The 144,179-nt window shown below is 32.9% G+C and overlaps 3 protein-coding genes across 6 annotated transcripts in view; 2 read left to right on the plus strand and 1 right to left on the minus strand.

The window, feature by feature from the left end:
* Nucleotides 1–38,273: 38,273 nt before the first annotated feature.
* LOC143225066 (dnaJ homolog subfamily C member 9) lies at nucleotides 38,274–70,598 on the minus strand. The gene is made up of 5 exons (XM_076453765.1): nucleotides 70,361–70,598; nucleotides 68,784–68,936; nucleotides 55,713–55,829; nucleotides 49,025–49,236; nucleotides 38,274–39,224 (listed from the first exon to the last, which is right to left on the minus strand). Exons 1-5 carry the CDS (start codon nucleotides 70,449–70,451, stop codon nucleotides 39,024–39,026), a joined length of 774 nt encoding a protein of 257 aa, XP_076309880.1. The 5' UTR covers nucleotides 70,452–70,598; the 3' UTR covers nucleotides 38,274–39,023.
* Nucleotides 70,599–77,895: 7,297 nt separating this feature from the next.
* On the plus strand, nucleotides 77,896–81,204 carry LOC143227057 (uncharacterized). Of its 2 annotated transcripts, none has more exons than XR_013014846.1 (2): nucleotides 77,896–78,065; nucleotides 78,740–79,016. XR_013014846.1 is itself a non-coding variant. In XM_076458600.1 (2 exons), exon 2 carries the CDS (start codon nucleotides 80,282–80,284, stop codon nucleotides 80,798–80,800), a length of 519 nt encoding a protein of 172 aa, XP_076314715.1. In that variant the 5' UTR covers nucleotides 77,896–78,065; nucleotides 80,209–80,281; the 3' UTR covers nucleotides 80,801–81,204. The 2 variants fall into 2 exon arrangements, 1 of the variants encoding a protein (XP_076314715.1); XM_076458600.1 differs by lacking the exon at nucleotides 78,740–79,016 and adding an exon at nucleotides 80,209–81,204.
* Nucleotides 81,205–93,351: 12,147 nt separating this feature from the next.
* Nucleotides 93,352–144,179, plus strand: part of LOC143225067 (uncharacterized) — an 80,105-nt gene continuing 29,277 nt past the window's right edge. The window contains exons 1-7 of one of the 3 annotated variants that reach the window (XM_076453768.1): nucleotides 93,352–93,667; nucleotides 99,263–99,502; nucleotides 103,276–103,410; nucleotides 104,271–104,342; nucleotides 116,185–116,375; nucleotides 129,423–129,651; nucleotides 140,981–141,175. In XM_076453768.1, coding sequence (XP_076309883.1) covers nucleotides 99,278–99,502; nucleotides 103,276–103,410; nucleotides 104,271–104,342; nucleotides 116,185–116,375; nucleotides 129,423–129,651; nucleotides 140,981–141,175 — 1,047 coding nt within the window. In that variant the 5' untranslated portion in view covers nucleotides 93,352–93,667; nucleotides 99,263–99,277. Of the gene's footprint in view, nucleotides 93,668–93,912; nucleotides 94,293–99,262; nucleotides 99,503–103,275; nucleotides 103,411–104,270; nucleotides 104,343–116,184; nucleotides 116,376–129,422; nucleotides 129,652–140,980; nucleotides 141,176–144,179 lie in introns of those variants that run through there. The other 2 variants (XM_076453766.1, XM_076453767.1) reach the window with 2 other exon arrangements.

A 144,179-nucleotide genomic window follows, 5' to 3' on the forward strand; every position in this document is an offset into this window, starting at 1 on the left:
GCAGAATTTAATTTTTTATCGATACTATATTAAAACAATTTATTACCTACATTATAAGACGAAGTACGTGGGTCAAGTGCTTGACTTTTTGAAATCACAGATTTAGAGGCAAAGTACTACAGGTGTAGTATACTTGTGTGACACCAAATAAGTTAGATAAAATAGTGGTGTTTTACAAACTATGTTTATTAGTGTTATATTTGTATTATATCAGTAGCAGTTTACAGCATTGATGGCTGCATAGAGTGTCTTACACACAGTTTTGATTTGTTTATGTTACACCAACGGAGTTTTACTGTATACATAGTTCGATAACCGTTGTTATACTGGATTGATTTGAGGCTTTGTTAATATTATATCAACAGTGGTTTACAGCATAGCTCCACAGTGTGTTAATGTTTATTTTGTTTATATTACACCAATAGCGTTTTACGATATAGTCACTTCACAGTTGGTGCGTTACAGACTGTTGTGATATGTTAAAGCTGGTCAGCGGTTACTGTAACGAACTTAAAAAGATCGAACCGTGGATTTCATTTCCCACGAAGAACAGAGGTGCAGATAGCTCCCCTTGAGTAACTTTACCCTAATAAAACAATAGTGGAGTTTAAGGACTCTGATTTACAGCTTCGTGGTAATAATTTTATTAAACTGTTTACTTTTGTTTAACTGGTTTTTAGTAGTGAAACTTTTATTATTGTAAGTCAAATAAAATGCTCTGGCTCTGACGTCATCATCATCTGTTATGATAACTAATTTGTTAACATTAAACGAGGAAGATATTGAATAACCTGCAAGTACGTATTTTAAACTGGTTAAAGATTTATCTAGTTGTTATGAAAGTTTAATAAACAATACCGACCTTGTGTGATTCAAAATCTGAACGTACTAATTTCAAGATAGACCTTCGAATACAAGGAAACAGAGGAATATTTGATCTCTATCAAAAAAAAAAAAAAAGAACTTATCAGCAATTGTAACTTTTTCTTTTGTGGGCCATGTGCATACAAATAAGATAATCATAAAACACCATTTCTGTGACCCATGGCCCTAGAGTGCAGTTTTGCGTTAACGGTTAGTAAATAAGGAATCTCGGATTCATAGCCCGGGCACACTAACGCTACACCACGCTCGGCTCATCGCACCTAAAAAAGACGTCTTTAATGATACGAGCCCGAAATTGCTTTGTAAGGTTAGTGAATTTAGCCTTACAACACAGAGGCTTACAGTGAAAACCATTTCCGCTTTCCAACTGGAAAAGTATATTTGTTTTACGAATATTAAGTTTGTTTGTTCTTGGTTTGGTTTGTTTTGAATTTCGCGCAAAGTTACACCACAGTTACCTGCGCTAGCCGTCCCTAATTGAGCAGTGTAAGACTAGAGGAAAGGCAGCTAGTCATTACCGCCCACCGCCAACTCTTAAGCTACTCTTTTACCAACGAATAGTGGGACTGACCGTCAAATTATAACGCTTCCACGGCTGAAAGGGCGAGCATGTTTGGTGTGACAGGGATTCAAATCCGCGACTCCCGGATTACGAGTCGAGTGCCTTAACCACCTGGCCATGCCCTTGTTTGTTCTTAAGCGCAAAGCTACACGATGTGTGCTCTCCTCACCATGGGTATCAAAAGCCGATTTTTAGCTTCATTAGTCCTCATACTTACTGCTGAGCCTACAGTCAGGATAATTATTAATAATAGGAAATTAAGTATTTTAAGAGCAAATAAAACACTCTTATTTTACACACAACATGTGCTGGCCTGATGGTCAATACTTTATAATATTTATTCAACAATTTTAATTTATTTAACTGATTGAAATTTAAACGTATCTAGGGCGTTGTTGTTGTTTTGAATTAAGCACAAAGCTCCATAATGGGCTATCTGTGCTCTGCCCACCACAGGTATCGAAACTCGGTTTTTAGCGTTGTAAGTCCGCAGACATACCGCTGAGCCGCTGGGGAACATGTAGGATGTTATTTAAAATGAATTTCAGAAAATAATTTCGAGTGTATAAGAACTGATAAGGTATTGACGTTTTGAAGTGGATAAAATAATCAGTTGAAGTTTGAAGAAAAATATCTTGATAAATGTTTACGTGGACTATGAAGTCAGTACCAAGTTAAAACTACAAATATATTCTTTAGTTTACCTATGAGTAACATTTTTTATACCAGTGGAGTGAGATATACAAACAACAAGCACATGTTTTTTATAACAGATTTTGTATGGGAAAATCATGTATATATATATATATTATCTTTCTCCAATAATTTTAATAGCAGGAATAGCATAGAGTTGAATTTAACGCTAGAACTGTAAAAGTAACGACACTTGCACATAGCATGACTCACACAGCTGGAGTGATTTATGTGAACCTTTCGGCCCAGCACGGACCCTGTTAAATTTAGTATCTTTACCTCCCAAACAGGTAAATAGAAAAACAAGTAATACATTCATTTGGATGAGTCTTTTCTCCTCAGTTTTTCAGTGCGTTTAGGAGATATTTAATTCTGTTACCTTTGAACTTTTTTCCTTTTATACCGTACGTCGCCGAGTAGTTGTCGTTGAGACGCGAAAATAAGAGACGTCTGCCCAACTATGGAACGAATTAAACTTTCAGTAATATTCCAGAGGTCGATATCACGTGGGAAGGTGACCTGAGTTATCTCTGCAAGCACTTGTTGTAAAAAAATACTTTCTGTTTCTATAAAGCGCCGTCTGTATGACCAGATCAAATGTCTGCTCTTTTCTTTTGCCTATCATCTTTACATGGTACGTATATATTATTATTAACGACAAGAATTAGGCTACAATTAAGTGAGATAAAGTATAACGACCTTGTGGTTCAAGTTCAAGATTTATATCTCATATACTGGCCTATTTTTATTTGTTTGTCTGTCTAGACGAAAGCAAAATGATATATATAAATATCTATGCAGATTGTTTCTAGCGATAGCACTTTACGACTAAAGAAAACTACGACAATGTTGGTCTCTATGAAGGACGTGTCTGTTATTGGTAAATTGACTATTATAATACAGCGCTAAGGTGGAACTAATATGCAAGTTTCGTGTGATTTTTACAAAGTAGGTACTCACACCAAAACAAAAGAACTGACGAGAAGACCTAACAACTAAACTAGACGGTGATATTTTTAGATAATTACTTCCTTACTTAGTATATCAACTTTTATACACAGGTTATCATATTTAGGGGGACGTTAAGGGCTATTTTATAAAAAGTGTTCTGTTTTTCGTTTCTTTTTCTTTATAATAATTTCATTTTAACATGCTCAGCTTTTCTTTGAGAAAAAGTTGTTTGTGTAGGTAAAAAATATTGAACTTTCTTTAAGAATTGAAGTTATGTAAGGACAACTTTTAACTTATTGTTCATAAGATATTTCTGGTTTGAGTTTGCTTTTAATCAGCTTTATTATTAATAATAAGATGATTCTGGTTCAAGGTTACCTTCAGTCAGTATAATCTAGTATAATGATCTGTGAACGTAAGTGTCCGTTAGTTGTGGTATTAATTCTTTATAGTCAATTAATGAACACTATTTTACTAAAATCTGAACAAGTGTTTCTTTCTGTATGCCACTACCTCATGTCAAAATGCGCTCATCGTTCAAAAAGAGTTCATTTCTAAGTTGCTTTGATCTCTGAGGTAGACACTAAAACTAGAGCAAAAATAATAAAGATAGAAGTTAAAACTATTTTTAAAGGTAACAAAATGAGGCCAAGGTTTACCTGAACAACAAGAACAAGTCGTTAGAGATTTCACTATGGCTAAAAGGAAGGAAAAAGAGAATTGCTCACGTCAGAAGATTTACTGTCCAACTGACAAGGCTCTCACTTTTACGATCTTATGGTCTTTTAGCTGAAAGCCTGTGATAAACCACTAGTACGTAAAGTGCTATATGAATGTTGTCTAAAAGCATGTATTCACTTTACACCATACAACCTTAGCTTGTGACGCATGATTTAAAGGATATTTACGCGGTAAATTAAACATTACATTGATCAAGCAATGTAAAGAATAAAACCATTCATCAGAACACGTAGGCGACTGAAAACAAATAGAAGATATTTATTTAACCAAGGAATTACATCAAATAACGTTAGTATTACTTTGTAACTCTTACGCATAAGATAATATTAAAATTATGTGTAACTATCATACACCAGATATGCGTTACAAAATAACGTGATACCCCTATCTTGCTCATGTTTCCACGTACAATAATAATTCGGTAATAATTCAAATAAAACTCTTAAAGAATATCTCTTTATAATATTTACATACAGGGTCTGTTTCCTTACCTTCATTATAAAGATATTAATTTGTCAAAGTTGATGTTGGTTTAACTTCGTTATCAACGATTCATTCTTTCAAACAACTTTCAAAGCGTCTTAATTACCTTATCTAGTCTTATCTGAAGACAGTAAATAGAATTTTTATGATTTGGAAAAAAGAAACGTTGCCAAATTCAAATTATATAGAAAGTTATTTTCGAATATTTTCACGTACATCAGAAGTATTTTAGCGTTTACAGTGAAGGGCACTGTGGCAAAAAATCGTATCTCTGGATGTAAGAGAAGAGGGCGTTAGCTTAGTTTCTAATGGACCGTCACATAATGTAAACGTTCTTTTTTTTATACATCACCTATTGCAAAACAAATATTTCATGTCAGTCTGAAATACAGAAAAATCTTCAAATGAACTTAATCTAAAACGCAGTAAAAAATCTTTAAATGAATGCAGTCTAAAACACAGTAAATTTTCTAAATAAACGCAGTCTAAAACACGGTAAAATATTTAGATAAACCTAGTTTAAAACACAGTAAAATATCCAAACAAACACAGTCTAAAACACGGTAAAATCTTTAGATAAACCTAGTTTAAAACACAGTAAAATTTATAATATTTAGATACTAAGTATAAATGACATCGTTTTATTGCAAACTTTGTGATAAATTTAAGCGTGTGTGTTATCGCTTCACAGGCCAAAATTTATTTTACTTTTTAAAAAATGACTTATGCAAAGATGATTTTACCTTTCTCTACACATTTGATTAATAAGAAGTGAACAAAAGCGATTTATAAGCATAATAAAGTGGTTTATTTTTCTAGGAACGTACTACATGTTTCAACAGAACATTGATCTGTCTTCTTCGGGTATAGATTAATTTCCTTTTTTTGTTTTACCTTTAGTCACTAAAGTTTTTTAAAACTATTTTAAATATTGGTGTTAAATAAACAAACAAACTTGTCCCAAGTGGCACAGCGGGTTTTGATACACCTGGTGGGCAGAGCACAGATAACTCTGTGTAACTTTGTACTTAATTATAAAAGAAATCAACAAACGTCTCAAGAAATGATACGCGTACTTGGTAAAAAGCTTTTTATATCTGTTTGTTTGTGTTTAAGCGCAAATATACACAAAGAATTACCTACGGTGTGCCTATTTAGTGTTATAAGCCCTAGAGTTTACCGCTAAGCCATCGGAAGCCTTTAGATCCAACAGGAATGCAATATTAAAATGCAACACCTCAAATAATTTGTGTGTTAACATAATGATTATAAATAGAAAACCATAACTAATTTTTCTATCCAGAAATGTGATTGTTTTCAGGGTAAACAAAACGTACAAGACTTCTGAGAATTAGATTCGTATATTTCACAATTTTCAATGTGTTGACTCTAAGACTTATCTGGAATCAAATTCCAAATCGAATCTAAAATGTTCCATCACCAGATCAGATTAAACATTTTCATAGGCCTTTTAAGCACGTGGGTCTACGAAACAATTCACGATAAACAAAATGAAGAAGGTGCTAAAACGGGTTTAATTTTCTTTACTTTTGAACTAAAATATAAGAAAAGATAAATGAGCTGGCAACACATAGAAGAGGGAATCTTTATCCAATGACTAGTCCGAAAAAGAAATAAAAATATTGCCCTTACGAAATAACAGCTGTTGCGCAATATAAGTTTTAGTATCAATAAGAGTTAATTAATAATTCATACAATTCTTAAGCCCTGTATATAAGCCAATCTTATAGTGTAATACGCAATAAGAAAGGTTTGAGTCTCTTAGGGCAAGAAGAGTTATATCATGATGTATTACAAGTTTGGCCCCATTAGGGTAATAAGTGTGATATTATTATACGTTTTAAGCTTGAAATCCATTTGGGACTGATTGAATGCGAAATATTATACATGTTATTGGCCATCCATTATCAAGAACTTTTTATCAAAACAAGCTAACTATGGAGGTGAGAAATGACAATTCACTTAATGAATAATATTACTAATTTAAGTCAACATTTTATTTGTTTCTTTACGTATGGCATTTTCTCTGACAACGTAATTTCTACGTGATAGGCAAACGTTAACTGTTTTTCAAGTGTTCATATAGAACTGAGTTAGTTCCATGGTTAAACCTAGAAAATATAGCTTATTAACTACCATTTGAGTTTCCGAAGCATCAGTATAGGATAAATCATTGTAAAACATTTGGACGGTGTTTGTTGAAAGTAATGTAACATCAACTAGAGGGGCACTCAGTAGAGCGCGTGGCTCCGCCACGCAGCGTTCATCGTGTTCAGCCCTCAAAGAAGACGAAAATGTGTCCTATGTCCTTCATTATCAACGTCGTTGGTCAAAAATAGCATAAAAACTGTTACCCATGTTAACATATACGGATTTTTTTTTACTTTTCATTACTTTGCCGTGACATTGACCTTTCATACACTAATCGCTTTCAAGTTGGTTCGTTGTCCCAATGATTACCAACTTTTTTTCTTAATCCATTCAGCACTTTTCGAGAAATCCTGCTGACAAAGACACACACACATCAAGGACTGAAAACATAACCTCCATCCACTTTGAGTGGCAGAGATAATAAAAATTCACTACTAAACGTATTGGTAATTTTTTGGATTTTCTGTTGTCACACTACTAAAGAAAAGTTGTAGACTGTTGAGTGAAAATCATATTAATAGTCTTATATTCTCCCACTTCTAAAAGAATGATGCAGTGAATTGAATAACCACAATAATAACAACATGATTTTATATTGTCAAAAAATGTAAGAGGTAAAGAGCTAAGTTAAGTAACAATAACACTATAATTTTATATTATTTCTCTTCTAAATGCAAAATGTAGAGAGTTGAAATACATAACACAAACAATACTTTTTTAATTAGTAATGTTTTTTGCTGGTTATGTTTAAGCATTGTAACAACAACAATACTTTCTGTTCTTTGTTGATTGCATTTAACATTACAACAACAACAATAATAATAATACATTCCTTAAGTACCAATGTTGTTTGTTGGTTGTGTTTAACATTGTAACAATGATACTACTTTCCGTAAGTTATAATGTTTTCTTTTTTAGATTTCCCATTTTGTTAAATAAGGTTGTATTAAAGTAGTTAACGAAATATGACATAGATATGTTTATTTAATTACATACACTTTTGGCAGGATACCAGATAACTACTTATTGTTCAACGTTTATCAGTATATATCTCTTACTTCGAGACTAAAACAGCCAAGGACTAATACAATGTACAATGAGATTGTTGAAATAGTCTTTATTACTAGCTGAACCTGAAAATAACATTTTGGTAAAAGTTTACATAATTATAGATCTTCCAAAACGAATAAGATCAGTAACACAAACGCAACATGTTAAGAACACAAGTTATGTCACTTATGTTCACACGCACACACACACAAAAAAAGTCGCTAGTCTTATTGTGTATTTAAATGTTGAATAGTTTATTTAAATGTTGAATAGTTTAACATTTTTAATTTTATAATACAAACTTTTATATTTTTTCGTATCGGCAACAGACGATAAAATTTTAAATGTTGGCTTCGATATTACAAATGTACACAAAAATGTTGCCAAATGTTTGATTATAAAGAATGTGAAACAAATATATATATATATATATGTCATTCGGTATTTGAGTGCAAAACCTTACAATTGAAACCATTAAAAACTCTACTGATTGGTATAATCAGTTTATACAGTGTTTCTATATGATGTGTTTTTTACTTAATAATACCAATACATTTTTATATGAATACAATAAAATACCTATTGTAATGTAAAGAAACATTTCAGTCAATGCTCTATGCTGTAAAAGTAGGATCACACTCTGTCCGCCATTTTGTATAAATGGAAAACTTAAAATAGTCAATACTTAACCTACAAATAGGTCGGAAGGTGCAGCATCATAAGGTCCCTAATAATTTGTAAACGACTTTATAAATTTTACTGATCCGAATTGTTGTTAAAGTGATAAAAATGCATTATTCCCGGATAATTAAATGTCTGTCCATACACACATGTGTTGGGAAACATGAACTAGGTGGAAGCTGAAATTAATCATTGACAGTCATACCACATGTCCTTCACTGTTTTAGTGTAGATGAACAGTAGAAAAACATGAGTTGAAAATGAAAACGACAAGTGACCCAACTGTCCATTATAATAACCTACAAGAGGCCTACGTCGTAAATATTTAAATTGTCTCAGCTGTTCTTTAAAGTAGCTCATACAAGTTAAATTTTATTAGTGAAAAATACTTGATGTAAAAAGTCTAACAGCTGCCTTCTCTACGAAGCTAAATCTCATTATTATGTAATCTCCGTAAATAAATAGTAATGACAGGAGATTTGCTCAGAACAGCGGTAAGTTATCGACACCGCCGAAACAGAGGACGCCATACGAGTTTCAAAGACCGGTAAAATCACTTCGTGCTGAGATAGTGAAGTATTATTTCATGAAGTCCAAAGGCCTTAGATAATCTTCTATAATATCTCATATATCGTAAATGTCAACTTCGTGAGAGTAACAGATGTTTGGTTTATATTCCTCACGGCTTTTCCAAACCCAGTATTTCTGTTCCTACACTAAATTAAACGAATTTGATTTTAAATGTTTTAACTCGCCTTAAAAGTTTGGCTTAAACAAATGAAAAGTTTCGTTGAAAAGAAAAATGAAACGTTACGTTTTTATTTATAGGAAATTTACTTCGGTAAGCAGCAAAGATGTTCCAACTTTTCTCAATTGAAAAAGTCTAATCCAAACATTTTTAGTAACACTATCGTTTTTAGAGAAAATTAAATCCAGGAGCATTTTACTTATATGGACAGTTTTAGTACTTTTTAACAAAGTATCATAAACCTAACCAAAAGTTAAATAACAGAGCTATTGTTTCAGAATTTATTTGAATAGTAATAATGAGATGTATTATCTTCCATTAGTGAAGGACTGAGTGTCCGGAATCTTTATGGTATCGTTAGAAGTTTCGAGTAACGGACATATTTAATTCAGAAATTATATACTGTTGGGAATCTTGTGTTAGAAACAACATAAATTTAGAGTTTCAATGGCTATAAAACAGGTTCAACATCATTACTATGGATCAAGAAAACACGAGACAAATGTGCTGGCCGATTTGTGTTGAATGTTTTACAACCAATATTTATATAATAATATAAGTGAATTTCGTAACATAAATAAACGTTACATTGAAACAACATTTTAAAAATTACCTCAGATGGAAAGCGATTTATTTCCTTTATGTCCTACTTCTGAACCTTGCATAAAAATATGACTTCACCATGCAACAATGTAACTAAATAAACATAAAAATATGACTTCACCATGCAACAATGTAACTAAATAAACACAATTTTAAACTAAAAACAACAACGTCGTTTTTATTGCTAGAAAACACTTTTTACCGTTTTTATTGTTACAGTACCAGCTGTATTACAATCCATGCAAATTTGTTTTGAAATAGCACAATATTTGTATTAATTTATAACACATATTTATTACAGTGTATATGTTTTTGAAGTTAATTATTTCCATTTATCACTTTACTTCTCTCGCTCCAAACGCATAAAAATAACAAATATTGAGTCAAGTGGCAAACACATTCTCATGTGCGTGTGTGTATGTGTTAATTGTACGTAAAAATGCGTTAATGTAAGTTAATTATTGAACGTTGGTTGATAGACATGTTAAATTACTATTGTCGTAAAGCAAAAAATATTTATTTAAATTTCTCTAAATCTGTTGACTAGTTAACTATATTATAAGACATGGTAAGAATTCATTTCCTATTCATTCAGGCATTACCACATGAAACCTATCTGACTAAAGCCTTCAACTATATCCAGGTTTTTAGTCACTTGTATAACATTTTTAAATGTATAAAGTTTACACTATCTTATATGACAGGTTGACTTCCCTGTTATCAAGTCTATTCAATATAGTTATTTTTTGTGAGTTGTTGTTTGTATATCCTTAACAGTTTACCATACATAAGATAAACAGCCTTATCCTTATGGATTACTTTCTCATAAGCAGATTCAGAAAGCATTAATCTCATATATCATATATCTGAAAAACGAATAATCCAATGCATGCCACTACGTCTACAGAGTATAGTAGTTTTCAAAACAAGTTTTCACACTCATACTAAACTAATGCTGTGATTTAGTAAGTTAACCAGTAACCTATTACAAAAAGAATTTATAACTGAAACAATATGATTAATCTATATTTAAGAGAAATAGGGCCACTTACGACAATAACTGTCCACGTTTGTCCTTTCTGCGATTCTTCGTTATATGAGAGAACACAAATTCGACTGTGTATAAAACGAGAAATTAGATGCCTTTAACTTTCAAAAGTTACTAATGAATTTTTTTTTTTTTCATTTCTAAAGACCTAAATAAATAATATTTTCAAAATTTAGACATGTATATTAATAATGAAAGCTCTGTTTCAGTAAGATTCTCACACGTAACTAACCTACAGCGTATTTGTCCCATCGGAAGCGGGTCGCTCTAATGGCGGAGAAACCAACTGTCTGTATCATGCATATGGAGGGCGGCGTTAATGTTTATCATAAAAAATTCTCATTGCTTTTTTCTGACAAATATACCGGGTTAACTGAGTTTTTATCAGAAAAGAAGCATTATTTGGATGGTCTTAAGCATATGTTATTGTATATATATATGAACCATAAACGCTCTAACGGACGTTTTTATGTGTTTTTTTAAATATTCTGAAGATTTTTTAAATTTACAGTTTTGATGTTCAAATCACTGGATGGCACACGATTACTAAAGTATAAAAATTATATTCGCCGATATTAACTTTGAGCAATTTGTAAAACTGTTATTTTATTTAGGTCTTAATTTTGGACACGCAGTTTGCACTATTTTCGTGCTTTTCGCTAAACCTGAACTCAACGAATATCGAGCTCTGAACCTACGTGTAAACTGATACGAGTATCTCTTAACATATGACAAGAAGTATTAGCTCCTTCATTAGGTTATGATAAACAATAAAGAAGAGGTTGTTTTTTTTTGCTCAAATCAAACTTACTGAGTTTGTAGTAATCTTGGTATAACGACAGTGCAGATGGTTCAAAATAATTAAAAATATTAAAGCTAACTAAACGTTTGCTTGTGTAAAACATGCTTTACTTAAGTCGTAAAGAGATCGAACATTTATATTAGGCTTATTATGCTTGTCTTGTTATTGTACAACGTGTATATGATCCTGAATATAAATAATTTCATAGTCACTAGATTATATAAAGACTTTTTGTTGCACGTGCACGAATGACTGATTTTATACACTTCATTTACGAATCAAAAAATTAAGACTACAGTTTTGCTCAGATGTTCTTAACTGGGAATGAAAAACAATATAGACAACCATAACCATTTTAGACATTGAATCAAAAACAGTAAACAAAGTTACACGATAACAAATTTTAAAAAACTGAGCTCACAATAAACGCAAAAGAACTAGCGAATTTCAAAAAGTCTGCCATTTCACATGCATTCAATGAAACACTGTAATCACAACAAAAACTCAACAACCAAGTATGTATATATATATATATATAGAGAGAGAGAGATGGTTAGTTTTTTATCACTCAAGGAAAAAGTTGAAACACTGTTACCAATACAAAATCTAGCTGAGTATAGAACAAGTACTGTTGACGCAATCAGGGAGAAACTTTAATTAGTCAATAATACGAGAACTAGTCTACTGTAAACCAAGTGTGTTATGTTGACACAATCAGAGAAACTTTAATGAGTCAACAGTGTTAGGACTAGTTGAATATAGAACAAGTGTGTTATGTTGAGACAGCTCAAGAACTACTTTAAGAAAAATATTTAGCTATTATTTTTAAAACATACTCTGAACATAACATTAGGGAGAGACATAATGAAACATCCTATTAGGCATTTTAAAAACGTGTAATTTATAAAACTCATGAAATCTGAAGTTCTATTCATCCTCTTACAAGACACAAGCCCTAATTGCGTAGAGTAAACTTAAAATAATCTAATATTCCTTTTGAATTTTAGCTTACTATTTACCTATACATATAACTTACATTGTATCATACCTTAAAATTACTCTTTTCTTTCTGTATTTAGCTATATAACGTACTTCTATAGCTTGACATTATAAGCACTGTGTGACATGAGAGACTTAGCGTACGCCTTGATTAACCAAACTTATGATAAACACACTGCAGTAAAAAGATGTTGTTTGTTGTTGTTTCTTCGCTAGTGCTTATAAAGTGTTTTAAACTATGATATTTAATAAAACGAGTTTGTAACTAAACGTTGCTCTTCGAACATGTTTTCATATACGTACAGTTTCACGATGTTTACATTATTCGTTGACGGGATCAACTCCGTCCATTACTGTCTTACTTTTATGCAAAACATTTTAAATGTCAGTTATCCGACGGACAAAATGTTATCTCTTCAAGACTGACACTATGAAAGAATGTAAACATTAAAACAAACGCGAAAATCAAAACGACGGTTACACGAACGTTCTAGAATTACAACATTCTCAAAAGATGGGAAGCGTTAGAAAAATACCATTTATACTATAAAACTGAGCACATGTTTTTAACCACAAATATATGTCAAATACAGATCATTAATTAAATAAACCTTCCTCGTAATTTCCTGGCGATGTTGGTTAGGTCCATCAGTGGATGCTGCGAGATGTTTGTAGTGACAAAATGAAACTCTGTTATATGCTTCTTATTTAGTATTCTTAATTGAACAGCTCTTATGTACCATATTAACTGAACGGTCAGCTCAGTGATCCCAAGTATCAGATATAGTAATCCATAATCTTAGATTTTCTAGTCAGAATGTGGACAGGAATCCAGCATCACTGGATGGTTACATAGATCAAATAGAAGGAAGGACTGACATGAGTGTCATAGCAAGACTCGAACTTTGTATTTTACGTTTCTCAACTCGGCACACTAATCTTTACGTTACGCTAACCTTGAGAAAAGATGTAATATTCAGAAGTAACCTCTAACAGAACTGACAACAGCTTGCGCAAAGTTCTAAGTTCCAATATTATAACGTGTATTTCTTTAGTAATAATGGTTATGTATATACATAACAAGCTCTCACTCGTAACGAAACAACCGAAAATGTTATGAATAATATATTCTATCTTACAGTAAAATAAACTATATTCTGATGAAAAAACTAGATACAAAAATGATACAATGGTTTAAAAAATTAACGATACTGACTTTTTCAGAGCATGTAATACATCATAAAACTTTGGGTCTAGGTGACGATTATGAAACATCTATAATAATCTGTTATATTTGTCTAAATATGCGGTTTTCGTGAGTATTTCTAGGTCAAATAACGTGAGGTTAGAGTTTACAAGATTGCTTGGAGTTAATCATTTATTTAAGTTTCAAATTATTGGGATGATTTATCTGAGATATATCATACTATTTACCTACAGGATATTACACTATTTACCTTCAAGATATCCCACTATTTACGTACACTATAACGTTAATACTTTTGGTATTTTATTACACTATTTACATAAATTATATTACACTCTGTACCAATACTGTGAATAACGTAGTTTTAGTATTCTATTACACTGTTTACCTATAATATGAATAGCACAGTTTTGAGATTGTAATACATTATTTGCTTGCACTTTGAATAACACACTTTGGGATTTGACTACTAACTAGGACGACAAGATGGGATTACTAGAAATAAAAAAATATCTGGCTATACTGCATTCCAGCACATAATAAATCCTTTTTTTTCCGGAATACTATATTAAACAAAAATGTCTGATCACAGAAGATTCTGGTTACATTTGTATTGATTTCACTATTAATAAACTAAAATAACTTTATTTATTTATCATTGTAATGAATATACGATTGTTTTAATTGTTTCACTTCAGTATTTTTACACAGTTTAGTACAAACAAGATTTATTTCAATAGGATATGACGTTGTATACCCGTTATTACTTAGCCAAATGCTTATACAGTTTACATAATATGCTTAGACACATACTTGCTTATACAGTTTACACAATATGCTTAGACACACACTTGCTTATACAGTTTACACAATATGCTTAGACACATACTTACTTATATAGTTTACATAATATGCTTAGACACATACTTGCTTATATAGTTTACACAATATGCTTAGACACATACTTGCTTATATAGTTTACATAATATGCTTAGACACATACTTGCTTATACAGTTTACACAATATGCTTAGACACATACTTACTTATACAATATGCTTAGACACATACTTACTTATATAGTTTACTTTAGACACATATGTTTATATAGACACATACACATACTTGCTTATATAGTTTACATAATATGCTTAGACACATACTTGCTTATATAGTTTACACAATATGCTTAGACACATACTTGCTTATATAGTTTACATAATATGCTTAGACACATACTTGCTTATATAGTTTACACAATATGCTTAGACACATACTTGCTTATATAGTTTACATAATATGCTTAGACACATACTTGCTTATATTGTTTACATAATATGCTTAGACACATACTTGCTTATATTGTTTACACAATATGCTTAGAGACATACTTGCTTATACAGTTTACATAATATGCTTAGACACATACTTGCTTATATTGTTTACACAATATGCTTAGACACATACTTGCTTATATAGTTTACACAATATGCTTAGACACATACTTGCTTATATAGTTTACATAATATGCTTAGACACATACTTGCTTATATTGTTTACTCTATATGCTTATATTGTTCATACAATTTGCTTGGGTACATTATTATTTATATGGTGTTCTTTCTCAGCGATATGTTTATCTGCTCACCTTTGTATGCTTTCAAATTCGAATGAACCTATTACTCAGGAACATTCTATTTTGAAATTTAAATAAAACAGATAAACCTTTTAATATACAGCGTATTTTTCCAGGTGAATTCAAATTATTGGAAAGCAGTCGTGTTGAACATAGGAAAACATTAAAGTTTACCGTCATGAATATTGTGTAATTAACTACCTTGTAACCTTCTATCTTTTTTAAATACGTAAATCCAGTTTTTATCACGTTAGGTCAAACACAATAATTATTCTCTTACTTTAAATTTATTCACAAAAATTACGAAGTCAGTATTATGGTTAAAATTTGAAAATTTTGAATTTCACGCAAAGCTGCACAAGGGTTATCTGCGCTAGTCGTCCCTAATTTAGTAGTGTAAGACTAGAGGAAAGGCAGCTAGTCCTCACCACCCACCGCTGACTCTGGGGCTAACTCTTTCACCAACGAATTGTGGGATTGTCATTCTGAACTCACAGCTGAAAGAGCGAGTTATGTTTGGTGTGAGGGGAATTCGAACCCGCGTCCCTCAGAGTATGATTTCACTGTCTTAACCATCTGCCCATGCCGGGGCGATTTGAAAATTAAAACCAAGACTCTGTTCCGTAATTCTTGATCTAAACGGTGTATTACTTTTTATCGTTTAAAATAGTTTTGACATTATAAAAACACGTTGGTTTAAAGCTTAAGTCAGATAGTCCAACAAGAAACCTACAAATTAAGATCAGCTTAATAAAATTCAAACAAATATAAAAGGTAATTTAAAAGACAAAATACTTTCAATATTAATTAATTAAATCAAATAAATAAAGAATTATAAATTATTTTAATAATTTATGCGATATGAATTGTAATGCGCATGACATATATCTCCATGTAAATATAAAGATAATAGCCTCTAACAAACTACGACACACTCTTTCATGCCTCTCTATCTTTTTTCTTTTTTTATAGTAGCAATGTTGTAAACTACAAGTTTGTTTACATTGTCATATAACACTTATGTGAGTGAAAAGGCCAATTCTTGATGTATAAGTTATGTAGCCGTGTACTACACTAAGCACTGATTTCTCATTCTGGAGTTGTAACGTAGGTGTGCGAGCGTGTGCGTTTTTTATAGCAAAGCCACATCGAACTATTTGCTGAGCCCACCAAGGGGAATCGAACCCCTGATTATAGGTTGTTGTATATCATCTGTCTTTAAGCGAATTTAATCCAGTAAATCCAAATTCGATTAAAAGTATTGGAAAAAATGAAATATGAAAAAGATTAGCGGATCTGTTATTTTCTTTGTAAACATATTACTGATTAGTATGTTTGATCTTGAGACCTACAGAATGTACACATCTTTTTTAGACAACATCTCAAGCTGTGTCTTGATCGTTTCTTTATCGATTTTTGTATTTGCTTTTGTTATTTTGTATTTTCGTTAAATATATCTTAATAAAATTATTTCTTCAATTTGTTTTACTAATTGCTACTTACTTGATTGTGCTTTATTTCTAACTGTAAGCTTCACGTGTTCTTTTGTGATGTGATATTACCTTTGAACTTTACTTTCAAAACAATCAAACTCAGGTCTTCATAAATTCTGATTTTTATGATCTCTTCAAACAGAAGCGTAAAGTTTGAAGACTTGCAAAGCCAAGAATAATTATTTTTTAATATAGAATAAAAAAAGTACGAAAAAGTATCAGATTTTATTGGTCTGAGTATTCTGGTTTAAATAATATTTTATTTAACTGTTAGTATGTTCAGTTCCTTTGTCAAAACTGTTTAAGCATTAACATTTGTTCATTGGCTGCAACTTATATTACGTAAACATTTCAGTGAACCAATAAGTAGTATATGATTATTATGCCGGTCTAATCATAATGCTACAAAAAAACGGTGTCTTTCTCTTTGGTATTTCTTTCGTTAGTTCAATGTACGTTATACACTTCAACCACTTTTCCTTTGGCTTAAGGGCTTGCGTAGTAACACTAAAAAAAATAAATTATGGTCATCATAAAGAAACTTCCTAATTTAAAAAAAAAGAAGAAAGAAGAGACGCTTAGAAGTATCTTCATGTTGTATATGTATTATGACAAAAGTTCATATTCCTACCAGAAGATGTCGCGTTGCGCTAACACATTCTCAACTGAAAATTTTGCCTGCATAATATATAATTTATACAATACAGAAAGTAAACTATTGGATACAATAATAAGTTATTCTATCCCTCAGATTTGTATAAACTAACCACATACTTACAGGAAGACTGAAAGATTTCACAAAACGGGTAGACGAACAACACAAACCATTTTGTTCGACTCGCCGAAACAATAGTGACAAACATGAATATTAAAGTTACACTCTAACTGGTACCGTTTATACTCAGAAAGTCTTTGATTCAGTCTGTCACGGGGAATCAGATATAAATCAGTTGATTCTGTAATTCCAAATTTTACTTAAAATATATTTTAGACTTCCGATCAACCACAATAGAAAGTAATCAAAATGATAACACTATGTTACACAAATTTTGTTCCTGGATAGTATGTGTTAGGTGTAAAAGTACAGAAAATGACCATTATTCCCTTCAAACTTTGTTTTAACCTATTTTCTATGTAAAAAGGGGCGAATCTGCACATTTTCATTTATATAAGGTCTGAATAAAACAACATATGAATCAAGATGCACATGTATTTATACTAAAGTTATACAAAAATGATTAGAAGTGAGTAGTTTTTCGAGAATTACGACTGTAATGTAAATCACTTTCACGTACCAGCTCCCAAATTTAGCCTCCCATCATGTTTTCGTTATACGCTCCCAGGTCACATAAGCAAAGTTTAAAGAAAAAAATAGGTCTTTTCTATTTACTTTAGGCATAAGCAATTGGGAAATAACACTTTCTGCCCAGGAACAAGAAAAAGTAAACATTTTGTTACATAGTGTCGTCTGGCATGGCCTAGCGCGTTAAGGCGTGCGACTCGTAATCCGAGGGTCGCGGGTTCGCGCCCGAGTCGCGCCAATCATGCTCACCCTCCCAGCTGTGGGGACGTTATAATGTTACGGTCAATCCCACTATTCGTTGGTAAAAGAGTAGCCCAAGAGTTGGCGGTGGGTGGTGATAACTAGCTGTCTTCCCTCTAGTCTTACACTGCTAAATTAGGGACGGCTAGCACAGATAGCCCTCTGTGCTACTATATTTCCAAAGCTACTATATTCATCAGAGGTTACTACAGCCCTATCTTGCTGTTAGACAGTGGTATGCCTAAATCAGGTATTCAATGTATTTGTTATCATCAGTACTACAAATACGCGGTCAACCGCTTACAGCCAAGATGTTTACACCCTGGAAAATGTAAGCAAATAATTTCAAAAATAAAGACATAGGAACTTCCGAGAGTGCTAAGCAAGGGACACCCTATATACATCAGTAAAAGATCTAATTTTGCTTGTTTGGTCTGTTCACCTACACAAAGACATTGGTGTGAAACAGCTGATATGTTTCCACTTTGTTAGACAATCAATACCTGATACTCATAATATAGATCATGTAAAACTAGTAGTGTTTTTTTTTATATTATTTTAGGACCCGCCTAACAGTGAAGAATAAAATTATTTATTGTTTGTTTGTTTTTTAATTTCGCACAAAGCTACTCGAGGGCTATCTGTGCTGGCCGACCCTAATTTAGCAATGTAAGACTAGAGGGAAGGCAGCTAGTCATCACCACCCACCGTCAGCTCTTTGGCTACTCTTTTACCAACGAATAGTGGGATTGACCGTCACATTATAACGCTCCCACGGCTAAAAGGGCGAGCATGTTTGGCGCGATGGCGATGCAAACCCCCGACCCTCAGATTACGAGTCGCACGCCTTAACACGCTTGGCCATGCCCGCTAGAATTGTATAGTAATCATACGAATACAGACATACAAGTTATGGTATTACTTTAATTTATCAAATGTCCTAATGTTGACTGGAATTCTGGACCTTGTTCTACAGACTCACACAAGAGCAAGCTAATTTTAGATTACTCTTCATCCAAAACATTTCTATCCGCGACTTTAACAACCCCGAAAGATCTACAACTCGAAGTATTACTCAGAAATGAAAACAAAACTTCCTGTTCTAATATATAAGTTTCTTTTGTATGTATAAAGAGGAGAGAAAAATACAACACACTAAATAACGTCGAGTAGTCTTGTTCGCAAGAGACCACAAATTTTACAATGGGCCGCGCTTATATATTTTTGATCGATTTCAACAACAGTTCTTCATTCATCGACGCATATCCTCGTTCCCGTATTCAACGATCCCAAGAAGTTACCAAGAGGAAGTTCGAAGCTTCCTTCCAGGTTTTATTCCAAGATCTCCACAAGCACATATTCTCCTGATGTCTTTAAAAACTCCACCATGTTAATCCAGCATCAAACATCTTTGTTTCCAATTAAAACCTTCTCTCGTCGTACTCCATATTCTTTCACCTTCCATACAATCGTAATTCATGAAATAGGATAAAGGAGAAAAAAATGTTTTTGACCGCCTCTAGTTATTTTTCAGGTCCTTAAATAACCAACCACGAATCGGAACAAAGTTTGGCATCTACCCTTAGGGTTCACTAAAGGAATGACATAAGAAGGTCAGTGTTTAGATCTCAGACCTCCTTATCACCCCTAGGCCTTTATATGTTCCCAGTGCTATTATATTAAGCTCTATCAAGCTTCGACCGCGCCCACTGGGCACCTCGAGGAATGACATAGGTGGTTGATATTCGGATCTAACTTCCCTCACCATATCACGTTCCCAGGAGCCCCCTCTGTCTGTGTGTCCACCTCTCATGCCTTCGTTGTTTGATTAATCTCTACTAAATTTGGTAAACAAGTTTAAAACTTCCCAGAGAAGTAACGTGGGAGGGTAGGCGTTCGGAACTGGCCCCGTACTGAGTTTCTGTCTTTCCCGTGTATTAAACAGGTATCTCAGTTAGTGTTATATAAAACAATTTTAAGAGTTTTTTTTTAAATAATAATAGTTAAAATATTTATAGCAACTGGTAACGTCATAACTATTAATTTATTATAATCACTATTCATTTTTGTCGTTTACGAATATTATTTTAGTGCATAGATTTAAATGTAACATGAAATCCTTAAGCACCTAGTCGAAGCCTCGTGAGGCGTTACTGGTTTTATGCTAAGAAATATAAACAATAGCAAGGGTGCCCAGCTGATGACCCAATGCATTATGTAATACTCGAAAGAGTGCATAACTTAACATTGTGTATCTCATAAAAAAATCTATTGTCTAGTTTTCAAGCATTATCGGGGAAGAACAACTGGTATCATATGCAGATGTAATTTTTTGAGGAATGTGTGGTATCTTTCTCAGCCGAGTACGACTTACAGTGTTGCATAACACTTTGATTAACAACTTTATAATAGTACGTAATGCGCGAATGAGTGCCTATTCCTTTTAGTACCCTCCATAAAAGTGAGAAAGGGGCCCCTATCTTTAATGCAGGGCGCCAAATACATTCCCCTTTTTAAGTCCAAATTAATGAATTACTACAAACAAATAAGGATTTTAAAATTAATTGATAGTCGTAATTTTGTTTTTCTCAAAACGTCATATGCACTCATACATAAGTGAATAAATTTTTTCTAACATGTAAGAAATTCTTACACTATAAGAAAAAATGAATATTATTTTCAAAATCTGCGGCACTGAATTATGGAAAATCCGTTATTAAAACTTAAACAACTTTTATGAAGTTTAACTTCATAGGCCTGTAAATTATCAAAAAATGTGGAAGACTACGCTGGAAATATGTGGGCATCTGGTATGTTTCTATAATCATATGAAAAGCAACCAAGTGAGTTTTGTTTGTTTGTTTGTTTGTTTGTTTTGGAATTTCGCACAAAGCTACTCGAGGGCTATCTGTGCTAGCCGTCCCTAATTTAGTAGTGTAAGACTAGAGGGAAGACTAGTAGTCATCACCACCCACCGCCAACTCTTGGGCTACTCTTTTACCAACGAATAGTGGGATTGACCGTCACATTATAACGTCCCCACAGCTGGGAGGGCGAGCATGATTGGCGCGACTCGGGCGCGAACCCGCGACCCTCGGATTACGAGTCGCACGCCTTACGCGCTTGGCCATGCTAGAACCAAGTGAGGCAAATTCTATTTAATTTTGAAAAAGTAAGAAAATTTCAAATAAAAGAGGTCGCTAACGTGGATCCGCTTTTTTTAAATTTCTCTCTTTCTATTGAAGACAAATTCAGGTGTTTATAGCGCTCGACTCGCAAATTGAGGGTCGCAGGTTCGAATCCCAGTCCCTTCAAACATGCACACTCTTTCAACCATATGAGCGTTATAATGTGATGGTTCATCCTACTATTCGTTGGTAAAAGATTAGACTAAAAGTTGGTGATGGAAGTAGTGACTAGCGAGCATGTTTTGGTGTAGCGACCCTCGAACTGAGAATCGAACGCCTTAATTCCCTGGCCATGTCAGGTAGATTTCTTGTCAAAGTAAATGTAAAACTGTTTCCAAACTGTACTCGCCCATATTCCAGGACTTGAATGGACTTTCCATATTGGTTGACAGATTATTTTTCCTATACTGAAAATCCTTTTGTGAAAGTCCCCCAGTGACATAGCAGTATGTCTTTTAACCTACACCGCTAGAAACCGGTATTTTAATATCCGTGGTGGACAGAGCAGAGACAGCCCATTTTGTACCTTTGTACTTAACTTCAAAAAACACCACGTTTTTAGAAAATATTAGTTGTCGTCATTTAAATATCGTACACATATTGAATTATTGTGCCAAATTTACTTCAGTAATTGGGCAGTAATGTTGAAAGCATTTATAAAATATTGTGTAACTGTTCAGATCGATGACCAACAAAACTGTTCTTTTAATAGAAAACTGATCAAGCGGTTTAGATGCTCAACTCTCAAATCTGCGGGTTCAAATCTCGTCACCGAACATACCTGCCCTTTGAGCTATGGAGACGTTATGAATGTGACAGTCAATCCTATTAATCGTTGGTAAATGGTTGTTTAAGAGTTGTTGCTGGTAATGTTGGCTGGTTGCCTTCCCTCTAGAGTAGAGTATCACTGATAAATTTGGGACGACGAGTGCAGATAGCCCTCAAGTAGCTTTGCGCGAAATTTCGACAAAAAAAAACACGAAAGAAACTTTTCTGTAGTGTGTTCATATTTACATCGTCCCAAGTTCGATAGTGGCTTAAAGAAAGAGAATAAAAACCATTTTAATACTGATCTAAAGTTGGTTTTAACTACTCAATTAACTTGCAGACACGTTGTTAGGCACACGTATTTCGTATTTTTCAACATATAATGGTACATTGGTTCTTTAAGGCTAGCAATCTGCGAGTCGCAGAATCGAAATCAGTCGCCAAACGTACTTGTCTTTTCAACTGTGGGGACATCACAATGTTACGATCAATCGCACTAATAGTTGGCGGTGAGTATTGACTAACTGCATTCTTCTAGTCTATCGCTTTAAAAGTAGGAACTACTAACGTGAACAGTCCATGAGTAGCTTTGCTCAAAACCTTCACTAACAAACAAATCGTTTTTTATTGTTAGTAATGGCAGATTTCATAACAAAATATAGCATGCTGTTGAAAACAATTAGAGTCTCTTAAAACAATCGTAAAACTACTGCATAATATTTCAAACGACTAATCAGAAGAGCTTAAGACTCTTGAAATAAAACTTTAAAAACGTACTACTTTTCAAACAACGATTCCACTGTCGGAAGTAGATTCAGAAATTTACATACTAATCATCGTTCAAAACAACAGTATAAAATGTTTCTAACGTAAATAAAATAACGGACTCTTTTATTGTTCAGCGCAAAGTTACACAGTGAACTATTCGTGTTACGGCCACCACGAGTGTCGAAACCTGGGTTTTAGCGATATGAGCCTTAGATTTACCACTGAAACATTAAGGAATGAAAAAGATTATTTAAAAATCAATGGAAAAATTGTAATTTCGACCACTAGATGACGACAGCTTCCACGCCCAGGAAGGAAATACATTAATCATAAAGCGATTTATCTTTTAAGAATTTTTTATCATATTTATTTCTGTTTAATCTACTAAAAGGATTATAAAACACAGAAGAAGAAAAACCACTGTAACGTATTACAGGATATCATTCATCATATTAAAAAATAAATGGGAAGGGAAGGCTCTCATCTATTAAATTGCTCAGAACTGTCTTAGTGAGTAAATCTCCTATTCTGACTTTCTTTCTTTTAAAAATAAATTTTGTAATATCTTCTAAGAATACTTCGGTAATTGTAACACTTCAATAATTTCTAAATTTGATGTTCTTAGCGTGATAAGTTAACTCGTATTATTAATAAATATTGAAGAGCAGTAATAATAGTTTATTTGTAGTTAAGCACAAATCCATGGGCTATCTGTGCTCCGTCCACCAGGAGTATCGAAATTCCTGTTATAGCGTTGCAAGTCAGCGAACATACCGCTTTTCCACTGGGTGGGCAGAAAGCAAGAAACCAGTACTCATAATGTGTTAAAGTTGCAACGGAACGACAACAAAGCATCAGTTTGTTTTGTTTTCAATTTCGCGCAAAGCTACACGAGGGCTATCTGCGCTAGCCGTCCCAAATTCAGCAGTGTAAGACTAGAGGGAAGGTAACTTAGTCATCACTACCCACCGACAACTCTTGGACTATTCTTTTACCAACGAATAGTGGGATTTACCGTAATATTAAAACGTCCCCACAGAAGAAAGGGTAAGCATGTTTGATGTGACAGGGATTTGAACCTCTGATTATGAATCGAGTGCCTTAACCACCTGGTCATGCTGGGCCTAAAGCATTAGTTGTATATAATTTTATATAAACGAAAATTTCAAAAATATCGTTGATAACAATGATTGGTTTCAGAACTTTTACAGTACTGATAAACTAAAGTGCTATAAATATATATTACCTTCATCCCATAAAGCAAGTTTTTCTATGGTCCAAAATGTTCTGAGTAATAGTTGTAGCTGTGTTTTTTACTCTTCCACCTAATATATGCATAATGAAAAGGAATATTTTACTTCAAGAATAATTGCTTTTGTTTGTTGATTTTTCTGATCTAAAATTGAGAGCAATCCAATGTTTAGCGAAATGTGGATCCAAGGTTTAGTGTTTTGTGCCCCGTTACTCCCAGACCTAATAAAACAGAACTAAACTTTTCGCACTAAAACAGAAATTCCACATTTGTGAAGGTATGAAGTCTAGTTTTCTTCAACAGTGTGTTGGTTTATGGACCTACGTTTGCATCAATTTACTGCAGAAATAGAAAAATGTGCTTTACACTGTACATCGCGAATGCGTTTAAAAGGTGTCAGCCAATTCTCACTACTTGATCAGACTATATTAGCCCAAGGTTTGCGGTAGGGATTGTTGACTAGCTACGTTCCCTTTAGTCTATTAACCTATAATTAAAAACTGACAAACCAAGAACAGCTATGCGCGAATATCTGGAAAACAAACAAACCATTTTTTTTACCAGCATTTGAAATTACAACTTATTTACTATTAATTTTAGTTAGGTATGTGCATATATTCTTATCGGAAATCCACATCGAGCTTTCTACTGTGTTCATTGAGGGGAATCGGACCCGTGATTTTAACATTGTAAATCCGTGAACATGCCGCTGTCATACTGGAGAACATGCTAGTTATTTTTTGTTTTTTTTAATTTCGCGCAAAGCTACTCGAGGGCTATCTGCGCTAGCCATCCCTAATTTTGCAGTGTAAGACTAAAGGAAAGGCAGCTAGTCATCAGCACCCACTGCCAACTCTTGGGCTACTCTTTTAGCAACGAATAGCGGAATTGATCGTCACATTATAACACCCCCGCGGCTGATAAGACGAACATGTTTGGTGCGACGGGGACGCGAATCCACGACCCTCAGATTACGAGTCGCACGCCTTAACCCACCTGTCCATGCCAGGCCAACATGTTAGTTAAGTAAGCAATAAAAGAACGAAAATAGGCAAAATGCTTAAAACAAGCAGTTTAAAGAAGGAATGATACAACTACAAAATATATTAGATGGGTTTTCACCGTTTCAGAAATATCTATAGAAAAAAGATCAAGTGCAACAATTAACAGTAACAATTATGAGCTCCATAAGATGTATTTTGTGATTTAAATACAAGGTGGGATATATACGTTTCAGATTAAAGAACAGACATTTTAATTACACTTTATTGACTGACGCTTGGAATATGTGGGCATCTGGTACGTTTCTTTAATAATGTAAGAAAAAACCAGGTGAGACAGACAAATTATGAATAGTTTTGAAACATTAGATGCAAAAGTAAGTTTCAAATAAAAGAGGTCGCTAAGGTAGTTCATCTGTTTTGAACTTCCCTCTTTTTCCTGAGGGAGTAACCAGATGGTTGGGGCGCTAGACTTGCAATCTGAGGGTTGCAGATTCGAATCCCCCTCATACCAAGGACTAGCTACCTTCACCTCTAGTCTTTCACTGCTAAATTAGGGACGGCTAGTGCAGATAGACCTCGTGTAGCTTTGCGCGAAATTTAAAAAAAGCCAAACCCTTTTTTCTCTCCCTCAACTTTTTATTTTACGTTTTCAACAAATTCAAACAACATTTTTTAAGACACTCTCCAAATTGAATTTATATTTAAGTAATAAGTAATGCGATATGCTTAACTTACTGCTTTCTGGTTTAAGTTCATTAATTTAAGAAAGAGTTACGTTCTCACAGGCGTTACATCCAAACTCTTTCAAGGTAAACAGAATCGAAATTGTAAGACAAAAAGTTGGCCAGTAGAGTATGGATACATTGGAGAGCTCTACCTTAACGCAATGAGTCTTTTCTATTAAAATTTATTCCTGAGTAATTTATCTTTAACTCTTAATTTGATATTGAATATGTGATTAAGAATTAGTGTCTTTGACTTCAAAATGAATTAAGCTTCACAGAAGTGGACATTCCAAGCGAAAAACTTGGACTCTCGATAATATTATAAATGATAATTAAATAAGAAAAAGTAAATATGAGTTCACGAACTAAAAATTGTTAAGTTTTTATTACACTTAACCATGTCCATCTGTGGACTTCATCTTGAAAACTTCAGTTTTCCAAGTGGACATTTAGTTCATTTAAACTATCACTTGTCTGATGGGAACCAATACGTTTTCTATTTGAGTTTAAATGCTGAAAGGAGACTGAGTGAGATGAAACTTGAATATTTTCATATCTAATCACATCTTGAAAAACACAGCTTCATAAATAAGGATTTTATTACGAAAAATAGGGATCTGAAATTTCCTTGTGAAAGAAATTAAAGATGTGTGTTGTTGTTTTTCTTATAGTAAAGCCACATAGGACTATCTGCTCAGCCCACCGAGGGGAATCGAACCCCTGATTTAAGCGTTGTAAATCCGGAGACATACCGTTGTACTAGTGGGGGCAGGAATTAAAATAATTTCATCAATCAAAAGATTAAATAGATTCCACGTTTTTGTTCTAGAAATTAAAATATATTCAAGAGATAACAAATATTAAGGGTAAGTGTGACGTCATAAAAGCGTATAATGTCAAAATAAAAAAAAAACGTGTTCAAAGTTTGCAGAAATTTAAATAATTTTCACACACACCAAAATTATCCAAGTAGTGTCATGTAATTAGAGGGCATAGGAAATTAACCGTTAATCAATCTAACACAATCCTAACGATTAGAAAAAATGTTTTAGTAATTATTATCTATTGAAAGCAGTGATTTTGCTTTAAGTAACGAGTAGTTGATTAAAAAATCGATGTCTGTCTGTAGTTCTCTGATGACTGTAAAATCAATAATTTGTAACCACCCATGATCTCCATCGATTTCTTGTTCTGAACTCGCTGTACTTGAAGACCACTTATTTTCTCTCACAAAGACTTTACATTATTTCATCACTCACGTCTGATATAAATTATCCTGTCGAAGTAATACTGTGTTTACGTTGGTACGAGTGAACCTTCATGTTGTTGCAAAGTATTTGTCTATGTTTTATTTTTTAAATAATCTAATTTGTGTTTGTTCACTAATTTACATACTCCCTCACTGCGAAATAGTAACTGAGAAAGTTTTATACCTAGAGCTAGAAAAAACTTACTTAGATGCTGTGTATTTTTAAAAATATATAATATCCCCATATTACATGCTAAAAGCCAAGCTACCGCCGCCTAGGCACTGTATTGTATGAACTCTCGTCTGCACGATTAGGTCAGTAGAAAGATCGGTCATTCAGTAATTAATTTATGTAACGTTGCAATTAGAAAAGTTATCTTGTATATATTATGTTTTGTGCTACTAGTAAAGGCTGTCTCATTCAGTAACTTGTGTAATGTTTAAGAAAATTTTCCTTGTATATTTTGTTTTTGTTGTAGTAGTAATGATTTATATTTATGATGTAAACCTCCCCTCGTATGAATTAACATCAAACAGCAAATAACTTCGATGTATTAGTAACTTTATATTCAGTAGTCAAATAACGTACATTTTGTCTTAGATGGGTATTTAAAGATGGTATAGCTTAAAGAATTTGCTTCACTGCTTCGATATTCACGTATATACAGAGAGTGAGGCTTAAAAAGATAAAAAATGAGCACTTTGTTAAATGATGACTAAAACTGATTACGTCAGCGAAAAGACGATAGTGACTTCGTAAAATCCAATGCAATGAACGATCGATTACGTGCATTTATCTCACAAAATTCAACTTTTGCTTGCGAGTTTCACGCGTACGAACGCAAGGTTTGACTTGTTCTAGCGATATGAATATCTCAAAAATGTTCTAAATAAAAAATAAAAAAAGTTACGTTGTTTAACCTAAAACATATCTGTTCAAAACCAGAAAGGGTGAAAGTGACCAAACTTGTATCTATATTTTTGGTTATCTTTCAAAATTAGTAGTGCAAACTGGAGGAATTTACACATTTTAATAAAAGTTAAGAAACTTGTATATTAGTTACGTTCATTTCATGCTTTTTTGTACAGACATATCTTGAAATAATTTAGTTATTAAACAATTTTTAGAAGTGTTTTTTATGTATAAACAGAGAAGAGTGTGTTTGATTTCTTATAGCAAAGCCACATCGGGCTAGCTGCTGAGTCCACCGAGGGGAATCGAACCCCCGATTTTAGCGTTGTAAATCCGTACACTTACCGCCATACCAGCGGAAGACATAAAAAGAGAAAGAAAGAGAAAGAATCAAGTGAACGTACAAGGTATAATTTTAGTAGGCAACACTTGTGGATATGTAAGTTTACGAATTCGCAACATTCGTTCTAATTTGCAATATAATGAAAATTTTGAATGGATATTTTACAAACTTCTTATAGTTTATTTCAATTATTGTAATAAAAACAAGCGAGCACAATTGGTTAAATATAAAACAATCACGGAGGGTAATTTAAATACAATGGAATCATCTTCTCTCTTTACCTACTGATGCTTGTTTTACATAACGTATATAACTTTTGTAAATTATGTTTTACTAATTTAATTTGAACGTTTGTTTGATAGAGGGAGCATATTATTACGTATAATAATATAAAATATAGAAATTTCATGTTCTGGTGAGAGGGCGAGTCGAGCTTTCTCATCATCTGGCCTTTCAACCTTGGGGGTGTTATAATGTGATAGTCAATCCCACTATTCTTTGGTAAACTAGTCCAATAGTTAGCGATAATGGTGTTTAGCCCGGCATGGCCAGGTGGGTTAAGGCGTTCGACTTGTAATCTGAGGGTCGCGGGTTCAAATCCTGGTCGCACCAAACATGCTCGCCCTTTCAGTCGTGGAAGCGTTATAATGTGTCGATCAATTCCACTATTCGTTGGTAAAAGAACACCCAATAGTTGGCGGTGGGTGGTGATGACTAGCTGCCTTCACTCTAGTCTTACACTGCTAAATTAGGGACGGCTAGCACAGATAGCCCTTGAGTAGCTTTGTGCGAAATTCAAAAACAAACAAAGGGTGTTTACTATTTTCCTTCCATCTAGTGTATCATTGTTAAATTAGAAATGGCTAATGTAGCTAGGTCTCGTCTAACTTTGTTCAAAATTCAAAACAACCAAACTAATAAACTGAGTTGTGAAAATCCCAGAAACCTGTTGTGTAATGTAACATAATAATTTTCTCTAAATCATATGGTTTGTCTTTAATAAGCAGTTGTTGAAATATCCTGTTCCTAAAGGAACATTTTCGTTTCTCCTGGAACATTCTCATGATTAAGAACTGTAGTTGAGATTTTACAATCATCTTAGCGTGAGTCAGATAGTGATTGAGATGTTAAAACGATTTTGAATATGTAAATTTGCAAATTGTATGGCAATCACAACTTACATAAAGTTTCAGCAGAATGGGATTATTAAAATTACATTTTGCATTTTACAAGTAATGTTATACCACAGAAAACTGATAGGTATCACGAAGGCCATTTCCGGCGTAAAGTATCCATGCATTCAGATCATAAAAGTGTGTTCATGTAGAAGACATAATTTTCAAGGTGAAGAAATCCTTTATAATTAACTGCACTGGAAAACAAAATAATGTGGATCAACTCAGGATTCAGGACCATCAACAAGTCGTACCCAACGTGTGTGTAGCGATATACATCTTGTAACAGTCGAGAATCCACAAAGATAAAAGTCAGCGGCAAAGAACGTTCACGTTGTCCAGTACGTGACATAGTCCAGAAGGTTTTCCATTTGGAAATGAAATCAACAGAGTATGGGTTCACTAAAATAAGACTTCATTTCTTACCTCTCATTCAAACTTTACATACCTCAAGCAGCTGAAGAATGAAATGAGTATTCATGCTATTCCACACGTGATCAATCTACGTCTGGGCATTTGTCGTCTTTGTACACATGATGTTCTATTAAAATCTTGCAGGGAGGAGAGGTGTGCATTGGGCATGACAACCTTATAATAAAATCTTTGCCAGTGGAAGTTACACAACTAGGCTGACATCGAAATGTTCGACTATTAGTACAAAGTATGATTGAACGTGGCGAGATGGACTGACAGTATGTTCAGGATTCAAGATTGGATTTCAAAGCATACCAGTAATGTGTATTAAATACATGAGAAAAAGTAAATATAGTATTGAAACTTCTCAAAAGACGCATAAGGTTATTGCTTAACTTAGGTTTCTTGTGGCTTAATGGAATGAAAATAGTGAAACGTTCATCCTGAATGAGATGCAAGCCCATCACTGTTAACGTCCAGATACGAACTGGTATCCCTAATAGAAGTGAGTAGACTGAAGCAATTCGGGTAAAGAAATTTGCTTAAGAACACAACATATAAAATAGAAATCCAAAATCACTAATCGGTAATTTGAGATGTCACTGTTAGTAATGAATGCTAAAGCTTTTATGACGTATTTAAATAATTATACACGATTATACTTTATTAAAAAACCTTATTCCATTTTTCTCTGCACGTTTTGCCAACATAGCTTCATCATGGAAGTAAGATTAATATATTTCAAGAACGTTGATCTTAAAACTAGTTTATTGTCTTCAAAAAGTACAAACCTTACTTGAAAATACGTAGACAGATTTACGTCAAACAATAAATTATATGTCCAGCAACACTGTTGAATATTAGCTTACTGTATTTGTTTGATACCACCTAAGCCTCTAAACTAACTGCTGAGTTACCGGGGTTCTTTGTTTTGTACATCTTTTCTCAATCGCGTTATACAGCCGTTTGTGTTTGTTTTTTTTCCCATTATATTTAACACATGGTTTTATTCTTTTGTTTGTTTCACTGAGAACCATTTGAGGCTCAAATACATTATATAAAAAATAATTATGTAAATTAAAATTATGTTTTAATAAAAACTATTAAGGGAGATCTTCTTGGTTATGGTTAAACACAAAGTTAGACAGTGGGTTATCGATGTTCTGTCCACCATAGTTATAACGAAAACTATGTATTTAAACTACTTGTTCAAAGGGAATTACATTTTACCACGGCCTCGGTGTTCTTTACCATCTTTTATCTATTCCAGTTTCGTTGCTGAATTTGCGCCATATTTATTAATGTAGCTAAGCATGCGACTAGGTTTGTCGTAAAAGTTGTATGTATTCTCGTTTCTGCATTCACTATCAATAACACAAATTCATGCAGTACAAAACTGTACGTAACATACATGTTAATACTAGATTATTTCAAATATAATTTTCTTTTATCGATTTTGTTACTATGAACTTAAAATTGTCTATCTTAGATCGGCACGTGACTATGTTAAAAAACACAATCAGTTGTTAAACACAAAGATGTACAATTGGTTGTGTTTTACCTTATCCGGGGATCAACTCCGATTAATAGCGTCATAAGCTCAGAGTTACCGCTGAGGCACCAAATATAAATTGCATTATTTGTTACAAATTTCTCATATCATTTACTCTTTTTTTTAAAGTTTACCGTTATGTGTTAAATAGTAAGTTAAACTGCCAACCTTCAAGGCTATATGTCTACAACACAGCAGGATAGTTATATTTACTTTTTGACACTTTTGGTTGGAAGTATTACTAAATAACCTCAAAGATTTGTAAATTTAAAGAAACTTATTGTCCAAAGTGTTAGAAAATTTTACTCGTCCTTCGTATAAATTTATTTGCCACAAACCAAACACACGATGGAATAGTTTTTAAGTTTTAGTTTTTATTTAATAGTGGACGCAACTCCACTGCCAGCTCACTTTCGTCGGAAATGGCGTATAGCATCTAGTTCTTCGTAATGTTTGTTCATCTATTTTATGGTTGTTAACCTTTAGATATTATGATTTCACAGTACAGAATACCCCACTCACGAACTAATAAATAAGATGAAATACATATGCAATAGTGTACATCTTCGTGATTTACATTAAATTAATGGTGCCAGAACCAAAATACTTGGCTGTGGTTTCGCTGGATAGTAGATAGGGACAGTGGGAATCTCGTTAATCCATTCACGCGCGTCACTAAGAAGACAAGACATTTGACTATCTTAAGAATTATATATATATATATATATATAAAAAACTGAAGTTTTTTGTAATTTTTAATATGCTGTATAACATTCTAAATCCGGCTGTCAAACTATACTTGGCTCCTACTATGGATAAAAGCAATGTAATAATAACGAGATGTTAATTTAAATACGTTTTTCTTGTTTTCTTTGGGTTTGTTTTTTTTGCTGTACATGTTACTGAGGGTTTGCGAATTAAAGCAAGGTATATACAGTTATGGTTTGGTTACTCATTTTTAAACGTTCTTGCGTATTTGCAGTTCCGAAGTTTCAACAACATGCGTGATTTTTTTTAGCAGCAGAACGAAAGATGATAAAAGAAATACCTTTGTTTGTTTGGGAATTTCGCACAAAGCTACTCGAGGGCTATCTGTGCTAGCCGTCCCTAATTTAGCAGTGTAAGACTAGAGGGAAGGCAGATAGTCATCACCACCCACCGCCAACTCTTTTACCAACGAATAGTGGGATTGACCGTCACATTATAATGTGCCCCACGGCTGGGAGAGCGAGCATGTTTAAAGAAATACCTACCCAACAAGGTAAACGTCCAAACGTTTTGTCCAGAAGAGGGTCGAGTTGTAAGAATTACAAGCCATTATCTCTACACATCTTGAAGTTAATTACGTTTTATAAAGTCTTCGTGTTAGAATGTAACAGAGATGGCATTTTTGTTTTCACAAACTGCAGAAGTATTGTAACAATTGCATGTAACACTTCTTAAGTAACAACAGGTGTTACATTTTATGCTCGTCTTTGGCCATTAGATCTCTCTAATAACTTACATTTTCAATTCTTACTCTAACACCGTATATCTTTTCCGAAACAATTTCGTATTAAAATTTCTTTTGAACTTACTTTAATCTTAAATAATTTAAATTTCTCAAATATATAAGATAACTCTAAACCTCTTATTTGTACAGCGTATGGTTCACAATGGCTGGATTAGTTACTACATGTTTAATTGACCAATAATTTTATCCAGTTTAATTTGTGGGCCAATAATTCACCGTTTATTAAAAAGCCGACACTGAAAGATATTTTATACACCAGGACTTTCTCCCCAACTATCTAAATAGTATTTATTTTACCTTCAATATATATAAGCAATTTTGAGCAGAATTTATAAATACTAGATTATATACAAATTACTTAGCCTTTGATCTCTAATTTTTTTGAAGCTCCGAAATACTTAAAATTATTTTGCAGTTAAAAAAAAAATTGTAGTTTTTCCCGCAAAGCTACTCGAGGGCTATCTGCGCAAGCAGCCCCGAATTTAGCAGTGTAAGACTAGAAGGAAGCTAGTCATCACCACTCGCTGCACATTCTTGGGCTACTCTTTTACCAACGAATAGTGGGGTTGACCGTCACATTATAATGTGCCCCAACGGCTGAAAAGGCGAGCATATTTGGTGTAACAGGGATTCAAACCCGCGACCCTCGGATTACAAATCGAGTACCTAAACCACCTGGCCATGATGAGCCAGCTAGTCATCACCATCTACCGCCAAGTTTTGGACTACTCTTTTATGAATGAATACCACAATGTAACACTCCCACGGCTAAAAGGGTAGCATGTTTTGCGAGACATGGATTCGACCATCAGATTACGAGTCAAGCGGCTTAACAACCTGGTCATACCGGGCCTAATAACAATGATTTTATTGTTAAACGACCAAGCAAATATTTACTAAAAAAGCTGTATGAACACGTTTACGAAAAATTAAAAATGTTTGTATAAAATAAAATTTATGTTGTCATAGTAACATCGGTAAAAAGCATACGCTTTCCAATAATATAATCAACTTTTAATCATTTTTTACATTTTCTCTTACTCTTGATTGGAGTTTCGATTTTGGGCAAATGGATTTATTTAGTCCCCTTAATCCGGTCTTGGTCGTGTCATAAGAGTGACGATCAAATCCCACTAACTGGCTTGAAAAGAACTTTCCACCATATTTATAGTACAGATTGTGCTTTTCTGATACAGATATCTTCTCCAGCGGACCTTATGGTTTATGCTAAATATCTCGCAAAATTGATACTGGGGATGCAGCTCTTTTACAATAATGCCCAGACGACACCTGGGATTATTTTTGCTACACTTATTGTGCTTTTAAAGAGGGATAGACTTGTATTTTGGATGCTTTATTCTGGTCAAAGTGGTCAACAACATTGGAGTGAATACTGGAATAGGCAGCTTCATTAAGAAAGTAGCGGAAAAAATCTTTTACTTCAGGATACAGGTTGTAGTTCAACAAGTAAAATGGCTGTAGAAACTTCAGGAGTATAATTTCAATTTACATGCAATCGGGAAAATAGTGATGCATTACCCTAAAGGGTTTGTATTACCAATTAATGTACACTGTGAAAAGGGTGGAAGCAAAGACAATCAGTGTAACCAGTAGAGCAGAATATAAGTCGAAACACTAAGAGATGAAAAGAACTAAAGTGATTTAGCATTCAATGAATGACTTTCAGGCAAAAGACATAAGCCTTAAGACAATTATTTATTGTACCAGAAATAGTGCACAATAACCAACACACCAGACAGTAGCTCTATATTGTTTAAAGACAAATATATATTGAGTACTTGGAAAGTCTGTTATGTCCAGAATAGAAAGGACAAAAATTACAACCAAGTTGTATCTTCCAGTCTCTACATACCAAGACATTATGTTATTTCCACCACAAAAAGCTGCACAATTAAACGTTAAAAAAAAAAAAAGGGAGTAGGAGGATACTTCTATTGGGTTGGGCAACAGAAATCTGTAGAGAATTGGTGTAAATTGTCACCATTTTGTGCAAGTTATTTTGCAACATAAAAGGCCCACAAGAACAACAATGTGGACAACTATAGCAGTATTAATGTAAGGACATCCAAGTGAAAGTTTAGGAGTATATAGTAATATATCAACCTCAATAAACCAACCACGTCCACTGACAGCAAGGCCTTTTTCTCCAACATCAAGGATCTTTATTACGGTTATGATCTGACACCATTTATATTATCAAGGTGCTTAAATAACAGTTTCAATGTGAACTGAATTTAGCTGATGAAGCATACTTTGTATGATTTTGGTACGTCTCTATAGATTGGTATTAAAGAAATGTCAAGACTTTTTAATACAAATATATATATACAAACATACACACACCAAACTGTTTATTACTTACCCAAATTGTCCTATGCATTAATTAAAAAAACTGATAAACCAGCAAGTTCATCTTCTTGATCTGAGAGCAGATCAAGTGACTGCACCGTCAACAGAAGAGTAAAACAGTAATAAGAATTTCCACATGAAAATAAAGAAATGCATAATAATATATCAACTGCAACATATCTGTTATATCCAATACTAACAGAGCTGATAATGTGTTTAGCCATTTACAATACAGTAAAAGTGGTAATAAAATTCATTATGATAACTTAGAATCAGCATCATTTGCTGAAATATTTTTTTATAGTTTCCCATTTAAATAACGTCTTATGTAATATTTGGTTATATAGAAACAGATATTACACAGTAGTGTCATAAATATCTACCATTTCACAAGTCTGGCAAACATATTTTATGGATTAGAATTCAAATATTTTTTCAAAAAAAGCCAAAATCTAATCATTTTTAAGCACCTAAAACAAGCAAGTGTAAGAGTCTGTTTTGTGTAATATGCATTAATTGTTACTTGATTAAAGATTGTTATTGGTTCTTTTACAAGACTTTAATTTATAATTTTCTGCATTATTATAGAAAAGTTCTTGTAATGTATTTTTTTAGAGTAAATATGAACTGGCTTGAAATATGAATCAATATATAAAGAATGTGGAATGACCAGGTGAGCAAATTAATCTGATAGTGAAGAAGCTTGCATATGCACCATATAGTAAAAGTTCATATCCAACTATCAAGTTTTTATAGGACTGCAATTATTTATAGTAGATTTCTAGCTTGTTGGTAATTAATTTAACAAGAAACAGACAGCACATAATCCTCTTGTTTCTCAAACAGTTCAAAATAAGTCAAACTTATGTATAAAGATTTGTTACACTACTGGTAATCACAGTTCTATCCAGATCTTTAAATAATTATCTTTTTCATCAGACCTCACAGGCACATTTAATTACATTAGCACACCCTTTAACAAGACAAAATAATCTCCCTTGCTCTGTTAATATACTACAAGTGGTGTAACGTACTTTAGAAACTATAACTGCTAAACTGACAACTAGACAGTCTAATTTCATTTTGAGTAACTTATTCGCATTAACTTAAGTCACCTATATACACAGACCGAAAACTTACAAATTAGACATTATATAAAAATACCAAAAGATACAAGTAGCCTAATGTTAACTCACAACACCTCAACCACACCACATGTGATTCATAAACTTAAAACACACCTGTGATAAATTATTACTTCTATAAATACTAAATTTAACACATGCTTTATACCCATCTAGATCATAACTCTCATATTTAAATCAGTCATGTAATTCTAAAAGTCCTGTTCAAGAAAAATATTTACTATATTTTCCACACTACATACAACTATTTTCAGTTCAAATACAGTTTTTCATATCATCTGCACCATCTGTTGTTCCCTCATTGCACAAAGCATCTAACAGGGATTCACCTTGACTGGTTGTACTCTGAATGTTGTGTTGCACAAAGTTTGTGAAGATATCTGCAAACTGAAAATAATCTTGTAATTCATTCTTCTGCTCACCATTCAGACCTTCACAGAGTTTGACATTTTTTGTATGCCTCACCTCCACTCAGTGATCTTAGGTCTACCAGATCTTCACCTTCTATGACAAAGTCACTGTCGTCTGGTTCAACATCTATGAAAGTAACAACTGTCATGTCATCCGTGCCAAAATAGCTGCACCCATTAGTTAGGTGAGCTTTGCCACCTCAATTTGGGGTATTCTCTATTTGTAGTCTTTCATTTTTTTCTTTTCAATTTGTACTCTTATTTTCTCTCTCTCTAAGATTTAGTCCTTTTAGTGCTTCTTCCTTTCTTCTTTCTTTCTAGGTCTTCTTGTTTTTTGACAAATTCTTGTAGATCACTCTTTTAGCCTAAGTGACCTACCTCTTTCTATCCATTTATCAAGTTTAGTCAACATGGTTATATAAAATGATTGTAATCTCTACACTATTTTCTCATCACCACTCCAGTTCTTCATATATATAGCTATTTCTGTTGTCATTCACATTTTCTTTTACAATTGTTTACCACTGTATAATCCTGGATGGCTTGCCAAATGTCAGGTTTTATTGGGTTGTAATCCTTTACAGCAAGTGTCTACTTTAATGGTATTCAATTTCAGCAATAAGTTTGAAAACTGTATTTGAAACAAGCCAAATGTATGTAACAAACTTCATTGAACTATTGGTTATCATAGTTGTATTCAGAGCTTTAAATATTTTTTTTCTTTTTTGTCAAAGTTCACACAGGTAGGTTAAATCCTTTAGAATATCTTTTGCAAGTTATTTTTCTCTATCTGCTATCACACACAGTAAAAGCTGTGAAACTCACTTCAGAAATTGCCCTTTATGGCTAAACTGATATTCAAACAGCCCAACTTTCACTTAACTTACTTGCACAAACTTGGTCACTTATAATTTACGACTCAAATGAGGCTTAGAACTTTCTATAAACTAAGAGATATGATAATGTAACAAGACTCACTTAAAGCAATGAGAAAAATACAAAAGGTTCAAGTGACATGATGTCAATTCACAACAACTGAACTACCACATGACTTGTCAAGAGTTGCATATGCAAACCTGCAATAAATTATCCCTACTAAACATTCAACACTTGCACTTTATAACTGTGTCAATCATAACTTTTATATTAAATTTACATGAAACAGTCGCATGTATCTAACACCAACAATTAAGCAATTTCTTTTTATTAGAAATTTTTTCATACACAATAACCTCCACAATCAGGTTTTAAACTAAAAGTTACTGATAGTACACTTAATATTACAAAAAAACACAAACAAAAGTGGTTAATGTTTACATAATAAATTAACTGTATGCACAGCTAATGAACAATTTTAAGAGTCACCTTACTCTTTATAAACTGTACAACTCAATGAGTAGTTTAAGAATGTATTGCTTTCTATTTTTTCTTAAGTGTCTGGTACATAGTTCACATACAACGATCTTAAAATTTCAAGACAAAGAAACTTTCCTCAATCTTTCAAGAATATACATAAACCACATACATTATATATTTTTCACTAAACACATACACAACAGCCAAATAACAGAAGTGTATCACAAAGACAATTTTAAACAGATGATAAAAACAGGTAAAAAATTAAAGCAACTTGTCAACACACAAATATTTTAAGATTACAAAGTATGTTTTCAACTTTATAGTGCAAGACCTATTCAGATAGTTCACATTTCTCACATGTAGGAAACTAAATACCACTATCTTATCTTTTATTAGAATTTAACGTTCTAACTTTAGGTAATTATTCTCAATTATTTGGGATAACTTTTAGGTGAAAAAATCTCAGTGAAATCAACCTAGAGTAAATGCTTACTTATGCAACAGCTATGTAAAAATTTTTTGATCTGAGATATTACAGAATTATCATCCAAGAGAGCTTAAAATTATAGAAACTCATTTTTATTTTTTCTTTCCAACTCTTCCTTTAGGTTTTCCTGGCTTACAGTATTTAGCCTCAAGACTACTCATTAAGTTATCAAATGTTTTTTCTCGAGATTGATTCCGTGAAGCTATAGCATGTTCCAGAGAGATGTCACATCCATCTCCACTTAAGCCCATCTGTTTTTTTACTTCTTCAGCCTCTGTAGCTTCTTCCAGGTACTGAAATACAACAATGTTAAAATTAGTTTGTCAAAGTAAGTAGATAAATATATTTTAAAAAAATCCAATCATGCATGGCAAAAGTAAGCCTTCTATTTTGCAAACAATGCTCTAAAAATTTTCTAGCCTGTGTTCAAAGTTATTATAAATTACCTGTATGTATCTAATTACTTTTATTAATATATCAACTGATTCATTCAATACTGTACACATTAATAACATGGCATACCTCAGCATACTTTTGTGTTGATTTACATGGTTTTAAGATTTGTTAACTAACAGACAAATAAAACATGACTACAACACCGTAATGTTAAATGATTTAACTCCTTGAAAAAGATTTAGAAACAAGTAACTTTACCATAAAGAACATTTCATGCTGACCTAAAGCAGTCTCATCTTGCAAGTCAAGCTGCCAGCAATTGATTTTTCAGTTATGTGTGTAGTTGCATGTAATAAAGTTTAAAATAAAAACTTTAAATGCAGAAACCATTCTTAAGAGTATGTTGGAAGTGTTAATATTTTTCACAATACAGACAATATTTAAACTAAAAAAATATGTTAACTTCTAGATGGAAAATAATTTAACCTGTTTTTAACAGAAATTTTAATTTCTAAGCACATCACACGTAGTTTCTGGTTAAATACAAATCTCTTATAAAATAATTATCTTTAAAATATCAGTCACTGCACATGTGAGTAAACGTAACTTCTTACTCTTATAAAATCTTAATTATACATGCTGCTCAACAAACATTTCATTGTTGTGTGTGTATAAAATTAATATCTCACATTTCTGATTTTATAACTTGTCTACAGAAAAAGTCAACATGCAGCAATAAAACTTTTAAAGATTAAAGATGATGGAATTAATTCTTAGCTGGACAAGTAAATATTAGGAAGTTTAAAAACAATAAGGTTCCTGGGCCATAACATATTTCCCCAAGGGTTTTGAAGGAGGTTAAAGATTTGATACATAAGCCACTTACTACTATTATTTTTGTCAGTCTTTGAATAGCGGGCAGGTGCTAGAGGATTAGAATTTAACTAGTGTAAATCTGCTTTTCAAGGTAGGTGATAAAACCATCCCAGTAATTACAGACCCATTAGTCTCACATCAGTTGTTGGATAGTTCTGAAAAGTCTCTTAAAAGGTGTGTTACAAAGTCATTTAACAATGTTCAAAATTTTATTTGATAATTAGCATTGTTTCACTGATGGAAAAATTTTATATCACAAATTTCTTGATATTCTTTGAAAAAGTTACTGCTTATATTGATGATGGAAGAGTGTAGATTTAGTATGTCTGGATTTTCAGAAAGCAATTGACAAGGTGACACACAAAAGGATTGTATTAAAAAAAGAATCTCTATAGGTGTGAAGAATAAGTTAACGAGTTGGATAAAAGAATGGCTACATAAAAGAAAACAAATGATTGTTACAGTTGAGTTCAGTCAAACTGGATTAATGTCACAAGTATGGTAACTCAGAACTCAGTCTCAGGACCTCTGCTTTTTTGACTTGCATCAATGACAGAAAATGGAATAGAAAATAAATCACTTAAGTTTGCTGATGGCATCAAGGTGTTGGGTATTGCTGGTTGTAAAGAGAATGCTGCTTCACAAAAAGAGTTAGATCATTTATTGAGTTCGGCAAATAAATGGCAGGTGAGTGTTAATTACAATAAATGGAAGATAATGCACGTGTATTATTATAAGTATACTCTGGAAAGAAATAACCTGAGGTGTTATGAATTAAAGGGGTCTTAGTGTAATAGTTGATCAGTTTCTAAAGCCATCTAAGAACTGTGCTGTTACTAGTAGTAGAGTAAATAGGAATTTTATGTTGCATCTATAAATACTGAATACAAGTCTAGAGAGGTTGTAATTTCTTTGTATAGGTTACTGGTTAGGCCACATTTGGAATACTGTGTCCAGTCTTGGGCTTCTTACCCAAGGAAAAACACTGAATTGTTGGAAACAGTTGGTTGATTGAATTAGTGTTTTATGGCACAAAGCAGCAAGGCTATCTATCTGTGCCAAATATCTGGTAAAAAGGGAAAAATAAATTAAATGTAGTAAAAAAACATAAAAGGAAATGAAGGTAAAACAAAACAGCATAAAACCAATGTTAACACACAAAGTTAAGAGAGAAAGCAGAGTAAAAGAAGTTTTAAAGGACTTTCTCTAGCAAAATGGGAATGATCATAACCCGCCATGAAGACTAACAGGTAAGTACAAGAACCACTGTCAGTCACCTGAAGTTGGACATTCCAGTCCTGGTTCTGGGTTATGCGTCATAACAACCATTATCAAAAGTAAAGTAATATAAGTTTTAAAAGACATGTAGCAAAATCGTAATAATAATTAGCCAAATGTCGGTAAAAAGGTAAAAGTAAAGTAAATGTAGTAAAATTCATAAAAGAAAACAAAGGTAAAAACAAAACAGCAATTAAAAACATAAAATGGCATAAAACCAATGTTGACATCCAGTCAACAAAGTTGTAAAAGACTTTCTGTAGCATAATGGTAATGATCATAACCTGCCAGGAAGACTAACAGATAAGTACAAGAACCACCATCAGTCATCTGAAGTTGGTCTTTCAGACCTGGTTCCAGATTATGTCATTATAGCCTGCACCAAAAGGTAAAGTAATAAAAGTGTTAAAAGAATGCAGCAAAATTGTAATAATAACTCACCAGGATGACTAACGGGTAGTTCAAACAGCAGCGTTAGTCACCTGAAGTTGGCCTTTCCAGTCCTGGTGTCGAGTTAATGTTATGGCCTTTTTCAATTTAAATCAAACTAGACAGATTGTGACTCTTAAAAGGGAACCACAATAAAAAAGGTTTAATGAATAAATATAAAACACTTAAATGACATTAAAATGGTTAACGGCTTTTAAAAAACTAAAAACTTTATCAAGGTAGACAGTGTCACCATCACCAATAACACAATCCAATGTTACAGACAAACCCTGGGACAGAACATGTTTAAAATAGTGCCGTCCTTGAGAGTCGTAATGATAGCAAGAAAGTAAAATGTGACTTACAGTGATTTGAGTGTTACACAAACGACACACTAGTGCATCAGTTCCAGATAAAAGAAAATAAGTTTAAAAACTGTGACCAATGCGTAGTCTAGTTAGAACAACTTCCTCCTTCCGAACCTTACAGAAGCTAGACAGCCAAAGCCCAATATAGGGTTTTATTTGGAAAAGCTTGTTGTCACGTTGCTCACTCCAAGTGGAATGCCAGCTGGCACGGAGCCAAGCCTTGAGAACAGGACCATAATCCATGTACAGAATAGGCACAGTGGTGAAAGTGCCAGAGCAGATAGGTTTAGCTGCCATATCTGCAAGCTCGTTCCTGCGAATACCAACGTGGTCTGGTATCCAGAAAAACTGGATAGAAGTAGATGTTAATGAGAAATGGGCCAGTCGGTTTTGAATATCAGTGAGAACAGGGTATGAGCCAAGGTATAGCGATTCCAGGGCCAGTAGAGAACTAAGCGAGTCTGTATAAATAGTGCAGTTGGAGTACTGCTCAGTTTCAATATGATCCAGGGCAAGAGATATGGTGTACAGTTCAGCAGTGAACACAGAAGCTGTAGAGGGGATTCTATGCTCAACCACCAAACCGCAACAAACCATGGCAGAGCCCACAGAATTACCTGATTTGGAACCATCCGTATAAATTGGAATGGAAAGATTGTTCAAAAGATGTTCAGTAAATAAAAGACGGTACTTCCAATCGGGAGTATCTGCCTTTCTCAGATGACTTAAAGAAAGGTCACATTTGGGGACTGTAATAAGCCATGGTGGGATGGGCTGATCAGTGGATTCTGCAATGTTATCCAAGGACAGAAAAATTCATCCAATTGCATCTGGATGCAAAGGCCAAAAGGAGCAATGGCAGATCGTCTGTTCTGAAAAAGTATGGCCCACTGAGGAAGGAAAACACATCCCCAGGTGGGATGCTTTGGTAAAAAATGAAGTTTCGAAGAATATAGTAAATACAGTTGCAAACGGCAAAGGTGCAGAGAAGGTTTATGAGATTCTACGTATAAGCTTTGAACTGGGGAGGTGCAGAAAGCCCCAGTGCAGAGTCGAAGTCCTTGATAATGAATGGGGTTCAGCATCTTTAAGACCGAGGGTCTGGCAGAGCCATAGACCATTGATCCATAGTCAAGTTTCAATCGAATAAGAGCACGATATATCTTTAACATAGAACATTGATCCACTCCCCAACCAGTGGTAGAGAGGACATGGAGGATGTTCAGTGCTCTTGTGCATTTAACCCGTAGCTGCTTTAAGTGTGGTAAAGGTCAGCTTACAGTCAAAAATAACCCCCAACAACATTGTCTCAGGGACCAAAGGTAGCAAAACTTCACCGATACGGAGTTCAGGATCAGGGTGAACACCCCGTTGGTGGCAAAAGTGCATGCAAATGGTTTTAGAGAGAGAGAAATTAAAGCTGTTTGCCGTGGTCCACTTCAATACACGATTGAGGGCAGTTTGTAGTTGCCGCTCAATATATCTCATGTTAGACGATTGACACGAGATGTGAAAGTCATCAACATAGAGCCCGTTTGCAACAGTGAGTGGGAGTTGTTCAGTGATGGCATTTATCTTTATACTGAAAAGTGTGACACTCACAAGACAGCCATGAGGGACCCCAAGTTCCTGTACAAAAGAACGAGAAAGTGTCGAACCCACACGAACTTGGAATCTCCTGCCCATTAAATATTTTTTGATAAACATGGGTAAATGGCCATGTAAACCATATATATGGAGATCTCGCAAAATGCCATACCTCCATGTTCTGTCATAAGTCTTCTCAATGTCAAAGAATATTGATACAAGGTGTTGTCGTTTCAGAAAGGCTTCTCTGATTGATGTTTCAAGTCGAATTAGGTGGTCCGTGGTGGAGTGACGTCATCAGAACCCATACGAGGTGGGTGAGAGGAGGTTGTTTGATTCAAGGAACCAAACAAGACGAGCATTAACCATCCTCTCTTAGGTCTTACAGAGACAGCTCGTCAAAGCAATTGGACAGTAGTTTGAAAGAATCTTGGGATCTTTCCCAGGCTTAGAGAAAGGTAAGATAATAGCCTGGCACCAGGCATCAGGAAAAACATTCTCCTGCCAGATCCAGTTAAAAACAATTAGAAAAATATCAAGAGAAACAGGAGAGAGACAGTGCAGCATGTCATAGTGCACATCATCAGGTCCAATAGATGTACTGCCAGACTGATGAAGGGCCATTTTCAGTTCCACCAGTGTAAAGGGACGATTATAGTCAAAGAGACAGTCAGTTCATAAGAAAAGAGGTGAACGCTCTGCCCAAGCCTTGATGGCCAAGAAAGTGGAGGAACAAGCAGAAGTGCTAAATACCCGGCAAAAGCTTTCACCTAGTATTGGCAATGCTCCAGACATCCACTACCTCTTGGTCATCAGAGAGGGGGACAAGATTACAGTGCCCACTGACATTTTGAATCTCGTCCCATACGATCTTGGAACTGGTGGTAGAAGATATGCTAGTTGTGAACTTAATCCAAGATTCCTTCTGGCTTTGACATCTTACCCACCTAGCATGTGCATGGACCTACTGGAAAGCGATAAGGTTAGAAAGTGTGGGATGTCTACGGAAAGTATCCCAGGCCTGTTTTTCAGCCTTCCGTGCCACGTGGCAGGCAGGATTCCACTGCGGACAAGGATATTGTGGAAAATGTGTCAAGGATTTAGGAATACACTGAGCAGCTGCTTGTATAACACAGTCAATTACCTCTGCCACACAGTCATCTATTGATGGCTGACTCACCATGGCAGGATCACGTTCTGCAAGAGCAGTGAAAGTGGACCAGTCTGCTTGATCCAGCTTCCACCGGGGCACGCAGGTAGGGTGGCATCGACCATGGTCAGTCTCTCTCTAAAGTATAGGAAAATGAGCACTGCCTAGTGGATTATTGTCAACCCTCCATGAAAAATGGGAGAGTAATGAAGGAGAGCAAATCGAGAGATCAACAGCAGTAAAGAACTGACAAGATGCGTGAAGGTAAGAGGAAGAACCAGTATTGAAAAGAGAAAGATTGTGATCAGAGAGCATACGCTCTACAGAACGACCACTCCTATCAATAACAGCACTTCCCCAGAGGGGATGATGTCCATTAAAGAACCCCAGGATTAGAAAGGGAGATGGTAGCTGTTCAACGAGAGCATCAAGGTCTGATTGAACATATGTCTCTCCAGGGGACAGGTGGAGAGAACAAACGGTGATGGTATGACCCAAAGATACACGGATGGATACGGCCTCCAAGGATGTGTTGAGTGACAAAGACAGGGTGGGCACATGCTGATCAACCAACAGTGCCACCCCTCCATGTATTCATCCATCACACAGCCTGTCATTTCTGTACAGAGAAAACTGCTGAAAGGTGACTGTACTGGCAGGTTTTAGAAATGTTTCTTGTAAGGAAAGATATACAGGATGGTAGGAAGCAATCAGTGTTTTGATGTCATCCAGATTAGAACGTAAAACTCGACAGTTCCATTGTATCAAGGTGGCCATTTTTAATGACGGGTAGGTGAAGTGGCTGGAGAACCCTTCTGTTTACGACCACATTTTTTTTCCTTACTGTCCTCATTCAGAGGCCTATCAACCTCCATGGATCCTGCCTTGAGTCGATTGGGCAGGTCTTTGTTGTTGGAAGGGGATTCCAGTGACTGAAGAGGCAAACGAATGACTGTTTTGCATCTTGGAGTGGGAGAAAAAGATGTATCTGAAGAAATGCCTGTATTTGAAACCAAAGGATGTGGATCTTGGGGTTTGTTGGAATGTATGGGAGGAACAGAGATGGGTGTAGAAGTTGATTCATCAACCTTTTTAACCATGGAGATCAAAAGGCTTTTCATTTGTTTTGAAAACAATTCTCTTGGAGGCACAGAGAGATCTGTTTGCACTCCCACTGTAGTTGTGGAACGAAGTGCAGCAGCACATGTCCGAGATGAAATGGCGGACAGCAATTTGAGTCTCAGGTTAACTGATGTTATTAGTCGTTTTCACAATAAGGACACAATGTAGCTCTGTATCACACTTATCGGCATCACAGTCTTTGCCACCACAACGAGCACATGTCAGGGAACCACAACATGACGTCTTTGAGTGGCCAAACCTCTGACATTAGAAACATCGGAGAGGGTTTGAAATGTACAGCTGTACTCTGCAATTTAGATAACCTGCCTTGATGGTGGCAGGTGCATGTGGTGATGTAAATGTCAAAACGAGGATATATGTCGGCAGTGTAACTCCATCTTTGCGAGTGGAGATGTGCCTCACTGAAAAAACTCCATGAGTGGAGTAGCATAAGGGGTAACCTCAATAGGTACATCCCCAATTGCCAAGTACATAATCTGAACTGAATGAACCCTTTTGAGATGGGCTCAGTATAATACACTAGTTCGTCTACACATCTGCATGTTAACTATTTGCATTATACCTTTTTATACAGCATGTGTATCTTCACAAAATTTGGTAGACTTTTAAAGATTTGTTTGTGAAAAGAGTGTTTTGTTACTAGTTTGAGCACAAATTAATTTTATGTTATGATTAAGAAAACTATTTTGTCCCAGAAATCACAAATTATTTGCCTAACCTCTAAAACCTCCTAAATACATTTCAAATGTTTGTTTACAGTAAGACTTTATATTTTGTTATTTTCTATACTCTAACCATCAGAAATAAACAAGAAATAAAATTTATGCTCTTTTGTGATTGAATGACTATATATAATAACACAAAAATACAAATATTTCGTCAAAGTAGCTTAAAGTCTCATAATGCTAGATATTTATATATGCATTTATTTTTAATTATAGACCTTCCAGTCATGCCTAGCTAACATTATATAACTTGCATTAATAAGGTGCATGTGTACTCATGTTACAATCCAGTAATATAAGACTGACCTTTAGTCCTCCCTGTCTTGGCAGTTTTTTTTAATGGACCAGTATTTTGTAATATACAGTCACATTTTAATTATTATACATTATATATGTTTATATTTTATTGATATTTAGAAATAAATTATTAAACTTATTTTTCTTAAAATACAAAACTATAAATCAAGAAGTAAAGTAAATAATTATCTACCTATGATCTTTGAACTCAGTTACTGCTTGGCATAGGTTGCTAAGCTTTTTAAAATTTTGCACATGGAGGATACCAAACAACTATATTTAAGTTATATACACACATACACACACAGCTGAATAACAAAAAAAAAAAAACTATACTGAGACCATAGAATTCCACTATAATTTATTGTGTTTAGTAACTAAGATGCATTTAGATTTAAAAAATATGGAATTTTGAGCAATCTAAAAACAAAACCTACTTTCATGAAATCTTTGTTCAAAAAAACATAGTACCCTTTTCACAGGTTAAAATGGCTGAGAAAAGCACTAAGAGGACATTCTAAGCTGTAGATTGGTTATTCACAAGTCCTATATTGTAGTAAGAGTGTATAAAAGACCATTTCAAAAAATGGAAAGAGTTGAATGGGGCTACCATGTTTAATTCAGTACATAAGCCAAACCTCAGCAAAATAAAAAGGTACAAGGTTCTTATTTTATATTATAGCTTGTCAATATTATTAGAGTTCCTAATTTGTACAAAACTAAAGACATAGTATTTTGACATCACAACTGTCTCATTTTAAACAGTGCTGCATTCAACATACCACATAGCTCACTAAAATCTATATTTTGGTACATTTAATATTTACTTTTAAATTAAGAAACTAACTTGCATAACATTAAACTTGGAATTACTATCCACAAGTTGATTCCAAACTTACTGACATAAATTTATAAAATAGAAGTTCAATAAAATTTTGAATGCAAGTCAACAAACAAGATGGCATGGCCTTTGACCAGTGACCTGTTGCAAAAGGGTGAAACTATCACTCTTTGAAATGGAAATTTTTAAACTATAACATACATCTTTCTGACTGTTTAATATCTTGTCAGACACTATTTAGCCTTTTTATTTGGGTTTTGTAAAGTGACTGAAAGAAAAAGATGATTCAAAAGCTCCAACTACATAAAGGATATTTTATTCAAATGATTTGTTACTGCTTCTTGACTGAAAAAGACAGGTAAATAGTGATTTACTATTGGAAATATTACAATAAATATTAGATTGTTTTTCTTTTAAGTAATACAAAGAAATTGCACAATTAAACAAGAATTAGTTACTAATTAATCGATAAAGCCATTAATGTATTAAATCAATATATCTATTTTAACAACTAATCTTCACGTTGCAGCTAAACTTTATTAAATCTCATCTTTATTGTACTTATTGAATAACAAAAACAATACAGCTAATAATGCACATTACCTACCTGTAATTAGCTTAAGTATTTAGTTTTATCAATACTATATTTATACCTAAATAAACAAACTAAAATATATACACTGAGCATTGAATATTTTACTGTACAAATTGTTCACTAATAATTCACCTCTTATTCAAATTAATTAAAACACTTACTGAAAAGTTCCCAGATAGTTTATTTTTATCATATATTTAACTAATAAACTTTCCAATTTGTGCATTAACAGACCATCAGAACAAAGAAATACAACAATTATTTCTGAGTTGTTACCAAAGTGTCTGAAACACTAATATTAGACAAGTAATTTCTTTTTATGAAATTATCATCGATGAGTGCACAAGCCACACAGAAAATAATGTCACTCTTCGTTTTTGTATTTATGTAAATTATAACAAACATTACCCTCTTCTTCCTATTCTTTTGTTTTTTCTTTGTCTCACTGGTGAAATTCTTATAAGCTTTTACTTGTTTTTCCTTAATTAATGTCTTGATAATTTCTCTGTATCTTTCTTCTTCATCAACATCATATCCAGGTGCATGCTCACTAATTTTATCCATGTCTCCTTCAAATCTCTCGTAGTAGGTTTTTAAATCTTCCTTCTCTTCCTCTGATCCTAAATTATAAATCATAAACTTTTAGTTACATCTAGAAAAGATTAGAAACTGTTTTAATCAGTTATACAAACCATACATTCTTTTCTCCCTCTAATCCTAAATTATAAACCATAACCTCTTAAGTAGATTTAAAAAGATTATGCACTGTTTTAATAATCTATCCAAACCACACTCATAGCTATATTTTCTCTCACAACAAAACACTCGCCTCTCCTATTTTCCATCATTTTTAATTATCTCAAAATAAAAACCATGTTTTTCTTTACTTTTAATCAGTTTTATTGAGACCAGCTTGAGAGTTAGTGATGAAATACTGACTAATTATCTTGGTAGACACTTTTAACATTTACTTTTTCATTTGAGACTTGCCAACCATAACCATAATGATTTTACTTTTATTCCAAGGTGTTGTAATTGCAAAGAGTATACTTGAATCTGTTCATAACGCAATAAAACTGTTTAAAAATCTAAACATCATATTTCTTTACAAAATAGCAAATGCCAAGGTATTTTTTATTCATAATTTATGTTGCACAATGAAACTGATGAAGAGAATAACCATCATGGTTCCTTTTCCTGGAACCACTTCATTAGTGGTTTCAATCATTGTATTCTCTTGGTTCATGTATTAAAATAATTTCCTGTTCTTAAACAATCCATGCCTCACTAAAATATTATGGCTGTAAAACCATATTTTCTGTGGCTTTCCTTCTACAATTTTACAAATACTAACTAGAAGTGGGGTAGATATTTTCAACACAGATGAAGTTTGTTCTTCACATTCAGCTACTCTAAGTTTCCTAATTATAATTTAAAATGGGTACATCAACATCAGCTGTCCTACAATTCCACTATTTAAAAGCAGCCTACTTTGCATTAATCAGATATACGTATCTTTATATTGATAGCATTGTTGACTATCACATACTGAAAAAAAGTATTATCTCTAAAATATCAAGGTAGGAATTTGAGGAATTTTTATTTACAGGCCAATTTTAACACCTTGTTTGCTACACCACCTTCTGATGAGGCATTTCAAAAATATTGAATGGAAAATAAAGGTCATCTTTCACCTTCATTTTTTTTACATCGTGCATAATTATATCCATTCCCACAAGTGGTTAGAAACTTATAGTGACCATGGAATATTTCCCATTATGTTATTTTGTTTCCACATATGAAAGTTAACTCTTATGAATCATGCTGTTACAAATTATTTTCATGATCCTGGACATGTTTCATAATTTACTGCCCCTGTGGCATTTTAATAATTCATCAAAAATACACACACACACACACACATTAAGGTCTTAAAATACCTATAAAGACTGAAACTTCAGAGGAATACACCCTAAATGAAGTTAACATATTTCTGTAAGTAAGGAACGGTGTTAAAATTTCAGAAAGAGCAGAAGTATGTCAGCAGCATTTCTCAGCTTTCTTAAATTAAGCTTATTTGTTTTCAGTTTAGCCACTGAACGTTTGTGGAAAAATAAGCTATTTTTTCAACTACTCTGACAACACATCTGCCACACGCTCTTCTGCATGCATCTCATTTAACTTTCTTAATTATAGAACATTTATTTTCCAGTTGATGCTCATAAAATGGTCAATAACAGTAATTCAGTTTACAGCAGATCTAGAAGTCAATCTATCACAAAAAAAAACAACAGATGAAGCACCTTTTAGTTCAACATCAAACTTATCTTTGAAATCACTACACACAAATGCAAGTCTTAGAAAGATCTTAAAGAGTTTAATTATAGACCACTGAAAATAGTCTCATATCTTCACCCATAAAGATCCTAATAGCTCACTTCTCCCTTTAGACTGCTCAGGTTTAATTTAGTTTCAAATACTTCCTGAAGTTTTAGCTGAGGAGTACAGAACCCTTTACTGCTTACACTAAGTGAAACTTGTGACAGCTTACCTTTAAATTCCTTAATTTATTATAACATGTTTTTTTCTCAGGTGTGTGGCCACATTTAATACTGTTCCCATTTTATAAATGACTTCCATCTCATAAATTGCACACATTGTTTTTGAATAATCAGTTTTTCTTACTTCATTTACATCCAAAACTTCAAACCTAAAATATTTCCAAACAACTAATTTGTAGCACTAAATTGCATTTTCTATTCTTATGCTTCAATGAGGAAGCCATTCTTGCCACAGTACATAATAGTTTGATTTACTGTTTATTTGATGATTTGATACATTGTATTCACAAGAAGTACATTCTAAGCAGTTTTACTTAAAATATTTAAATCTATACTTAAAATGGTTATACAATACATAAGCCTGAACAAATGCTTGCATAGAGAAGTTGAAATTTATATCAGTGATGTCGAGAAAACCCATTTGTAGGGATATATGTATGCAAAAACGTCTCGTTTGGGTTGAGAAAATATTTTACGTAGAAGAGCGAACGATGTTTCGACCTTCTTCGGTCATCGTCAGGTTCACGTTTGGAAGGGGTTGTGTAACCGAGTTTCGGAATGTATAGGGCAGTGTTAGCTGTTTGAATATATAATTTTATTTTATATTTAATATAGGTATAAAGGCATTCCTTTATATTGGTTTATTTTGGGTTTAAGTTGTTGTATAAGTAAGGCTTCTTTAATTTTCCATTTGTTTATGTTTGTTCCTTTATTTAGTATTTGGGTGTTTTCTATGGTTATGTTGTGTTCATTTGACTTGCAGTGTTCGAAAACGTGTGAAGGTGACTTTTTATGTTCTTTGAATCTGGTTTCCATTTTTCTACTTGTTTCTCCAATATAGAAGTCGTGGCAGTTATCACATTGTATTTTATAAATAATGTTGGTGTGGTGTTTGTCAGTGTAGTTTTTACATAGTATAGACCTCAGTTTTGTGCCTGGATTTTGAATAAATTGGGTATTAACTGAAATGTCATATTTTGTTACTAGTTTTTTGCCAAATGTTGGTTATTTGTCTGTTGATGTCGGAAATATATGGTATGCAGCAGTATATGGTTTCCTGATTTTTTGATTCGTGAGATATATTTACTTTTGTTGGTTGATTTTGCTTTCTGTTTAGGTGTGTGCGTATAATGTTTTCTACAGTTTGTGGAGGAAACTTATTGATGTTGATGAAGTATTGTTTTATTTTGTCTAATTCATTGTTAATTTTATCTGGTGAGCATAGTTTTATGGCTGTGTTTATTTGGTTTCTTAGTATGTTGAGTTTTTATTTTGTTTCATGTGCTGAGTCCCAAGGAATGTATAGTCCAGTATGGGAGATTTTTCAGTGGATTCCTGTTTTAAATTGTGTATCAGTTCTTGTAATTTTGAGATTAATAAATGATATTTGATTGCTTTCTTCCTGTTCACATGTGAAGTTAATGTTGGGATGTATACAGTTAATGTGATTGAAAAAATAAAGTGTGTGTTCTGTAGATCTGAATCCTGCAACCGTGTCATCTACATATCTGTACCAGTATAGTGGTGGATGTAATGCTGTGTTAATTACTTGTGTTTCAACTTGTGTCATAAAAATATTGGCTAGAACTGGTGATACTGGGTTGCCCATGCTTAGACCATTTGTTTGTATATAGTTGTGGTTGTTGAATGTGAAGTTTGTCTTTATAGTGGTGAATTCTATGAGGGTTGCTAATTGATTGCTGGGAACGTCTACAGTTGGGTTAGGGTCTCGAATATAGAGTTCTAAGGCTATCTTGCAGGCTTCAGTGGTTGGAACTTCTGTAAAGAGGGATATAGCATTGAAACTGGCCATTAAGGCTTTATGATTAAGTTGATTAGATTAGACTTGAAATTAAGAGAGTCTTTGATGAATGAACTGGCTGATGTTACATATTTGGAGAATGCCCATGCTTTGTATTTACCCAGATTGTAATTAAACGATTCATATGTGGACATTATTGGTCGTAATGGGCAATCTGGTTTATGAGGTTTGGGGATGCCGTATATTTGTGGTGTGCGTGAGTCGGTTTTACGTAAGTAGGAATAAAGTGTTTGTGAAATTGTGTTGGCTTTCTTCATCTGTAGTAGTATTAACTTCAGAACTAAGTGAAGTGTATTCTATAGCAATATTACAAAAGCTGCAGGCATCTTAAGCAGCAGTATTAATGAAGGAAATTTGTTCAGTTGTGTCTCGTGTGTCTTTGTTGGATATGTGTGTATTGATTTAAATTTGTCCGTGCCTGATAGGATGTTCTTCATTTTTTGGATGTATTCATTCGTGTTCATTATGACTATAGCGTTACCTTTATCTGCTTTTAGAATTTATGTTTTTGTCTTGTTTTAGGTTTTTAATGGAATTAATGTCTTTTTGTAAGATTGTTTTTCAGCTTTCTGTTTTGTGAAATTATGTTGATGGTTTTGTGAGAAAATTCTTTGAACAAATCGTTTAAGATGTTGTTTTTAGGTGTTTCTGGAAAATATAAATTTTTAATTTTACCTGGGAAGTTTGGCTGTTGGATGTTAATAAAATTATCTAAGTTGTCTTCTTTCTGTTGGTTGTTTGTGGTTTTCTTGTTTTTGTTTTCCGTAGAAAGTGTTACAAGTCTCCTGGCGAGATCTTCTAAACATGTTTTGATTTCTATGGTTGGAATGTACCTAGGAGCTATTGCAAAGTTGAGTCCTTTGTTAAGTAGATGTATCTCGTCTGTGTTTAATTGTCGGTCAGATCTGTGAATTATGAGGTTAGTCAACAGTTTGTCGTGTTGATGCCTTTTCTGTTGTTTGCATCTTAGTTTTTCTAGTTTTTTGTTGTGGCAGATCTTTTTGTCTCTGTCATTCTTAGTATTGATTTGGTTTATGTTTCATTGTATAAGTCCGTAAATCTCTGGTTTAATGCAGCATGGCAGTTGATGGTCTAGGTTCATTTTTTGTTTTTGTAAGTCATGTAGTTCTTTGTATTTTGTGTTCAACATGGCTTTAAATAGTTTTTTCTGTAAATTTTGGATAATGTTTGTGCATTTATTAAAATTTTTTTGAAAGTTTTACCTTTACAAAATTAGGGGTTAGTTGTTCTTTTCTACATTGTTGAATAAAATAGATGTCATTTCTTCTATTGATAATTCTTTGGTTTCAATTTCTTAGTTTCTTAACAATTGTGTGAGCGTATACTGTTAATAGTGGTGTACAGTATGCTAGTTCAGACATTATGGTAACAGGTAAGTACAAATACACTAAGAAAAACACAACCTGACGATGACCGAAGAAGGTCGAAACGTTGTTCTCTCTTCTACGTAAAATATTTTCTCAACCCAAACGAGCCGTTTTTGCATACATATGAAATTTATATTATCCAAAGCATTTATTTCTATATAACATAGAAAAACACCTCCAGAAAAAGGAAAACCAAACTGCATCACATGTAGTCACCAATGAACTGCAAGTTAGATGAATCATTACAGCTCTGATCAACATTCTAAAACCTTTACATTCAAGTCAGTTCCTAACAGTGAATATTATTGAAGCTTACTCTTCCAACACAAATGACTAAATTTTTAATATTCACATCAATTACACCTTACAATTCCAGTTCATAACCTCAAAGCTGGAATCTCAATAAATAAGGCCATATAGAACATAGGTAGTTATTTTTTGTTAAATTTAAAAACATTGTCTTTACAGCCAGAATAATACTTCTATAAACAATTAAAAATATAGGAAACATGATTTTATTTCAACAATACTTTTAAAATACCCATCTTTATCTGAAGATAATTTTGGTGCAAAAAAGGCTAGTTAATGGTTACTAAATACATGAACTTTGAAAATCTAAACAAGCTGTCATTAACTTTCATCATAATCAAACCACTCACACATTTCTTAACATTGTAATTTTTTTTTATCAAACAGTGTGGAAGACAAACTTTATGAAAACTAATCAAATTACTATCTTAGCCCTATCTTACATTACCGATTCACATAACAAAAAATTGTTTTATGAAATTCTCATATTTACTGATAATCATATCAGAACAGTAACAATGAAGGGAAACTAAATATTGATATAAAAAGTAATTAATTTTGAATGAAATATGAAAAAAAGATTTACATGAACAAAAATTTAACAAAATTATAATAAGAAATTTTAGGCATACAAATGCTAAATAAGAAGTAAAATTTGTTTATAATTGTTTAAGATGTCAAAGAAAGCCTGAGCAGTATTAAGGGGCAATTTGAAGAGTAGAGGAAAGAACATGGCAGGTGTTTCGGTTTAAAAGTACCTGACCCCAAGCCAGAGCTCATGGTTAAAATACTTTGGATAAAGTTACTAACACTTTTAATTAACGAGTATGATTGCTACTGTATTCAGCAGGAAGATAACAGTCTAGACAGTCTTCACTGTATCACATCATTTTTTCTTGGAAATATTTTGGGCCTCAATAGCACTTTAAACTTTACATTGAAATACAAAACACATTTTTAGCTGCATGTAAGAAGCAATTACTATAAAATATTACATAATTAAACATTGTGCCTACCTTTATATTTTTTCAAATAATTTTCTATGTCTTTCTGAGAAACTTTTGGAAATAACAGTCTCCAATAAACTGACCAGTCTCTTTCTGGTGGTATGTCATTTTCATCATCAACTTCACCTGTGTGCAGATTAAAAAATTTTCTAGCCAGATGTTCTTGAAACAATAATGGATGGATAAATCTGTTTTAACAGCCCTCTAATCATAAAATCCTAAAATGTTGCAAAGCAAATATCCACAATAATATTAACCTTTATGTTATCAGGTAACATTTTCCAAATCCTGCTTTTGCATGAACTGAATTCATTAGTGCTAACATTATTCCCCACATAATGAATAATTATTCACTGCAGCTACATTTTTTTTTTCCCAAGATACACCAATAATTAAAAATTAAAAAGAATTTTTGGATTCCAAACACAATTTCAGCACTTTATCACATCAAGACTGTTTTAAAAATTTAATATTTCAAGTATAGGTATATGTGAATTGAGATCAGATAAATTCAAAGCTAGTGCCAGTCTGAGCAAAAATAAATTAATGATACAAGAATGCTCACTGATCCAAAAACCTTTTTTTAAACCTAGAGATGACCTAAAAAGGTCAAAATATTGTTCTCTGTTTTATTAGTAAAAGTGTTAATACTCATAAAAGCCATCCTGGGACACAAGTTTACTCCAAGTGTTTCTCGTCATCACAAGATATGAACGTTGAAGTCAAATGGTAATTCACAATCAAGATATTCTACACTAACTTGTTAGGAATTAATCATTCCATCACTTACATTTCAAGATGTGATATAACATGAAGAATAACAATGTAGATTTACTGTATGTTATTGTTCAGCTGCTCTCAGAATGACTGAAATGTTCAACAATTAACTTTTCACAGTGAACAGCATAAGTAGCTCAGAGCTTTGGCTCTGAGTAAAACTAAATGCAACACAATTAACCTTTTTAAAGTCCATGAAATAACAAATTGATAGATCAACTTTAACTTTTCTTGTCACTGGGGATGGGTACGTATGCCTGTATTACAGTAATTACCAAACGTGTGATTTGAAATATTGGTTGGTTGGTTGATATGTTGTTTGTTTTATGGCACAAAGCAGCTAGCCTATCTGTGCCAAATATCTGGTATAAAGTTAAAATTAAAGTAAATTTAGTAAAATTCATAAAAGGAAATTAAAGTAAAACAAAGTTAAGAAAAAACATATATAGCATAAAACCGATGTTTACATCTAGTCTACAGCGTTAAGAGAAAAACTACAGTAATACAAGTTGTAAAGGACTTTCTGTAGCATAATTGTAATTATCTTAACTCAGCAGGAAGTCTAACAGGTAAGTACAAAAACCACCGTCAGTCACCTAAAATTGGCCTTTCCAGTCCTGGTTCTGAGTTATTTCACGTTATGACCATTTTCTAATTTCAAATCGAACTAGATGGACTGTTATTCTTAAAAGTTAATCACATTAATAAAGGTCTAATGTATAAATTAAAATACTTGAATGGCATTAAAAATATTAATGGCCTTTAAAAAACTAAAAACATTATCAAGGTGGACAGTGTCACCATCACCAATAACACTGTAACATTATGGGAAAATCTTGGGAAGGTCAAAACATTTGCTCCTCGAGGTAGAGCTTTTTCTATCCATACCAGCCGTTTTTATATATACATTTTTCTCATCATCACAAAATCTTGGGAAGGAACATATTTAAAATGGTGCCATCGTTGAGAGTCATAATGACGGCAAGAAAGTAAAATGTGGCTTATTGTGACCTGAATGTCACACAGATGACTCTACACATTGGTGCATCAGTTCCAGATAAAAGAAAAAACGAGTTAAAAAAACTGTGACCAATGTGTAGTCTAGTTAGAACAACTTCCTCTTTTCAATCTTTACAGAAGTAAGACGGCCAAAGTCCAATATAAGGTTTTATTTGGAAAAGCTTGTTTTCATGTTGCTCACTCCTAGTCAACTGCCAGCTGGTATGGAGCTGAGCCTTGAATACAAGAACATAGTCCATGAATGGAACAAGCATAGTGGTGATAGTGCCAGAGCAGATAGATTTACCTGCAGTGTTGGCAAGGTTGTTCCCATGAATACCAACGTGGCCCTGTATCCAGAAAAACTGGATAGAAGAAGATGTTAAAGAGAAACAAATCAGTTGGTTTTGAATATTGGCAAGAACAGGGTGTGAACTAATGTGAAGCAATTCCAGAGCCAGTAGAGAACTAAGAGAGTAAGTATAAATAGTGCAGTTTCAGTACTGTTTAGCCTCTATGTGATCCAGGGCAAGAGAAATGGCATACAGTTCAGTAGTGAACACAGATCCTGTAGAGGGGATTCTGCACACAACCACTGAACCACAACAAACCATGGCAGAGCACACACAGCCACCTGATTTTGAACCACCTGTATAAATAGGAATGAAAGAATGGTTCAAAAGATGTTCATCAAATAACAGACAGTATTTCCAATCAGGAGTGTCTGCTTTTCTAAGATAACTTAAAGATAGGTCACATTTGGGGACTGTAAAAAGCCATGGTGGAATGGGCTGACCAGTGGATACAGAAATGTTATCCAAGGATGGACCCAATTCATCCCACTGCATCTGGATACAAAGGCCAAAAGGAGCAACAGCAGATCATCTGTTCTGAAAAAGTATAGCCAACTGAGGAAGGAAAACACAACTCCATGTGGGATGCTCTGGTAAGGAACGAAGTTTCAAAGCACATAGTAAAGACAGTGCTTTGGTGTAAGAGTGTGGGATACCTACGAAAAGCATTCCAGGCCCATTTTTGAGCCTTCCATGCCATGTGGCAGGCAAGATTTCACCATGAACGAGGATATCGTGGAAAATATGTCAAGGTTTTAGGAATACATTGAGCAGATGCTTGGAAAAAAACAGTTACAGCTGCCACACAGCCATCTATTGATGGCTTACAGACAATGGCAGGATCAAGTTCTGCAAGAGCAGTGAAAGAGAACTAGCTTGGTTGATCCAGTTTCCAACAGGGCACACGAGTCGGGTGCCATCTACCATGGCCAGTCTCTCAAAATTATAGGAAAATGATCACTGCCTCACAGATTATTGTCAACCCTCCATGAAAAATTGGGTAATAGTGGAGGGGAGCAAATCGAGAGTTCAATGGCAGTAAATAGCACCAATAGGTGCATAAAAATAAGTAGAACTGTTATTAAAAAGAGAAAGGTTGTGATCAGAAAGCATACATTCTATGGAGTGACCCCTTTTATCAATATTAGCATTCCCAGAAGGGATGATGTCCATTGAAGTCCCACAGGATTAAAAAGAGAAATGGCAACTATTCAATGACAGCTTCAAGGTCTGATTGATCATAGGTCTCTTGAGGTGACAGGTCAAGAGAGCAAACAGTAATAGTACGGCCCAAGGAAACACGGATGGCAATAGCCTTCAAGGGTGTGTTGAGTGGTAAAACAGGTGGGCACATGCTGATCAACCAACAGTACCACCCCTCCATGCACTCATCCTTCATACAGCTGGCCATTTCTGTACAAAGAAACTGCCGAAAGGTGACTGTATCGGGAGGTTTCAGAAACGTTTCCTGTGAGGAAAGACATACAGGATGGCAGGAAGCAATCAGTACAGGAAAGACATATAGGACGATAGGAAGCAATCAGTACAGGAAAGACACACAGGATGACAGGAAGCAATCAGTACAGGAAAGACATACAGGATGACAGGAAGTAATCAGTGTTTTGATGTCATCCAGATAAGAACATAAACTTCAACAGTTCCATTGTATTAAGGTGGCTATTTTTATTTATTAAGAACCCTTCTATTTATGACCACATCTTTTTTCTTTACTGTCCTTATTCGAGGGAAATCTATCAACCTCCATGGGTCCTGCCTTGGATCAATTGGGCAGGTTTGTGCTGTTGGAAGAGGATTCCAGTGACTGAGGACATGAATGAATGATTGTTTTGCATCTTGGGGTTGGAGAAGAAGATGTATCTGAGTTAGTGCTTGTACCAGGAAACAAAGGAAGTGGATCTTGGGATTTGTTGGAATGTATATAAGGGACAGAGATGGGCGTTGAAGTTGTTTCATTAACTTTTTTAATGATGGAGGTCAAAAGACTTTCATTTGGTTTGAGAATGATTCTTTTGTAGGTGCAGATAGATCTGTCTGCACTCCCACTGTAGTAGTGGAACAAAGTGCAGTAGCATACGTCCGAGATGAAGTAGTGGACAGCAATTTGAGTCTCAGGATATGTAATGTTATGAATTGTTTTCAAATGCTGCACTTCTTTTTCTTCAAACCATTTAAGGCAACAATAAAAGTGGGACAGGTGAGAGCCATTGTAATTGATGCAATGAGGGTCCATTTCACACTCATAGGCATCGTGATCCTTGCCACAGCAACCAGTACACATCAAGGAACTATGACATGACGTCTTCAAGTGACCAAACAGCTGACACTGGAAACATCCGAGAAGGTTTGGAATATATGGCCGTATTCTGCAATTAAGACAGCCTGCCTTGATGGTGGCAGACAGATGTGGTGATGTAAATGTCAGAATGAGGACACTGGTCAGCATTGTAATTCCATCTTTGCGAGTGGAGATACACCTCACTGCAGAAACTCCTTGGGTGGAGAAACCAGCAAGAATCTCCGAGTCTGGGATGTTCTTCAAATCCCTCTCAACAGTAACTCCTCATGAAGAATTCAAAGTAGCATGAGGTGTAACCTCAATAGGTATATCCCCAATTGCCTTTGAATGCAAGAGAAGCTCACTGTGTTGAGATGTGAACATTTCCACCAATATGTCACCAGATCAAAGCTTCTTTACTGACTTTGGAGAGCCAGCAAGTCCCTCTAGTCCCTTCTGAATAAAAAGGGAGACATTTGCCCTAACGTTTTGTCTGAAAGAGAATGTTGCATAAAAAAATTAAGATACAATAGGTTGTATCTAATGCTGCTCAGAATCTTCAAGACGTGGTCCTTTACCTATGGACTGTTTTTTCACTACTTTAAGTTTTTATTTAGAGGATCCATAAAAAAAGAATATTTTGGTGTCCACTTCAGTGGACACCATGGAATCTTACGAGGGTTCCCATTACAATATCAAACAAGGACACTGCAGCAATGCCAACATGTCATGAGCACTATACCCAAACACCAGCATCAGATACAATGTCCACAACACCTGTTGAGAACATCCAACACTGGTAATTGTTTGACCCTAGCCCAAGTGGACTAACCAAGAGACCCAAGGCCAACTGTCTACAGGAATTCAAGGCTAGTGTGGTGTGTTATGGTGGGACCCCTCAACCACCAAGATCCTCTCCTCCCCTCCATGCATTGCCATGCATGGCAAACATGTGGGTGGATGTTAATATCTCAGAGGAGGTAAACTGAAAGAACAGAACCTTCAGTGGGAGGTCCCCTTGCCACGTACAAGAATCCACACAGAGGGGTTGAAATAATATTACTATATTACATAAACATTAATGTTTTTTGGAAGCTAATTTAATCTTTATCAGTCTTTTCATAATTAGTAGTCAGCAGTCCTAGTTTTTCTAATGGAATTTTACCTTCATTTTAATTAAAATGTGAAATAAGCTTAGGTATTTTTTTGTTTTTCATTCTTGCAAATTTTCGCTCGTATAAATATGTCACAAAGCTTATTAATTATAATTTACTGGACATACAGAACCAGGGAGAATGAATGCAACTGTATGTTTCATAAATATTCCATTTACTATAACCTTGGATTTGCCAGTAATGTCACTACAAGTTGCATCTTCAACCCCATTGCATAAAATAAGAATGTTGAAGATTACAAAATATACAGACTTCAGTCTATAAGAACTAATATTGTTACCTCAAGTTCTGGAGCAATTATCAAACACAACATTAAAGTTTTACCAAAGAACAAAAACTATGACATTAATAGACTTGGTAATTGATATATCTGTACTTAACATTTACTGTCATGTAAAATAACTGATTAATCAATATCCCAACTAACAGTTAATCTTCTGTAAACAAGGTCACTCCACCAGACTGACACTATATTAAGAAATTGATGTTTACTATATTTCTACATTTACAATATCTATTTTCATGAAATTTGGCAGACTTTTACTAAACATTAAAAGCTTGTAAACAAAAAAATCGAAATTTTCAATAAAGTTTTTCTACTGAAGATGTGTGATAACTTACAAAAACTTTACCGAGCCAAGTTTGAAAAAGTGATTTTCATAAGAGTAAAAATGCTTCATTTCACTGTACAGTTTTCATAAACTCTAAAACCTTCCCAAAATGAACATAAAAAATTATCTTGACAAAAACTTATTTACTGTTATTTTCCAAACTCCAACACCAACAAATGAAATATCAGTAATAAGGGTAAAATGAATAATAAAAAAAAATGCACAAAATAATCTAAATCTATTTTTCTTTCTATAATGTTTTGAATATTAAATAGCATATTGTTGTAGAAAATAATTACACTTCAGTTATTATGAGCATGAACTTTATCCTTTCATATCTGCTTTCCTTTAGTTTTATTGTTTTATAGATGGACTTAAACCATCTCACAGTACAAGAAGATTATTTCACAGTAAGACACCTTTGAATAAACAAACAATTAGGTTATAATCACAGTACATTATGTGCAAATGATAGGATACGGAATTTTTAATTGTAGTCATTTAATGTCCTTTATTTAACCTGAAATGTTTCTAATTTTCACATTTTAATTACTTTTACAGCAATAACTAAAGAAATGTACTTAGAAAACAAAACATTTAGTATTGTTTGGAATCAGACTTTACCATCAAGAGGCATGGCATTATAATTTTTTTTTTACTGTGATGTTGGCTGTTCATGCAATTATTTGTAATTCAAATACACATTTTAGAACATAAAAAAAAATTAATGGGCTAGAACAATCTCTTAAAGCTACTATAAATTAACCAGCTTTATAACTAAACTATAAATAAGTTAAACAATTTCTGTTAAATTCTCAAAGCTAAATGCCACAGTTGCAAACAATAAACATGAGGCCAAATATCTTTACAATTACCAAAATGATCTGTGAGGAATCTTAAAGAAAAAGTATTTTTTTCTAATGATTATAAATAATACGATAGCACTGTTAGAGAAAATTAGGCATTATTTATATTACAAACAGAAAGAATACAGGTTCTAAATTTATATTTGGACTTTTCAATATCTGTAGAGTGCATTTGTATTTAGTTTGATATCAGAAAAACATATTACAATAGAAAAAATACCTAAAATGGGTAAAACAAAAAGTAAAGGTTGACAATTTATTTAAAATTAAGAAATTAAAACCTACATCATATAAAACTGAATTATAAACTACATTTTGATGCTAAGCTTAATGATATATAATGAAATTAAATTTCTTAGATTAAGTTACGACTAACTGGGTAGAAAGAATCATGACATGCACACTTTAGCCATTCCATAAATATAATGCCACAAAAATAATCAACTGAATAAATTAGTGATATTGATTATTATTGTTTTAGATTATTCCAACTAGTCAGTAATCAAAATTCTGATAGTTTTCATTAATATTTACATTTAATTCAAGTTTGTTCTGCACAACTGATCAGTGTCAACTAATGGAAATAATCAAAATTAAGATTTCCAAATATTCCTAATTTTGATTATTCTAACCATTGAAGTAATTGAAATATTGCTATTATGTTTGTTGTACAGGGTAAAACTAAGCTACATAATGAGCATTATACATTTGTCATTATCTGAGAAAAAGCAATTACTTGAACACTATATACAGTAAGCCCAAAGATTAATTAATAAGCAAATTCTACTAATTGTAAAGCTCTAAGCATTAATGATCCTTGTGTTAAGTGATATTGGTGATAATGTAATCCCTGGGCAAAATTTTGAATGTTAGTTTTCTATTTCTCAAATCAACTATCTGATCTTGCTCAATTATAGTTTTGTTAGCTTCACAAGACACTGGATCAGAGATTGTAGGAATCTATAGCATGCTACTCTCAATTCATAAATATTTTATGGAAGTCATGCTGGTATTGAGATTGAAGAAATAAAATATCTAATGAACAGGTGAAATTTAAAATGAGAATAAACAATTCTTAAAGATGGATAATGAATGAAATATTGCAAAATGATGTTGGATTGATAAGAGAATCAGATTCTTTCCACACAATACAAATTGGTTCACAGCCAATGGCTATACAAAATTATTTAAATACAACTCCTAAGAAATTTGTATAAGAGGTACTGATACATTATCTTCTTGAAAGTTGTCTGAAATAGAGAGAAATACGTCTATGTTGCTAACATCATTACTTTTCTCAACAATAATCAATGAAGACACGTTTTAAATTACCATAATAATTTGAAGAAATAACTAAAAACATTAGCCTCAAAGACTGAACAATTTCAGAAGATTTTTAAACCATGGCTTCTCTTCAATGCTATGTGTCAAAGGATAACACCATGCCACTTACAAGTTACATACACCTATGGAAGTGGTTTCCAACCTTTTTTATGCTCCGCACCCCTAAAAAATTTTAACATGTTTTCGCACCCCTGGTTGGGAACCACTGATCTATGGTATTAATAATGTAGTGTATTTACTGTTATGCATTTATTTTAATACTTTAGTGTGTTTCAGTTTGATGCATGTAATGTACAATGTTGGATGTGTATAGAAGATTCTTGAGAGTAAGAACCAACAATATTTGTTTTACAAAAATGCTAGCTTGTTTTTGAACATTATTCGAGGATCTTGCCTTAAACTACATGAACCAGCTACGATCAGTAAACTACACACCTTGGAAGTTACAATTGTGATTAATGCTATTAACTGGAAAACTATAGAATGTGACTCAGAACATTTATAGTTTTTGAACATTACAAACCATTCACCTTCAGTGAATCATTTCAAATGTTATTATTTCTACAAGGACATTAAAAAACGTCCTGAGAAAAATCAGCTTGTAACCAGTGTGAGGTCAGCCAAAAAAAGACAGTGTTAGCTTGGGCAAGGTGTAACAATATCAACTCAGAATTAATTTGCTCATCAAGGACCTAAACCATCAACAAAATATTCAGTTCTAGACCAGACAGAAGAGCCAGTATAGTCTATGTTTAGAAAACTTCTGTGTATTAAAATATATTTGTGTCAAAAAGTAACTGTGTATCAATCTCATTGGCAAATATCATAAATCTGATACATATCAACATTCAATTAACTTTTAAATTAAAATTCCCAGCTATTTGACATAGTAATATGTGACTATGTAACATAAATCAATAGACTCGCTTAAATGAGATAAATTATAATACTTAACAATGATATTGGTCAAACAGGTGACAAAAAACAAGTTTCTAGAAGTAACTTCTACCTTTTATCATTTGTAAAGTTGCTACTAATAATCCATTATAACGTATAATGGATACTAAGCAGACATTTTACCAAATCTACCTTGTTTAGTACAGTGAGCATATATTCTCTAAAGCAGTTATGTTTACTTGACATATCCACCTTTGTCCACAAAAAGGAAAGTAGTTACGGTTCTAAGTCCTCAAAATTAGGACATTAAGTACACAGTAAAAAATGTTACTGTGAGTGTATTAATCAAGACATCATTAGAGCAAATATCATCCATTCTAGAGATATTTCCACTTGAAGATACACTTAATATACAAGCAGGAAATAAGGCCAACACCCTTACCATGTATATGTATGTGTGGAGGGAGGCATGTACAATAGGTTTTTTACATTGATTACATATTTAAGTTAAATCATGTTCTTTCCATATGATATTTAGCTGAAAAAGAAATTCTGTAAACAAATTTAATGCTAACAAAATACAATAAAAGGTTACTAACAGCACTGATTTAAAACTAATACTGTATTTTTCTTCACACCTGAAATTCTAAAATATATCAAACCATTATAAATATAAAGTAATAAACTTTACTGTCTTATCCAATATTAAAACATTCAATAATCCAAAACAAAAGTACTAAATATTAAAACAGAAGAATGGAAACCTGATTTGTAATGTTACCTACCTACTTGTTTTCATAGCTTTTTCCCCAAATAATGTAAACAATGTTTAAATAATCATGTAAACAGACTGACATAAGTGTTCAAAATAAGTATCCAGACAGACAGTTCATACAATTATATATCAAGTGAGACACAAAAAAGGCTTTCTCTAGCAATGGCACTTCTGTTCCCAGTGTACTTAACATTTATTATGAAATGCTTAAACGTCATAGCTTTTCCATAACCCAACAGAATTCTGTAGTCTCACCATTTCAATCTTTTTAACTCCTTTAGATACTGAAGTATATTATCTGGGTGAAAAAATCCTAATAAGAGAGTAAGCACTGTAATGTGCCTTCAACAAATAACAAGCAGTAAGCCTATTATAATATGCTAATGAGTAATTTTACAATATGTAAAATGAAAAATACTTAGGTATGTTAAACAGTGTTTCTGACATTGCATCATATGTATTAAGAAATTAGTAAATACACTACTCTAAGAAAACTTGAGACTAATTTTACATTCCTTAAAAAACTAGGCTCAATGATTATATAATTATTTAGTAAAAAACACATCAAAAGACTCAATAAGACCAACAGCTTAAAACGATGAGATAAAAATCATAATCTTCAATTACCATACCAAAATAATTTCAATTAACTTCCAAAAAATTTGTTTGCCATAAATAAAAATTAAATGGACATAAAGCATGTCATTCATGAAGTTTAATAATGTTTGAAAATTTTACAAAACTTACTAGCATTATTACAATTCTAATTAAAGTTTAGAGCTAAAAATTAATTTATGTATTTCAACATGCCACAAAACTTTAAAAATAACTGTGCAATGATCATTTTCCTCATGTTCTGTTAGATATACACACAATTTCATTTACATCTAATACGAAAGTAATGATTTAGAAAAGTGCACATACTAAATTCATGAAATAATGAAATTGTGGTTTATTGTTAAAACACTAAAAACATTTTGTAGTTTTTATTCTACAAGATATTCTTCTTAATGCTGACACTCAAACTTTATTGGGTTCCTACTGTACACAAAAACAGTGTAATAATATTGTTACATTAATTATCATATATTTGATACAGTGTTTGTGGAATTGAAAGTTTGTGAATTAAAGAGGTGTGTGTGTATCATATATATTGTGAACCATTGTGTCTGTTCAAGGATTCACCTCTCTTTCATTTTAAAAGCTGCATATGCAGCCAAAGCTCAATATTCACTTTTGAAATGACTAGAGTACATGTGTAAATAATGTTTATGTCAAATTTCATTTCACAAGCATGACGCACTAAACTATGATTCATGTACTTGTCATCACGAGAAACTATCATTCACCTTTCCAAATGTGACCCAACTTAGAATAAAATTGTAGATTTACCATATTGTTGAACAGTTCTTAGCATGACTGAAATACTGAACAATTACAATTCACAGCAGGGAGTATAAACAGCTCAGAGCTATGGCTCCGAGAGAAACCAAGAATGCAACACAACCTTTTTAGAGTCCATAAAATAATTCAAATTAAATAGATTTACATAATCTTTCCCGTCATTGAGGATGGATACATACATGCACACACAGTTTTAGTTTGGTGTAAAGGTGTTAATTTTCAAATGTTTGAACTACACTTCCATAATTCGGAATTTATAACAGAATGAGCAATGTCAAAACCTACTCATCCAATGGGCAAGCTATAACAGCAAAACTTGTTCCAGGCATCAGGCAATACAAATTACATGCCTCTTTAGCATCTGTTTGATCAAACAGCCTATAACAATTGTCAATAGAAGCTTTGGAAGTCTGATTGCAATCCATATAGATTAAATGTCTTGTCAGTTGTTTGTCTTCATTACCAAAAGGTGCAGTTCATCCTTATACAGAGTCTACCAAACTTCTTCATTTAAAAATTTTTACTATTACGTACCTTATAATCTAGAATTTCAATAAATTCCTTTTGTACAAATCCTTCAAATTTAACCAAGTATCAGTAAGTCTTATCATATAATCTTTTCTCAACTTGAACACTAAGCTAAGCTATTTTGCTCTTGATATTTTTATTGTAAGAATAACAGCAACTACATTTCCCTATAAATTTGATACTTACTTTACATACTATTTTTATAACATATGCTCTAATGCATTATCCAATTTCCTTGTTGCTCTATTTATTTTAAATTTTCCAAGCTTTCTCACCACTATGTACACTTAAACTGTCTTTATGGACTTCTTTAGAAGGTTTCCAATTATTTTGCTACCTAACCTGCTTAATTGGAATTACTTTGTAACATACAATTCACCCTTACTCAAAACACTAAACCTCAGGTACAATCAGCCCACCTGTTGTGCCAAGCATAAATCTTTCACTTCAGTCATATATTCAATCAAGTAATTCATTTTTACATATAGACCAAAGGAGTACTAAAAGGACCATAAATCTATTTCTATCTTTAAAAATCTGTAGGAGACCATAGATGTAACCAAAATCTAGTCAACATTTGGTTTCCTTTACAAATAACTTTATCAGTGTACTAGATGACAGTCCTCAACTCTGTAACCCCCTTGAGCAACTACTTCCTCATTCTAAGGAGCCAAGAATTGAAATCTATTAAGTCACTAGTATCTCAATATGCACTTTCTAGAAAATAACCTACCTGAAAAATATGCATTGAAAAATTCTTTTCTGCTTCTTTAACAATTTCACATCAAAAATTTATGATTTACTTAATAAATATTTTAAAAAATCCAACAGTTTTGTAAAAGTTATGTTGTAAAGCCTCCAAAATTTTCATTTAAATTGAATATCAAATGCTTTAAAATTAGGTTGAATTTGGCCAATAGTTAAAGGAAATTACTGCTACGGGACTTACTAGTGTCTTACACCAGTGCATTTTAAACTTACACAATCAGACTAGGACAAAAATTACTATATGAAATAATATGTTAATATTTTAAAACTAAAACAAAAATACTTACCAGTTTCATCATATACAGCCTTCTTCTCTTTGTCTGATAGGATGAAGTAGACTTTAGCCAAAGTCTGAAATTTCTTTGTTGCCTCTGCCTTCTGACCTTCTTCCACTCTGTCAGGATGGACTTTCAGTGACAGTTTACGATAGGCTGTTTTTACTTAAACAAAAACCAGAAATTTACTTACACAGGCATGCAAAAGAGATCCAATTTACATTAATTGGGCAAGGCCTTAATTTTGGATAGATTATTTCATTCTGAGATAAAAGTACCTTCCCTTCTACTTGAAGCTGCTACATGCTACACATTTTATGGAACCTCTCCATAATCATTAATAAAATGCAGTGCTCTGTTTCAGGCAAGAATGAAATACAACTCTTTCCTTACTGTAAATTTCTTAAGAATTATAAAAAGACAGGAAACTTAGTTCAGATAGTTTTATATTCTCAATAAGGTGATTAACTTATGGTATGAGCTGCCATAGGCTGTAGTAGAGGCCAGAATTTTGCAAGAGATTTAGAGGGAATCAATGATTTCTTTAAGAACTATGGATTTAAATTTTCACTTCTCTTACATGGAGATGTTGACTGACAGCCTTAAATAACCAAATGGTTCTTTTACTATTTACACGTGTTATGCCTTGACAAATATACTAATGATAATATTAATCCTATTTCAAATTTAACCTAACACTTATCAGTGAACCTTTTTTAATATATGCTTCATTCCTCTTGTGAAGTATTTCTTTTATATTAATCTAAAAGACAACTTAAAGCAGGAACATAAGACTATTTTAAACCACTAAAATAATGACTGTCTATCATTATCAGACTAGTATTGCAATGTGTGACAATGGAAAGAACAAGGCTCATTATTTTAAACTGCATTTTGAAAAATGTTCTCAAAAACAAACTGGTTTCATAAAGTGAAGTATTCAATGTTCCAATTGCTTTCTCCACAAATATAATTGAGAAATATTCATACATAATCTAAACGATTCTTTCAGTTTTAACCTCAATAACCAGTATTACTATCAATATTAATGTAAACATGGATATAATTTTCATTTTTTTATATAATAAAATGTACACTCAACAGCCTTAAAGCAAGCTATAAAGTACATGTTAAATATTTCTGAATTTAAAAATATATGAACGAACTATTTAGAAACATTTCAACAAGAAAAATATATTCTTATTAATGTAACAAATAAACATAAAGCAAATAAAACATCCATCAATGGAAATTATTAAACATACAAGATTGTGATAAGCCTAATAACGAAAAAATTGTTATTCTGCACTTTAATTTAATAAATTTCATTACTAGCTCATTTTTTTCGTACACAATTAAATAAAAATACTTATATAAAATGTAAAGTAAAATCAAGACCCAAAGTTACAAAATATTATCAAAGGCAGCTCTAGGTTTAACTATATATTTATCATATACATTGTCTCAAGATAAGTTGTTAGTTGTGTTAATTTATTACGTTAACCTCTTAATTATTGTTAACACTGTCTTATACGATACAATCACTTCTAGTTTTATATTACAATAATCAGTCATTATTTGGAACATACACTCTTTCTCTGATGCATCTTCTCCAGTTCCTAGAACAAAATAAAGTTTCTTTGTACCAAAATACGTCTGACAGTCGTCTAACAAACCCATTACGAAAAAGAAAATATTTAATTACATTGACAAACAAATTAAACTTATATTTCACTTATTTTAACAACCAATACAAGTGACTTTTCAATCTCAACTTCTCTATCACTAATAAAACTGGCGCTAATTTACGAACCTCCTAAAATATCTACTTTACTACCATCTGCCGGATAATATAAGTGAATTAAACATACTTGCATATTTTTTAGAAATTTTTGCAGAATGATTTTAAGTATTTTTATTTATATTTTTTGTAATTAATCACAAAGCCATACAACGGGCTAGCTGTGCGTAAACCGATATCGAAATCCTATTTCTAACGTTGTAAATCCTCAACCTTGTCGTTGTAGCACTGGGAGGGATTTATAAATATATATTCGTACAAGCAATCGTTTATAGAACACATAGTTTTTCAATTATTACCTCGGAATTATTGTTTATGCAACAATTTTCAAATGGCACACTGCATAAGAACTTCAACGCTATCTTGGTTTTTTTTTAATTTGTAGTATAAGTAAATTAATGTGTAAAAAAAATATACACGTAGTGTAATTTACAGTTGAGAATTTTCATTCCTTTGCTCCGAGGCCCGGCATGGCCAAACGTGTTAAGACATGCGACTCTTAATCTGAGGGTCGCGGGTTCGCATCCCCGTCACGCCAAACATGCTCGCCCTTTCAGCCGTGGGGGCGTTATAATGTGGCGGTCAATTCTACTATTCGTTGGTAAAAGAGTAGCCCAAGAGTTTGTGGTGGGTGGTGATGATTAGCTGTCTTCCCTCTAGTCTTACACTGCTAAATTAGGACGGCTAGCACAGATAGCCCTCGAGTAGCTTTGTGCGAAATTCAAAAACAAACAAACAAACCTTTGCTCCGACACTCTTACGAGAGCCTTTATAGTTAGCATCGAACTGTTTTTTTTACTAATAACATTGATATGTGCCTGAAGATTACAAGGTATAGCCTATATAATTGATCTGACAGCTGACCTGCTTCTATTACCATCTTTTTTATATCTATCTATGCTTTTATACATCTATCATTTATATCTCTGTTCCGAGGCCCTGCATGGCCAAACGTATTAAGGCATGCGACTCGTAATCTGAGGGTCGCGGGTTCGCATCCCCGTCGCGCCAAACATGTTCACCTTTTCAGCCCTGGGAGTGTTATAATGTAACGGTAAATCTCACAATTAGTTGGTAAAATAGTAGCCCAAGAGTTGGCAGCGGTGGGTCTTACACTGCTAAATTAGGGTCGGCTAGCGCAGATAGCCCCCGAGTGTCTTTGTGCGAAATTAAAAAAAAAACACTTCAAACAATATTCACAGGGATTTTGCTGATCTGCGTGAATTATTTAAATATTACACACAGTACCAGATAGCGTTCGCGTTGACTTTTCATTTGGCATTTACCTTATAGGCGACGAAAACATTGATGTATGGTCTAAAATTATAAATACTATTTTTATTAATTGCAATATAAAGCGCCTTTAGTTACAAATGTACTTTCTTCATTTAGTGTCTCACTACTAACTCTGCTCACTTCTGAACTGCAATCAATAATTATTAATAACTGACACGTTTGTTACGCTTATACATGACAGACATAGAGAAAGAAATAATAAATTGTGCCAGAAACTAAAAATAAACCGTAAATGTTCATGTTTTTGCAGAATATTAAAAAAAAAAAAAAGTTTTCAGCCAGAAAAAAAAGATGCTTCATACCTTCAATTTTTATAACTTCTTAATATGTAATACAAAATACACAATAAAATACTTTTAATTTTAATTTATTTATACTTGATCGTTTATTCCAAAGTTACAGTGTATGTCCCGTTTTTTTTTTTGATAAACCTAACATCTCTCAAAAATGGGCATGTTTCATTACTCGGACTTCTTAAGACATCCCAATATAGCAAGGTAATATAATATCTGAGACATTTTATGCTAAAAATAAAAATTCATTCACTCTTCAGCTTGTAAGTCACATCATACAGATTTTCATCAATTCCAAATAGATAAAAAAGATGAGAGCTAGCTTCACCAAAACCTAATTACCAAAAGAGCATGCATGAGCAGGGATTCGAACCAAATATGAAAATGCAACAGTAACTGAGCGATGGCGATCATCATAATATGTTAATAAGTTTTTCTTTCATGCAAGAATTTTATCTTAATGTTGTAAGAAAAATAACGCAACCTTAAAGGTCTTAATAATGAAGTTTTATATGAATACAAAGAAGTCGAAGTTACATATTCATCATGAACAGTAAGATAAATCAGGAAAGAAAAATTGAAATATTTCCCATAAAAAAATAGCCAAGGAATTCCCCAGTTATCCCATTTACTACTTTTATATTAAACGAAAAATTTTAGCATCATTTAAAGATTACAAATTAACTCTTTCTGCGAAACTGGTTTGTGACTGGCAAATTATTGTAAGTTTATGTGTACCGCTAACTGTGTCAGTTACTCAATTGAGTAGTCACTTACAAACTAAGCTCCTCAATCAGCTTTTGAATTCGTAAGTGTATTATGTCACGCAGTTACTTTATAAGCTAATAGTTATGAATCATTTTTACAGTAACTTCTATCACAGGAAACTTCTCCATTCAGTTTTTGAGATGAACAAAAACAGACACATATATCGGTATATTTTAGAAATGTGTGATAATGAACAACAAAAATATAGGTCACGAAGTTATCATGGCTATCTTGAAAACAGTTGACATCATGAGGCGCCAGAAAATTGTAGAGAAGATTCAGAAAACTGATATACATAACAGAAATTAATATATTATAATTCTGCCTTATATATTATCAGTTCATAAAACGTTTTTGTAAACAAGAGAATGTTTTAGGTATGCTAAGTTTGTTTGTTAATGGATAATTATGGAAGTGGCTCATTTCTGTTGCTCGTAAAGATTCTGAAATTTGCTAAGTTAAGTGTTCTTTAGAATGGTAAAATTCATTTGTACGTTGACTGGTGATATGAATAAGATCATATTGGAGTCTTATGTGTTATGTAAACTTTATTACTATTCGGGACGTTATTTTCTATTTCTTTAAGAATGGAGTTGTTTGGGTACTTGATTCGCCCAGCATGTTCACTATGAAGGCATTATAGTATCATGGCCTTTCCAATATTCATTGTTAGAAGAGTAGCCCAAGAGTTGACGATGTTTTGTGTTAACTAGCTGTCTTTCATCTAGCCTATCACTTATAAATTAGGGACGGCTATAGCAGATAACCTTCCAATAGTCTTGCGTAAAATTCATCAAAATTAAATAAATTTAAGAATATGGCCAATTATTGGCTTAGTCAGTTGAAGGAATCAACACTGAGTATTTTATGTGGAAAATAAAAATTGTTAATTTCTTATGTGTATGAAAGATGTAAATAGTTGTAAAAAGTATATTAAGGAAATTTACAACGTTATTGCATGTAACAGAGTTTCGAAACAAATAATTTACTACACTTAACTTTCCAATTCTGTGCACAACTATGAAGTCAAATCTTCTTGTTTTAATTAATATCAATTTCATTGAACAAGCAGCGTCTTGAACGATTCACTAGTTAAATAAGTTATCATGATCTTAAAAACTTAAAATTTACATTTTTTTTCTAATTCTGGACGATAATGAATAAGTACAACTAGATATTATATCCTATAATCGGATATTACGTTTCTTTGGGTGTAGAATATGAACAGCCTAGGGGATTAAACCCTCAAGATTATTAGTGTCTTGCACAAGGATAGCACCCAAGTTTACATCTAAAGAATTAGTATGTGCTACAATTTTTTATACAGAAACATAAGATATTTCAAGATTGATTCTTCAAAATGGCATTTTCCATATAGTGAGAAACATTTAGTCTAAAGGTAGGGATATACACCAGACATGTGTTACTATAAGAGAAAACCAATGTGTCTGAAAGAAATTCGCTGCTGAACGTTTGACGTTGTCTTTAAAGGATATCTGACAACCATCTTTTTGCAGTCACAACCTGTGGAAGAACTGTTACTATAAATAGCACTCATGGAGAATGAAAGTATACTCACTCTGAAGTTTGTCCTCGGAATGTACAAGACTCAATCGAGTGATAAATACCATGATGATACGCAGCTTAGTGAATCTGAAACTGTTTATATAGTCTCCATAAGAGCCTAAGGAATTTCAGTCAGGGTAAAATTGCTCTGGTTCTTGTCAGTGATATCACCTAATCAGAATGTTCAAAATTGTCGCTGATGGATATTGTTAACCACTTGGGTCTGCTTCATCAGTAAAGGAAATAACAACTGCAAAGAGGCTAAGGTGGTGATCTGTGGGGCAGTTTTAAATCACTAAGAGTATGGAGGCCTTCTTTTAAAGCAATCAGGAATCACTAAGGAGCCAGGACGGGTGTTGAACTATTTGGTAAGATACAGCAAGTACCTAGGCACTCTCCAACCTCTTAACCAAAACAGTTCAATCTGGAGTTGGCTGAGAGTTTGAAGTTGGGAGGCTTATGCCGTGATAGCAGTTATTCAATGAAATGAAGCAGATATCACCTCCGACTTTTAAGAAAATGACAAAAGGAGGATATAAATTGTTTCATCATGCTTTACAGATCGGTCTCTACCTGAAACAAATGGACTCTAGAATACGAAGTGTAACTGACACTTGCCTTTGAATTTAAATGATCCAGCCCTCAATGACATTGAACATATGAACAAGTAGAATATTTGTAATTGCAGTACAGTCAGTACTGTGCCGTTATGGCACGGAGAAACATCTATCGAGCCAAGTTTAAGGTTCAAAGGATGGTTTCCTCTGAGTATTTTGTTGTCGATGTGCCATAGACTGTATTTGGTAATTTATCCATCAATGGACTCTGCAAATCGTGGAAACATCCTTGTGGATAAGTTTTCTGAGGGACCAAGAACTAAAACAATGCAGTACCATCTGAGAGTGAAATGCATTCATCATTTCCTTTATTGTTTGGTTACCAATCCAGATCCCTTGGGAAAATGGAGGAGTGAAACTGCTATGACATATCATATAACAACCACTGGTGTCTGGTAAGCAGCTATACACATACAAGACACATCTTTTTAAGTGAATAAACGTTTAAAACTACATTTCAAATACAATTCGTTTCTGTTACAAATATAAACACAACTTGAATAAAAAAATGACATATTCCTCCATTGTCACTAATAAAAAGATGCATAGGTCACGTTTCTACATTTCTCAGTTGCGCAGTGTAGATTAAATAACAATTTTCATCTGATTAAATAAAAAGAAATCACACACAAACATTTCAATTCAAAATAAAAAATACATCATTTACACTGTAAACAACACAAAAGACAATCTTTTTTATTATTATTCGATATACTCTAAACTAACCCACTTATTAAACAAAGATATCTTAAATTTCAGGCCAAACGTTTTGTTCGCCTAAAAATTGTGCTCTTTGCATGTTTACATACCTGTATATAATAAAATGTGCTTGAGTAAATACATATACAACACTTGTATAAATATAATATCACTCATCAAATGCACACGCATAGATGTATATATATATATGCCTATATCACATAAAAGCCCAACAGTGATACTATTCTCTAACACCTGGAATACTTCAGGAACTGAACTAGATCTTCCTTTGTAAGCAACTTGAATACTAGTGCCATTGTACAGTGATTGTGTAAGTAGCTATCTGATACAAAAATCACTGATAGTACTTTTAAACCTAGCCATTATCCTCTTATTTGTGATTCCGGAGAAACAATACCGTTATAAATCTCGTGTCCGCAGGCAAACTCTTTAGTGTAAGAAGCACGTGGGAATATGTGCTGTTCTCAATGTCAGCTTTGAACGCCAATTTGGGATATTACCAGACAACCTTGCTACAAAGCTCGTCACTTTTTAAATAAATTACTCGCCACTTTGCCTTGGAGATTTTCAGCTGTTTAAATAATAACCGACGATGTTTGGACTCGTTATTATGCTTTTTATTGGTGTTCATTGGGAAGAACCATGGCAGTGACAAGGAACTGTGAAGAGATTTTGTGAATCTTGGATTGAAATATATTGAAGTTAATGTCCTTTCTTCTTATTCCAATTTTCAAATAAAGAGGTAGATAACTAATACTTTTCAAGAAAGCATTTCCAGTGTTCAAAATTGACAGAAAATCAATGGAAAAATAATGACACCTGTAATACTACATATTAAAAAAAAAAAATTTTTTGTATTAATTCAATACGTAGTATTGATCTATTTCTTTGCACTGAAGTTATTTCTTGTTAAGTTTCGATTTACACCTTTGTTTTCTGCTATTGTGATAGTTAAGGCAGTTTATCTGTTGACGAAGAGCGCCTTATAATATCACATTGCGTCATTGCTTTCAACAAGCTGATGAATCCGGTGTATCACTATTATTCCTACCTAGTTATTTGGCCCAGCATGGTCAGGTGGTTAATGTACTCGACTCGCGATCCTCACTCTTGGGTTACTATTTTACCAACAAATAGTGGGATTGACCGGTGGGTGGTGACTACTAGCTGCCTTCCCTCTACTCTTATACAGCTAAATTAGGGACGACTAGTGCAGATAGTCTTCGTGTAACTTTGCGCGAAATTCAAAACAAACCAAACCGAACATAGTTATTTAGGGATTTTTCTCACGATATAATGGCATAACTTAGTAAAGAAATTTTGTAAAATATAGTAAAAATTTTATCTTAATTTTTCCTTATAAAAATGGAGGAATTTATTTTGGTATTATGAAGGTTGGTTTGGTTTGGTTTTTGGAATTTCGCACAAAGCTACTCGAGGGCTATCTGTGCTAGCCGTCCCTAATTTAGCAGTGTAAGACTAGATGGAAGGCAACTAGTCATCACCACCCACCGCCAACTCTTGGGCTCCTCTTTTACCAACGAAAAGTGGGATTGACCGTCACATTATAACGACCCCACGGCTGGGAGGGCGAGCATGTTTGGCGCGACTCGGGCGCGAACCTGCGACCCTCAGATTACGAAGCGCACGCCTTAACGCGCTAGGCCATGCTATTATGAAGGACTAATTTTAGTTCACTTCTAAATAATAGCAAGTTTCTTAAACGACCACTGTTCCCAATTTAAATGTGTGAGATACTCTTGTAGTACACAATGAGATACAATGCGAATAATAGTGTTTGGTGTGAAGTAACGATGAATTCTGAATCTTACAAGTAATTCTACCCATTTGTTGTAGTTTAAGATGACGATCCGAATTATTAACGCAGATCTTTAACACTGGTATGGATAAACTTAATTTAAAAAATATTGTAACGACATCTAGTAGGGATTTTATTAAGTATAAAAATGATATATTTATTCTCAAATATCGTCTTCAGTTCAAAATTCCCCCCTAGTGGCTCAGCGGTATGTCTGTGGACTTACAACGCTAAACACCGGGTTTCGACACTCGTGGTGGGCAGAGCACATTGTGTAGCTTTGTGCTTAATTCAACAACAACAGTTCAAAATGTTTTTTTTAAATGCATCTGTTAGTTAGTTAAGCTGTAAAATAATGTGTGGTAACTGAATAACTACCAAACTGACAATCATGTTCAAAATCACAGTCTTTAAGTAAGTTTGGAAATATATCATTTATATTTTTTAAATGTTGATGTGTAAGGATAAAGTATGTATGATTTTGTTAACGTCAAACTCCATGTTATTATTGGTTAGAATTGAGACTATATCTTCAGTAAAAAAGAGAAACCTGGTTATTTCTTAGAGTTATAAATGGTGGATAATAAAAAACATGAACTTACGCGATTTTGTTTTGTTTGTTTGTTTAGAATTAAGTACAAAGCTACACAATTAGCTAATTGTGCTCTGCCCAGCACGGGTATCGAAATCCGTGGTTTAGTGTGTTAGTCCGCAGACATACCACTGTGCCACTGGGGTGCGCGGATTTTGTTTAACGCAATGCACTTATATGTGGTTATTGTTAATTCTAAAGCAGTTTGATTTTCAGGAATAGTATAAGTAGGTGGCTATGTTCAGTATCATAATTGTAGCGTAGTCAATTTTTGGAAGTGACTTTTAAGTTATTACCTTGTAAAATGTAATTGGTTTTTTATCAAATGGAAAAGTGGAACACGTGTCTGTAGCTTATCTGTTATAAGGAGCAGCTGATAAACAAAATAACACTCGAATATACCTTAAATCTTCATACCACTTCAGATATAAATGAATATAATCCACAAAGACTTAGACACTGTCATTAAAAACATGATGCCATATATGTTCTGCAGGCTTGGTGCATACATAAAAGGGCGAGGCAAACAATTTCAAGACACGACGTAGGAGTCAAATTTGTATTAAACAGTTGGAGTCTTCTTGCGTAGGAATGGAACCTTGATCAGGTCCGACGATTCAGTGCCGCGAAAACCGCCTGTGACGAAAAGTTTGGCAACATCCCAATGTGGAAAGCTGTTATTTTACAAAAAAAATGTATAAATAAATGAAAGAGTCATATCCATATTAATATATCTGAATAGCTATTTAAAAGTGGTTACTGTAATGACATTTTTGAACTGTTTCTCTGTAAAATACATTTCCAAAAATAAAACTGTTATGACATGTGCCGAAAACCGCAAACGAAGATGTTAATTTTCGATTGTTTTCGTTTCTCAAAGGGTAAAAAGATCTATTTTTTGTCTTCAATAAATTTACGCTTTATTTTTTCAGCTGAATTTGGAAGTAAGAATGACTGTAAAACTGTAAGATCATTGAAGTGTATAAAATCTATACTAATATCTAAGTAACAATGATATTTCATCATGAGATTTATAAGTCACAATGTTATTATCAAGTTAAAAATTAATGTTAAACATTATGCCAGCTTCTATCTCATATTAAAATGTTTAACTGTTGAAAAGGACAAATACGAGAAACTGCAAAAAATAGACTATAAATTGCTTAAACTGAATGATATCGTAAACTACTACTTAAACAGATCTCACTTTAATATTTTATTATCATTTTATTCATTTATTCCTTAAACAGAATAAACAGGTCTGTCTTTAAACAAGAAGATGAATTATCGTTAGTGATGCACCTTTCTTCAAATTTATGAGTCGCAACAGTCTTTTATATCATAATATTGATTAAGGTTTTCAATGAAGAAGATATCGCTGATTTAAACATCTAACTGTCATAAGAATGTCAGTCAATTTAAATATGAAAGTGTCAGAAAAATTATTGTCTTTACACACAGTATTACGTATTACAATTTATCTCGAACCAGTCTTCGATTTATTATGTTATGCACACTATGTATTAAGATTTCAAATAACTGGAAATGTTAATTTATATTTAGAAGTTAATTGAACTAGTTGAGGTACTCGTACCCCGGATTTTTTTACCAGCAGGGCCCGGCATGGCCAAGCGTGTTAAGGCGTGCGACTCGTAATCTGAACGTCGAGGGTTCGCATCCCATTCGCGCCAAACATGCTCGCCCTTTCAGCCGTGGGGGCATTATAATGTGACGGTTAATCCCACTATTCGTTGGTAAAAGAGTACTTCAAGAGTTGGCGGTGGGTGGTGATGACTAGCTGCCTTCCCTTTAGTCTTACACTGCTAAATCAGGGACGGCTAGCGCAGATAGCCCTCGAGTAGCTTTGCGCGAAATTAAAAAAAAATCTTTAACAGCAGGTAAAGGTAATACTTAAATAGCCTTGTTCGTGAAGCGAATAATTTATAGAAACATTTCTCATTTCAGTACTTTTACGAATCAAGAAAATGAAGTTCAGGAAGTTATACACATAAAAATAACATGTTAGTTAAATAATTGTATGTACCCATACAATTTGTTGTTCCCACCATTGCACATAAAATTGGGTCTTATGAAACAGATTGACACATCTTTTGATAAGGAGTCTGCAACCTTCAAGAACCTCCGAGACTTCTACCCTAAACTGTCTGAGGCAAAGATCAAAGCTGGTGTCTTCGTTGGACCACAAATAAAAAAGATCCTGGAGCACACAGAATACCCCAATAAGCTCAGTAGGAAGAAAGAGAAAGCTTGGGGCAGCTTTGTCGCAGTAGTTCGGGGCTTCTTGGGCAATCACAAGGCCGAAAATTATGTGGAACTCATTGAGACTCTGGTAAAGAACTACGGCAAAATGGGCTGCAGGATGTCCCTGAAAGTCCATATCCTTGACACTCATCTTGATAAATTCAAGAACATGGGAGCATACTCAGAGGAACAAGGCGGGCGCTTCCACCAAGATATACTGGACTTTGAACGCCGCTACGAAGGAACGTATAACGAAAACATGATGGTAGACTATATTTGGGAGCTGATACGTTAAAGTGATTTACATTAAAGTCGCAAATCTCGAAAAAACTACTCATTTCTAAAGATTTTTGTTCTTTTTGTATAACTTTAGTATAAATACATGTAAACCTTGATTCATGTGTTGTTTTATTCAGACCTTATGTAAGTGAAAATGTGCAAATTTGCCCGTTTTTACATAGAAAATAGGTTAATTTCTAAATTTCATTATCCAGGTTATAAAAGCAAAGTTTGAAGGGAATAATGTCCATTTTCTGTACTTTTACAACATAAGCAATTAAAAAATAACACATACTATTCAGGAACAAATGTTGTGCCCCATGGTGTGTAATTAATGTTTAGAACATTTTGACAACATCAACTTTCTAGTAGTATTATAGACGTAATGTTTATTTCTGTGGTTAATTACATTGTAGTACACCACCTATACTTAAGTATCCAAATATATTTCTAGTTAATTTCATGTTTACAAGAATAAACAGTTTATCAATTTTATACGACTTTGGTGTTTGTATATTTTACTTACAAATCCTACATGAGGCTATCAAACGTATGTACTTTTTTATTTACTACCATAATACAATTAATAGTTTGGGAATAATGGCTTATAATTTTTTTTCAAATTCAAATAAAATGAACGCTGAATTAAATATTGTAAACTCTGAAGAAAAATATCTAAATTTCATGTTCCCTGATGGCACAGCAATAAGTCTCAAAACTTATCATGCTAAAACTTTATCTAAAAGCATTACACCCGATTGATCTATTTATACAAATTGTACACATATGGTGTTTTTGTTGTTTTTTTAATTTACAGGCTTCCTGCATCTCCGATTGTTACTGTACACCTTTGTATTACGTATGCTGTTGTTCTGACACCCTGACATTAGACTTATGGTATACATCTATAAATCTTAACTTAAAATACATATTATTTAAAAAAGACAACAACTGGAAAACCGAACTGTAAAATGGGAAAATTTGTCTTGTAGGCATCACTTGCCATTGTTCTTGTATAGACATTATGCTATCTGGTAAGACAGCGGTAGAACACGGGCATGTCACTTACAATATAAAAAAAGTTTGTTTTTTGAATTTCGCGCAAAGCTACTCGAGGGATATCTGTGCTAGCCGTCCCTAATTTAGCAGTGTAAGACTAGAGGGAAGGCAGCTAGTCATCACCACCCACCGCCAACTCTTGGGCTATTCTTTTACCAACGAATAGTGGGACTGACCGTCACATTAAAATGCCCACACGGCTAAAAGGGCGAGCATATTTGGTGCGACAGAGATTCGAACCCTCGACCCTCAAATTACAAGTCGAACGTCTTAACCCACCTTGCCATGCCAGGCCCTCACAATTAAAAGCCAGCAATCTTTCCAGTTATATATATGTTGATACACCTCAGTTGGCGATACCTAAATCAAATCAAATCAAAGGTTAAAAGTGTTTATTTATTCTTCTGTTTGCTATATTTTTAGTGGTATACTGTGTTGGTATTTATTTTAAATAAGGTAGAAAACTGAATCGAAAAACCCATCAGTTGGTATTAGCCCTGTCTCGTACATCGCCTGTGGTTCACTGGGTATAATGATATAGTGCCTTAGTATCACATGTGATACACAGTTACATTTATTTAATATGTAGCTGATGCTCGTGAACATTACAACAGAAACTGTTTGTTTTGTTTATGTGTATGAGATCAGAAGAGAGCTTCATAAGAGCATCACATGTGACACTCAAAGCACATATGAATGAGGAGAGGTTAAGTTACTTTCATTCAAGAGAAAATATAGACCTGGGAAAGATATCACAACATTTATATTTACTTAATTATTTATACTTTTAATACCTGTTACATTAACTTTCTAACGAATGAATAATGTCCGTGTGTTTGTACATATATAATAACAAGTTCCATGGAATATCAACAATATAAGAAATGACTCAAAACAAAGAAATGATTATTAAAGGTGAAAAATACGTGAAATTTCAGAATATTGAAGTTTATAGTTTTAATGAATTTTATACACCTAAATATGTGACGTATTTCCTAACGTCATATATTATACACATATAATATCTTAGTTAATATCTTGATAATACTACATTAAATATAATACATTGTCAAAAAATTATACAACTTATAAAATCATGACAGTACCTTACACCGTAAATGCATATAGCCTGATGATCATAAAATTTTTAACACGTGAAAATGCATCAACACAAATGCTATCTCTTTGGTAAAGGTCCAACACAATCAACAATCACATGACTGAGGAATTCTTCGAAAGACATGATAAGTTTCAAAGGAAGAACAGGAATTTTCTTATTAGGTTTTCCAGCCAATTGACAGTTATGACAGGTTTTACCAAACTCAGTAATATCTTGCCTAATTTATGGCGAAAGGAAATGTTCTCATAATTTTATCACATGCCTTGTTGACACCTAAATGACCTCCCTTGGGGAATGCATGGACAACTCTCAATATTTCAAAACAATATGCTTTGCGAACAACAATCTGATAAACTACACTTTAGATCCTCTTAAGCTGGTTCATCTGGTGGTTTCCATTTTCTGATAAACATGCCAGTTTTTTTAAAAATAACAAGTTACAACTTTCTCAAATTTATCTTACGGGAGTGCACATTTAAACAGTGAAAATATCTTCGGATCATTTTCTTTCTCGACAATCTATATACTTCTAGCAAACGGAACTACACCAGGTGAACAAGATCCCTCAAGTCCATCATTACTACTCATCAAGGAATTGTCAGTAGAGCAAATATTCACAAGACAGTAGGGTAAACATACTTTGATGAATTTGATGCAGTTTTATCTAGTCTGTAAAAATATTTCGAGCTAGAAAAACTGGATTTTTAGAAGAATCCTGAACTTTATTGGAGTGAACAGATATAGCACCATTCCGATATTAGATGTGTGTGTGTCTTATAAAGAAACAACAACAAAGATTTCCTTTAATCACCAAAAATATAACCAATATTTAAATAAATATAGTGCTGAAGAATGGAATATTCACCCTTCAGAAAATGTACAGTTGTCGCAACTAATGATCATGAAATGGAAGGAGATGTGACTAGGTTCTGCATGGTCCTCCAGGAAGTAAGTAAAATAATATGCATAAATTCATCTCTACTAATGTGCACTGATAAATGCTTGGATTTGATAGGAGGATTTCACTGCTTAAGTTCATCAGTTCTTGTTTTATTTTTGCTGGTAGTTTGAACTAAATACTGAAGTTATAGAAATATTTCTTTCAATACTTCAAGAGACCAGTGTAGCTTTCCATCATCCCATTTAGTCTTTGTGATACATGAGCCACTTTTGAACAGTTGATAGAACTCAGGTTATATTACATGATTTGGAATGAAAGGAGTGCTTGAAATACAACGTATTATCATTTGGTCGCTTACTTGCTATAGTCGAGAGCCTGAACATGGTATTCCACTACTTAAAACAAAAATTTTTGAAATTATAGCCAGAGAAAATCCTTGTTATACAATTGTAAATTGTCTGACAGACGAATATCTACAGATTCTGTTAAGACAGAAGCAGTAGTTGAATGTTCCAAATCGATAAGAAAGAACTTCAAAACATTCTCGGCTTAGTACAACACCGTAAACATTCTGTGGCCAACATCTCTACCATAAGAGCTGTGTTTGTTTGTTTGTTTGAAATTAAACACAAAGCTCTGTCCACTACGGATATTGAAACCCAGTTTTTAACGGTGTGAGTCTGCAGACATACCGCTCTGCTACTGGGGGGGGGGGAAGCACCATAAAAGCACAATTTTCTGTGTCCCTTAATGATTCTTTCCATTTTTGATGTACCAAAGATATTGCGATATTAGCGCATCGACTAAGGTAATCATTAATACTTGTAGATGCATAGCGGTGCGTGCTACCTCTCCTTCTCGCTGCAGCAAGAAAAATACAGCAGCGCCACAGTTGTTGCTAAATATTTATAACTATAGCGCACTATCTCTACCGCTACTTTTGAAACTGACATTTTTCCTAATATACATAAGGGATAAGAAAAGATTGAAAAAGGAAAATTTACTGGTAAATGGTGATACTTTATTAATGCAATAACATAAGCCACTCATAGCAGTTTGTCTGGGGATAATAATGATGGGCAGAGCACAGATAACTTTGTGTTTAACTATACACAAACAAACAATAACATAAGCCACTCATAGCAGTTTGTCTGGGGATAATAATGATGGGCAGAGCACAGATAACTTTGTGTTTAACTATACACAAACAAACAATAACATAAGCCACTCATAGCAGTTTGTCTGGGGATAATAATGATGGGCAGAGCACAGATAACTTTGTGTTTAACTATACACAAACAAACAATAACATAAGCCACTCATAGCAGTTTGTCTGGGATAATAATGATGGGCAGAGCACAGATAACTTTGTGTTTAACTATACACAAACAAACAATAACATAAGCCACTCATAGCAGTTTGTCTGGGGATAATAATGATGGGCAGAGCACAGATAACTTTGTGTTTAACTATACACAAACAAACAATAACATAAGCCACTCATAGCAGTTTGTCTGGGATAATAATGATGGGCAGAGCACAGATAACTTTGTGTTTAACTATACACAAACAAACAATAACATAATACACACTTCTCAGAACAACCTACTCATATTTCTGAAAGATGAGAGAAAAGCAGCTTGCAACTGTACAGCCTTCGATCCATTCAATGATGGTAATTAAAGAACACAACGTAAAAAAACGAATGAAAATGATGACAGTAATAATAATAATAATAATAATAAATGAACTAATAAATTGGTATGAAATAATAAATATCTAATATTAGAATATATTATATCCATTATTACTTGTTTAAGTTTATTATTTTTTTCAATTTGTTATTTAAGTTCAGTGATATCAACTTCTCGAAATTGCTATCCGTCAACCCAGCTGATTTTGGCTTTAAAAGTAACTTGGAAGTCTAGAGTGGGTTACCACAAAGTTATTTCAATTTTGTTAGACACGGAGTAACTAAAGGCAGAAGTAGTCCCATATCACACTCAGTTTCACTTTGAGGTAAATCCAGCGCGTGTGTATGAGAATTATGCATTCTATGATGAAGTTTATGCCCAAAAGGTTGCAATGAATGAAGCCCAGCTCATCAAACACTTTACTGACTGAACTCTCTCTCTTCGTTATTATATTCTTCACACAAATTAGTGGATCGTACATCATGTTCCACCACATAACGCATGGAACAATGAAACGTTCACCCAGTTCTTGTTGTATAAGGTCAACTGCTACGATGCTACGTCTCTGTTTGTTCCAAAATATCTGAGCCTTCACAAGTACCAATCTGGACATTTTCTTGAATGTACCATCGCTCAAAACCTTTTCTATATTACTGGTTGCTGCTAAATTGAATGTATGTGCCATTCATCGAAGATGGTCGGGGAGAAATCAAGTCTCACTTGACCCTGTATCATTACTAAAGATATTGGAAATCCCGTATAAGTTTATCATATTTTCTTGTTCTTCAACGCTTGACTGTAACGTGATTTGCTCTGCTTCGGAATCACCTGCATCAACATTTATAAGTTCAGTCCTTGATTCAATGGAGAAGATCCTGCAAAAACGTACGGCTTTGTGCAGTATTGCCGTATTGGCATGGTGTATTAATAATAATTATTTAATTTATCATACATCGCTTCTATAGCCATTAACAACTATTCTGACCGCTTATCGCTGACCAGTCTCGAAAGACTTTTAAAAGACCTGACAGACTTCAGGCATTGCAGCTCGATAAGGAGTGTTACAAAGTCTATAAGCATAGATAGAAAAAAAACACACACCAAAATGTGTGTGTAAGAGAGAGAGAATCATTACCGGAATTAATGATATTAAAATATTATATTTATAAATTTAATGGTCATACTATTGCGGGATTTTATTTTTCTATAATTTAAGCATTTGTATTTTTGTTTCATCGGTGGGAGATTTAACGTTACTTGACAACGTGGCTTGAAAGTTTAGAAAACAGTACAAAATACGAATTAGACTAAATGAAATGATTATTAAGTCCATTAATACATCACATTTACCTGAAGTGATAATATATGATTTGATTGAGTTGGCTATTCCAGTGCTATGATTATTTAGTTTGTGTTTTCATGAAATATTAATAGATATAAAAATATTATGTGGATCAAAAGAATCAGAATTACTCTGAATTTAAGAATATCATTGAAAATCAGTAAAACCAATAAAACTAACCCATAGAATTTCATTATCATTTAGTGGACTACTTGCCATTTTATAACAAGGCTTTTCTCTGGCTACAATTTCAGAAATGTTTGTTAATAATGTGGAATCGTTTTTTCAGCGTTGTAGAACTACACATCAATTCTTCTCAAAAATCATTCAAAATAATTATAACACTAACGAGTTGGTAAAAGTAAAACAAAGTTAGTAATGACATTCAAGATGATTTGTTTGTTTGTTTGTTTTGAATTTCGCGTAAAGCTATATGAGGGCCGCAGCGTTGGCTGTCCCTAATTTAGCAGTGTAAGACTAGAGAAAAGACAGCTAGACATCACCACCCACCGCAAACTTTTGAGATACTCTTTTACGTGAATAGTGGGATTGACCAAAACACTATAATTTCCCATGACTAATATTCAAGATGAAAAAACTTTAAAGCGAGATTGAAAATATAATGAGAATGGTGAATCAGTGGAAAAAGATACAAAGAATTGAAAAAAATGAGTAAAGAGACAAAGAGGTAAAAGAAAATTAAGAAAAAGAAAGAAATCTAAAATACAGAAATGAGAAAAATGTGACTTGATATTTATAGAAGAATCTTGAATAGAAATTAAAGTAGTCGAACTTAAGTAGACGTTTAAAAGGACCCTATGCAGAGGTCAAAAGAATCAACGATGTGGTTTTTAGAATCCTAAGAAACAGGCAATCCAAGCGAAAGTTCATTCATGGTAATCATCTTTGGAAGTATGTCAGGGAGAGAATGGCCAACTAGTTAGCTTCACATAAGACTTCGCCAGTGGTATTTCAACCTGCTGAAAAACAAAGATCGCTGTTAATACAGCTTTAGAGCAGAATTTGGTATTGTAAAGTCAACCTGCTAAATAGCTCAAAGTTCCTATTGAGACCCCGCGGAAAGTGTCACCAAAGATGAAGCTACTAGAAGATTCCCCAGGTCATATAACTGGTGAAAATCCCCCAACAGTGACAAGACAGCAAATGATGATAAAACACAATAGCTCTGCTCTCTTCTTACAATAAACTATGGAACATAAAAACACCAAACAGTTTAGAAACAATAAATAAAATATTGGAGAATAAACGTTTATTTTGTTATACTTTGTTTAACACATTTGATTAATGATTTATTGATAGCAATGTTTGTTTATAAACAAAATATTTTGTTAATTGTGAAAAGTGACTTTATTTTTAATTATGTAAGTTTAGGTTTAATATATTACCTTATTTACGTACCAACATTGTTTAAAAAGCTTCATAATCCAGAGATGATGCAATGTTTTAGGCTATGTTTTAAAATTTTACTTTATAGATTTTTTTATTGTTTGCTGGAGGAAAGGTTTTACATGATGTAATGAAATAAGTGACGTATTGAAATTTTTGAGTGATTCAGTTGGGTGTGATATTTCAAATCCATGAATAACAACAACGACAAAAATATTTATTAAGTAATCAATAAGCCTTTTAAAAACATATATGTTTTAAATACTCAATATAATTGTAAAATGTGTTCGTTAATGCTTTATTTTCATTTTCATTTGTAACCAAGTGGTGTATTTCCTTATTTTAACACTCTGAGATCCGCTATTGAGCTGGAGAGGTCGTATGGCGCCTCACGCCAACTCCTAAAGGAGAGTGACAGTGTATATACTGAGCAGTCTGAGAAAGCTCAACCAGTGGACATGGGAGACCAAAAGAACCATGGTGTTGTCTGACACTCTACGACGTTGGTAATTTTGTGAGTAAATAACTTATTTTTCATGTACATGTATTTAGTTTCTAAAGTGTCAGGACTTAGCTCAAGCTTTCGGTGCCAAAGTAATGCTCCAGTGCAATCTGGCAACGTGAAACCCCTTCATTTACACTTTTGTCAAATAATGGTTTATGTAAAGAAAACATTTTGGTTATTTTCAAGAGCTAATACTTAATTAATATTTTCATTTTGTATGTTAGTATTATATTTCATTTGCTTAACAACTAAAGTTGTTATTGTTATTAACAATAAAGTTACACAAAGGGCTAAATTTGCGCTACCCACCACGGTTATTAAAACCCAGTTTCTTGCAGTACAAATCTACAGACATACCACTGTGCTACTAGAAGGCAACAACTTGAGTAAATCAAATATTTCATAAAGTTATTTTGGTATCCATAATAGTGGAACAAAAATATACTTTTGAAAGTTCGTTTGTTTTATTTATTTATTTCGGATATACCCAGTAACTGGTTTGTTTGTTTGATACGTTTGATTTGTTTTGAATTTCGCTCAAAGCTACTCTAGGGCTACCTGCGCTATCCATCCCTTATTTAGTAGTGTAAGACTAGAGGAATGGTAGCTCGGCATCGCCACCCACCGCAACTCTTGGGCTACTCTTTTATTAATGAATAGTGGGATTGACCGTCACATTATAATGCCCCCGCGGCTAAAATGGCGAGCATGTTTGGTGTGGCGGGGATTCAAACCCGCGACTCTCGGATTACGAGTCGAGTGCCTTAACCACATGGCCATGCCGGATCTACTTTGTTTGAAGTTAAGCAGAAAACTATACAACGGGCTACTGTGATCTGCACACCACAGGTATCGAAATTCGATTTATAGGGTTGTCAGTCCGCAGACATACCGCTGTGCCACTAGGGAGTATATCAAGCAAGAACTCATTCGGAAAATTATCAAATATAGTACATCTACTTGCGAAACACTCATTACTTCTAAACAAAATTTCTTTATTTTATTCCAGATTGTTATCAAGTTTTAATATATGTAATCTAGTTAAAAAAATACATAATTCAGTTATTTCACAAGAACCTTTACCAACAAAATAGCCTTTACATATTTCTTTGCAGTAATAAATATTTATGGCGTATTTTCTCCCTCAAAACAACTGATAACTACCCAAAGTGTGATATTTTGTTTTGTAATAAGCTTTTGAGATTTATTTTAAAACGTTTCATCTCTTTAGCACCTCTTTTTAAATTTAAATGGTCTGCCAGTTTGGCATGGCGTGGTGGTTAGACCACTCGACTCACAATATACAAGCCGCCGGTTTGATAACCGTTAATGTATGTGCTTGTTCTTTCATCGTTATGAATTTACAGTAAATCCTATTATTCGTTGGTAAAGAGTAGCTCAGAAATTCATGGCAGGTAATGTCGTCTGTCACTTTCAAATACAGAATAGTCCAAGAGTTGGCGGTGGGTGGTGGTAACTATCTGCCTTCCCTGTGGTATTGGACCCGGCATGGCAATATGGTTAAGGCACTCGACTCGTAATCTGAGGGTAGCGGGTTCGAATCCTCGTCACACCAGAGATGCCTGCCCTTTCAGCCGTGGGGATGTTCTAATGTAACGGTAAATCCCACTATTCGTTGGTAAAAGAGTAGCCCAAGAGTTAGCGGTAGGTGGTGATGACTAGCTGCCTTCCATCTAGTCTTACATTGCTAAATTAGGGACGGCTAGCGCGGATAGCACTCTTGTAGCGAAATTCAAAACAGTGGGATTGACCGTCACATTATAACGCCCCCACGGCTGAAAGGGCGAGCATGTTTAGTGCGACGAGGATTCGAACCCGCGACCCTCAGATTACGAGTCGAACGCTTCAATCAACCTGGCCATGCCGGGCCAAATTCAAAACAAACCAAACCAATTCCAAATTAGTGACGGTTAACGCAAATAGCTTTCAAATTCAGTAAATAAAGAAATTGGTCTGTCTGTTTCTAATCGTATCATCCATATGATAGCCATAGTCGATAAATTGTTACAATCTAGGAATGTTCATCTTTTCTAGAAAAGCTTCGTATAAATTATAATGCAAAACGCACACGTTTATTATTAAAATATGCATATTATAAAATAACATTTCAGTTTGTTGTTTATCTGCAATGTTATACAATGGATTATGTGTGCTCTGTTTACCATGTGGAACTGAACACCGATTTTTAGCACTGTGACTCCGCAAATTTATTGCTGACGCACCAGGGGATAACTTTTCCGAAAATGATTTAAACATAATTTTGCTTCTAAAAAGATAACCACTGTATAAATACCTTAATTTTATAAAAGTTGATTTTTATTAGATAGTAATAATCACATTTAATAACACCACTAATTCTGTAGACTAGAACTGTGGTCTTATTAAACCTTATTTTTGGCACCGCTTAGTGGGTGGTTGGGGCGTTCGGCTCGAAATCTGAGAATCACGGGTTGAAATTCCCATCACACTAAGCATGATTGCTCTTTCAGCATCGTAATTTGACAGCCTATAATTCTTCACACGAGAATAGCCCATAGGTTGACAGAAGATAGTGATGACCAGTTACCTTCCTTCTAGTCTTACACTGCTAAATTAGAAATAGCTAGCGCAGATAGCCCTCGTGTAGCTTTGCGCGAAATTCAAAAAATAAACAAATCTTCCTGTTTAAACTAATCATCATAACCCACCACCAACTGTAAGGTACTCTTTTACCAATGAATAGTGGGATTGATTAACACATTATTACGTCCTAAGGCTGAAGAGGCGAACATGTTTTGGTGTAACGTGGAGTCGAATCCCCTAACATCCTGGCCAAGCTGGAACTGAAGCAGAAAGGAAATACAAGATATTACATTACATTTACTTTTGAACCTCTTGACGCACACAAGTATGCACAAAATAATAGGAAGCATATAAACACAGAAGACCTCTGTCGAAGCCAAAAAGCGACGGTGCGACAACGTCACCAGAAGTCTTCCAGAAATAAATTGACTCTGTTGCATGGAAAAGGATTAATAAGTCTAAGTACTATCTGGGAACAATGCTTTACTAATAGGAAAAGATGTTGTAAAATCAGTAAAAATATCCAAGAAATGAATATATATTCGTAGATTAACACATTTTTCAAGCAATTTGACATCTAACCAATAATTCTTAGCGAAAGTGAAAGTTATTCTGCAATGTTTAATATCGGAAATAATCAAATAGTATGACTTTTATAATTACTTATATATATATATCAAGACTGTTTTTAACATGTAAGAATCTAACCAGTTTAACCCATAAAATGTCGGTCTTTGAGTTAAAAAGCATAATATTGTCCTACATTTGATATTTTGAACTTGAATGACACTTTATACTTGAGTATTCTGTGGTTCACTTGTTGTTGTCCTTAATATAAAAATACTGATCAGATTAAAGACAACCGGTTATTAACATCTGTCCAGTAGGGGTCCATGTATGAAGTAATGTATAATGCCCAGCAGAATTTCATCACTTCTCTTACATAAAATAAAGTACAGGTTAATATCCACTTAAGTTATACTTATTACTATTAATAACGCTAGAAAACTAAATGGTCCCCATCATATTTGATTATTATTTGCCAGACCTAAGTAATATAGAAGAAACAGCTGGGGGAGGGGCATTTATTTTAAAACAGTTTAACTAAGTATAAGACACCGGCAAGAGCGATTTCAGCCTCTTTTTGGTTAGGGAGATGGGTATCAAACTGAGGTGGATGTACTCTACAACTTGTAGACACACATACTTTAAAACTTAGTAGGTATATCAACTTAACATTTTCTTTTTGTTAATCTGAAGATGACCTAGGAAGGTCGAAACGTTGTTCTCTGCTTATCAATGAAAGTGTTAATACCCATACCAGCCGTCCTGAGATACAATAAGCACTTTTCATTGGATGGGGATGGGTGAGATGAGGACTACAGAGGAGGCTAAGGCATATATTAGGATAAGTTTAGTCTCACCAAGTCCCCTACCTTACCGGCGTTTTTCTGACATTCATAGCTTCTCCTAACATATGAACGAAAAGTCTCGTTCACACTGGATGTAGCGTGGTTGGCATTATTGCACACTTTATTTTCACTCGGAAGTTCTCAATAACAAATATTAAAATTAAAAGTCTCTTTCTCACTAGTACAAAAATCAATTGTTAATGAGTCTTTACTTACAGGCTAATCTCAGCAAAACACTATCTGTGATAGCTTTATCTATAATTTTCACATTTACATGTTGGTGATGAGAGCTAAAGAGAAAATAAGAAAAAATGCATTTGTTTAACAAGGATTGAAACAAGGACAATTGAGGAAAGTAGGAATAAATCAATCCCTCGAATCACAGTTTATAGTTAACATAATAGTTTTAACTAATTCAACAAATTACTTTTAACTGAACTTATTAATTAAATTTATTATTTTAGCGTCATATAAAAGTACACAATTAATATTATTTTGTTATATTAATTCATGTCGTCTGCTTTGCTTCACGCGACAGAACGACGTTCCTCGCGTTGTTCTCGAATATTATCTTGTAAATTTACTTTAGTGTTGCTTGATTTTATTACTACTGTGTTGAATTATGATTACGTTGCCCATCCTATATATTTAAACTTTTTTACGGTTTCTTTAATATTTGTTATTAATAACAGCTAAAAGTGCTGTTTTAAAATTTAAAGTTTACGTGACTGGCAAGTCAAAACTAGTACAAATAGAGGGCGGAAGTACCAGCTGCTACTTTTGACAGACGAAGACGATCGATTTGTATGCATTTTGCGAAGTAACTTCTTTGGTCTTGGAATTTCCAAGATGACGCTACGGTAAATCATTTTTGTTAATCTCTGACTAGTTCAAATAATTTTTTTCTGGATTAATTTAAAAATGTATTTTAGGACTGCGTTAATAATTATGGTATTAAATTTTAAATATTCAAGAACTTGAAGTTGACGTAGTAAGAAAGTTGAAAGGTGTGGGGCAACTAACAAGTTACAAATTGAACGTAGAAGATAAGGGTTAGGCAAGGCGCTTAAATCGTAATTGTTGATATTTCTGAACGTTCTTAAGCCTAACCTGGGCTTATCGCTGTTAAACAGTAGTTTCATTATATAAGTTTGTGTTAAACTTTCTTGTTCTTACAGATACTTTGAAGAGTAATATTAGCAGGTGACAATAGTTGAAATTTTGAAAGATGCCAAAGTATAGAAAACTGAACGCCAAAAAGAATCCCGAAAATGTTAAGAACATTTCGATACATTCAATGCGTGTTTCGGGTTAGATGATGACGCAACTTTTGTGACACTTTACCTTAAGAAATCTACTGTATTGTTACTGGTGTTTCATGAAGAATGATTGTTACTAATACTGTTAGGCTACGGTATTGTTAAAATTAGGAAAGAAGGGATAGAACATTTTAGAAGGGTATTTGACCCATCATACATCAAGTTGGTGAGTTGCCAAAGTACTGAAAATGTATATAATAAAAGTACTAACTAACACCAACAATGAAAAACGTATAGTGTTTTTACTTACAAGTCATACACTTTTGACTGAGTTAAGATGGAAATCCTGTAAAAATGATTGATTTTTACACATAGAAACACCAGAATTTGGAGCTGCTATCCTGCAACAGTTTAGGTTCAGCTTTAGAAATTAAAAAAAAAAGTTAAGTAGGAAAGGTCTTATCACTGAATTGTAGTGTGTTAATAAGTAAGGTTATTTATTAGAATTATTACAATTTCCAGTATTCAACATTCAAGAAATATGTAATTGGGAAAAAATCAGTGTAAAGAAAATTTTCTACTTATTTTATTTTTTGTTTATTTAAATATATTATATTTCCAATCCAAAAAACATATTGAAGCTATCCAGCTTTACTGATAAATTAAGCATTCAGGTCTTTAAATCTAAGTTGGGGTGAATTGTGATTATAAAAACGTATACTTTTTCATCAGGTAACAAAACTGTACTATGTTTACCTGAGAGCAGCAGTTTCAAGCCTTGTCAGGTTTTTTTCATTGAAACTTGGCTGACAATAGCAAATCAACTGGTGAAATATTATATGATGTATTAATTTAGAAATTACAAGTCTTTTTACCACATCACTAGTTGAGAGAATCCACTAGTGGCTTCATTCTCTATATACTGTGGGAGTGGTGTTGATAGGGACCTCAGGTCCATCATCATGTTAACTTACAACTTGCAAAGTATGTTGAAGTCATTGTTCTTCCATAGATGATCACAGTAGATGACTTTTGGCTCAAGTAACCTCTTTTTCTGTTGCACTCTAGATTGTTCACTTTCATTATTCTGTGTGCCCATCTTTGTTGTTACTTGAAGTTGAAGCACTGATAGTATAATTGTCCTTTTTGCATGGAGGTTTTCTTCTTGTAGACTATAAATCCAGTGTCTGCATGAAGTCAGTTTCCAAAACCTGGTCTTCCTGAGTATTATGTAGATAATCTTTCCATGGTGGTAATGACTTCCATCTTCCTCTTGTACCAACTTTGTCCACTCACTGTTAGCATCAACTTTGGAAACAATATCCCACCTTTTATTACCTTATGAGATCAATAAAACTATAGCTGAAAAACTAGAGTTGATCAACATACTGCATGGCTTCCTTTCAATAAACCTTATAGACTTGCAGACTGATTCTTTAACTCTTTCAGCACAGTCTTGGTTCCTGGGACTAACCTCATAATCATTTTGTGCTTGTTTGTTTTGTTTTCATGCTATAAATTTTTTAATTAGTAAGTGTATGTTTATGAAATATGGCAGATGGTCAGTAAACATTACAATGTTTATTCTTTTTTATTAAATCCAAAGGTTAAGCAATGTTTTCTTGTGCATTTTTTTCATTTAGAATGTTGGATAGGAAACATGCAAAGTATTTATTTTAAAATTAAAAATAATTTTATGCATCACAAAACTTTCAAATTTCACTTGTACAATCCTTATAATGTCCAAGTAGCTATAAAATAGTTTTAAGAAAAAAACTTTATAAGTAATCCATTTTTTTCACCAAAGAATTTCTGTATGGGTGGAATTGATTTGACCAATCTTGTAACCAACATAAAAAAAATTAAAAATAAATACAAATTATGCCTTTTTTGTCCTAGAATGACTACATACTGTAACATAAAAACATCAAAAACATATAATGACCTTTCAGCCATGCATGGCTAACAATTCAGAAATTACAATGATGAGGTGCATGTGTACTCGTATTGCCGTATCCAATAATATAAAACTGACCTTTAGTCTTTACAAAATAAAGTGGCTGTATTTCAGTAGATTAGTATTGTGTAATATGCTCACATTTTTTTTATTATACATTGTATATGTATACAAATTATTTGTTATTAGTGTTTGCAAACAAGTTTTTAAATTTGTATATTTTTCTTAAAGCATAGAACAGTAAATAAAAGAAGTAAAGCAAATAATTATCTCTTCTAAGTATGGCCTTTCTACTTGGTTGTTGCTTGTAGCTTGCTAAGCCTTTAAAAATTTTGCACGTGAATGATGTGAAATGAAATAAACTTAAGGTTTCATAGACACACTTCAATAACAAAAAAAAAATCAAATTATTGTACTGATACTCTATAAATCCATTATAACTTATCAAGTTTAGTAACTAAAATATATTTGGGTTTAACAAAAATATATTTGAAATAGGCTAAAGATTCAACTTATAAGTAAGAATATTTGTCTTAAAAGAAAGAGATGATGCTGCTGTTGTTTGAAAATGGCTGAGAAAGCTGCTAGAGGAACATATTTGACTTAAGCAGAGAGAAATGTGGCTACATTAATATTTGCATTTGCCAATTTTTAGGATGGTTTAATTTGTCAGTGATGCACTTTTACTATTGCATCAGTTTGGCTATTGTAATTTTTCTGTACTTTGTTGATCCCTTCTGTAGCTGTAGTGTAGCAACTCATTAAATGGCTCAGTGTTTTTCAAGTACAGACTTTCAGCTCGTAGCTCTGTCATATCCTGACCAGTTTGTAATCTAGTTATGTTTTTGGAGTAAGGAGGTCAAACCCTTTCGAATGATGTATTTGACCATCCCCAAATTCTCCCAGATTTATTTACTCTAATCCTACCCAAAAGTTCATCATTGGTATAGTGGTAAGTACAGATTTACAGTGTTAAAATCAGGGGTTCAATTCCCCTTGGCAGACTCAGCATATTGCCTGATATAGCTTTGCTATGAGAAAACACCTACACATACCCAAACGAATTTCAGTTTGAGGATAGGCTGGTAGAGATCTTGATGTATAATAAAATTGAATTGAGTACATGTGCCCTTCATGCTTCATATTGTTAGTACATAGAAATATAGCTAATAAGAAGAAAAAAGGTCTCTTAGATTAAATTACTGTAATCCTGCCTGAAAGTATTTTAAATGTCATGACTGTTATGGATTTCTTTTTACTTCAAATTTGATGTCATAATCCTTTGCATATTTAATTACTTTTTAGATTTTATAATCAAATTTGTTTCTGTTTCAATACTTAGAATTTTATGTCTCTCTTAATTCCTCTCTTAAACTCTAGTTTTGTTCTTGTTCTCTTAAATTTATCTGAATTTCATGTTTTTATTTTAATTTTTCATTCTTAGATTTTTTCTTTTGAATTTTTTTCATTCTTCCCAGTCTACTTTTAATTTGGTCTTTCTCTTCCTGGCTTTTATAGTGTTTTTTTTTTTCCACTGTTTTAGCATTATAGCAAATTTTTATTTCACTTTAAGAACATATTGTTTTGAACTTGGTGTGGATTCTGTTTATTTCCACCCAAACAATTTCACTCTGGTATGAGTGTTATAATGGTTTCTGTTGATAATTTTGTATTCTTATTATTGGATAAAAAGCAGAAAAGTGAAGAATTTTAATTCTTTAAATGAAAGATTGACAACTTACATGGTTTTACAAAGTGATGATAACAAAGTGATATATATATGTAACTTGCAAATAAAACTTAATAGACTCTTGTTATATTTCCTCATACATATACAGCACAAACTCAACAAAAGTGTATGGTATTTGCTAACTCTGTATTCAATTAACAACACTGTAACAGACTTGCTAATTTTTTTATCATTTGACAGAAAGTGTGCTGTTTTCCTTGCTAGACTTGCGAAGAAAAACAGATGCCATGTGAAATCTAAACATCTAGAAAGTTTGTAGTGTCATGCATCATGCCAAAAATTCTCTCTAGCAAATACAAAATGTCTAAATTAAAATGCTAGAAACAATGTCTACAGAGTATGATCTAGAAAAAAAAATTAAATGTTCCAGTAAGGAAGGAGTTGTGTATTCTTAATTTCACATTTGTGGAACTATATAGTTATACAAAACTGGTTTATGTAATGTAATATCTAAATCAAATTTTAGTTATGTACATAGAACTTAGACTCCATGGTATACCACAAATTTGTGTCTATATATTAGTGAAAATGAATACATTTTAATGAAGTTAAATAAGCAAAATCACAAAGGACTGTGTTACAAACAGCAAATCTAAACCTCTGACTAATTATATTAGTTTGTTATAACTTAAAAATCAAGCTGAAACAAAAAATAAACAAAAACTGCTGCAGTAATTGAAAAGATCTTGGTACAAATATAATGTGGGATTATAAAATGTATGCTAGGTTTCGAAGGTGACTGAAGAAGTATGACCCACATTGCAGTGGGGATACACCATCTATCAGTCTAAACCTCCATTTGGCAGTCTTACGTAAGAAATAGCAATATATATAAGAGTAGCAATATATATATATGAATTAGAAGAGCAAGATGTGGGTGCTCAAGCTCGCCATGTTCCACATCTATATCACTATTCACTGCCTGCAAACAGTTGTGGAAAGATGCATACACTCTCAAGTAAAGAAGAAGAAAAATTAATTGAAATAAAAACAAGAAAAAGGAAATAAGATACTACCATTTGGGGGTAAGTAAGTTGAAAACTAATTTCTTGAAGTTGGCATTCCAGCATCAAATATGGTAGAAAGGCACTAATGCACAGCACAGTAAAGAACTGTACCAGCATGAAGCATCCCATCCAGCTATCTGAACAAGCTAGTGTAGCTTGCAGTCACCACCCATTCATCAAGTATGCTGTGACTATCATGTTCTAAACAAGCCTTTCTATGCTGAAGGTATACATTCACATAAAGTTGTGCCAAGTTGTTAAATGACTTTATTCATAACTAAAAACATTTATCAGAAATTCTAAGTAAAATTTCTGTGGTTTTAATTCTTTATATATTTATTTAATACATTCTTACATTTGTTACAGCTTGTATCCTGGGATCTTATAAATTAGTGCAGTGTTTTATTTTTGTTTCAGCTTGTTTTTTGTTATAAAATTTATATGTATGATTGCTAATTTACTTTTTATTTTTTTATTTGTAGAAATATGATTTGAAAATGTCCAAAGAAACACTAAAGTTACCATCTAGAAAGACATCCTCACCACTGAATGTGATGAAAGGAACATGTAATGGTAGCATTTCACAGTCAGCTCTTGAAGGTCCAGGTGATGCTGAACTTCATCTTTCTCAGTTTCAAAATAATTCTGGTCAGAAATTGTGCCAAGGCATGGGAAAAATAAATGACATAAGTTTACTTAAGAAACAAGCAAAGAATGGTCCGGTAGGTATAATTTTAACATGAAGTTGTATGTGGAAATAAAAGGACAACTAGTTACATGGAATTGAAATGCAGTGCTTAAAATAAAAAGTTGTCTAACATATTTTGCGTCTGATAATTCTACTGTTTATAATTTAAGTAGTTTAATAAGTTATTCATTGTGAAGACTAGGTTGAGTATGTATAAGTGCAAAAACCTTTTGCTCAAAACATATATTTTGTTACAAATGCCTTTAAATATAATTTATACTTATCCTACTTGGCAAACGAATAACTAATGCTGATGAAATATTACCATGCATGTACCATTATGCTTGTTTTTAAAATGTAGTGCTACACTAATATACAAATCAAAGAAATTAATAATTAAATAATGAAAATGTATCATGATTGCAATTAGAAATAATTAAGTAGGAATTAGCAAATTTGTTAATGTACGTTTTTTGTAATACATAAAAATGTTCAATATAAGTTTAAGATAAGTCATCAGAATATTTTGTTTCATAATTATCTACTATAGTCATTGAATAGTGAACTTTGATTTAATGATAATTTGATGAAAGTGATTAAAAACTTGTGTATATAAATATTGTTTGTTAGTATAACCAGTGTGCATTCATAAAACAAAAACTTCATAATTTTAAATAAATAAACATAAGAAGAAATTTAATGATCCTTAAACAGTATTCAGTTGCATTGGTTTTTCATTTCATACTATGTGAATATATTTTGGTGATAAAACTTTTTCCAAACATTGTATGTTCATAACTGTTTTAATCTTGTACAAGTTTCCTTTGCTACCCATTCAACCTTCCTCTGAACTGTTCAAGTTTTTTACTTTGTCAAGTTATCTGATGTCAATTCATTTAAGAAAATTTCTGTGGCTTTCAGACAGTAATAATTTAACATACAAATCATCTAAAATTCACAAGCTAAAGAAGCATTGACAAAAATTACATAGAAAACATTTAGCTTATATATTACCTTATATAATCAAATTTTTGTTCTACCCAGTCATATTTAAACTTTCTTTATAACTGTTTCATTAATATATGAACAAATCACTTGGTGTAGTACCACAAGAAGGTATCACCCAAGACCTGTACAAAGCTAGGGAAAATGCTTGAAATCAAGAAATAGATAATATTCTCAAGGTGTGAATGGCATTTTGTAAAATATGGGTATTATTTGGGATGTGCAGAACAGTTCTGAAAAAGAATTAGCAACATGGTGTTTTTTTTTACTCAAACTTTGCAGCTGTGCAAAAATGAAAATGTTAACCTTTTCTTCATGACTTTCATTAAATAAATGTCAGAAAATGAAAAATATCAATTCTAAACATTTTTTGACATAAAATTACTTAAATGAAAATCCAGGGGAAATGCTGAATTAATTTTTTGATTCTAAACTTTATACATGAAACTACCATACATACATACATAGTGCAACTTGTTTAAAATTTAGAACAAACAGATTTATTCACTTATCAGTTTCCTGTTCCATCAATGTTAGAGCCATAAGTGTTACATTTATAACTATCATTTAATCAACTGCTTTATAACCAACCTTGGGAAAGAGTAATATTAGAAGAATAGGATTTTTTGATAGTCTTGAAGTAACCAAAATTTAAATTTGTTGGAATGTAAAGACTAAAATAATTACAATTTATTTTGTCCAATAAAACTTTGATAGTTATAACTATTTTTTGATGTGTTTTATAGCATTTTGAATTAATAAATGTTGATCATATAGCCTAAATTAGTTTTTCTTGTGAAATTGTGCAATTCATAACTAAATATGACAGTTAGTTTTATTAACTTTTGAAAAGGATTATTAGAATGATCTTTATTCATTAATTGTATTTAGATGATCATGAAAATCTAGGTAAAAATGACCACTCTTACATTGGAAGTATTATGGATTATTTGCTAATTTATAGAACTTTCAGCTTTGATCAGTTTTTATCAACCTTTGTATATTCTTGTGTATGAAGGTGTAATCTTACTGATTGAATATCATACTCCTTCATTACAATTTATTACATGATTGTAGGTCATATCATTTGTATTTCCAGTTGTGATATCCTCACACTTTAGCTCCCTTTTCTGCCATCTGGAAAAGTGATCAGTAAAGTTAATATTGATTATTTTGTTGAGCAGTTGAGATATATCTCTATATTTCTGGAAGACTTAAATGGATAGTCTCCTTTGTGATAGTGGAGATATTAGTGGGAGAGGTTAATCTGAGAATATAATTATTTCTATGCCCCATCTCTGACATTTACTGCTGTAGGACTCTCCATTTGTTCAGTTTACCTTTTTTCTTTTTATTGAAAGTTGGTCGATATTCCATAAAGAAATTAACATTTCCCATGATCCTGAGAGATTTAACACACTTCATTTTATCTGAGAGATTTCACACACTTCATTTTGTCCCACTAATGGGGATACTGGAAAAGTCTAATTACCCCTCTTTCACCAGTCTCTCAGAGCTTTCTCATGCTGTCTTTAATCTATCATATGTTACCAACAGCAAGGAGGCAGTTACTGGTAATATAGTAGATATGCATACTTAGAAAAAAAACTGATACAATTTATAAGTAACCCAGTATTACTAAGTACATACCTTTTCAGAAGGCTTGTTTTCTTTCCTATCTGATCAGAAGTTAAAGCCAGGAAAAGTCTTGGGTGAAATTCACCTTTACCTCTTTCACCTTCTGTTCAAAGGTTATTTGTGAAAATTTTTAATGGTGAATGGAAAGTATACATCTCAATCTTGCAACCTAGTAGTCAAGAAGTTACTTATTTTCATAGTGTGCCTACTACTCAAGCATCTCTACTTGTTTCCATTCCTTCTTGGCCATCAAAATACAGGACAAAAAAAAAACAACTTTCCTTTTTACTTGATTGTCTTTATAAGTGTAATAAGTAAATGATTTTACACTCTGGTATAACAATCTGCATTGATCAGATGGTACATCAGTCAGACCAAGTGATATCTGTTACAAGATACTGTGCTCTCTCACTTTTGCCTTGTTAAATACTCTGTGGATCCTTTTCCATTGGATGTACCACAATGAATGTTTTTTTATATTTATGGCATTGAGTGTATTGTCTTTCCTTTATCTGAGTGCAAGAAGTATCCGACAGTTGTTTTCTAATTACGATGCTATTGCTTTGACAAGCTGATTGTTTGTGGTCTGAAGAGTATATGTAATGTTTTTCTTATTTTATTCTTTGAATCAGTCTTTTCTTTGACATTATGTGTAGTTTCCTTACATAGTTATCTGCTGTGTCCACCTGATATAACGTGAAGTGTCAATAAGAGAAGCCTTTCATAGGAGAGTGCATCTTGTTTTAGTGTTTTGGTCTTTTTAAGGCTTATGATAAGAGTTTAAGGTGGCTGAGACAAGTTTTAGGACCTCTGTTGACAATAATCCAGCCATTACTCCTTACTCTGGAAATAATGACACTGTCCACATTGACAGTGAATTTATTTTATGAATAATAGGCCTTTGGAATTAAACTGAATTTTTTTTAACCTTTTCAAGAAACAAGAAGTTTGTTATGTATATTTAACTATTCTAATTATTTAATATGTTTGGCACAGAGAGTTGTAGTTGTTTTCACTATAAATACCTTACCAATAAAATTGTTTTAAAAATAATATTTGTTGTATGAAAAGTATTCTTTAAAACGTTCGTGTAATTTTACTCGTATAATTTTCTTAGTTTAAGAAATAATGCAACTAAAATCAAAGTATCAATGTATTTTGTAGGTTACAACATCATTAAGCCTGAACAGTATATCACCTTCAAGTGATGCTGATGGATCACGTGATTCTTTTTGTCTGTATTCACCGTGGTCTCACAAAACTTTTCAGTCTCACAACAGTTCTCATTCAGATGGTCAGGTTTGTATTTTTATGTTTAGACAGAATTTAAGAAACCTAAGTGTGTAAATTGTAGCTCTGTAGTTACATCAGTTCTTGTTTAGTTTAGGATGTCAAACAGATTATTTTAGGAGTATTGCAAACATATAAAAACTATAACAAATACTGCAGTTATAACTTTGTAATTGATTACCTTTGAGCATTGATTACATCACTTAGTGTTGTGTAAAATAACTGTTTCATTGATGTTTAATTAAATGGATAATTGTTGCAAACATAATCAACTAATTTTTTAAGTTTTATTGTTTTTTATTATTCCAACTATCTTGTGATCAAAGTTATGCTTCAGTTATTTATTAATATTGATAAAGTAATCAACTAGTTGAAAATAATATTCTCAGTTTTTCAAGCAATTCAATAATCAAGGTTATAATTTAATTTTTGTTGTTAAAGTTAACTGATCAAATTTAATATTTGTTATTATTACTGTTCTTGATTATTTCAAATATTCAGTATTTTAAATATTGTCATTACGACTTTTTATTATTTTCAGTTAAAGTATATTCAGCTTCATTAATTTATAACTTCTAAAATAATTAAAAGTAATTCTAAATTAATTGAAATGTGCCATTATATTTGTTTGTTGTTAAACTTAAATATAGACAATGAGGTATCAGAATCTGATTCATGACGTAATAGGTTATTGTTTTTTGTCAATTTGAGAGAATTTTTTTTTATAGCTATCTAACAAGAATAATTGATTAGTTGATGATTGAGCTTGATTAATCACCCAGTTCTAACTACCATTTCTAAAAGTTAATTCAAAATGAAAGGTAGTTGATTATTTAATTTTTTTAACTTAAAAGTGTTGCATATTACAGGTATCTAACCAGGAATTAACAAGTACCAGGCATGGATGTATTGAACAACCCTATGCTACAGGAGCACATGATGTGAGTGTCCACAGTAAACATATATAGAAGGTCAGAGGGATTAATGAGAGATTATTTAAGTAGGCACATTGTTGAATCCTTAGAATTGAAGCTTTTTGTTTCTGAATTTGACTACTACTAAAGTTTTTACCAGTTTGTGAAACTTCATAATTAACTTCAAAGTCTGTGTTATTGTGCATTTTAAAACAAATTATATTTTTTTTTATCTGTCATTTTGTAATATTGGGATATGATTTTCTTATCTTTATTTCAACATAACTTAAGATATAAAATCACAGTTTACCATTGTAACCCTTTTGCAGTGGCCTTGGTATAATATACATGATTTCATCTACACATTTGCACATGTAAGGTATTTTCACTATAACTTTTGATACAGCATGTGTATCTCTTCAAAATTTGGTAGACTTAGTCAAGATTACAAGCAGTTTGTATTACAAAAATCTGATTTTTTAATGAAATATTTTTGAAGATTTGTGAAAATAGAATCTTTTTCATTACAAGTTGAGTGAAATGTGATTTTGTGTTATGATTAAACTATTCTTTGTACAGAAATCCCAAGTGCATTTCAAACGTTTGTTTTCAGTAAGACTATTTTATTTTCTATACTCTAACTCTGTGGGGTCTGTCACTTGACCAACTTGATAAATATCATTAAAAGTTATGAAATAAATATAAATTGTGCTTTTTTTTTTGCTAGAATAGCTACATATTATGATGTGAAAATATAATTTTTTATATAACTTAAGTACCATAACACCATATATTTATGTATATTTTTATTATTATTTTTTACCATATTGACCTTCCAGTCATGTGTAGCTAACCTGAAATAACTTGCAGTGATGCAAGCAGGTCACATAATTTCAAACTGACCTTTTGTCTTCTCCATCTTGGCCGTGTTTTAGTGGACTAGTATTTTGTAATATTCAGTCACATTCCAGTTATATATTATAGATTATTACTATTTTGAGAAAAATTATTAAACTTTATTCTTTTTAAATATAGAACAATGTACCAAGAAGTAAAGCAAACAGTTATCTCCTCACTGTGCTCAACATAGGCTGCTAAGCCTTTTAGAATCTTGCACGTGGAGGATATCAAACAAAATTTTTTTTTTTCAGCTTTATATATACAGTTGAATACCCAAAGAGTCATTAGTAACTACACTAATACCACAGAATTCCACCATGATTTATTAATGTTAGTAACTAAGAAATATATCATAAAATATGAAACTACAAGCAAACTGAAGACACAACCTTCCACATTGAAATCTTGGATTAAAAGAGTGTTTTAGTTTTTTCAGATTAAAATGGTGGGAAAACCACTGGGGAAATTCTAAGGTGCCATCTTTTGAAGTAAGTGTACGTATAAGGGACCTTTTTATAACATGTAGTTTAGTGGGGTCACCTTGAATGATTCAGTACATAAGCGATCTCTCGGCAGAATAAAAATATGAGAAAAATATATATATAAAAATGGCTCGTTTAGGTTGAGAAAATGTTTTACGTAGAGGAGCGAACAACGTTTCGACCTTCTTCGGTCATCGTCAGGTTCACAAAGAAAGGAAGAGGTAACTGACTGGAAGCTGTCCAAATGTTTGAAAGAGGTTGTGTAACTGAGTGTCGGAATGTAGAGGACGTGCTTAGATGTTTGAATATATAATTTTATATTATTTATTTTATTATTATTTATTATATTATATTAAATATAGGTATAAAGGTGTTCCTTTGTATTGGTTTATTTTAGGCTTGAGTTGTTATAGAAGTAAGGCTTCTTTAATTTTCCATTTGTTTATGTTTGTTTCTTTATTTTGTATTTGAGTCTTTTCTATGGTTATGTTGTGTTTATTTGACTTGCAGTGTTCAAAAACGTGTGAAGGTGACTTTTTATGTTCTTTGAATCTGGTCTCCATTTTTCTACTTGTTTCTCCAATATAGAAGTCATGGCAGTTATCACATTGTTATTTATAAATAATGTTGGTGTGGTGTTTGTCAGTTTAGTTTTTACCTAGTATAGACCTTAGTTTTGTACCTGGTCTTTGAATAAATTGGGTATTAACTGGAATGTCATTTTGTTACTAGTTTTTGCCAAATGTTGGTTATTTTTCTGCTGATGTCTGGAATATATGGTATGCAGCAGTATATGGTTTCATGATTTTTTGATTTGTGAGATGAGATATATTTACTGTTATTGGTTGATTTTGCTTTCTGTCTATGTGTGTGTGTATATATGATGTTTTCTATGGTTTGTGGAGGAAACTTATTGATGTTGATGAAGTATTGTTTTATTTATTTTGTCAAAAATATGAGGTTATAATTTTATATTCTAGCTTGATAATATTAGTAATAAACAGTGATGCATATAACGTACCATGTGACTCACTGAACTCTGTATTTAAATGTATTCTTTTAATATTTAATTTTAAATCAAAAAATTAATTCAGATATAACATTAAAGTTTGAATTATAATTCACAATATGATTCCAAATGTATTGACATAAATTCTTAAAATAGTAATTTAGTGAAATTTTGAATGCAAGTGAACAAACACAATGACATGCCCTTTGATCAGAGACCTAGTGCAAATGGGTTAAATCAATACCCTTATTTGGGAAAATTTCTCGTATGGAAATGTACATTATCAAAACTTAGTGTTTCAAACATATTTCACTTTGTTTTGTTGCTGACAATTTAACTTCAGTTCTGGGCTTAAAAACTAAAATTAGTGGTATACTAGAATGTTGAGATAAAAGTCTGTAGTTTTTTATGTTATTACACATTAATTTCTTTTTACAAAAGAAAAATGTTTTTGCAGATAGACATTATTTTTATATTAATCATTGTGGACAAGGCAGTTCATGTCTAATTAGTTTGTCAATAAAAGACACAGTATAAACTACCCAAAGAAATTTGTAGCATCACTTACCTCTTGGTATATAAGTGCAAAGTTAAACTATAGAGGGGGACAGTTAAACAGTTGAAGACAAACAAATTCAAATAAGCAAAAATTATAATTTATCCATAAAACTGTATGCCAGGTTTATATAGGTCTGTATTATTTACTGCAAATGTCTGACACTTGTTGATGATAAATTACAACAATAAACAGATAGCACACACAATTAATTTGTTTTAAAATTATATATTCAAAACCAGTCATGCATGTAGAAGGAGTTGTGTTATTGGTTATCAAAGTTGTATACAGAGCTGTTAATAATTGTCTATTTTACATGAAAGCCAACATAGGTATGTTTATTTTTTAATGCAGTTTTGTGAGACAAATTATTTCTTCTTTTCAGTCACTGATAATTTCACTTGAAATATCCTATGGGTAACCACAGTTGTATCCAGAGCTTCAAGTAATTGTCTTATACCAAAAGTCCACACAGGCTGGTTCAGCTACTTTAGAATCCAGTTGAAAAAGCAAATTATTCTCCTCTGTCTCTGTCATTACAATACAAGCTGTGAAACTCATTTCAAAATCACTATTATAACTGTTGGTTACCACACTTATATCTATAGCTTTAACTCTGTCAACATGGACTTGGTCAATTTGACTAGGCAAACAACCTTTTTGTACTTGTTTAAAGTCTTTATATATTTAACATTTTAAACTTTCAATATAGTGTGTATATTTTCACAAAATTTGGCAGTCTTTCAATTAACACAAGTCTCGTATACAAAAAATATTTTGAATTTAGTCTTTTAATAAACTACAATAAAGATTGATCCATAAATACATGTTTTTTAATAATTTGTGTGCAAAGTAATTTTCATGTTAAGATTAATAATACTTCATCTCAAAAATATCAAACTTCCCCTGCATAATTTCTAAAACATCCTGTCAAATTGACAGACCTTGTAACCACCAAAAAAATCAAAATAAATATAAATTACCTGTTTTTGTTTTTTCTTTGCAGAATGTCTTTAAATTGTAACATGAAACTACATTTGTTTATTCTCAGTAGGTTTCAACTCGTAACAGCATGGATTTATTCATAATAAAATGTTATTGTTCTTTGAACCATAGCGAACTGCAATCTGTGCCATTATAAATTGTAAATCATTCAAGACACATTCAGCTCACATTATGCTATTGATTTACATTACCTACGTGCTGCTTGCATGTATGTCTCATGAAGATGTTTATTATATTATTTATGTAATTTAATCTTCATTAACCTAAAAAGATCCTTGATTTTACAATTTTAGTTACTTTTATAGTAATAAAAAATAAACATGAAAACCAAGAAATAAAGTACTCATCCAGTCTTCTTTTTTTCTTGCTGTTAATAGTAATGCACAAAGTAATTCTTATTCAGTTAAATGATGCACCAAAGTGCATAAAGTAATAATGTGCAAATAGCAGCCTTAATTTCTCTGGCTTTCTAACTATGCGATGAGCCGTTGTAAATTCATGTAAGTTGGATGTTGTAATCTCCCTAGGAAATGGAGTTGTATTATAAGTGAAATTGATGCTTATCTATTCAGAACAGGTAATTTGATTGATGAAAACTTTCTACTGGTTATAGGTATTATATAATCAGATACAAAACAACTATTAACAAAACCTGAAAGATAGGGTGTAACAGGTAGGTGTGGCAGGAAGGGTATAGTTTTCTATTCATGTTTCTTTAAACAAAAAAATTGAAGAGCATAAATTTTATAATTTGTCTAAGCAATAATGATGATATAAGGAGCAATTTACACTTCATACATTTAAAAGAGGTGGTGGATAAAATAAGGAAGGTGCATTGAGAAAATGTGTTACTGTGTAACACAAGGTGAAATTCAAGATTTTATTTTTTATATTTTATTGTAGGATTTAGAACTTAAAACTAGTATGCCATTAAAATATGGAGTATTAGCTGAGAAATTATGCCATATTAATTGTTGTAACAAATATTTGTTTAATAAAACTTTGTAAGACATAAACTTTATGTAGATGAGAATATCCATATCATAGATGTTGAATGACAACAGTGTTGTTTCCTGGAGATTGTCATGATTACTTGATGCAATACATGAAAGAAATGCCAGCTGATGAACAACAAAATGTTTTACAATTTAACTTCTATTGACATCCATATGAATATATGAGAATATTTCTAGCAAAATATCTATGAAGAAAGAGCTTGAGGATAGCATTGCTATTTTATGATGTTTATTTTGTGTATTTAATCATGAAGTAATTTTTTCTTAACTGTTTTAATACACCTTAACAATGAAAATTAAGAGAAACGGGTGTTGAAAGGTTCATCAGAACACCTGGAAAAGTAAGCATAAAAATAGGAAAATAAAGCTCACCACACTTAACTTAAAATAACTGATATCCTTCTCAAGTTTACTGAAATATAGGTCAAGGTTAATTAGCTGTTTATATATGTCACCTTTTACATAAGTTGCCTCATACCAAAATTAAATAGCCAATACTTAAATCTGTAAGTGAAGGTTGAATGGGAAAATCACATAGCTAACCATTATCAAGGTTGAGAACACAATTCTCTTTCCAGTTGTAAAAGTAATAAGATAATATCCCCTTTTTTCGTCTTGCATTTTAATTTTAATTATTCAAGTATAACCTACCTAAAGTGCCTTGTACACCATATTATTAAGAAGTAAATAAACAAGTATAAGGAAATAATTTACTTTAAGTCAAAAAGTTATGTAGGGCTAGCTACTGAACTTGAAAAAAAAGAACCAAACAAGATAGGGTTGGACAAATTGCTTGATCCAGCTAATGACCACTTAGCAGACTAAGCTGTCTTGACTTTACATTGAGAACAAAAGCCATACATTACTGGCTTCCTTACTGGTAAAACAAATATAACTAGAATTCTCAATTCAACTGAGAGGGTGGAGATCCTGGTGATGTAGGGATATTTATTCACCAGGTGAAGTTGAGATTGCTCTGTTATCATTAGTTGATCAAATGATGTGTCCACCCTTATTCTTATTTTGTTTCATTCCTTTTTTCAAGATCAGTAGTCTTCCCTATATATGTATATATATTTTTTTTAGTGATAAATATTTTCTATATATATAATAGGAAACTCAGTCATAATTCTTGATTTATTAACGGATGTTAGAAATTATATTTCGATTTCATGCTTGTCCTTGTAAAACAAACACCAAACATTCTCCAAATACCTAACTAGATAATATTAAAAAAACCTCTCTAAAAAGACTAAACTTCTTGCATGCCACCAAAAGCTAATTTTTAATCTAAACAAAAATTCTTTTGGTATAATTGATACCACTAGGACAATTTTGAAAATAAAGTTATTGTAGTTACTTCCAATATTATTCCTTGAACAATTTGAAATAATTGGTATCTTTTACTTGGCTCATTTAAAAAAAAGCAAAGAAGACTTTGAATCATTGACATGTGAAGGCTGATTTCATGTTTGTGTGCATCATCTATCACACTTGAAGGTTAAATAGTCAGTAATTGATTTAAGCATGACGTTTTAAAGCTAAATTGCCAAAACAATGAATTCTTAGAAAGTGAAGGTTAGGTAGACAATTACCTGGGGAACCACAAATAGGCTTGGCATGGCCAGGTGAGTTAAGGCATTTGACTCGTAATCTGAAGGTCGCGGGTTCGATCCCCGTCACACCAAACATGCTCGCCTTTTCAGCCGTGGGGATGTTATAATGTGATGGTCATTCCCACTATTCATTGGTAAAAGAGTAGCCCAAGAGTTGGCAGTGGGTGGTGATGACTCGCTGCCTTCCCTCTAGTTTTACACTGTTAAATTAGGGATGGCTAGCGCAGATAGCCCTCGAGTAGCTTTGCGTCAAATTCAAAAAACAATTTACCTACTTAATTGTGTTCATGGTTAAATAGACATTTCTACACAGCAAAAAAACTGAAGTACTTTTCAAATGTATGAGAGTAAATAAGTTGAGATAATGGAACTCATAATTCATTATATCCGATTTATATTAGCCATTAAAAACCGGTTTAAATTGCGTGAACTAGTTTGTAAAGCACTGCTCATTGCAATAAGGATTTTGACTTAATAAAGATATAATTCTGTAGCTGATAATATCACATTTTTTTAACATTATGAATATTTTCTTAGTTGAGACAAGTCAAATATAATTAAAACTAAATCAATTAACAAGATGTAGTGAAGGTAGCTTATTAGTAATTAACAGTATTCATTATTTGTCGTAGTATTTACAAAGAAAGCATTGGCTATATTATTAACCAGCAGCATTAGCTGTAAAAATACTAAATAAACAACAATGTATATTTTTTACTTTATTGTAGAATAACTTGATGTGTTCAAGTTACATTGGAAATAGTGACTAGATTTAGTATTAAATGTTCTTTATAAAATAACACTGTAATTTGTGTAACATGATTCATAATGTAAACATGAAACATTTTTTGCACTGTAAAGTAATTTAAGAACAGGCTTGTACTTTGATGTTATTGAACTTCTGGTGAAACATACAGACTTGAAAGTTTTGAACGTATTAAAATGCATTTTCAGTCGTTCAGATTTTAAATTTAATATCCATGAAGAAAAACTCTAAAAATAAAAAATATGGCTTACATGAATTACTTTTTAAGTAATTCATAATGGATAAGAATAGACATTTTATGAATAGTGTTTTATTCTGGATGCAAAATTTGAATTATCTATTGGCAAGTTTAAAAGTGATTAAGTGTTAGTTATGAATTTAATGATACACTGAAACTATACCATCATATCCACTAAATTTTGTTTTAACACAGATTCATTATGAACTGTCATGTAAGACTTACATTCAATATTTATTAAAATTATTGTATAAACAGTACCTCTGTCTTGACAGGTGGACATGAGTGCCATTTTATGCTATTTTTGCAAGTGTTTTTTTACAACACCTATCAACAAATAACCTGACACCAATTATTTTTGCATGTTAGAAAAAATATTTGGAAAGAATATAAACAGTATAATATCGTATTTATTTAAAATAATGATGTGTCACATTATGATATTTGTTTCACGACGACAATAACTTTAATCTCAGGTGACCTTTTTCCTTTGCATATACACAATGATTTGATTGTTTTTTTACCGACTCCATCTGATGTACGTAAAATATAATTTTGTCTGTGGCATTGTTCATGATAAACATTTTATTGAAGTTATTTATTGAAAACATGACAATATTTTGTCAATTTAAAATAATAGATATGTTAACTGGAACATTTAAAATCTATTTCAAAACTTACCATGAGCTAATTGTAACCTTGGTGACCTACTTTGTTTTGTAAGATTATCTATATGTGTCACTGTAACTTCCTGCATACCTACAGTATTGTATTCACATCTTTCAAAAAATACAACTGGAAACACGTAAAACAATATGACAATGTTTGTATATTTTTCAAATAGAAAGAACTGCACTAACTATCCTACACATATTTTGTTTAACTTTAAGGATTTGGATAATGCATATATCTATATTTTTTTTCTCAAATGCCCTGGCATGACTAAATGGTTCAGGGTTCAAGTCCCTGCCACACCAAACGTGCTTGTCCTTTCAGCTGTGAGAAGTGTTATAATGTGACAGTCAGTCTCGCTATTCATTGGTAAAGGAGTAGTCCAAGAGTTAGCAATAAATGATAATGGCTGGCTGCCCTCCCTCTCATCTTATATTGCTAAATTAGGGATGGTTAGAACTGATAGCTTTCGTGTAGAATCAAAAACAATTGCCTGAACACACAATATCTACATATTGCTTCATTTTACTTTTCTCTTTCCCTGCTTTAACCCTGTTGTGATAGGCATTCTTTACTGCTCATGCCATAATGTTTTAGTGACTTACATTCAAAATTTTCTCGATCAACATTTGTTATATTATTTTATTTACTATAGTATAAAATCTAAGCTAATAACCCATATTTTAATACCATGCAAGTTTTACATTTGTAATTTTATACAGCAATATTAAAAAAAAAAATTCTGAATTTCTCCTAGTTTTATCCACTACCCCTCCAGTAGTATGAAGTTAAACACAAGTTACTCATTATAAAATTGCCATTGTTCAGACAAATCGTTAGTTTTATAGCCTTCAATTTTATTTTGTTACAGAGCTGTCAAATAGTACTTCACTTTTGTGTGGCTGTTATGTTCTATTTCATAAGCCTGATATATGTTTGACTCCCTGGTGATGTTATTTTTCTAAGCTTATATCATGAATTATTTTAAATATTCAACTTTTATCACTGACTTGTTTCATATAAAAATGTTTAGCAATTGTGTTGTATTCTACTTATGTACTTGTACACTGCTTCAATTTGTAATGTTCTTTCATTAGCAGGTTTTATAAACCATCAAGTGAAGATAATTCAGAGTCCAGTCCATATAACAGACACAAATTTTGTTTTATCTTGTTATTATTTTGTTACAGAATTTTACACTTCATAAGCTGTGAGTTGTAGAGCTAAGTAACCATAGTAAGTAACACTCAAACAGAAAAACTTTTGTAACTTTGTGGCTGATTGATCAAATAACAGAAAAAAAAAAAATGATAGAAACACTCTGACGAACTGACAATCGATGCTTTACTGACTTACTCTGAAAGATTGGTTGCTGTGTTGACTGGCTAACCTTTACTTTTATCTAATTCTTGATCTAGATATTTTGAAAAATTATTATGTCATCATGACATCAATTTAGAATACTCTAGGCCTGCTCCTACAAACTTACTAGACTTAATGTCATGCATCCTACAGCTAACATTTAAATTACAACCTCAAAAATAAAGGTTATACTTTGCCCCCCCCCCATCCTGGATTTTGAAGTCTATTGAACAATCTTAATACAAAACATAAAAAAAAACACTAAACTTTCCATTTACAAAGTTTGTTGGTGGATTTCTTTTACAAGGCCCATAGTACAAAGAAGTGATGGTGTTTTGTTAATTCTTGTCACTAGTTGTCTGTGTTTCATGTGAGGACAAATTTTGAATGTAAGGAGGTATCCATAGAATAGGCAATCTACATGAAAGCTCATCCATGGTAATTACCTCTGAAAGTAGATTTAACAGTAACTCTGAGCTCCTCTGCAAATTGAGGTTCAGCTTAATTCCTTCTGTAGATTTGTTCATTGGCTAGTCTCTGATTGGCATATCTCCTACCCATGAAAATCTCTCCCAGCATTTCCATAATTTTTATCAGCATTTATATCATAACTATTAAGTATTACTAATACCTGCTGATATAAGTATTTCATTTCTTGGTGGTACAGTGACCATTGTCCCTGTTTTAACTGGAAGGTTTACCCCTGTTCCATGTAGTACACAGGTATTTCCTGGTCATAGTCTGTGAAGCTGTTTGAAGCTAACTTGACCTTGCATCTTTGTTTCTGCATGAATTCAGTTTCCAATATGCCTTCTTCCTTGATGCCATATACCACATCATAAGAAAGTTCCTTACAGTAAAGCTTACTTATGATTTATCTCTTGCTGGAAACTTCTTGCATTAACAAAATCATGTTGATCAGTCATGGCTGTAGAACCAGTATCAGTCAGCATATTACTAAAACAAAACCATGGAATCATAGATGATTTTCTTCAAATAATGAATTTCTTTTCTCACATAGGATAATAGTTTACTTTTGCCTCATAAATCCAACTAATTTCTGTGTTCTTAATGTCTTGTTGTGTTCTGTTTTTCATTTGTTCTGTCTGGGCTTTGTCCCTTTGGATTAATTGTTGTTTTAGATGTTTCTTTTTAAAATAAAGGAATAAAACTTAGATAATATAAAACTTTAAGCTGTAATGTATGTGATAGTAGTAATTTCATTAAGTGTGTTCATATTAAAGCAGTTTAATTAACTTTTGAATGTAACTCCATAACATACACAGAAGGGGTTTGAAAATGGTAACTGGTTAAGAGTTTATGATGATTTTTTAATATTATAAACTTGTTAGGTTTTTTAAGTTTTTGTTACAGTGATGACAACATTTTAAAAATTCTGAAATGTCTAATTAAATATTTTGTCATACTACAGTGATATTAGTATATTTTGTAAACTTGATTTCTATCATTTTAACTAAGTAGCTCTACATGTTTTTGTGACATTTGTAACCATTGTTCCATCTTTGTTTTTTTAGGACTGATGTGAATTTTATTTCACTGAATTTATATTATCTATCACATATGTAACAATAATCTTTACTTGTTTTAATATATAAAATCTAATTAATACTGTTTTAACAAAGAATTAATTTTAGTTGTCCGGGAAAAATTTGTAGGGAGAAACTCTTGGTTAATTGTATTTTCAGCTTGGTAGAGGTATTGAACTACGTTGTGTATATGAGACATTTTCATGTACTTCAGCTTAAGATGAAAAATAATTCATTTCTAAATTGTTGTACCTGAAGGTATCTCATAGTGGATGGTAGTTCAAAATGTCTTTAAAACAAATCCCAAGACAGTTTGCAAGTATGATGATTTAATCTTGTGTCAGTTGAATGTAATTGATGGATGAGACTGATAATTTATCGTTTAGCAAATTCTCTTTATCACCCAACTCTATATAAAAAGAGATTAGCACAAATATTTTCTTATAACTAATCACAAAAGGAAGAAACTAGAAAATAGTCGGGACTCTTTCTTACTACTATGTGAAACATTATTCAAGAAGTATGTGCATTTTCTTACAAACTACTTACACACTGCTATTTATTGTTTAATGTCCATTTTGTTGCCATCAGAGTAGCAAATTATACTTGAAGTTGCATTTTTTTTATAAGAGTAAAAGAACTCTTGAAATGTTTGTTTTAAGCATTTTTTCTACATAATGGGTTATTTCTATTTTGTCAGAGTTACTTTCTTGATGGAATGAGTCACCCTGAAGAAAGAATTGAGCATATTTACAACAACAATGAGAAATCTGTGTGGGACATGGTGTCAAAGATAGTTGATGATGATTTTCTTCTTGCTAATGGTTCATTTGATGCAGATCCATTGACAGCACATCTAACTAATACTGATTTTGCCTGCCATTTATTTGGGTAAGTTCTAACACAAACTGTCCCATCTACTTCATTTTTGAAATACTGTTTTAATATTATTTGTCTTATGTTAATTTTAAAGGCTTACGATAGTATGTAGTGCATCAAAAGTTTGCTGTTTGGTTGTGCATTACTGCCAGAGACAGTGCAATATGCCTCAGGGGTACTGTTGGCTTGTGTTGAGATGAATGATAAATTATAAAGGACAAGAAAGTAAAATCATTAAAAATTAACTATATGTGAAAAAAACAACAACCTTGAAATTATTAATGTAACTGAAAGAAGATATTTAAAGATATTTTCTACAAAAAATTAAAGTGTTTTCTTCAATTTCCTATATTAATTATTTTATTGTATTGTACATTGATTATAATAGAGTTGGTGATATGGTACATAAAATAACAAATAAAATATAAGCATTATCTTATTAAAAAAACTTTTGACATTCATTTATGAGGATCTAGAAGTTATGTAAATGAAATATGAAAACTGTAAAATGAAGAAAAGTATTTTTAAACTTCAAATGAAAATCACCTTGCCTTTGAACTATTCAACAGAGTTTGAATGCAAATAACCCATATGGATAAATAACCTATTTTTATTGTAAAGGCAAATAAATTAATGCTATTTTTCTGGACAAGTTACTTATCACCCTTAAGAAAATATAACCAGGTTTTGTGAGGGTATTACAAAGTTACTGTATGTGTTGTTGCATGAATGTCTGCCAAGTTGACCAGGTTTTGTGAAGATATTTCAGAGTTATTGGATGTATCATTGCATAAATGTCCTTACCTGGTCATGGTGATGTGAAATGTATCACCCTGTTGTAAAAAGGTAAATTGATATGTTGGAATTACCATTCAGGTAATGTAATAGAGATCTGGCTGTTTTCATTTGTGAATCTCATGGGGGAAAAAACACAAACAAACTTATTTTCTTCAAGACATTTTTCAATGATAATCTGAACAGTTGATACTTGATAAATTGCTATTGTCAAGACAACCATGTAATCACAATTTTGTTTGTTTCTGAAATATGCAATGATCTTTCTGTTGATTTAATATAAATCAAATAATGAAAATATTTTACTCTTTGATAACAGTAATGTTTTTCATATCAGAATTAGAAATTAAGTAGACTATTATCCATTTTGTTTTTGTACATTGTTTGAACATGAATAATTTAGAAACCAATACTCAGTTAATAAGGGTTTGAGTTATCCAAATACTTTAACCTTGTCAGCACTACTCATAAAACATGATTAAGCTTATCTGATGACTTCTAATCAGAGAAAATTGCTTCTATTGCTTTCAAGCAGATGTAATTTAACCTACAGTAACTTTAATGAAGAAAACAAATCTTTTAGAAAAAGTAAAATAATTTACAACTCTGCCATTTTTCCTAAGTCATCAGAACTTCCCATTGAATGCCTTATATTAATGCTATAGGTATTCAGACTAGAAACTTTCCTGCTAAATTATAAACTACAGCTCAAACCACTTTCATTTACTTACTAAGATTTAAAGCCAAATTCTTGATATATTAAATTATATTGAAACTTATTTGATAGCTGATTTCATCGTGGCATTTTATTAGTAAACAGTCAGGCCACTTCATGTAATATCATACATATGGTAACCAAGGTTTGTATGAAAAATAAGCAGATATTCAAAAATTGGATAACGTAATCTCAAGGAATGATAGTTTATAAGCAAAATGAAAACATTTTGATAGGCAGAAATTAGTTTGAATTCTACAAGTATTTTGTTTATTTTGCTTTGGAGCTGTGTGTGAATGAACATTTCATTTTTTTGTGTGAATTTTATTGAATAATTCTTAGAAAATAAAACATCGATTCTGAAATACTTTTGAGTGAAATTTGTTGAAAAAAGAGTTAGAAATCAATCTTTAAGCAAAAGTGATGGCAAAAAAAAAATACAAAAAGCTAGAGAAAACCCTGTTTTCAAAAACAATTTAAGGTTTTGTTACTTTTTTAATCTTAGTATGTTGTACATGAAAGTGCACACACACACACACACACACACACACACACAATTTTAACGAGGTGAAAGTGTAATTAATACTATTATATTGGTTTCTCCTTATACATTTTTACAAGGTTACTGTACAAAAACTACTGAATTTGTGATGATGAAAGCAAACACGTTACTTCATTTCTTATTCAGACAACTTCATATAATGTTAATAAACTCAAAAATTCAATATTTAAAAAAATATAAACATGACTAGTTTCAGCTGGGACTATATGAAATATCATCTTATTGAAAATTAACTTTTCCTAGGGAATTAGTCAGTATAACTGACCTGGCAACCACAAAGTTATAACTTCTGAATCTCTTGCTGCAGGCTCAGTTGAATCATCTGAATTTGTAATCATTTTTCTTTATAGTCTTAATGCTGTAACTTCTGATATGTTCAGTGTATATTCACAAAATTTTGCATGTTTTCAGTAAGCATTAAGTCTTTTGTAGGAAAAAAAATCAATTTCAGTATTTTCACTAAAAATTTCTGTGTTTATATGGAATCAACATTGACTACTTTGAGTGCAAAGTGATTTTCATGTTAAGGTTAAAAATACTTTTCTTTGTCTGAATATTCTTATATTTAATTGATGCAACCTCTAAAATTTATTAAAAAATTAAAAACTTTTTTCCCAAAAAGATATTGTATCTACTATTTTCTCTACCTTAATTTCACTGACTTCACAACCACCATAACAAAATATAAAAGAAACCTAAATTACTTTTTTCTTTTAAGAATAACTTCAAATTGTAATATGAAACTACCTTTATTTGTGTTAAATAGTTTAACTCTCCTAACAGTAAACATCTGTTTCTACTTAAATTTTATTGTTTCATTACCCTTTAGACATGTAGTGACAGGCTTTTAGTGACATAACTTTTAATGCTATATGTATATCTTCACAAACAATTATCTCTTCTAACTATTATCTTTTAACTCAGTTGGTGCTTGATATAGACTGCTAAGCCTTTAAAACTTTTACATGTGGAGGATGTGGAAGGAAATATATTTTTAGGTTTTATAAATACATTCTAATAGCTTAAAAGTCTTAAATTATTATGTTGATTATGTATAATTCTTTTATAATTTATCAAGTTTAGTAACTAATATGTATTTTGGTCTCAAAAATATGAAATTTCAAGCAGATTAAAGTCAATCTACCCCCTAGAAATCTTTGTTCCAAAGAATGAGATATCTTAACACAAAAAATGATTTTTGCAACCACTTTTATAGACTGTTCAATTTGCAAATTGGTAATCTCTGATTACGTGAACCTGAAAGCTGTAAACATGCAGTCACAGAGTTATCTTGTTGCCACAATACTTGGATGTATACTTAGGCCTACTGACTGATACTTACGAAGTTACGAACTATAACTTAGATCGAAAAGCTTAGAAGCACGCCTGTATTAAAGATGTTCATTTTGGCTACTGAAAAAGCCTACATCTAGGCCTAATTATATAATTTGATTGGTAAGAACACAAGAATCACAAGAACAAACACAATTTGCAGGCCTGTGATGCAATAAAACAATTTAACAGACCAAACTATATGGGGGAATGATTGTATGCACCATACCCCCCACCTAAAATGAAGGGGAGGTGTATACCCTCCATACCCCCCAGGATCTACGCTCCTGTGCTGTACCCTAAGTCTATAAAGACTTGGTAGATTTTACAAACCTTATAACCACCATAAAATAATAAATAAATCTGAATTACCCTTCTTTCTAGAATGATTGTAGACTGTAACAGAAAATTACAGTTGTTTATCCTAAATGACTTAAGACTTGTAACAGTTTACCTTTGTTTATATTTAATTTTATTGTTCTATTACTTTTTGAATGTCTAACTAACAATCCTACCACCCAAGTTGTAAACCACTTAAACATTTAGCTCACATTAGTGTTGAATGACATAACACAAGCTGCTTGCATACATAATCTCAAAAAAGAATATTTTTCATTATATTACTTAGTTGAACCTTACATAACATGATAAGTTTATAATTTGCTTTATTTAGTTTTATTACAATAAATAAAAGATAAACATGAACAAACTACTTGCATTTGTTTGTTTGTTGTTTTTTTGCTGTTACCATGGAAATTTAAGCTTACTTTTTTATAATGATAGTACTAGTAAACTTCATTTTTATTTGCTGAGATAATGCACCTAAGAAAATAACAACATTCATAAAACACAATTACCTGTAACTGTTATATTTTAACTGGTTTTCTGAATAAGACAAGAAGGCTTAAATTAATTCATTTAACTATTGTATCTAATCATCATGAGATATACAGGTAGTTCTTGATATATGCAGTTTTGTTTTACATGTTTTGGGATTTATGTGATCAACGGAATAGCATCATTTTTCAAGTTAAGAGCACAAATTTGGATTGACGTGATTTTCAAGTGATTTGTTTATTGTAATGTTACAAATAGAAACATTTACTTACTGTGTGTATGAAGGTTTAGCCAATGCAGACCCTTTATTACGATAACATCAGTAATAATGCAGTGCACAGTAGTTGAAGTGGCATTACAAGGACAATAACATTATGATTATTTGTGCAATAGCCAGATGGTTGTGTGGTCCATTTGGTTGTACAACAAAGTCATTAAAATCAATTTATTGTGCTTCAAACTGAAGTTGATATTTTCTGTGGATACATTATGTGAGCATAGGCAGCACTCTTGTAGTATATTAAGGCTTGACTAATGCATTCCCACTAGGATTACATGAATTGTGTATACTCTATGGGAAATAGTATTTGATTTAAATGACCAATTCCTTAAACATAATTCACATAAACTGAGAATTACCTGTATTTTCAAACTGAAGATGAATTGATAATACACTTTATTGAAAACAACATATTGTTATGTACTATTCAATAGATTTAAACTTTGCCTGTCTGTTTGTTATAAATGAGATAGCACAAAGTATTAGAGAGAGAATTATTGGCAATCTGTGAATACAGGATGTGACAGGTGAGAGTGACAAATGGGTTTTATTTTCAAGTTTATGAACTCTGTAAACAAATAAAATGGAAGGCTTATAGAACTTAGACTTTATTTTAGTAGTACCTATATTATAATATGTAATTTATATCAAATACTGTACTTCAAAGAGGAGTGGTAAATAAATTAGAGAAGGGGCATAACTTGGAGAATAAATGTCATGATTATATGTATAACTGAATAACTTTTAATAGTATTTAATATTTCTTTATAGAATTATCATTTGTTAATCATTTTGTGATGGGTCATGTGTCAAAGGCCATATCACTTTTGTTGACTCACATTCAAAATTTTATTGAACTACTATTTTATGGAATTATGTCAGTAATTTTGGAATTAAATTGTAGATTATAATTCATACTTTAATTTTATGAATTATTCATTTTCTTAGCTTAAAATTAAATATTTAAAAATACATGGTTTGTTAAATGCAGCATTGTTTAAAATTAGATGTTTGTGATGTCAAAATTCTAAGTCTGTAATATCATACAAATTAATAACCAAAGTTACCAATATTAACAAGTTAGAATATAAAATAAGAACCTCGTATCTTTTTATTTTACTGAGATATGGCTTATATACTGAACCAGACACAATGGCCCCATTCACCTCTTTCCATTTTTGGAAATGGTCCTCTATACACACTTCAATATATGGCATATGAATAATCAATTGACAGCTAGTGTTTTTCTTAGCCATTTTAATATGTGAAGAGGCCACTACATTTTTTAAACTAAGAGTTTAATTAGGTAGGTTCTGTATTTAGTCTGCTTACAGTTTCATTTTTTTTCAAACCTAAATACATCTTAGTTACTATGCTTAATAAATTATAGTGGAGTTCTATGGTATCAGTATAGTTGTATATGATTTTTCAGTTATTCTATGTATTTATAAAACCTAAAACATTTTTTTTTGATATCCTCCACTTGTGAAAACTTAAAAGGCAGTACAAGTTAGTAATGTAGGTTAGGCATGATAGGAAGGTCAGTATAATATAAAAGAATTAATATATAGCATTATGAGACTTAAGCTACTTAGACTAAACATATGTGTTTTTGTGTTATAGTATGTAGTCTTTCTAGCATGAAAAAGCATAATTTATATTTTTCCTAATTTTTTATGATGGTTTCAAGTTTAGTCAAGTGACAAACTTCTCATAGTTAGAATATGGAAAATAACATAAAATATAAAGTCTTACTGAAAACCAACATTTGAAATGTATTTAAGAGGTTTTAGAGATTATGTAAATAATATTTGAGATTTTTGGAAGAATAGTTTTTAATCATAACATGATATCACTTTGCACTCAGACCAGTAATGAAACAGACTTGATATATTCACAAATAAATCTTTAGTAAAAATATTTCCTTAAAAATATGATTTTTTGTGTAAAAAATACTTATAATCTTTACTAAAAGTCTACCAAATTTTGTATGTGTATATGTGTGTTTTTCTTATTGCAAAGCCACATCTGGCTATCTCCTGAGTCCACTGAGGGGAATCGAACCCCTGATTTTTAGCATTGTAAATCTGTAGACTTACTGCTATACCAGTAGGGGACCAACATTTTGTGAAGATGTACATGCTGTATAAAAAGTTATGGTGAAAATACTAATGTGTGGATGTGTAGAAAAACTTATGTATATTATACTGAGCCCATTGTGAAAAGATCTGCATACATTATATACATCAGTTATGCATTTTTGAAACAAGTTACCAAATTTCAGATTAATAAAATAATTTTGAAATTCACTAAATTGAATTGGTAGTATAAAGTTTTCACTGTAATATGTAGGCATTGTTGAATGTTCAAACTCTTTAAAGTGTAGTGAAAGAAAACTACTTTTTTCAGTTGTACTTGTATACATTTAATATGTATTATTTAAATATTAAAATAACTCCCAGTTTTCTATACTTTCTATAAACAATGTTATGTGCATTTTAAAAGCATTTTAAAAATATCAGTTATAAGCATTTGCAAATAAAGATTTTGGTTGTTTTCAAGAATTTTGAAATGGACAATAGAAAGCTCCTAGTCATTATAATATACAGAATCATGTGGTCATGAAGAGTACTAACACCTACACATTAATCTATCTTGTTGTGAGAAAATTCACAACTTAACAATGGCATCAAGTGAAAGATGTCTTGCTAAAAAATGAGTTGGTGCGTGTTACTACATTTATTAATCGCACATAGGTCACACATATTTCAAGTTACATTAAATAGTTAGGTAACATCTTTAAAGGTCATTACTTTAAGAAACTCTTCTCCCCAAAATGATACAAGTATTGTTCATCTCAATAAATTGTAAGAAGCATACTGTTAAAATAATTTTCAAATTTTATGCCTTGGGAAACACTGGGAAGAAATATATGATAAATTATCCATTTCTATTTATTAGCAAAAATTTAACATAATAAGGATAGAATAATGAAACACAACCATCTCTCACTTTGTTGTAATAAAATTGTGAGGAAGACTTACTCAATTTAGTTTCAAGTTAGTTCTCATGAAAATTTCTTTATATGGACAAGTTTGATGCAAAACATCCTTGTATGAATAATGAGTGAAGTAAGGCTGTTTAATAAACATAGTTGTGTTCACTGGGAATTTTTGAAAGAAAATATGCAAGATCTATTGGGTGAAATTTTTTGCAGGGTTGATGGAGCTGCTGCAAAAACTGTAACTTCCCAGGTTTATTCTTTATTTTCTCCTATATTTGTTTTAATTCTTTCCATTCCTTCTCCAGTCGTGTGTCCATTCTCACACTTTTCTGATTCAGCTTCGTTCACAATCTCGAATACTGCATTCTCCTTGACTCAAAAATTATTTTATGCTTTTCTACTCATGCATTCATAATTCTCGGACTCCCTTTAACCCACATAGGGAGGCTGACCCCTTGTCTCCAGTAACTAGGGTTCAGTTTTCTTTTCTCTGTCTTTTATCATACCTATCACCATTGTTACTTGTCCTCTTGTCATTTCTTCTCTTAAGCCCTACACTCTGATTCTGATAGTTTTTCTGATTACACTTTTGTAATCAGTGAATTTCAGTACCTTTGCCATGGTTTTGTCTTCTGCATTGTTTCTGCTTACTTGGTCCCTCTGTTGTTGGGACTTTCTGAGAAGTGGTGCTCTTCTTGCTGTTTTTCTTCCCTCTTCTTACCTCCATGACTTTTGTCTATCATTTTTTCATCACCCTGAAATCATGTTCTTTATCATCTTGGAGACTCAGGCCAATGTTACCCAATAACAATCTTTCCTTACTTACTTGATTTCTCCTCTTTTCAAACCTCACGAACCATGCTCATTCCTTGACCCTCTGAACCCTTTACCTCTCTTTTCTTATTTAATACCCTTTTACTTCTTTTCATCATCCCTTCTGTGGAGTTTGCTATTGTACATTCTTTTGGCAGATACTTCCCTTTGTATTCAGTTAATACAAATATCTTGGGAAGCACATTTGTTTCTATTTGTTGATCTTTATATTCCATTTGCAGCTGGCTAGTTAATCATTCATGTTATGTACAGCTTCTCTTTTCACTTCTGAACTCTCTTTTTCACTTCCTTCCAATCCTCAGTGTCTTCTGTGTTTTACAGCTGTGATATCCGATATTTTGGACAAGAGGCCAGTGAGGGAGTCCTTTGCTCCTGCTCATGGTTTCATTCTGCTCTTTTAGCTGTCCCTATAAAGGGCAGAAACAAGCATCCCACCATCATCCTATCTTCTCTCAACCATTATCTAGTGGGTTCCATAGTTCATGATGAAGAGGTTTCTTCCTTTCCATTGTTCCATTTCCTCTGGAGTATGGATGATTGAGGTTGATGTTTAAGATTCCTTTTTATATATCCCAATTGCTCCATCCTTCCTATTTTATTTAATTTATTTACTGGGATAATATCTTCAAACAAATCATGGGACTGTTTACTCACCACATCCAAAGTCTTTGTTTCTGTTATTATATGGTTGAGTGGTGCCTCTTTGTTTTTTTCAAGAAGACTCTTTCTCAGTCATGCCGCTTTTTCAAGAAGCTGCTCATTAGAGTTGGATGGGAAAACCTTCCATGTCATTCCTTACTTTGACTCAGTACTTGATCCACCTTGGAGTTGTTTTTAATTCTTGACTTGGATGGGCTTCACCTTCATTCATCTGTTAGGCACAAAGCATCTAATTATCTTGATCCTTATCTGTCCTATACTTCTTGCACAATAAGTTATTTTCATAAGTATTATGTTTCCCCAACATTTTTCTTTAGACTGAGCTTACATGAGGCTCTTTAATGGACTTTGAGAGACTATTGGAATATATAGTGTGATCTTTTGTTTTCTCTTGTAATGCTGCTACCACCTTTTCTCAAGTATCTGTCTTTGTGGCTGAATTGTGCCAACATTACAGTAAGCATTCCAATACACTCCCCCTATCCCATGTCCAGGTCTTCATCTATTCCTTGATGCCTCTGTTACAGGTTGAGAAGCATCTTTGGATGACTTCACATCCTCAGGGGTTTGGTCTCATGGAGACTACTTTCCACATCACTGTTTTGGAACTTTTGACTGTCTATGGCCCATGTTCTTATTCTTTACCTTGACATGTGGGTCACATTATTATAATCCACTCTGAAAGTTCTTCAGGCATTTTCTGTATCAATCATCAGGGGTGGGGCTTGCTCCAGCCACCTTTGTGTTCAAGACGCATTGGACTTTCTATTTTGGGCCAACTCCCACAAGGTTTGTAAACCATCTGTTATGCCTTGGTAGCTTTGAACATTGTGGTAGATCATCTCTCTTGATTGAACAAGATTTTTCCTGTTCTTCTCTCATCTTTATTCCGAGTTGGGTCCACTTTTGACACTTCTCTCAATATCAGACTTTTCTTCCTTTGATCCTGGGTACCTCATCCATCTGCTCTGGCTGTGAATGTCCTTGGCAAGAACTGGTCTCATCTCTTGAAGAATGTGTATCCTTTTCTTTACCTTCACCTTCTCTCATATTTTGAATTTGATCAATGTTACTCCTTGTAAAGTCCTGTTGGTAGTCCTCTTTTGGCCAGTTGTGTCTTAGTTTCCTCTTTTTCACCAACCTTTGTCCAATGAACTTCTGCTACAGTCCAAGGTACTCTTATCACAATCTCATTTATCTCTTCCACCTAGATGTGTCATTTCTTTGTGTGTGGGATTTGTCCAGTCTTGACAGTAATGTTTCTCTGATTTTTTAACCTTTTTCTTCCATTTGTGTTGCCCATTTAATCTCTGTCTGTCATTGAAAGTGACATTCTTTCAGTGCTAATCTATTTGTGACTTTTTCCCACCAGGCTGTTCTACTGTTTCCCACATTTTTGTTGTATTTACCTGGTAGTTTGACTGAGGATTGTTGTTTTCATACCATTACAGATAATTGGGCAAACATGTGTTGACTACCTTTTGACTTTTTTTCTATGGTTTAATCTTTTGTTCCCCTGTTCTTTTCATTTGGTTCTAGTCCTTCCTTATTCACTGTCTCGTTTGTGCAATTCCTTTGCCCAGCTGCTTGTATAAAAGCCCCATTTGAACCATTGGCCACTTGCTTCTTATACTCACTATATCTCAAGACCAGTTCCTTGTCCATCATATTTGTGGTTGTTACAGATCTGGTGTTTATGCATTGGATGCCTCTTGTACTTCTTTGAGCTTGTTTTCTGAACACTCATTCCTTCCAATGACTTGGGTGGCTTGGGAGAGAGACTGATCTTTTTCTTTAGGTGCAGCCTTGTATGATCATACTAATCCTGATCATCTCTCATGTCCAGTTTAGTGGTCAAGTATTATTTGGTACATACAGCACAATTTTGAGTTCTCACAGTCATTTATTTTTGTCATGAAACTACTACTCTTTCAAGAAACTTTCATTCTCTGCACTTACAGGATGGATTAATCAACTCATCTGAATCACATATGCCTCCCTGAATTGAAATGCTTGTAGGTTGTATCATATCACACCAAATCCACTTGACTCACTTTGGCCAATCACTTTTGAAGACCTTTGGACAAGTTTCTTAGCTGAAAATGGGCACAGCCAAACAGCTTTTTCTCTGATTAACTTCACCATCTGGCATTTGTTTTTTTTTTTTTTTTTTCAGGAAATCACCTTTCTTCAGTCACTGTTCATCCCTCTACACCCTATATTTTATGGTGAAGTGCCTCTTTCTATTTCCTTACCTGTTTTCACTATTATACAGTTAACTTCTTGGAGTCTACCGAGTGGTATGTTTGCCTCATAAGATATACTTATTTCCTGAAATCTTAATTGAGGCATGGGTAATGGGAAAATATTAAAACTCATCCACCTTTACTACAAATGTTCCCACTGTTGAGATAGGGTTTTCTACAAGACCACATTTCAGATCATTCCTTTAATGAACTAACACTGAAAAAGCCAGCACCAGTCTTCCCACTTCCTTGATTCATGCATGCTGGTAAACAGCCTGGCATGGCCAAGCTCGTAAGGCGTGCGACTCGTAATCCGAGGGTCGTGTGGGTTCGTGCCCGCGTCGAGCTAAACATGCTCGCCCTCCCAGCCGTGGGGGTGTATAATGTTACGGTCAATCCCACTATTCGTTGGTAAAAGAGTAGCCCGAGAGTTGGCGGTGGGTGGTGATGACTAGCTGCCTTCCCTCTAGTCTTACACTGCTAAATTAGGGACGGCTAGCACAGATAGCCCTCGAGTAGCTTTGTGCGAAATTCCAAAACAAACATGCATGCTGGCTTTTCAAATTAGGTTTTGTGGTTACCCATTGCACTTTTTCCAGTAAAAAGACCTTTGTATCAGTTAAGTCTGATTAGGTTCAAGGAGCTTTCAGGTGTCTTCCCAGTGCAAATTCTTTCCCCTAATTCTTTACACAAAGCATGGAAGACTGTTGCCACTTTCAATTGGAATTAAGTATATAAGAACTACGCTGCAACATTGCATAGTAACTTGTAGATAGTGTGATGCCACTGAAAAAGAGATACTTTGTTAGAATTGTATGTAACATCTCTTTTCAGTTCAAAATACTACTACACTCAGATCATAAAAATGTGTTAAATTGGAAATTTTGTAACAGATGAGAATCCGTGAAAAAAAATACTCTAGCAAAAAACACCATCAGTGGGTCCCAAGCAACAATACACAATGAAAAAAGATCTCCATCTGGGAATACTACTTGAGTTACATTTATTTAAACTGCTTATAAAACATGCTCATCCAAACAGATGGAATCTGAAATAGGCATGCATGCTGTTTCATAAGAAGGTATATAAAAATAGTTGCTGGATGTAACATGTGGATTTCTGTGCAATTAGACTGTTTAAACTAGGGAGCATCATCTTTGTACCTTCAGAGAGAAGTGGTTGTGATTTATAAATGACTGCCATACTTCAGAACCTTTTGTAGTGGAAAATACAGGGTGTTCGGAACGTCACTGTGCACTTCTATATTTATTATCAGACATGTTTCAATGTAGAATACAGGAGGTAAATATGAATGAAAATTATAAACAATGTTGAAAGTGACCCTCATTGGCATCAATACAGGCTTAGATCCTTCTTATTTTGTTTCTAAACACCGCTATCAGTTGTTGGCTTTAAATAGACTGAATGAATGCTGTTATCACTGCTTTCAAAACTGCACAGTGACTTCCAGAACACCCTGTACTTTGCAGGGCAGTTGTCAAGATGTATGGTCATCAAGTAGAACATGACCAAGTGTAGCAATTTAGATTATAAAAACATTGTCAGATTCCAAAATTCCTTTAATATAATATATTCAACTCTGTGTATTTAGTGATTGTAAAGAAAAAACATTGGTTCTATTGTATTAATTTTTTGTTCTGTGAAGTGCCTATTAACTCAAAACTATTACCTCCTATGTTTAAGTGCTTTGAAAAAGAAAGATAATTATAATGACAACTCACATTTTGTAAAAAAGCAAAAAAATATTGTGAATTGGTTTGCTTTTTGTTTCAGCTCATCTGATATTACTTCACCAGGAGCTTGGGGACCCAGAGTTTCAGAAGATGTTCATGTCTCTGTGGGAAATGGTTCTTCTGAATGTCATTATAATTGTTACAACTTTGATAAGATTGGTACGAAAAAAAACATTGGATCAGACTGTTACTCGGATCCTATATGCAGTCAAAATGAAAACTACCTAGATGCTGCTAATTATGGATCAGGAAGAAAAGTGTCATCACAAGTAAGTTTGTTTTGGACAGATGTTTTCAGTGATTTTAAAATCAAAGAAAAACAGTAGTGCTAATTTCAACTTGGTTTTTTCATCAAACATCAAAATTTGGTATACTTTGACCATGTATATATACATATATCTTCTTGAAGTTTGGTGAACTTTCATTAACATTGTTGTGAATTTGTTGTGAAGAAGTTGAGGGGTAAATTTAAGCAGATTGTAAGGAGAAAATAATTTTTTAATTATATGCTAGAGAATGTATTTTAATTTGCTACACAGCAACAAGTGTTAGTTACTGTGATGTGCAAATAAATAGACATTCTCATTGAATTTTAACTGCTAATAAATTAGTGAGACTTTGAGTATATGTGTGTATATATATTTATAGAGAGAAAGATTTGTATTGTTATATTATTGAAGTGAATGCATTTGTTGCAAAATAAACCATTGTATTATCCTGTTACTGTAGTTAAAATGTGTTTATAACCCATTTCAGTTGGAATTATTAGTACTTTTAATCATATTTTCATATACCTGTTTACTTACTTGAATAGGATTTTTTACATTGCATATTTGTAGGTTAAAAAATTCTAACGAGTCATAGTGGTAGACTGCGAAGATAATTTGTCTCTCACCTAATTTCCTCCAAGGAACTTAAGTCAATTTTAAGCATACTCTTAACTTGATGTTTATAATTTTAGCCCGGATCATACTTTTGTTCTGCAGTTAAACACGTGTTATGAAATATGAATACTTTGCCAAAGTATTAGATAAAATGTGGGTCTTCATAAACCATTTGCAATCAAGTTATGGAATCAAATTTTGGAATGATATTTTTGAAATCTTGTTGTGAATGGAAGTAAAAGTTATAAATATTTGAATGTAAGAAGCAAAAGTTTATAGTTTTATTAATTTGTTCAATTTTAGTATTCTTACATACTGTGCTAAATGTTTATATATACGTATGTTATGAATAGAAGAGCATTACATTAAAAAAATGACTAATTTGAACATTGTGTGTGCGTGTGTATGTATGTATGTATATATTATTTAAAATAACAGTTTTTAAGTATTATCAAAAAAGAACTGTAGAGTGAATTATATAGAAAAGAAAACTTTGCAGTATTTTTCAAAGACACAAGTACTGTGTTGAGCAGTTATGTTTTCAGTTAGCATAACTAGGAAGTTATTTTTGTTTAGCACTGTTTATAAGGATATTGTATTATTAATATACTTTCATTTACATAAATAAAATTGTTAATAATTAAAATGTTAGATGTTCTTAAGTTTCTCTACAAATTCAGTCTTATCGAAATATCTTGGTGAAAAACAAACCCAGCACTGGTTCCTTTTTTGCAAAGCAGCTGCTAGATTTACACAGTTAATAACTTTATCACAAATACGTAATTAAGTAAATCCTATAGACTTGTTTTTCTGTTTTGTTTTTCTAATGCACACATCTAGTCGTTCGTGAGGTTATCTATCAATTTGTCTATCCTCATCTGATGTTAGTTTTTGTTTGATTGTGGAATGGATTTTAGATGAGTTTTTGTGTGGAGTGTACTAGGTTTTCTGAGACACAATCTTAAAGAAGTTTAAAGGTGACTTTATAGGGTTTCCAGTGATTTTATAAAATAATTGAAGTAGATTGTCATAATACTGATGTGTATTTGCAAAGAAATGGGGAATATTTCTTTCATGATATAAAAGACTGTTTAGTGTAGATATTAATATTTACTTCATTTTCTGAATGAATATTTTATGACTGTGTTTTTTATTATTAGTGAGTTAAAAGCAGATGGTTATTGGAAGTTGTGTGTGTAACTCATTGATGTCAATGATGGAGATGCCAACTATTTCAAATGACTGAGCATAATGATTGTAGACAGAACCTGTATAGATATCGTACAACCACTGGATACAGTTTTGAGTCATCCACATCTGTGGATCCATCTGTGGCTAAACTGTAAACACTGTTAGTAAGTATGCTTGAAATCATTTTGTCATCTTCACAACCCAACATTTGTACAATGGCTGTAGTTTTGGTTCTAGCACAGCCATATTTTTTTGCTGTATTAGAGTCTGGGAACATTTTTCTGAATAGATGTCCTGCATGATCGGCTACAGCTAGGGATAAATTATGAGCAATGATGAATTGCGTGAACATCACTTCTGCATTTATGGTTTCATATTCTGAATTCTTACTCATAAATGTCTTTATCTGCATCGTTTTTGTCTTTGCCTCCGCCTTTTGTTGGTGAGATGTCGATTTTATATGTCTGGAACAATCGTTTATCCCGCCATGTGCCACAGAAAAATTGATGTGACAAACTGTACAAAACGCATGACTGTCACTGACTTTTGATGCAATGACCGGATATTTTGCACTATACTATTTCCTAAATTTTTGATTCACAGTTTTAGTCCTTTTAGATTTGCCAGAAACAAGACAATCTGGGGAACAAGGCCTCTTTTTTCCATCTTGTGAAAGATTGCATTGGTGTTTCTATGCCACTTAGAAAACGAGAAATACCAATCTACGCGAGAGCTGATTGGCTGACAAGCACTGATAACGTAACTATGGATTCCCCCCACGTACCCAGTATGGAGAAGCACTGCACTCAAACTATTGGTAGACATCGGAGATACAAATATTTTTTGTTATTTCAAACACAGACATGACTATTGCAAGTAGCCATTTAGACTGTGTCTTTTATTTATTATCAAAATTTATTTGTATCTCACTAGAAATTTTCTTTTCACCCCTTTCAAGTCCTGGGAGAACAATTTATCACTTTATTGTATAGGCCTATATAATATATAATAATTTGGGAGTTGCAACAAGTTGTAATATTTGACTGTATGAGCGTATCGTCATAATGTATACACCAAAATCTTAATGGTTGGCATCTCTGCAATGATGTAGCGAATAGATAATTTAGTAATAAATATATAAATAGTATGAGATGAGCAGGAAACAGCAGAGACACAGACAGTAGCAGAAGGGAGTAATGTCACAGCCAAAGAAAAGTTCAGAGTGAAGTTAACTTCAGTCGAAGTGATAGGTTTAATGTTTCATATGTTAGAGTAAGACTAACAGTAGAAAAGGAGAATAAGAATAATAATTTATTCCATCAAAGTGTTGTTCTGAAGTAACTGAATCAGTTTGAGTTCACTTTGACAAAAGGAACAGAGGATATTTTGAAGAATGAAGACCAAATTATTACCAAAAGAGCAGTATACAATTGTGGTAACTCCTGCCAAAATTGTAAATTAATTATACAAAGAATACTAGTATGATAGAAATAGGAAAAGGTAGTTTGGCTTGTCAACTGAAATTCTAAAGTAATTGAATATGCCTAAGTGGACTATGAACAAGAAGAGAACCATATAGTGAGTATGATCTCTATAGTGTGAATAATTTGTTATATGTACATTAAACTAGTTTGAAATGTATATATTGTTTTGAAAACAAATGAGTAAATACTGTTCATTTATTGTTAAATTTGTCACCAACAAGTCACATACACATACTGTAGAATAATTCTAAGCCCAAAAAACAACACAGTATATATTTATACTTTTAAGAAGTATAAGCAAAAGCCTTTAACCGACAATTTGTAGTTGATAATTTCATTACATTTTCAGTTCGGGAACTGATTGTTAAAAATTTTGTTTGAGATACAATTTTTAATGGAATAAATGTTAAATTATTAAAATCATTTCTGATATTTTCTTACTCAAATGCTCTAATACAAATATAACAAAATGCATGAATCTCTAAAAAGTACTGAAAGAAAATTATTCTCCTAAAATTTATGTATCTAGGTTCTCAATGAATTAAAAAAAAATGCAGGTTTTCCCCACCTGACCACTTGCATTGTGTGATGAACAGACATCCTACAACAGCAGAAAGTGAAAGGTTTCATTAGGATAAATTGTGCCAAGCTTGCTGTTTTATAATATTTGTCTTGTCCATTACGTTGGAAGGCTTTGCTTAATTAAGGGAATGGTGTAGTAGGCTGACATTTGTAGGGGATTTGTTTTCAAACAAATTTTGTAACTAAAGTTGCTCCAAAGACAAGGCTTAGCTCCCTTGTAAATGCTTATATTTAGCTCAAGAAACAAGAATTAGCCATCCTAAAAAATGCTTGAAATTCAATTTCAGTCAAGTGGGCTATGTTTCAAAATCTTTGGTTTGTGCTGAAGTACCTCATACCCCTATTCTACCTAAAACAGTAATGTTAACCCTGCAAGTGTTTTTATGTGCTCTTAGAAAAATGACATTCTCAAAGCTGTTATGCAGGTCTTCTGCTTAAAATCTTCTGTAAAAAAGGTGAAAATAATGTTTTTTAAGAGAAGTAAATGTGCATTGTATTGAAAAAATATATTATTTTATGAAGTGAGTTTTTTTTTTTATATATATAAGTGAGACATTAAGAAAGGGCATCTACTGTTTAATAAAACAGTAATGTTAAAAAAAAATCTTGAGGTGGATTCCTGTATGTAGTGAGGGAACCTCCCAGTGAAGGCTCTGTACTTTCAGTTTACCTTCCTGGGATCTGAACATCCACCTACATTTGCAGTGTATGGCAACCCATGGAGGGGCGGAGAGGATCCTGGTGATTGAGGGATCCAACCCTAACAAACCACTTTGGCCTTGAATGTTTGTAGATGGATGGTCTTGGAATAATGTTCTTAAAGTCTTTCTCAACAATAACTCCTCTTGAGAAATACAGGGTAGCATGTGGAGTAACCTCAATGGGTATATATCCCCAAACTCTTTGAATTCTGGAGGAGTTTAGTGTGTTGTAGTGAGCAATCCCCTCTAATTCCTTTTGAATTAAAAAGGGAGACATCTGCCTTGAGAACTTCTCAGATAATGAATGTGGGAAGTATTTCTCAAGAGGAGTTATTGTTGAGAGGGACTTTAAGAACATTCCAGAGTCAGAGATCCTCACTGGTTTTTCTAGCCAAGGTATTTCTGCGGTGTGCTGAATCTCCCCTCACAAAGACAGAATTATGCTGCCTACTAATGTTCTGATATGGACATTTACATCACTGTGTCCATCTGCCACAGTCAAGGAAGGTTATCTGAACTGTAAGGTATAGCCATACATTCCTAACTTTTTCAGATGTTTTGAGTGTTAATGGTTCAGTTACTCAAAGACATCATATTGTGGTTCTTTAACATGTGCTCATTGTAGTGGCAAAAACCATGACACCTTTGAGTGTGAACTGGAACCACACTGTGTTAACTGTAATGGTTCACTCACCCCTTATTCTCATTCTCAGTGCAACATTTGAAGACTGTGAACAATATCTTCTACCCAGAGACTCGGAAGTTATTGTACGCCACACCGTCTTGGACATAAGCTGACGTGCTCTGTTTCACTTCTACAGTGGGAGTGCAAACAGGTCTATCCATGCCTACAATAGTCATTTGCTCTCCATGGTTAAAAGAGTTAACAAGTCTATGTCTACTTCCATATCTGTGCCCCCCTCCCCTTTCCTTGAGGTGGCTTCCTGGGTCTACTTCTTTTGGATCCAGATTCAGCTGTTTCCCTGGATTTGTCTTTTTCTCCAGAACAATTAATCATTCACACCCTCAGTTGCTGGAATCTTTGTTCACAAACAGAGACCTACCTACTCGACCCAAGGCAGGATCCATGGAGGTCAAACGACCTCCTCTCAATGAAAGAGAACATGGTCAAAAACAGAATAGCTCTCCCTCACCTGAATAAAAATGGCCAATTTGATACAGTGAAACTGTCAAGGTTTTTCTTTGAATATAGATGACATTAAGTATTTGATGGATTCTTATCATTCTGTGTGTCTCTCCTTACAGGAAACGTTTCTGAAACATGCTGAAACAGTCACCTTTTGGCAGTTTTCTTTGTACAGAAATGACAGGTTGTGTAATGGAGAGGTGGCACTGCTGGCCAGTCAGCATGAGTGCACCCTGTCTTTTTCACTCTACACCCTTGGAGACCATTAGCTATCCGTGTGTCCTTGTGTAGTACCAACACTATGTTCTCTCTACTTATCTCCTGGAGATACCTATTATCAGTCAGACCTTGATGCCCTCATTGAACAGTTATTGTCTCCCTTTTTAATCCTGGAGGATTTTCATATACATAGTCTCATCTGGAGCAGTTCTGATGCTGTTGGGGAGGAGTCATTCCATAGCATACGTGCTCTTGGATCACAACCTTTCTCTCTTCTGTACTGGTTCATATACTTATTTTCATGCACCTAACCATTCTTTTACTGCTATTGATCTCTGTCTGCTGCCATTCACTTTTTCTCACTTTCAGTGAAGAGTTGACTGACCCACAGGGCAGTGATAATTTTTCTGTCATTTTGAGAGAGACTAGCCATTGGCGATGCCACCCAACCTGTGTGCATTGATGGAAACTAGACCAGGCCAAATGACTCTCTTTCACTGGTCTCTTAGAACTTGATTCTATTGTCATCTGTAACCCATCAATAGATGACTGCATGGCAACAGTAACTGAACTGTATTGTCCAGGCAGCTAGCTGCACAATGTATTCCTAAAACATTGATATGTTTTCCATGGTATCCTTATCCATAGTGAAATCCTGTCATATACCACTGAAGGCTCAAGAATGGGCCTGCGATATATTTTCTAGGTATTCCACACTTTTAAACTTCCTCTCTTTTCAGCAGGCCCATGCATATTCTCAGCAGGTAAGATATCAAAGCCAGAAGAAATCTTGGATTAAGTACACAACTAGCATCTCTTATAGCACCAGTTCCAAAGTCATTTGGGACAAGATTCAGAACATCAGTAGGCAGTATATTTCTGCTCCCCTTTTAATTTGCTGATGCTGAGAGCATTGCTGCTATTCTTAGCAAAACTTTTCTTGTGCATCTAACACTTCTACTTCATCCTCCATCTTCTTAGTCATCAAGACTATGGCAGTGTGATCACCTCTTTCCTTTTGGGTTGATTGTCTTTATTGACTATAATTGCTTCTTTACACATGTGGAACTCAAGCTTGCTCTTTGTTGATCTGGTCACCTGATGATATTCACCACAAGATGCTGCACTATATCTCTCTTGCCTTTCTTCTTATTCTTATGGTTGTTTTGAACTGGATATAGAAGGAGAATGCTTTTCCTGATATTGGCACCAGACTATTGTCTTCCCTTTTTCTAAGCTTGTGAAAGATCCCAAGAATTCTTAAAACTACTGTTCAATGGCTTTGACAAGCTGTCTCTGTAAGAAAGGGTGTTTTTTTTTTGGTTTTTTTTAATTTGCTGATGCTGAGAGCATTGCTGCTATTCTTAGCAAAACTTTTCTTGTGCATCTAACACTTCTACTTCATCCCCCATCTTCTTAGTCATCAAGACTATGGCAGTGTGATCACCTCTTTCCTTTTGGGTTGATTGTCTTTATTGACTATAATTGCTTCTTTACACATGTGGAACTCAAGCTTGCTCTTTGTTGATCTGGTCACCTCATGATATTCACCACAAGATGCTGCACTATATCTCTCTTGCCTTTCTTCTTACTCTTATGGTTGTTTTGAACTGGATATAGAAGGTGAATGCTTTTCCTGATATTGGCACCAGACTATTGTCTTCCCTTTTTCTAAGCTTGTGAAAGATCCCAAGAATTCTTAAAACTACTGTTCAATGGCTTTGACAAGCTGTCTCTGTAAGAAAGGGTAGTTTGTTTGTTGTTTTTTTTTATTCCTTGAATCAAACCTTCTTTCATTCACTCAGTGTGTGTTTTGATGATGGGACTTCATCATGGACCACCTGATTCGACTTGAAACGTCAATCAGGGAAGCCTTTCTCAAGAGTAAACAGCTTTTTCTGTTTTTGTTACCAAGAGAAGGCTTTGTGGAGATATGGCATTTTGTAAGATTTCCACTTATATGGGTTTGTGTGGCTATTTGACCATTTTTAAAACAGCAAAATTTTCTATGCTAAAGTATTTATTGTGCTCTCATTTGATCAAAACTGGACTATATGTTTCTGATCCATGGCTCTGCCAGAACCTGTCTTGAGGATGTTAGACCCCATTCACCATCTGGGGCTTCAGCTCTGCACAGGGGCTTATGGTGCTTCTCTAGTCCAGAGTTTGTACACTGTCTCATGAACTTTCTCTACACCTCTGCCATTTGTAACAGTCTTCAGTGTACACTTCAAAAGTTCGATCTTTAGCATAGCGTCACACGTGGGGTTGTGTTTTCTTTTGGTGTTCATATCCAGGTGCAGTTGGCTGAATTGCATCTGTCCTTGGATAATGTTGCTGTCTCCACTGGACAGCCAATAACACCATGGCTTATTACCGTTCCCAAGTGTGACCTTTCTTTTAGTCATCTGAAGAAGGCGGGTATTCCCAGTTGGAAGTACTGTCTTCAATTTGCCATACTTCTTTCAAACCATCCTTCCATTCTCGTGTATACAGATGATTCGAAATCAGAGTCACCTGATTTTATAGATCACATAGAAGCTTAGCAATACACAAACTGTATAAATTATGCCAACTCATTTACCTCTCTACTGGCCCTGGAATCACTTCAGATTAGTCCTCACACTGTTCTTGTAGATATTCAAAACCGACTGTCCCATTTCTCTGTATCATCTATTTCTATCCAGTTTTTCTGGATGCCAGGCCACATTGGTATTTGTGGGAACAAGCTTGCCAACACCACAGCTAAGACTGTCTGCTGTGGTGCTGTCATGGCCATATCTGTTCCATACATGGACTATGGTCCTGTATTCAGGGCTCAGCTTCACATCAGTAGCCATTCAACTTGGAGTGAGCAAAGTCATAAGTTTTTCCAGATCAAACCTTCTTTCGCTCTTTGGCCATCCTACTTCCATAAATTTCAGGAGGAAGTTGTCCTAGCTAGGCTACACATTGGTCAAAATTTTATAATTCATCATTTTCATTTATATGGGACTGACTGACTGCACTAGCGTGCAGCCTGTGTGACACTGAAGTCACAGTAGCCCACATCTTACTGTCATGCCAGTGACACTGTCCGATGGCATGACAGATGTTTTTAGTTTTTTAAGGGACATTGGCCTTTTTAATTCTATTTAAGTTTCTATCGAATGTTGAGCCACCATTTTTGTTTTAACATAGTTTAATTTTATACTTTATAATAATTTTACTGTTATTTTAATTTTTTCTCTGGTTGTTTGGAGCAGATAGTTTAGTTGCTTTGTGCTATAAAATGCCAAACAAGAACTGTGAAAAAAAATGCATTCAGTTGTAAACGATGCATCAGATAACACAGGATTTAGGTTGGAAAGAATATTAGTTTAAATTTTGTAGGAAATATACATAGCTTGCTTTTCAACTATAAATATTTCATTAGTTATACCTAATTATCAGTCAAGTTGTTTATATAATTGTGAGATATTAGTAGTGTTAGAGAGTATTTAACAGTTTATATTTTCAGATTGCTCATTAACTTTTTATACAACTAGATCGAAATGTGCATGCCATTTCCTTTTACAGTGTTTCATTTATAACTTAATTAACAACTATTTTCAATGTAGGTCAACAAACTTGGCATTAGAACATAATTTACAATTCATATTTTCACAGTATCATCTGAGTTTTAGTTACATAAATTTAAAAGTAAATATTTAAGAAATTCCTGATCTTAATTACTCTGCATCACATGATATGTTTGGGCTCTGAATATTCTCTTATAGGTGTTATATATTCCATAATATGGCCTTCAGAGTAGCCAAACAATTAGAAACAAACTAAAGATGATTAATTAATTACATGTTCCTATCTAAAATTTGAACCTCATATCTTGTTTTACAAAGATGGCAATAAGTTTGTAAAATAAACTACTGCAGCCTTACAAGTTTGATGGACTTATAACTGATAGAGCATTTTCTCCTCTGTTGAAGCTGTGGAGAGCTCATGTAAACATCTCGTTGGTGGATATGTTTTTAGTTACATAGACCTTTTATTCATCTATTTATAGATTTTTTAAAACCTATTTATAGTTTGCACAGAAAGCCAGATAAGTTTTAGTAGTGTTAGAACATAATATTTTATAGGTCTGGAAAGTTTCTATTTGTTATTGGCAGTTAAGTATATGAGAGTGTTCTGTGGTTTACGTCAGTTCTTACAAGCCAACACCCCAATTCTGAATACCATCATTTACTTTTCCTGATTAATGTGCAGAAATATCTCATGGAAGACATTATATTAATAATAATTTAATGAGATTAGTGTGTACAAGATAGAAGTAAATTGTCTAATGTTAAAGGGGTTTGTTGTTTTGATTTATTGGCTGCCTTTTGTTGTTTTGATTTATTGGCTGCCTTTTGTTGTTTTTTTTAATAATCAACTGCATTATGCTGGGTTAGGCTATGCAGATCAGATCAAGTTTAACATAATATTAATATAACCTCAGCTCTCAGTTTCTTTTCTTTGGTATTTTACAGAAATAAATTACACAGGCCGCAAACTTGAACTTCATAAAAATTGTTTTGGTATTAATAATGGAACTGCTATAATTCAGATAAGCAGATTTTAAAAATAATATTTTTCTATTACACAAGAATTGTTTACAAATTGGGAAGAAAAAATACTCTTACTTGGATCAAATTATTGTTTCATTTTCCACATTGAACATTTTTTATTATTATTATGTTTGTTATGCTTGGGATCTAGAGTGACCGATAAGACTGACATCACAAGTGGTCTGGAGGAATCTATAGTTAGTGGTTGTTAACATTTTAAGCACAACAAAATGTGACCTTATTTTGATTAAAATTGTTCACTTATGTAAAAGTACATATGATGTTTTGTGAAAAATCTGTACATGATGGAGAAAAATGTATATTATTTTTGGATTCTGCATACATGAATTATGGGAGAACATAAATTTTTCAAGATAATAAAACTGTTGCAAGCCTGTGATATTAGGTTCTCTAATTTTTGACAAGTCCTTGAATTTTCACCATAATTTTAAATCTGACCTTGAAAATTGTTTTGCATACCACACAAATAAACACATGTTCATTTTTTAATTTGAAATGTACTAAAACTCACTCCAACCAAAATCCAGTTATCAGCCTCAGAAGTGGATTAGATCACACATGGAATATTGGTATGTCCAAACAGTTATTTAAAGGAGTGACAAAAATAGTTTAAAGTATTTGTTTTCTAGAGGCAGGGAACTCATAAGAGGGTTTAAATTACTATTTAAACAAAACTGATGGTTTTGATAGCTTTCAAAGATCATTATAAAAACTAATTTCAGTCTTATTTGAAGAAAAAAAGTGTTCATGTGTTAACACACACATTATTTTTTTTTTTTTCAGAAAATAGCCCATAACCAGTTAAAACATTCATTACACTCGAGAGTGAATTTTGGTGGATTTGACGAAGGAGATTATTACCAATCAGTGTCTAACCCTGTTCATTATAGTGATGGTTTCAAACCAGAAGTTGAAAGCTCTCAGTTCTGTTCATCACACATTTTGAATGGAACATTAAGAGAACAACTCCAGCAGCAGGTAATTAATTGCTAATGGTTAATTGTTTATTTAAGGTCAGTCATTGCTGTATTTTTACAGTTGCATACACTCTTTTAATATACATATCTTTCAACTTAAATGTTTTTTTTATTATAACTACTTCAGAATATTTTCATTGGAAATTTAAAATGCATTTGGTTCAGTTTGTGTCATGGATTTCCTTGAAAATATTCAAGCAAAAACTTTATTTTGATTTATTCATTAATGCAAATAGTTTTTCTAAATATGATTTTTTTTAAAGATTGTCATTCTCAAGTGAAAATTTGACCTTGTTTTTTTATTGAAAAATCTGTTCATTTTGAGCCTTTGTAAAACAATGTTACCATAAAATCTATGAATATTGTTCTTTTGTAATGTATCCCAAGTGTAAGACTAGATATTTGCTTGATACTCATATCCCTGCAGCTAGTAGCTTGTAGTGAGTGCCTAAAAACCACTATGAAGCTGATTTCCCACTTTTTTTTCTTCTAAAGTCGCATGTTAAATTTTAACTTTAACTGCTTACAGAATGCTGGATCTAAATATATTGAGCTGAAGTATTTACTGGTTATAAATAAAACCTTGTAAATAATATTTCACTTGCAATCACACTGCTAGTTGATTCAATGGATGGTATCATTTTCAACACCCAAATGTAAAATCACTAATTTTTAAAATTCAACATCTTGGTCACTTTTGGATATTTTCAAACAACATTTTGAATATATGTAGTATTTGTATTAAACCTGTAACTTGTACCTTTTGCACATAATATTCAAAGCTGTACTCTTGACTTGCAAATCATTTCAGAATGGAAAATTCTGTTTTTGAGGGATTATTTACCCTACAGTATCTTGAAAGGGACAAATCCTATTCTCTCCAAATGTTTTTTTCACAGTAAGAATATTTATTTTTCTCCAGTATGTCCAAAAATTATAGATCTGCTAAGACTCCTTAAAATATGTTAAAAATGTTTTAGTACTGTTCTGTATGGAATGCTTTTGTGTTTTGAATAGTTACATAATACATGGTTTATTTTTTCGCTGTACATAGCTGTATGTATATGAACTCTAAGTACTATTTGATAATGAGGAATCCACTTTTTGGAAAATAAAATATTTGAGACTACTTGACTGAGTAATGAAAGAACTTTATTATAAAGTTATGATTTACATTTATAATAGTTTTTTTCATTACTCAGTCAAGCTATCTCAAAACTTTTATTCTCTACGTAGTGTGTTGACCTACCTGGTCCTGAGACTTCAAAAGACTTAAGCTTCAGAGGTTACTTTTGAATAAATGTCCATGTTGTTATGTTCTGAGAGGAAATGCAAAGATTTGAAATAAGGATGTTTGGGTATAGTGCTTGCAGTGTTCTTGTTTGGCATTGTAGTGCATCCCCTTGGGGTGAACCCCCTAAGGTCAGTTGGCTGGTCCACTTGGGCTAGGGTCAACTAGGATATTTATGTTCTCAACAGGTGTTGTGAACATTGTATCTGATGCTGGTGTTTGGGTATAGCGCTTGCAGTGTTCTTGTTTGGCATTGTAGTGCATCCCCTTGTAGGGACTTGCTGGCTCTCGAAAGTCAGTCCAAAAGCTTTGCTGTGGTGATATATTGGTGAAAACATTCATATCTAAATACAGTGAATTCCTCTTGCATTCAAAGGCAATTGGGGATATACCCAATGAGGTTACTTCCCATGCTACTTTGAATTCATCACAAGGAGTTATTGTTGAGAGGGATTTGAAGAAGGCCCACAACTTGGAGATTCTTGCTGGTTTCTCCACTCAAGGAGTTTCTGCAGTGAGGCATATCTCCAGTCACAAAGATGGAAATTATGATGCCTACCAATGTTCTCATTTTAACATTTACATCACTGCTTCCACTTGCTACCATCAAGGCAGGTAATCTTAATTGCAAGGCATGGCCATATATTCCACACCCTCTCAGATGTTTCCATTGTCACTCTAAGACATCATGTCATGGTTCCTTGATGTGTGCTTGTTGTGGTAGCAAGGACCATGATGCCTGTGAGTGTGAAACAGAACTTCGTTGTGTTAATTGTAACGGCTCTCACCCATCCTACTTTCGTTCTTACCTTAAATGGTTTGAAGAAAAAGGGGTACGGCGTTTGAAAACTATTCATAACATCACTTATCCTGAGGCTTAAAAGTTGCTGTCCACCACTTCATCTGACATATGCTGCTGTACTTCATTCCACTACTACAATAGGAGTGCAGATGGATCTCTTCATATCTCTGAAATAATCATTCTCAAAGAATATGAAGAGACTTTTCATCTCCATGGTTAAAAACGTTGATGAATAAACTTCAACACCTATCTCTGTCCCTAACATTCATTCCAGCAAACCTGAAGATCCACTTCGTATGGTTCTGGGTATGGGAATTTTCTCGGGTACATTTTCTTCTCCTGCCCCAAGATGCAAATCGATCATTCATTTATGTCCTCAATTGCTGGAATCTTCTTTCAACGACAGAGACCTGCCCAGTCGACCCAGGGCTAGACTCAACCAAGTACCGGTGTTGGAAGTTTTCAACGGGTGTTGTGGACATTGTGCCTGATGCTGGTGTTTCGGTATGGTGCTCATGAAACCCTGGTATTGCTGCAATGTCCTTGCGTGACCTTGTAGTGCGTCCCCTCATAGGGCTCCATGGTGGGTGGCGTCAGTGAGTACCAAAATTTTCCTTTTTTCCTATGGATCCTCCTAAAAAAATTTAAATAAAATAGTGAAAAAACAGTCAATAGGTAAACGACCATGTCTTAAAGACTCTGAGCAGCAGTCTCCAACATCTGTAACACATGTACCTCATTTTCTTATATTACATTCTCTTTCAGAAAAACGTTTAGGAAAAATGTCCCCCTTTTTTCTTCAGAAGGGACAAGAGGGTTTTGCTGGCTCTCCAAAGTCAGTAAAGAAGCTTCAATCTGGAGACATATTGGTTGAAACATCCACATCCCAACACAGTAAACTCCTCTTGATTC

This window comes from Tachypleus tridentatus, chromosome 9, assembly GCF_004210375.1.
Source record: "Tachypleus tridentatus isolate NWPU-2018 chromosome 9, ASM421037v1, whole genome shotgun sequence".
NCBI classification, from domain to species: Eukaryota; Metazoa; Arthropoda; class Merostomata; order Xiphosura; family Limulidae; genus Tachypleus; species Tachypleus tridentatus.

What these genes read in the sequence shown, in the direction of transcription:
- LOC143225066 (XM_076453765.1), bottom strand. Translation starts at nt 70,451, where the DNA reads ATGGGTTTGTTAGACGACTGTCAGACGTATTTTGGTACAAAGAAACTT. An exon ending in AGATGCATCAGAGAAAGAGT is followed by an intron (nt 68,937 to 70,360) that starts GTATGTTCCAAA and finishes TTTTTGTTTAAG; the next exon opens with TAAAAACAGCCTATCGTAAA. An exon ending in GGCTGTATATGATGAAACTG is followed by an intron (nt 55,830 to 68,783) that starts GTAAGTATTTTT and finishes ATCTGCACACAG; the next exon opens with GTGAAGTTGATGATGAAAAT.
- LOC143227057 (XM_076458600.1), top strand. Translation starts at nt 80,282, where the DNA reads ATGTACCCATACAATTTGTTGTTCCCACCATTGCACATAAAATTGGGT.